The sequence below is a fragment of the Lemur catta genome, chromosome 5 (assembly GCF_020740605.2).
Source record: "Lemur catta isolate mLemCat1 chromosome 5, mLemCat1.pri, whole genome shotgun sequence".
Classification (NCBI taxonomy): Eukaryota; Metazoa; Chordata; class Mammalia; order Primates; family Lemuridae; genus Lemur; species Lemur catta.
In genome coordinates, this window is record NC_059132.1 from 65,519,781 (window position 1) to 65,663,959 (window position 144,179).

Below are 144,179 nucleotides of genomic sequence, written 5' to 3' on the forward strand. Positions count from 1 at the left end.
CTGAGTAGAACTCCATGGTATATACCACATTTTATTATTAATCCACTCACGGATTGATGGGCACTTGGGTTGTTTCCACATCTTTGAAATTGTGAATTGTGCTGCTATAAACATTCTAGTGCAGATGTCTTCTTTGTAAAATGCCTTTTTTTTCCTTTGTGGAGATGCCCAGTAATGGGATTGCTGCATCAAATGGTACTTCTACTTGTAGCTCTTTGAGGTATCTCCATATTACTTTCCATAGAAATTGTACCAGTTTGCAGTCACACCTGCAGTGTTCCTATCTCTCTGCAGCCATGCCAACATTTATTGTTTTGGGACTTTTTGATAAAGGCCATTCTCACTGGAGTTAAGTGATACCTCATTGTGGTTTTGATTTGCATTTCCCTAATGATTAGAGAAGTTGAGAATTTTTTTCATGTTTCTTGGCCATTAGTCTGTCCTTTTTTTTGAAAAGTTTCTGTTTATGTCCTTTGCCCACTTTTTAATGGGGTTGTTTGATTTTTTTTTTTGCTGATTTTCCTGAGGTCTATATAGATTCTAGTTATCAGCCCTTTATCAAATGTGTAGCATGTGAATATTTTTTCTCATTCTGTATGTTGTCTGTTTGCTCTCATGATAGTTTCCTTGGCTGTGCCGAAGCTTTTTAATTTGATCAGGTCCCATTTATTTATTTTTGTTGTTGCTGTGATTGCCTTTGGGGTCTTCTTCATAATGGTGAAGGGTACAATTCAACAAGAAGATATAACAATTCTAAATATTTATGTACCTAACTCAGATGCACCCAGATTTATAAAGCAAATCCTACTTGATCTAAACAAAATGATATACAGTAGCACCGTAATAGTCAGGGACTTCAACACTCCTCTGACAGAACACGACAGATCCTCCAAACAGAAAATAAACAGAGAAACAATGGACTTAAACAGAACTCTAGAACAAATGGGCCTGACTGACATTTACGAAACATTCTACCAAAAAAACACTAAATATACCTTCTTCTCATAAGCTCATGGAACATTCTCTAAGGTTGATCACATCCTAGGCCACAAAACATGTCTCAACAAATTAAAAAAAAATAGAAATTATACTATACATCTTCTCAGACCATAGTGGAATATAATTAGAAATCAACTCCAACAGAAACTCTCATCTCTACACAAAGTCATGGACACTAAACAATCTTCTGCTGAACAATTATTGCATTAAGGAGGAAATTAAGATTGAAATCAAAAGATTCTTAGAACTAAATTCTAAATGGTATACAAGTCATGAAAATCTGTGGGACACAGCTAAAGCAGTCCTGAAAGGAAAATTTTTAACCATAAATGCCTACATCCAAAAGACAGAAAGATCACAAATCAACAATCTAATGAATCAATCTCAAAGAACTGGAAAAGGATGAGCAAACCAACCCTAAACCCAGCAGAAGAAAAGAAATAACAAAGATCAGGGTAGAACTAAATGAAATTGATAATAAAAAAACTATACAGAAGATTAATAAAACAAAAAGTTGGTTCTTTGAAAAAAATAAACAAAATTGACATTTCTCTTGCTAGATTAATGAGAAGCAGAAAAGTAAGGATGCTAATAAGCTCCATCAGGAATGAAAAGGAGAAATTACAACTGATACCATGGAAATACAAAATATCATCTACGAATACTATAAAGACCTCTATGCACATAAACTTGAAAATGTGAAGGAAATGGACAAATTCTTAGGGACACATAGCCTCCCTAGGCTCAATCAGGAAGAAATAGAATTCCTGAACAGACCAATATCAAGTACCAAAATTGAAGCAGCAGTAAAAAGCCTTCCTAAAAAGAAAAGTCCCAGACCAGATGGTTTCACATCCAAATTTTAGCAGGCCTACTAAGAAGAACTGCCTATCCTGCAGAAATTATACTACACTGAGAAGGAAGGAATTCCCCCCAACACATTTTATGAAGCCAACGTCACCCTGATACAAAACCAGGAAAGGATGCAACAAAAAAAGAAAGCTACAGACCAATATCCCTTATGAATATAGATGTAAAGATTCTCAACAAAATCCTAGCAAACTGCATTCAGGTGCTTATCAAAAAAATAATCCATCATGACCAAGTGGGCTTCATCTTAGAGATGCAGGGATGGTTCAACATATGCAATATATCTGTTTTTTAAAAAACAGTGTGGAAAATATATATGCGAACCTCAGAGACTATAAGATTTTTTTAATTTAAAAACTAAGAAAATATGCATTTGGACAAATAACCATCATTGTACACTAAAAGGTACAACCAGACCATCAAGTCAAATGATAGCAGTAAAATGAATAGTAATTTATAATTAAAAAATTATAAATACCAGTAATTGAATACCATGATCTAACCTAAGGCATCATGAATGACATTTTTATCAGTCAAAGCACTCATCAGTGCGTTGACTGCTGGAAAATTGCAGCATTTAAACCATATTTATGTTGAATTTTCAGCATCAATTAATATCTTTGTTTTTGGCACAGGTTTAGAGATTTAATACATTCTAGTAATGAACTAGTTTTAGTTATTATTACCAGATTTTAGTAGTCCCTAATAAGTCACTTAACTTACACCATGTGTGAAACTTAAAGTCTGTAAAATTTCAATAAAAACTCAAAAAAAGATTCACAATTTTATGTTAATTCTGATGAGGTAACCAACAAGCTAGGGGCCATATTTGAAGTGTCACTGGCATACGTTTGTAGAACTTTATTGTTGGTCTGGATAATCTTTCAGGTATGTTTTAGTTCTGCAATTATCCTATTTTATAAATTATGAAAATGAGATCATGAGGGGTTGAATTCTAGATCCCAAGCACAGGCCAGAATGAGGGTAGAGATTATAATCCAGAGTCCCTTATAATGTACAACAGGAGAATGAATTTTTTCTTTCCATTTGTAAGGGAGATTATTGGGATAAAAAGATGTTAGAGATCTTGAAGTATATACCTTACTTAGTTTTCCTATATTTTACCCTATACCTTTTAAAAATATTTTTAATATCCAAATATATCATACTTTTCATTAATATAAAAAGTCCATTTTCGCTTTTTAATTCTTCATGGTTTTCTTTATAGTAGCATAAGTATACTGAGACTTTACATTTAGAATTATATTTGGAAAATCATTTTTTTACTCTTTATTCAATAAACATATGAGTGCTTGTTACACACACACAAAAACAATTCACTAGGTATTGTAGGGAGAATACAAAGATTAGTAAAGAACAAATTATGCCCTCAAAGAACTTAGAGTTAATGCGTAACTATAACAAAAATACTTTTACTTTTCATACTAACCAAAGTTTCCAAGGGTGTACAATGGTACATTAGAGATTAGTATGATATCTTTTATTTTAGAATTCTGAAATATTAAATTTTTGAATTTTTTCTTTGATATCAAATGGTTAAAACCATGCTTTTCTCCCTTCTTTTGAAAATCCATTAAGTGCATCATAGAACTTGACCTTAGCATTTTGATATTAGAACTATCCTGCTAAATTTTATTGTAGAATGACAACATATAATTAAGTGATATAGACTGTGAGTATGAAAGGTTAATTAACTGCAAGATTTTGACAGACATGAGGTAATTAAACATTGAGATGAAAATAGTTTTTTAAAAAATTTAATTACGTTTTATTTCATACTATGATGCTAAGAAATGTGAAGGGGATGTTTTCCATCAGCTAGATTTGTTCGTCCATCGTGGTTGTTCGTTCTCACACTGTGCTCCCAGTGAAGTTGTAATGCACTTCCCACCTGCAGTGCCCTTAATCTGTTCCTGAAAGTAATTTTAGAAATTAGAATACTGCTGTGGCATTAAAGTTTAATACTTTGTTGGCAATATAGGCAGAAACAGCTAAAAAATTCACACAATTGAAACTAAAATTATGCTTCTTACCTTTTTCTCTTTTCACAAAGGAAGAAGTGGACTTGTGTGTAATGTGATAATGAAGAGAAACAATTTAATTTATGACTCACTATAATGCACTATGAGAGTTATACCTTATTGTGTCTCTACCTCAGTTTCCTGATATTTTTAATTTGGTGATGATTCCTAACCCATTTGTGAGATGGCCAGCTCATCCTTGCTAATCATGAACTATAGTCATCAGGACCTTTAAAATGGGTTTTAGTCTAGCCTGTGCTAAAAGCCTTAGACAACTAAAGCCACTTACTATGAACTGCCAACCATAGAAATGAAATTCCTCAGGGTAAGTGAACAAAAGCCAGTTGCTTCTTGGAGACAGCTTGTTTATTACAAGACTCTCTGGAGATTATCTGACAAACATTGGACCAATGGCCTGAATGTTACAGATCTTTGTAGGATTCTACTTGAAAGGTGATGGATGATTTCTCACAGTGTTTGTTCATTTACCCAACTCATTCTTAAATGTTTATTACCTGAACAATAATTATTAGCACCAAAGATGAAATAATAAGTAGACAAGGTAACTGCCCTCATAGAGCATCCATCAGATTGCCAACGCGTAGGCGACCAGGAGCCACCTAGGTACATGAAGTGAATTCCATTTACTCTATTGAGCAAATAGAAACTAAATTTTCTCAGAAACTAAATTTTGTCTAGAAATTTTCATAAGGAATACTTCTTCCCAAAAATGCCTACTGGAAGATAAAGGTCATTGCCATAGCAGCTACACGTCCCTAGTATGAGGTAGTGTTCTGAGTAATTTCTTCAGGGGAAAAGGAGCTTTTAATATGCCTACCTTGAATCTACCTCTAACAAATTTATTAAATGTTTCGTGTTTTAAAATTTTATAATTTATTATTTTATTATCTTTTATGCTTTTTCAGGGAAAGGAATCTAGCATTACTACGGAAGTGACCCCAGCTGCTTTGAGAATAACTGAAATGGTTTTAGTTCCTTCCTGTAATTTCCAGGATTATATTATTTAACTTGCCACTTGAAACATCTGAACAAATAGAAACCACTTTATTCTGCTCTGTCCAAAAGGGCTCAATTAATATTTGCTGAATGATGTAAACAAGTAGGTCATAGGTAGCTAATTCCTTACTTTGCTGGTATTGGCTACATGAATGATTGACTCTTTCATGAGAACTTATGATAGCAGGATTTGCATGATAATATTTACTTTGAAGCTGAATATAATTATTCAACCACTGACTTTAAAAGTTAAATTTCACTAAATTTATATAAGTAAATGACAAATCCTAAAGTAAAAGTAAAGCAATTATGAATCAAAAAGGGTGTGTTTTAAAATATAGTCCACAAATTATTGGTTATAGGAATTAGGTACTATTAGAGAAACATATGAATAAATGTAATCCTATACTTAGCAATTCACAAATTAAGATAATCTTTATAGAAATTCTGTTATGTTTTTAGTAATAACTATGCTATATCAGTTTTCTCCCTGATATTTACTTAATGGGGTAAAATTGTTCTTGAGAGTTTTCTCATCATTGGCTTGTTTTTATTTAGGTTTATTAAATTTTTATTTTTAATGTTTTACCATTGGATTGTGTTCTGTTACCAGTTTCTCCAAATAAATTAAGGTTCCCAAAGCAATTCCTAGGTCATAATTATAATGATAAGAACAGTGAATGCAGAGAGAAAGGAACACTTATACACTGTTGATGGGACTGCAAATTAGTATAACCTCTACGGAAAACAGTATGGAGATTCCTCAAAGAACTAAAAGCAGACATACCATTCAATCTAGCAGTTCCTCCACTGGGTATTTACCCAAAGGAAAAGAAGTAATTTTATCAAAAAGACCCCTGCAGCCCAATTCACAGGTACAAAGATGTGGAATCAACCCAAGCGCCCATCAATTCATGAGTGGATTAATAAAATGTGGCATATGTACACCATGGAGTCCTACTCAGCCGTAAAAAGATGAATTTATACCTTTTGTAACAATCTGGATGGAACTGGAGACCATTCTCCTAAATGAAGTATTGCAAGAATAGAAAAATAAACACCACATGTACTCACTATTAAATTGGAACTAACCAATGAGTACACATGTACACAGAGGGAAGTAAACTCAGTGGAAATCAACAGGGGGGAGAGGGAGGAGGGGAGGGGAATAAACCGACCTAATGGGCACTATGAACACTGGGTAATGGGCACACCTATAGCCAGGACTTAAGCATTACAAAAATGATCCATGTAACCTAAAACATTTGTACCCTCTTAATATTTTGAAATTAAAAAAAGAAAAAAAATGATAAGAATAGAAACACAATGTTACAACATATATGATATGCTAAATATTCATTCCAAACAGGATTTAAGTAAAAATATGGAATGTGAATATATATCTATCAGCAAGTGTGATTATAGTGATTTCAAAGAAACCTATTTAAAACTGGGTCAAATAAGAAGTATAATAATGGCTACCAGAAAAGTAGACTATGTTGGATTCTGACACTCCATTTGCCTCAATTTTTAACATATTATCTATTATAAAACTTTACCAAATAGTGATTTTCAGAACAAGTGCAAAATCATATTTCCTAATACAAACTTGATTAATTCTATAACTGTATTCAGAGAAGGGTCAAAACTTTAGAGTCATCACTCTAAACTGCATTTCTCAAAGCAAAAAGAAGAATAAATAATACTATTTCCAAGAAGTTTGTAGAAACAATTACAGAGATAATTACAAATATTATACTTAAAGACAAAGCAGAATAAGTTATTGGCAACACTTCTTTATTAAATAACAATGCTCAATGCCACACTAAATTAATGACATATGTTATGGAAAAGCAATTACTTTCTACTATGTATTCTACAGATACTTAATTTTATAGCTGGATTAATCAATTAATGTGCAGAGTATGAATCCACTCTTGGCATTTGTGCAAACACAGCATGAGGGAGAAGTATACAATGGTGATTTAGCCCTAGCTATATGAAAATTAAGAGAGGACATATTTATTTTAATTAAAAGGATTTTGCACTGAATTTCAGTCCACACTCTGCATCTTGATTACATTGCATATCAAAGGAAATAGTGAAACTTATTATTATGATCTAGTCACTACCAGCCAATGTCATTCTTTTCATTACACAAAGAGAACCTATACAACTCTGCTTATCTATCCTGAGGTTGGCTGATCATTGAGGGGAAAGACAATTTCCCAAGTGTTTGAAAGGAAAACAATAAAAACAATTGCTTATTGATACTAAAAACACAAAAAATATCATAGTTCTATGATTTCAAGGGACATGTGCAAGTAACTATCTCAGTAACGATCCCCTATCCTAAGAAGCCTGAACCTACTGAAGAATGAAGGAGAAAGATTTTTTATCATGCAGGTGTGGTGTCAGGATTTCATATGAAGATGAAAGTCAGTAGTCAAAAATTTGATACTCTCCTGATACTCTTCTAAAATTCTTCTTCTGAAAAAATATTTTTTATATATAGCTAGACATACATAAAAACCACAGCTAAAAATAGCAAAAGCAAGGAGAAATAATTTCCAGGGCTGTTGGCAGTCAAAATCAGATTTTGATTCCATATACTGCCCTTTCTCCTAAGATAAAAACTTTCAGCCTTCTAGTTTTAAATGTGCCTTGCTCACTGACTTTGCATCTGAGAGAGTGCTAGAAATGGTCCTCAACGAGAAATTACCCAGAATTTCTGAGCCCATGCTCAATCTGAATATTCTAAAGGCCTTCACAGTATTAGAAATAATTGCCACTTACAGTAATTTATATTGGGAGATTAAATTTCTAACTTGAGAATTAAAGAGTAAAAAAAGATGTGGGAACTGACATGCAAAACAAGCTTTCATCATGAATCCTGAAGAGACCTACATTGGTTAAAATAGTTATGAGTAAAGTACTCCTCTCATTATATGAAACAGTTGTGACTAGTAATTTTTAAATGCTAGGTTTTATTTGTTGTTGCTAAACATTGCACTGATTTCTTTTCATTTACCTACAGTTGAAGTCTGCATTATTAAGTGCTCATGCAAGTCCTAAGTAGCAAGTATTGCAGCTGCTAGGTGCTCTTGCCAGGCTTCCGTAGACTTAGCTATTGAGGAGATAACAAGCCCAAATGATTTAGGCTCTTTATTACTCACAGCACAGCAGATAGTTTGAGCTTCATGTTCACATCAGTTCTTCTCCCACGCCCTGCGGGAGTGCTGCGGAGGGCCCAGGTAGATAGTATACCCATCGTGAGTCTGTGTCATGACTGAGGAACTCTTGTAAATCCCTGACTTATAAGGGAGCTTCAAACAAACTTGCTCCTTCTCCACTTCAAAAAGAGACATCATTTATATTATCCTGGCTAGGAAACCAATCTGCCTTCTGATCCAGAAGGAGACACTTTCTATATCTCCCTAGAATATCTCCAGGAGAGGACAGAGACCTAGCTTTGTTTCTTTGATACATAAGCAAATCTGCTTCCTGCCCCGGAGCAGCTTTGCAAACATCCTTGAAGAAAGCTGTTGATGCCTTTTGCTTAGAAGATGAACAGCAATGCCTAATCCGTGGAGAACATCTCCCAGCACAGACGTGTATGTAGTGCCCCTCAATGGTTTGCAGGTGCTGAGAGTTGAGGAAGATCAGATTAAATGCATTTGCATACAAAAATGATTGCTTCAGTCATAGTTGGAGGCAATTGATAGCATCTTATTGTATTATTTTTAATAAAGACTTTATATATATAATATCGATTTACAAACATGGAAATTACTGTGATGCTTTAAGACATCCTTGGTAGCCTAAGCCTTTGGAAATTCTCCTCTCTAGCGCTGGGATCTAGTCACATACCTTCATGGGTAACATATTTGAGGATATCCCTTATATTATGAAGAAACTGATAACATCTAATTAATTAAATGGTATGATATAAGAAGTAACTCTTCAGAGACTTTTAATTTAGCCAAAAACTTAAGAGTCCATAAATAGCCCAACGTTGCCCTGAGGCTTTTACTTATGTGAGCCATCATCACTAAGAAAGTACAAAAAGAGAGATCTGAGCAAATTTTAGTTTTTAAGTGGAAGTAGGAAAGCTTTTCCTCTTCACCTCAGATCACACTGTTTCCTCTTTTAGGAAGGATGTGACAGTAGGGGTGGATAACACAAAGGGCTGTCTCCCAAACAGGGCCCAGGAGATTGAACTGGCCCACAGAGTGTGTCACTGCTTGAATGAAAGTAGGTGGCAGGAAGTTAGGAATGAGAAAAGTATCAGTTCTCAAAATTTCACAAAACTAGGTCATATAGAGCATGGCTAAATGATATAAATTCATTTGGGATGACGTGTTTTTTTAAAGGGAGAGCCAGAGACCAGTGTAATAATCAATAGAGGCAATTTCCTATCCTTAAGGAGACCCTGAATTCAGCACCTTGTTCATCTTGGTGGTACGGGCTTCGGGATTACTGCATGTTTTCAAAGATTATTGAAACCAGAAATCAGCATTTATTTCATTAAACCCTCAATAATATCTTAGACTGTGGCAAAGAATTTTAGATATTGGCTTGAAATTTTTGTGTGTGTGTGTAAATAGTTTTAATCTCTTCTACAATATAGAAAGAATTTTAGTGTTTATTTTTTCTGAAAGTGACTTATTTTTTATAAATCATCTGGATATATTCTTATCTCAGTGGAAAAAAATAAAGTTTAATTTTGAACCCTTCAGAGTTCACAGCAAAGATTTGAGTTAATAGCTCTTCCTTTAGATGAACTGACTCTGAGATGATATGAAAACAAACATGAACTGTAATTGCTGAAATACATTGCTTTTCAACAATCCTTATGTCTCTAAGTACTTAATGTTTTTTCTGAAGTACAGATGACTCTGTAATAAAACCTGTTGTGCCAGTACATGGTAACATATTAGATAAAACTTCTTTGCCATGTGCAGAACTCAATATTGGTTAACTGTGGAAAGAAATTTTCTTAATGAAGTTATTGGATATAGTATTAATAACTGTGATACTTTTGTCATTTAAATAAAAGCTAAATTTAATTAGAAAAACCCATTCACTCAGATGCCTTCTATGTGCCACTATATTTATCATCAAATATCAGTATTAGAGCCTTAGCCTGAACTAATGTAGTATGCTAACACAAAATAAAGCAAATACAAACAGAAATATGCCTCATAGTACAGGTTTGCTGGTATTTTTGTCCATTCTCAACACCTATCCTGGGACTGTAAATATAATTCTTAAAGAGTTTTATGAGGGCAATAAAATGATTTGTTTAGAATGACCTACTTTATACTGTTTAGTACAATTTTTAAATCTTGTTTTGCTTTTCTATTTTTTTAATTGAAAATTATGGTAAAATATACAGAATGTGAAATTTATCATTTTAACCATTTTTAAGTATATAGTCCAGTGGCATTAAGTACATTCAGTTAGTTGTACTATTAATACTATCACCACTGGTCATCCACAGAACTCTTTTCATCTTGCTATACCAATATTTTTATATAACACACTGTATGCAGGTTTTGGTAATAGTATCTAATTCATAATCACCAGGATTTGGGATAACTCAGGCATTGTGACTAGACTAAGGGGACAAGTCTGATGAGGCTTGGTTCTCTCCTGTGTATCTCAAATGGTCAGGTCAATATTGGAATTCCATCATTGCTTCAGGGGCCATACTGCCAAAGGCATTCATGTTTGATTATGTCCTGCTGTAAGCATATTATTCTGTACTGAGTTTTTATCAACTAATTTCTGTGAAAAGGTTTGTTTTCTGTCAGTAAGCTAGCCACATTTCCGGCTGCTATTTAGCATTGGTATAACACTTTTTATTCAGCACAATCTGTGTCCTTCAGTGCAGATTGTATCCTTTTGTGTATGTAACAATGGAAGTGTAACTCTTTACCAATAGTGTGTATAAAGAATTACTTTCTTTTCAGTGTGGAAGCTAACAGTGGATTCTCATTCACCAAACAGGTAATATGGGCAAGGCTGAAATGAGGTGTGTGGTAAAAGCATACAGAAAATATTCGTTGGAGATATTATTTTCTCAGTTTATTTCAAATCAAATCTTATAAGTTTACACCTACAACCAATGCAGTGTGAGAAGAAATAGAAACTTTAAATGGAAAACTCAAGAATGGTTTAGGAAAAAAAAGGTAAAATCTGAGAAATTTGCCACAAGTCACACACAAATTTGTTTCTAGGGAGACCATTGTGTTGCTGAGCAAACCAGCTTTATACTTTAGTGACTTTCTGTCCCAGACCTACTCAACAAATATCTCTATCTAAACCTCAGTTGGTTTTTTATTTATTTCTGATGGTTTCTCATTATTCTCAAAAAAGGAGCCAGATTTCATACTTGACTTATAAAATTCTACTTTTACAAAAGAACCTCTTCCTGGAGTAATCTCGTTCTTCCTGCTTTCCTCCTCCTTCTCTCTCCTTCCACTGGCTAGTAACCAGTCATTTGCTTTTCTACCTCTGCTTAAATGTCACTTTCTCATGAAGGTTTTCTTTCTTTCTTTCTTTCTTTTTTTAAAACCTCTCATCTAGACTTGATTAAATCCCTCTGGTTATATGTTCCCATAAAACCCTGACCTTTATTTCTCATGAATTTCATTGCACTTTATTTAAATCAGGGTTATGATTGGCTTCCATCTTTGCTATATTTTATATTCATTATATGCCATGACAGCAGCTACCTGCTTATCTTGTCAATGCTGCATCACTCAGCACTAGGCCTGGCATATGGCATCAGCCTGGGATATTTTTGTCTCCAAAAGTTAAAGAAGCACATGTAAATGAAACAATAAAAATACTGGAAGAAAACATAGGATTTTTTTTATAGCCATGGAGTGAGAAGACTTTTTTTGTAACTCAAAATTGAAATTAAAAGAAATGATTGATTCTTTTGAGCACATGAGAATTAGAAACTTCTATAGAGCAACAAATCCCATTAACAAAGCCAAAAGGCAAATGACAAACTGGGGAAAAGGTTTTCTACTCATCACAAATGGTTAGAAAGAAATAGACCAACTACTCAGTGGATCTAAAAGTAAAGTATTTAAACAAATAGTTCTTAAATACCACTTTTTATACATAGCATTGGGAAAGTTCTAAGGTTGATGATACATCCATTTGTTAAGACTGCAAGGAAACAGGCTGTCGTGTATCTTCATGATATGAGTATATAGTCAAACATTCTGTAAAGAGGATAACTTTAGAATAAATTTTAAAATTGTAAATTGACTTAGTAATTTTACCTTGGAGAATTTAACATAGGGACAAATTACGCAATTAAAAAAAAGACATATGCATGAAATTATTTATCTTAACATATTTTAAGAGCAAGAGATTAGATTAAATTAAATACTCATTAATAAGGCACTGGTTAAATAAATTGTGGTGCATACCTACAATGAAATACTGTATATTAGAGATAAAGAAACTCTTTGTGTTTTAAAATGGAAAAGCTTCCATGACTTGTTGCTTAAAAATGTTTGAAAATTATATGTAAATTATAATATGTTATTTTAGGTATTAAAACAAGGTAATTATACATTCATATCTGATTATTTTGCATACAGCATCTCTAGAAGAATATACAGAAATAATAAATATGATTATGTAGAGTGAATGGAGGAGGACTAGACGGATGGGAACAGGGATTTGAGGCTTTTGTTAATGTATATTGTTTCCTAACATTTTAATTTTTGAATCTTGAAATCATATTACCTGTTAAAATTCAATAATCGAACAATTAGAGAAAGGAAAATGTTAAAAGTTTAAAAAATATAAAATATGAGGAAAGTATAAGAAGCAAGACTTGTTTATACCAAGCAGAGGGAAGTTAAAGCTAAATTGGTAACGGTTTTTAAGTTTAAATGCTTCAGCTCAAAAATGAGGGATTTAGACATTGATCTCTTGGTCACTTCAAAGTCTGAGACTCTTATCATTTGACATGAAGGGTTTTTACAAGAAGTGTTATATCCAGATATTTTCTATCTCTGTTAAGAATAGCATGAAACAATGGGAGCTTAAATTTTTAAAGGAAAAATATAAAGTTAGATTTGGGAGAATTTCAAATAATCTATTTCTGATAACAACAGTCTTGACTTGCACATACTGGGCATTATTATGCAGTTGACTTTGGGAGAATCCTCTTTGTTTAATTTAAAATTAACTTATTTAATTTTAAATGAAATTTATGACTGTTATAAAACCTCTAGTAATATAAAAGTATACAAAGTTAAGAAAAGTGACCCCAGCTTCTTCAGTTCTACACTCAAAAAGTAATTGTGGTACTGCAATGTTTTATCTTGCACATACATCAGAAATTTTTATAAATGTACATTTAAAAATGTATGCATACTATATGTTATGGATAGGCATATAGGCAGAAAGAATGAAGAAAGAAAGACATTCTTTAAAAAAGAAATGAACTTTTACATACTTTTCTGCAAGTTGCTTTTTTAACATGCAAGTATGGCTTGTTTAATTTCCCTGATACATATACATCTACCTCAGAAAATACATTCTGTACTATTCTTACTTTTGGATCTTAATGTTGTTGATTTTATTTTTGAAAATATTCTATAGGAATATTAAGAGAATAAAAAGGCTATATTTTTATTAGTCAAATTTATTGATTATATTTTTAATCTTCTTTAAATTATTCTAACTTTATTCGCCTCATTTATCTGCAGCAGGTTCTCATGGCACAAAGAGCTCTGGGGAAGCAGAGAGATCTAGAGGGAGCCTGATTAGGTGTATATTGTTAACGTCTTTATGAAAAACTTAGTGTTTTGTAGCTATTAATCATTTCATTATCAATGTAATGTTTATCTGTAGATTTCATTCTTTAGTTCATTTTAATAAATTTCAGAGAAAAAATACCTTTTACCTGAAGTCCTAATTATACAGTATGTATTGTCTGCTGTAGGTTGTATGCATGATTGAGTCCCAAGAGAAAAAGCTGATGCTGGAAAATGATTTAAAAATAACATTAGTTCACAAATTGTGTTGTAGCAATGTAAAAAGAAGTTCACAAATCTAAGGAAGAATAATCTATTGTGTTTATAGAAAATGTTTGAGTTAGGCCTATGTTGTCATTTTCTAAGCAGCACTTAGCACGTCTATTTGATGGTACTAAAAATACAATCACCTTCCCAAAGAAACATCATAATTTAAGACTATTCATTATAGAAAAGTCATAAAAAAACTGTCTTGGAAATAAGTAACTTAGAATGTGATTTTATTGGGGTTTTTATTTTGTAAGGTTTTATAATTATCTTATGATGCCTATTCTGTGTTCTCAAATTGGAGTCCTTTCATTTATCTATTTTCCTACCATGGAATTAGTTGTAGTTCTTGCACACAGTTTATATAACTTATTAAGTCTTAATAAATGCCAAATATATACACACACACACATATAAAGTAGATATATAGGTATGATTTGTGTATGCATACATATGTGATTGTGTTGCTGTGCATACATGTGTATACATGCATTTGTGATATATGTGTACATATGTGTATATACATGATATATGTGTATATACAAAAGAGATCCAAAAATGATACAAAAGAGGTACATAAGACCATGAGAACCTTCAAAAGGAAAATTGAACCTAATTTGGGAGCTAAAATTGAAAGGTAAGTAGGAATTAATTAGTCAAAGAAAAAAACTAATGTATTCTAGATGGAGGAAGTGTCCAAGCAAATGTGTGGAGGGAATATCTTGGTGGGTGTGAGGAGCTAAGAAAGGTGCAGGTGGCTAACGTGGGAGTGGTGATGGGGACCCATCCTTGTGGGACCTTGCAGGCCAGCCATACGAAGACTTTGCTTTTATGTTAAGAGCAATGGGACTTCAGTAAAATGGGATTTTAAGTAAGGAAATGAGATGGTGAGTATTTTACTTTGAGAATATTTCTCTGGCTGCTGAATTCAAAACAAGTTTTAGGAAAGTAAGTGGTGTCTAGAATGGAAACAAGTAGCCTAGTGAGAAAGCTATTACATGGTTCAGGTGAGAGATGGCTGGTTGAACTAGAGCAGTGGGTATAGAGATGGTAAGTGGACATGGCAGTTCTAATGGCATTTGTCCCTTAAACACTAAATTCTGTCTACATTGGTCTAAATTTTATTATTTAATTACTTATGAAATGATAATATTTAGAGTGGCATGCAAGAGATTTATTAACATAACTTGTCCCTAAGGGTGAATTTAGAATACCTGAACTCATATTCATTGCTGTCTTAATGTAAATAAAATGTTAGTTGTCTACTTAAAGATGATATACCACTGTCTTTTATGCTGCATAACTCCTCCCTTTATGAAAAATAAAGGAGCAACATGCCAGTCATCATATTTTAATAAAATTAAAGCCTTGGAATAGTTTACTGTTATCAGTTCTATAATTTTCAATCAATGCAATTCTGAATTATAATTTAAAAATTACTTGACGGACATTAAATGGTCACCTAGGATACTATTAGATTGCAATTTCATAGAATTGATCTTCTTGAAAGGTTAGTTGCACTAATGTATCTTCCATTTTAGGTAAGAGTATTTTACAAACACTTATGTAAAAATTCAAGTAACAAAAAATTCTTCATCTTTTCTTCAAATTTAGCACATGCTGGATTTATCTAATAAATCTGTATTTATTACATCTAATAAAATTCTTACCAGAGCAGAATCCATAATTCAATATAAATTCTTAACTTAAAAAATGTATAACTATATGCCTAATCATACAATTTTTGACAAGTAAACATTGAAAACATTCCACTTATCTTTTAATTCAGTGTTCTTACTACTAAAGGATGTGACCTTTATTAAAGTTCTGTGACTTCAATCAAGAAACATTTAATTGGTATCTACAAAATATAAATATAAGTCATTGTTGAAGATTCAGTGGTAAATGAAGTCAAATGGCCAACATCGGAGTTTTACCATCTTGTATGGAGTTATTTTTTCCCAGCATATCATTGCCATGAACAGCCAGTATTCAAATTCTCTTCCCTCTGGAATCTGGACGTTATTGAAATATTCTTAGATGAAGTAAAACTTTCTTCTCAGTATTTTTCCTGACCTGTTTAGTATTATTATAGGTTATAGACCATCTAATTGTTTTTAGGCAAATCAAAAGTTTCTTTTGAGAAAAAAAAAGTACTTAGAAATGTTGCCAGATGGAGAGTAATTAACTACAAATGAGAAGACATATTAACAGAATCTTATAAAAAGGATATTTGTCATATTAGCCTATAAGAAAGAATAAATGTGCCAAGTTTTTTCTTTAAAGTGCCCTGTACAGCGTGTGTGTGTGTGTGTGTGTGTGTGTGTGTATGTGTATTTGTGTTTTAATTCTAGGTAATTAATCTTTTGAATTGACTTTTATGACATTACCTAACATTAATTAGGGAAATTATATTTTTCAATTGTTTCTGTAACACTTTGGGGACATATTGTGACTTTGAAACTATTCAATATTATTAAATTAGTGTATTATTTACTAATCTATATGAACCTGCTGCTGTTTTCCTTTATTTTTTCAAGTCTTATATAACTTACCATAAGAGTATGGCTATGAGAAATTGATACCAAATGAAGTTATAATACATAACTTGTGACAAGTGGTGCTTATTAAATTTTAATGATTGTAGCTTAGATTTAATGAAAGTTTACTATGTACAGAACCCTGTGCTAAGTGATTTACTTAAAAATATTTTTTTATGGAATTCTATAAAGAAGAGGCTATACCTTTCTCTTTACCCCATCACCAGCTTCTCTGCTCCCTGGGTCATGCACCTGCAGCTCAGTGGCTGAGAAACCACTTCTGAAGAAAAAAGACCCTCAGCAGCAGCATAGTCTCTTCCCAAAACTGTACTGCCAGCCAGCCAGCATGCAATTACAATGCAAAGTTTTTCAGTTCATAGGAGAAATGCTTCTCTGTTTTCGTAATTTTCCTTTTCCCTAGACCTATAGCATGGTTTTCTTCTTATAACATTATAATTATTTTTTCCCCTAGATCCCTATTTTTTAAAATTTTTATAGTAAAATGTACCATCATTATTGAAACAGGTCATCAAAATTTTATTATTAGACATAAAGCTTCTTCTTTATTTTTTTATAGGGACCAGGTCTCGCTCTGTCACTCAGGTTGGAGTTTAGTGGTGTGATCATAGCTCACTGTAGCCTCAAACTCCTGGGCTCGAGTGCCTCCTGCCTCAGCCTCCTGAGTACCCAGGACTACAGGTGCATGCCACAATGCCCAGCTAATTTGTTAAGTTTTTTGTAGAGATGAGGTCTCGCTATGTTGCTCAGGCTGGTTTTCAACTCCTGGCCTCAGGAAATCCTTCCACTTTGGCCTCCCAAAGTGCTGGGATTATAAGCAAGAGCCACTGTACCCCCAGCCAAAGCTTCATTTTAAAAGGGAAAACCCTAACTCCTCCAAATATGGCATAGTAATTAACATTGTAGTGATATTTAAATATTCATATACAAAATAGCACCATTAGTACTTTGTTTATTGTGGGAGGCAAAGAACACAGAGTACTATTGCTTGAACTCCTTGGGTCTGATGGAAAGTACATGACTAATTATAATTATTTCTCTGTTACCTCATTAATTAAAATTATTGAGCCAAAAGTGAAGAAACCTCACTCACATTATACCCATCTTGTATTCTTTTCTACCACCAGGATGGCTTTCCTACATTTCTCCAGAGAATCTAGATCTTTACTGGACCCATAGTTTTGCTCTGGGGCTTCCTCCTTCCCTGTATCTACCCCTCAGCCAGGCCTCTATTTAAGTATCTCCTCTTGTCCACAGGCTTTTCTGTGTACCCTGCCTGTGTCAGGGTGGGGGTGGGGGGTTCGGCATCTCTAAACTAAAGTTACCTTGTACAAAGACTTGACCCTTTACTAACAAGACTACCCACAATAGCTAAAACCTTTAGGCAGGCCCAAGGTTACAAGCAAGATGATGTAACTTTATTATATAGTGGACTTATTTGAATTTTGGCACGTGTACTGTTTTTGGACTGTGAATGCAGTTAGGTTCAAGGATGTATTTTCAGAAACCTGAGGGCTTAATTGTGAATATATCACTGTACGTCAGTACTCTGTTCTAGATCATAGTAGAGTGTTCTGTGATATGCTCCCCAGGGCAGACTGTTATACCAGAGGGACTGTGATGATGGAATTACTGTTCCTCTCCCACCAATGTGGGTGCAGTGCTTATTTCTGATCTGAGGGGTGCAAGATTGCACTTTTAGCCACATTCTCTCTCCCTCCCCCGTATTTCTCTCTGTTTTTTTCTCTCTCTCTCTGTCTGCTTTCTCTCACTTACAGAAATACCCATGCATAGTAGCATGGCATTTTACCTGAAATTATGAAGATTGTTACTCTTAGTTTCTGTGAGTTTGAGACCATCCATTCTTCTTCTTAAATAAGGCAGTTACTAGGTTTTAACATTACATTGCAGCTTCCTTTTGTTTAATTCACATCTGATGAGTCTATGTTCTCCATTAAAAAACCCACCCTGTTACAGGGAAAAGAACTTGTCCTTAATTTTACCTTAAAACCAGAAAGTTTTTTGGTATTGAGTCTCTGAAACCTTGTACGACATTGACTTCCTTCCACAATAATTGCCTTTGACAGTGCAATTTACAAGCTGCAGTAGTTGAACTAGATGGGAATTCAAAGACTCTAGGTTCTATGTCCATTTCTACCCCTTACTTACTGTGTGATTGTGGAGAATAACTTTACTTTTTTAAGTCCGGGTTTTATTATCTACAAAATGATCTCTCTTTTAGCCACGGGCAGTTACTTGTGTGAAACCGTGCGTGTGAAATTATTCATTGATTGAATCATTTGATCAGTATTTATGAGCTGCTTCTATGTGCAGGTATTGTTCCAGACACCAGACATACAGCATGAAAGAAGACAAAGGTCCTACTCTCTCTAGTTTCACTGCAATGCACTTGAAACTGTTAAGTGCTATACAAAGGGAAGTATCAGAAAAAAACTAACTCAATTACATTTTATTTATATGTATATTTATGCAGTCCACTTAATTAAGTAGTTGTTTCCATGGTGATAAGAAGTATGCCTATTTCTGTTATATCCTTTGCAAAATATATATAGAAAGGTACCAAGATATATATCAAAGAGAAGTTAAGAAAAAAATAAAGAAAAATCCAAGAATCAAGTTAAGCAGTCAGGAGGACTTATGGCCAGCCATGAAGTAAGTTAATGTTTCAGAAACTCAGTGCCTTTTCTGAAAATCCTGTCATTTTGTTATTTAGTATCATAGAAGGGCTGTAAAGTTAAAGTCATTAATTAGTGGATCTAATGAAGATATTTCTAAGAGACAGCTGTGTGAAAAAATAAAATTAGCAACATAAAAATGGACCATCTCTGATTTCTATCCTTTTCAGAAAGGCTATATCTTGAATTCCCAAATTCTTATGGTAGGAATATATTAATTCTGGTGAATAATTTGATTCTTTGATTTCATGATCCTGTACTCCTGTGCCTGTTTTGATACTAGGGAGTTAATTACTTTAGACCAGTTAAATATTAGGATTGCTAAGAGGGTTGCCATTACCTGAAGTCATTTAAAAATGGGAAGATTACTTTTTTCCCTTGTGCTATGCATCAGTCTGAACAGAAAAAATAATCTGTAGCAAATATACAGAGACCTTCAGGTAGTGCTTAATAATACTAAACATTTGAGGCTATTTTGGTTCTATGTCTGTGCATGTGGCAAGCACCAATGACTATAGTATGGTTAACAATTCACATAACATACTCTTTTTATTAGTTAAGACCGAGTATAAAATGATTATGTCCTTCTCATCCAACCCTTGGCATTGTTGTCCCAATGAACATAGTTAGTTGGGTTGCCTTAGTGATTTTAGAGGTTTGAGGTAAATCAGGTGTTATAAGGGATTTTCAGGTCATACTAATACCCCTCTGTATTAAAAGTTTTTTGAAACTTTGTCCTGAGTTTGTGTATTTTTTTATGTTCAGATTGGTATTTAAAATAATTTTTTACCCATATGTTCCAGAATATTCTCTTTTTTGGCGATTGGCTTGAAAAGGATTGATGGATAATTTTAGGAATATTGCTAGGTTATCGAGCTTCAAGTGAAAACAATTTAGAAAAGATTATATGGGTATTAATAGTCATGGTTCTCCAGAGAAACAGTACTAATAGAATATGTGTGTGTGTGTGTGTGTGTGTGTGCATGTGTGTCTGTTTTTCTGTCTATCTATCTACTATGGACAGAGAGAGAGAGCTCACGAGAGAGAGATATTTCAAGGAATTAGCTCACACGATTATGAGGGCTGTCAGGTCCAGAATCCACAGGGCAGGCTAAGGGGCTGGAAACTCTGGCAGGAGTCAGTGTTGCAGTCTTGAGTCCGAAGGCAGTCTGGAGGCAAAACTTCTTTCTCTTCTCAGGACCCCAGTCTTTTCTTCTAAGACCTTCAGCTGATTGGATGAGGCCACTCACGTTATGGAGGGTAATTTGCTTTACTCAAAGTCTCCTGATTTTGATACCTTCAGGTAGTGCTGAATGATACTAAACATTTCTTAATCACATCTAAAAAAGCATCTTCACAACAACAATTGACTGGTATTTGACCAAGCCTAGCTAAGCCGTCACATTAAATTAACCATCATAGTGGAGTCTTATTGAAAATGGATTCTACTATAGAATCCATATTGCCTTGGGGAAAATAAATGGTACAATAAATAGTATTGAGAAGACCTAAAGTATACCATTTGAACTACTAATATGAGCACCTATGGGAAAATAGGGGCTCTGTCCATCTAGATTTATATCTCTAAGGCTTAAATTTTCTTAGTTTTTATACACATAAATGAAGTGTGGAGAATTTTGTAATAAAAACATCATAAATGGAAAGATATTAATTATTAGCCACTATATCAAGTGATCTACACTTGTTCTCTTATTTCATTTGCAGAAATTTAAAGTAGACACTAACATTATTTCTACTATAAAGTTGAGAAAATTGTTGCTCAAAATAGGTTGAAATTTGTGCAAGGTGACAGAGATAGTGAAAAGGAGAACTGTGATAATTCTAGCAGGTGTTAAGGATTTTCTGCTGCTATCACAGTTTACAACATATCCAAAGTGGGAGTCTCTACAGTTTTTGTCTTTACATGCACTGTCTATATCTTATAACCAATTTTTAGGAAGAAAACTCCCTTACTCTAAATTACTTAGTGATAAGTTTTATTTTTGAAATTTATTATTCTTTAAGAGTGTACTTATGTAGTCTCAGATACTTGGGAGGCTGAGATGGAAGGAATGCTTGAGCCCAAGAGTTTGAGTCCATTAGTCCACCCTGGGCAACATGATGAGACTTTGTCTCTTAAAAAAAAAAGAAAAGTACTTAAATTCCTGTTAGTCTTTGGATTCTAGTAATTTGCCTTTGCCTTCTTTCCTTAATAAGCTTTGGGAAAAAATAATGTCCTTTACCTTTTCCTTTTAATGATGTAATAGTATAACTTTGATTTCTAAAAATTTTTTAACTATTAGTTGAGAAATAATAATTCCTAGAACCTTCTAATCACTTAATTCACTTGATATTACACATATAATAAGCATTGTGATAATTTATGGGCATTGAAAAATACGTATATATATTTTATATTATTATTCTGGTATATTATTAATGTTGCTTCATTATAAAGTCATTTTGCTAAGAGTAAATTATAGTGATGGAAACACTCAAATTCATAAACAATTACATACTCTTTTTATTATTTGTGGTGATGGAAATTTACAAACTTTTCAGTATTCACATCAGAAAGGAACTATTGAAGTAAATAGTAAAAGAACAAATGTTTATAACAAAAACAAGAGTACTATGAAGTGCAAATATATACATAAGAATTTTTTTTTCCCCTGGGAGTCTAACTATACTTAACCATTCACTTAATTACTGTATTTATTGAATTAAAAAATAAACATTTAAAGACATTGGTTACTATAAAATGTATAAAAATAAACTTTTTGTCCAATTCAGGGTCTCTATAACCAACAATAATTAGTTATGTTAATTTTGAATTAATTTCATCAGATTTTCTTTGACACCTTTATTAACATACATAGGAGTCACCATAATTACCCAGGAACATTTGTGGCCTGTGCACATGAATAAGTTTTTCACGCCAACTGGCACATCCTAATGGCTCCCCCAGTGTTCTGGATCACATTTCCTCTCACCTCCACAGGGATTTGTTCCATCAGTTTTGAATAAATTTTTTCCTGCCATTTAACTAACTTTGACATGTCCTTCAAAATTTATTTTAAGTGTAATTTCTTCTAATCAGACTTAAATGACTTTCCCCTGCTGTATTCCCCTAGCACCACCAGGAATCCTTCTTTCCCCACAATCAAAAAATACCTCACTATAGCCAAGGATTGATTGGACAACACTACCAAACTCTTTTCTTTTTGAGAGAAGGAACCATAAATAAGTTAATGTTTATAAAACACTAATTAGGTGCCTGGCATGGTCACAAACATTGTCTCTTTTGATCTTCACAACTTTAGTGATTGTGAAAGATCATGCTACCCTTGCTGCAGGCTCAATCTACACTTGTGGATAATATTGAGAATAATGATAATAATTCCCTTGGTAGGCCTGAGAGTATATGAGCTAACAAAAACAAACAAACAAAAAAACCAAAAACAAACTCCAAGACCCATTTATCATAAACTCTAAATCTATTTTTATCAAAGGCAATTACTTCCTGCTAAGCTTCATAAGGAAGTATACTTTAGCAAAATATGCTAAAACTTTTTGTGGTCATCGGCAAGTAATTCCATCCATGATGCTCTTAGAATGGAACACTAAATTTTTTTTCAAAATGTGTGTACCATTTCCATCAAAATATGAAAATTAAAATTTTCACACTAAGAGCTGGCTCATATTCATAGAACCTAAAGTGCCATCCTTTCATTTTTCCCTTTTTGTGATTTTCCTGGACATCTGCCTTCATGGCAAGATAGCTGAGAATTTTGGCTTTCGAAATACACCTGAGTCCAATTAACCAGGTTGGAAATACGGAAAGCAGTATGAGTAAGAAAAACAGGCCAGAAAATGACACGAGTTGCTGTGGTTAAATGAAGGGTAAATGGGTATTTTGTGGAGGTGGTAGATTTTTAATTTGCCAAGTGGTTTTAAATCACTTGGCTGTGTTCTCTGGCTAAAAATGATGTATAGGGTGTTAAATGAGTGAGCCACTCTGTCAAGTGAAGTTGGTAAGTGGGAAAAAGTTTGGCTATCTGAACCAAGTTACCCACAGTTCAGCAACACGGAAGCAATGTCCAGCAGTCGGGGTGGTCATGGTTTTGTATAACTTTTATCTTTTCAATAAATATTTTCTTTTAAATATGTTGAAAGCCCTTTGCTTCTCTATTAGGTGTTAAATACATTAAAAAACATAACTTATATTTCTCTTTTTGGGGTTTATAAATTGCCAGTATCCCAAAAGAACACAATTTAAAATTAAGAACAACTTTAGAAACTGGTTATTTTCTTGGTAATCCATGGACTTTTAAAAACACTCAGCGTTTTAATGTAAGATTTTTTTTTTGATAACTTGATTATATAAGTGAGGAAATGATGAAAAGCCTTTAACTGGCTTCACACTCCGTTTGGACTGTGATGGAATTTTATTAGACCGAACAAGTTCACCTACCATGCCTGTATATTTGTCATCTTGTGCATGGAATAAAGGTGCCAGAGGAAAGCATGAAGAGACAAAAGGAGCCCTTCAAAGGCAAGAATCCTGATTAAACTGAAAAAACTCTATCTCCAGGCTGATTTTTAAAATTTATTTTTATTTTTTAAATAAATTTTATTGTGTATATTTGAGGTTTATAGTATGATATGGGTTAAATATCAATAGTAAAATTATTATTACAGTAAAGTAGATTAACATAGGGACTACATAGATTTACAAGAACAGCTAAAAATTCTCTACCTCTGTATATTTGAGTTATTTGTATAATACATATAACATACAAAATATGTGTTAATCAACTATTTATATTATTGGTAAGGCTTTTGGTCAATAGTAGGCTATTGGTAGTTAAGTTTGAGGGCAGTCAAAAGTTATATGTGGATTTTTGACTGTCCATGGAATTGGCACCCCTAACCCTACATTTTTCATGGGTCAACTATATTTTATATATAAACTGCATATATATCTTATATGCATATAAGATATATATATTTCACGTATAAGTGAGATCATACAATATTGTTTTCTCTATCTGGCTTATTTCACTTATCATAATGTCCTCCAGTTCCATCCATGGTGTAGCAAATGGGAAGATCTTTTTTAAGGCTGAATAAAATTCCATTGTGTATCTATACCACATTTTACCTATTCATCCGTCAATGGACATTTAGATTGTTTCTGTGTCTTGGCTACAATGAATAGTGTGTACTTCAATGAACATCAGAGTGCAGATACTTTACAAGGTGGTGATTTTATCTCCTTTTGGCATGTACCCAAAAGGAGGATTGCTGGGTTATGTAGTAGTTCTAGTTTTAATTTCCTTAGGAACTTCCATAGTATTTTCCATCTATATTCCCAAGAACAATGTACTAGGGTCCCTTTTCTCCCTACTTTCATCAACATTTGTTATCATAGTGGTTTTAATTTGCATATTTGCATTTCTCTGATGATTAGTGATATTGAGCACTTTTTAATATATTGTTGGATATTTTATGCCTTCTTTGGAAGGTATGTTCAGATTCTTTACCCATTTTTTAATTGGGCTATTTGTTTTTCTGCTATTGAGTTGTAGATATTCTTTATAAATTCTGGATATAACCCCTTATTAGATATGCTATTTGCAAATATTTTTATCAGTTTATAGGTTGCTTTTTCATTTTGTTGATTGTTTCCTTTGCTGTGCAAAAGCTTTTTAGTTTGATGTAGTCCCATTTATTTATTTTTGCTTTTGTAGCCTGGGCTTTTGATGGTATCCAAAAGATCATTGCCAAAGCCAATGTCATGGAGGACTTCTCCTATGTTCTTTCCTAGGAATTTTATGTTTCCATGCCTTACATTTAGGTCTGTTATCAAATTTGAGTTTATTTTTGTTTATTGTGTAAGATAGGGAGCTAATTATATACTTTTGCATGTGCAAATCCAGTTTTTCCCAGCAATATTTATTGCAGAGAATATCCTTTCCTCATTGTGTCCTCTTTGGTGCTGTTGTCAAAAATTAGTTGACCATGTATGTTTGAATTTATTTCCAGGCTCTTTATTCTGTCCCGTTGGTCTATGTGTCTGTTTTTTATGTCAGTACCACACTGTTTTGATTACTATGGCTTTGAAATATAATTTGTGATCGGGAAATGTAATGTCTCTAATTTTGTTTTTCTTTTTCACTGTTGCTTTGGCTATTTAGGACTGTGGTTCCATGTGGATTTTAGTATTTTCTTCTATTTTGTGAAGAATGCCATTGGAATTTTGATAACAATTGCATTAAATCTGTATATTTCTGTGGGTATCATGGACATTTTAACAATATTAATTCTTGCCATTCATGAACACAAAATATCGTTCATTTATTTGTCTCTTCCATTTCTTTCATCAATGTTTTACAGTTTATAGTGTACAAATCTTAACATTCTCAGTTAAATCTATTCCTTGGTATTTTTTGATGAAATCATAAATTGGATTTTTTTAAATTTCTTTTTTAGGTAGATCATCATTTGTGCATAGGAATGCTAATAATTTTTGTGTGTTGATTCTGTATCCTGGCAAACTTTACTACATTCTTTTATTAGTTCTAATAGTTTTTTTGTGGAATCATTGGGTTTTTCTACCTGTAGGATTATGTTACCTGCAAATAGAATTTTACTTTTTCTTTTCCAACTTGAATGTCTTCCGTTTCTTTTTCTTGTCTGAATGCTCTTGCTAGTAGTTCCAGTACTATGTTGAATAGAAGTTGTGAGAGTGGGCATTTCTGACTTGTATCAGATTTTAGTGGAAAAACTTTCAGTTGTTCTTCATTGGTGATTATATTAGCTGTGAGATTTCCATGAATGGCCTTTATTATGTTGAGGAACTTTCCTTATATACCTAAACCATTAGGAGTTTTTATCAAGAAAGAATGCTGAACTTCATCAAATACAAGGTCTTTTTAAAAACCTCAGCATTTAGATGTAAGATTTTTTTGATAACTTGCTTATATATGTGAGGAAATAAGAAGAAGCCGGTAACTAGTTTCACACTTCATTTGGACTGTGATGAAATTTGATTAGACTGAACAAGCTCACTCAACATGGCTATATATTTATTATCTTGTACATGAAATAGGGATGTGAGACAAAAAGGCATGAAGAAACAAAAGGAGCACTTCAAAGGCAAGAATACTGATTAGGGTGACAGAATTTTATCCTCAGGTTGATTTTTGATAGGCATAAAATTAAAGAGTCATTAAAACACTATTTTCTTACATCTCCATAATGGCACACACTTGAAAAATTATTTTAAAATTATATTTTAACTTGTACAACTCATCTATTTTAGTCATCAAATTATAAACATTGACCATTTATTCTTTGTGTACATGACTTATTCATATAATCTCTGAATGTGCCTAAAATTTATCAAGAATTCTCTTTACTTGCTGGGTTTGAATGTTTATTTATAATGTCTTAATACATTTCATAGTCTTCATAAAATTATCTTATCATCTTTTTAATATATGCAGTATCTGTAGTTATAGCAATTTGTCAATCCTGACATTGGTAACTTGTCTTCTATTTTTTCTGAACAATCTGGTGAGAGATTTACCTATATTATTGATATTTTCAAAGTACCACCTTTGGGTTCATGGATTTTCTTGAGTTTTTAAATATATTTTCTATTTCATTGATTTCTCCTTTAATATTTATTATTTCCTTTATTCTGCTTACTTCGGTTTTAATTTGCCCTTGTTTTTCTCATTTCTTAAGGAAGAAGCTGAAGTCTTTGATTGAGATTTTTTCCCCCCATTTTCTAATGCAGGTATTTAGTGTTATAAAATTTTTGCTAAGAACTGCTTTAGCAATATTCTCCCAAAGTTTGTTATATTTTGTTTTAATTTTCTTTCAGTTGAACATATCTTCTAATTTTCCTTTTGACTTCTTCTTTGACTCATAGGTTATTTAGGAATCTATTATTTGGTTTCCAAATGCTTGTGATTTCCAGATATCTTTGTACTATTGATTTTTAATTTAATTTTATCATAGTCTGAGGATATACTTTGTATTATGGTTAATCTTTTATTTTGAAATTGATTTTGTAACCCAGAATATGGAATATCTTGGTAATATTCCATGTTCGCTTGAAAAAAATATATAGTTTGGTATTATTTAGTGGAATACCCTATAAATGTCAATTAGATGAAGTTGGTCGATACTGTTCTTTAAGTCTCCACTAATTTTCTGATTGTTTGTTCCATCATTTATTCAAAGAAAGTATTAAAATCTTCAACTGTAACTCTTAATTTGTCTGTTTACCCTTCCAGTTATGTAAGTTTTACTTCATGCATTTTGAAACTTTCAATGTGTCCTATCTTCTATATTTTTATTTTCTCTTTTTTCTTGACATTTTTTTGGTTGATTGATTTTTTTTTCTTTTCCAGCATTTTCTTCTAATAGCTTGAAAATTATATACCATAGTACTATTTTTTTCAGCATTTACTGTAAGCTTTTAATATGCGTACTTTATTTATTTATTTTTTTTCTTTTTCCCCCAATTTATTTATTTATTTATTTATTTTCTTTTTTTTTTAAATTTCAGAATATTATGGGGGTACAAACATTTTGGTTACATATCCCTTGCATCACCCAAGCCAGAGCTACAAGCATGCCCATTCCCCATACATGTACTCTGCACCCATTAGTTGTGAGTTTACCCATCCCCACCACCACCCTCCCACCTGTCTGGCCCCTGATGAATATTACTTCCATGTGAATATGCATACTTTAGACTCAAATATTAATCTGGATCTTCAGGATCTCAACTTTTCTTCCAGATACTGCAGGAAAATTTTATCACTTTGTCTCCAATTACTTTGTCTTTCACTTGTATGCTATTTTGGTTTTGTATTTTAGTTTAAAATTAGTTTTTAATTTCCATAAAATTATTATGATGATTTTATAAAAAAACTTTTTTTCAAATATCCCCATATATAATTGTTTGATTGCTTTTTACTTCTTCCTGTGTCTAGGATCTTCTCTGTAGTATAATTTTACTTTTTGCTTAAAGTACATTCTATACAATTTTGATTGAGTAATTCTGCTGATGGAAAAATCTGTCAGTCTTTTTCTGCAATTTCCTTACTTTATTCTCATTCATGTATGATATTTTCACTAAGTATATGACTCCAAATTGACCTTTATTTTATTGCAGTGCGTAGAAAATAGTGTTCTACCATTTTCCAGCCTCTACTCTTGCTCTTGAGAAGTTAGGTGTCAGTAAAATCCTTGCTCCTTTAAAGATGATTATTTTTTCCTGTCTAGTTGTATTTGAATTATATTCCTTTTATTGTGTGTTCTGCTCTTTCTTCATAACTTTGGCAAACATTGTTTGCTTCTTATTTAGCCTTATTTGAATTTTCTGGACTCTTGTATTAGATAATTTGGTGTTTCATCTGTTCTGGAAAACTCTCAGACATTATCTCTTTACATTTCATCTCTGCTTTATTGTCTTTCTTAGTTTCTTCTGGAACCTCTGTTTTATATTGTTTTGGATAAGTTTTGCTGAGCCCTCGTCATCTCTTCTTTCCATAAAAAAAGGCACAGAGAGCAAATGGAAGGGAGGGAGGAGAGTGACTTTGGGCATTTACTGCCATAGCTCCCTCAATGCCAGGCTGATCTTCAGTTCCCAAAGGTCCTGGCTCCTGTCAGGCAGCCGTTCTCTCGTGGCTGTCCTCTCTGGGTTCTGTCACTTTCCCCTTCCTGTACTTTCTGGGCCTCGGGTGGACATGCTCCCCATAGTCATTAATACTAACCCTGGGATACTAAAGTATAACATGTTGTTTCTTTTCACCATGGGCAAAAGTGTATATGTAGTCATTCTTAACTCATCAGTTTGAATGTACTCATGTTTCCTAATCAGACTCAGACATCTATGGATATCTAGAAAATATAGATGGATTCTCAGTGTGTCCTCCATGACACTCAACCTGCCTTTCATACGTGGTGCCTTCATGTCAATCTGTGTTACATTCTATATAATTTCTTTAAGTTCAGAACTTATTTCTATAGTTTTTCTAATGATGGGTTTTGCATTTTTAAATTCTAGAGATTCGATTGTGTTCTTTATCGGATCTGTTTGGTAATATATTATTGTCTGTGGTTTTTATTTATATTTTGCCTCCTTGTTTTGTCTTTAAAGATACAAAACATACATCGTTTATATGCTGCCTGATAATTCCTATATCCAAAGTTTTCATGGGTCTGATATGCTGACAGTTGTTTTGGTTGGCTCTTTTTTTACCTTTCACTTCTCTTAGTGTTCTGGTTTTGTTTTATTTTGTTATGTTTTTTTACAGTGAGATCATATTTTTCTGAGTTTCATTTATGGCAATTTTCTGAGGCTTGAAGTGGACATGGCTTCCTCCAAAGGTTGTGTCTTCCCCTGCCAGGTCCCTAAGTGAACAGTGTGTTAAATACCACTATAAATAAAATCCATTTGAGGGATGGCTCATGATTATTACTCTTTCTTAGCAGCAAGGCATGTGTATCTAATTAATCTTCATACTGTGTTTATAGCCATTTGGTGGCCTAACTCTACAGAGTGGATTTCTTCTGGAAGAAGACTCCTGGCTCTTATCTTTTAAGTTACACAAGCCTATGAAGACATAAACTAAAGTCTGCAAAGTCTAACAATTACCCTAAAGATGAAAGTTATCATCAATGCTTTATTTTTGGTTTGGACCTTCACTTAGGTTTTATCCTGATGATGATGGTGATGATTATTTTAACATCACATGGATAAATTAAAAAATATGCTTTCCTAAATTTTATACAACATTGGTAAGTGGTTTCAGTTAGATGATCACTTAGTGTACCTTGTCAGCCAAAGTGCAGGAATCAAAAACTATCATGTTATTCTTATCTTTTTGTCAATTTTTATCAAGTATGTCTTTTGTAAAAAGCATAGAGTTGATTTTACTTTTATTGAACCTGAGATTTCATGTCTTTTAATTGTGTGATCTGTCTTCTGTTATCTTATTACATGCTTTCTGATTTTTAAAATTCTTTACTTGACTTAATCTTTTAAAGTTTCATGGAGAAGTTATGCTGTAAGCTGAATTGTGATGAAAGTGTACCTGTCAGCTGGAGTTTGTAATGAGCGAAGGAGAGAGAGCCCTAGCTGTCAGTGTTAGAATTCAGATGTTCATATTGTATCACAGTGTATTTCTTATTTTTAAGGTAGTATATAAAGATTATATACAGAGGTTTTTTATGATAATGAATATTTAATAGATCTTTAAATGTAAAACATTTTCTAATTTCAATATTCACATCAGAAATCTAAGGTCAGATTATAATAGTGCAATTTTAATATATAGTAGTCATGTACTACATAATGATCTTCAGTCAGCAGTGTATTGCATATTCAAGGGGGAATCCCATAAAATTATAATACCATATTTTTACTCTACCTTTACTATGTTTAGATATATTTATGTACACAAATACTTACCATTGTGTTACAATTGCCTGCAGTACTCAGTACAGTAACATAATGTACAGATTTGTAACAGAGGAGCAACCAGGGGTGGGGAACCTGTGGCCTTGGGGCCACATGTGGCCTTCTGGATCCTTGAGTGTGGCCTTTTGACTGAATCCAAATTTTACAGAATAAAGGGATTTATTGTGTGAAGTTTGGATTCAGTCAAGGGGCCGCATCTGGAGATCTGGAGGGACACATGTGGCCTTGAGGCTGTAGGTTCCGTGTTAACAAGACAAGGAAATTGCCTAACAATGCATTTCTCAGAACATATCTCCATCATTAAGCAATACATGATTGTATGTTTCTTATAAAAATATGGAATTTTAAAAGTAATACAGTGTTTAGAGTTCATCCATACTTAGGGTAGCTAATAAGATTTATAATTTGTACTACCTAACAACAATAAAAATAATAATAGAGGTTGTCTTAAGCATAATATTAAGAAAGATGGTAAAAATAGGTTAAAACTAGATTCTGGCTCAGTAGGAAAGGTGTCTTGAAGGATAACTCGTGTTTTTACAAGACATTTTGCAGATCAAAACACTGAATGCTACATTCTCACCGACAGTGATTAAATTCAGTGTGCTCACGATACAGATGAAGAATGAGTTCTGGAGAAGAGACATAATTTACTGGAGTCAGGCATCTTTTAAGTGGCAGACATAGGTTTCAGATCCAATTCAGTTGTATTTACACTATACTGTATTTCCTGCTAGCTTACATTCTTTCCATCCCTAATAATTTCCCCCAGAAATGTTTTATAAGTATTTCATTTATAGCTCCTCCACACCAATATCACAAACTTTTCTGCACACCTTTGTAAGTATCACCTGGACTAATGCACAAGCCAATATTGAGACCATGCTGTAATGACCTGCAACAAAAGGAAGCCCTATTGATTGCCTGAAGTGAGGAAAGTTTGTAACCACCATAAACTTTCCACATCATTTCCAACATTAAAAAAAAATCCATTGTCAGAGTAAAGTACAATAACAAAATCCTAATGAATTGATTCATTTTTCAATGCTTCCTCATCTGTGACTTTTACCCATATTGTCTATCAAAAAGGAGAGAAACATTTATTCTATTCAAAGAACAAATGGAAACAAATTAAATGTATAATGATTTTTTTACATAAAAATTTTATGGTAAAGAAAAACATCTATAACAGTTTGTGCAAGTATTTAACAGCGATACAATAAATATTTGTACTACTGCATGTAATTTCTAATTCCTAACAGTTTCAAGTTAATAATTTTTTAGCATTAAGCACATGTGTAGTATTTAATCCTTACATTAGCCCTATGAAGTTAATTACTTTATTATCTCTGTTTTGTATAAGAGCAAACTGAGGCTTGAAGGGATTAAGTCATTTGTCCATTGTCACACAAGTCAGTCTGTCTGATTGCAGAGCCTATGTTCTTAACCACAATACTGTGTTGCAATCAGGCACACTAACACTTGGTATAAACAAGCACAAATATTTCCAGAAATCTAACATTCCTGAGTACCATGATGATTAGTGAGATGCAGGTCTGGGAGGAAAGTGATTCTCAGAAGCAGAAATGTTCACAGAGATGTCATTGAAACTGGGCAGTGAAGGAAAAGGAAGAACTGAGCGTGAGGATAGGAAAGCACATTCCTGGTGGGGGATGGCTGTGAACAAATGTGAGAATAGGAATAGCAATTATGGAAATAAATAGGTCAGGTTGGCTGGAGAGAAGATGCATGTGGAACAGTCAGATGAGATAATTGGAATTAGAGCCTTCTTTCACTTTGTACATTCCACATATTTGGTTCAAATTTCCTTTATAAAATGCGGGTACAAAATATATAGGCAATATCTGTAAAAATGAATTTGTCCTCATCAAAACTGCACTTATATTTCTTGGCCATAAAGTGCTGCACTTATTTGATTAGGTGTTGAAATATAGTAGGAACACAGTCTTTTCTAGCTAATTGAAACATTGACTTATTTCTAAACATACCACTGATTACACATAAGTTTAAAAAAATACAAGAACTTGTCATTTCTGCTGGATTTCAAATATAGCTCCAAGTACATGGAAATACTTTCCCTGTGTGCTGCTGATGAATTTAACAAAGTGAAAGCAGAAGCAATAACTAAGAATAGGAATGACTAAAATGTACTTCTGAAGAATCAATAACAGAATTGGAAAACCATTGCTGGAATTGCCATTGAAGTTGTTGTTACTGTTTTTCAACATTTGTTTTGGGCTGAATTGTAATCCTTTCAAAAAAAAAGAAAGAAAGAAAGAAAAAGATATGTAGTGGTTATAATTCTCAGTACCTCAGAATGTGGCTTTATTTGGAAATGGATCACTGCAGATGGAAGGAGGTAAGTTGAAGCCATACTGGAATGTGGCTTTATTTGGAAATGGATCACTGCAGATGGAAGGAGGTAAGTTGAAGCCATACTGGAGTCAGATGGACTCTGATCCAGTGTGACCGGTGTCCTTATGAGAAGATGGTCGAGGGAAGCGACACACACAGGGAGAGCACCATGCCAGAGTGAAGGCAGAGACTGGAGTTATGCAGCTGCAAGCCAAGAAATGCCAAAGATTACTGACAAACCAGAACTTGAAAGAGGCAAGGAAGGATCCTCCTACAGGTTTCAGTGGGAATGTGGCCCTGCTGACACCTTGATTTCAAGCTTCTAGAAATGTGAAACAAGATGCTTCTGTTATTTTAACCCACCCAGTTTGTGGTATTTTGTAATCATAGCCCTAGGAAACTAACATAGTGTGCAAAGGAATAAATGAGATGTATGGAACAGTTTTTCAACAAAGAGCAATATGCATTATTTTCACAAACTATGAAGCCTCCTTTAATTTTTTAAGGAGAAATATTTTGTTTTACCCTGAATAATGTTATACCCAGAAGTTGTTGTATATAAATATTAATATAATTATCTCAATATCAATTTAAAGAATTATTATTTTCCAATGTAGATGTATTGAAAATATAAATATAAATTAGATACATAAGATAATATATAAATATTTACTGTAATATTTTAACATTGTGCATTATATTCTAGTTCTGAAGATTTTCCATTTATGAATAAATTTACATTTGGGTATGCATAAGGGAAATAAAAAGCAGCTTATAAGAGTGAGAAAAGCAGCAAAATTAGAGGGAAATAAACTGAAATTCAAAATAGCTGAATTCGAGTTTCAGCATCATTATTTAGATACAACATCTTTGAGTCATTTAATCTCTGAACAAATCTCAGTTATTTCCTATATAAAGCTGCTATAATACTGAGTTACCTTGAAGAGCAAATTAGAATACATCTCTTTAGCCGACAGAGTTTTGTATTAGGCCATTGAATATGAAATGTCCGATTTCCTTAAGGACTAAGTTTGACAGTTGATATTTCTGACATTTCACTTTGACACTTCTTGTTTTTTCCTTTGTATCGTGAAAGTACATACTCATTCTTTCAAATGTACATTTTGGCTTGTGATTATTTTTCACATTTTTTTAAGGGGGCAATTTTTCTGAAACCATGGATACGTCAAAAATTTGTGTTATTTTTGAATGTGAGTTCCATGATGGAACCAATGCAGAGCAGACAGCTCAAAATATCATGGAAGTGTTTGGGAAGGATGTGGCTAATGAGCACACGGTAGGTGGATGGTTTGAGAAGTGCTATTCTGGTGATTTTAATTTTGAAAGTGAGCCATGTGGGTGACCTGAGACCAAGCTGGATAATGATGAGCTAAAAGCTGTAGTGGAAGCGAATCCAACTCAACCTATGTGTGAATCTGGTGATTTTAATTTTGAAAGTGAGCCATGTGGGTGACCTGAGACCAAGTTGGATAATGATGAGCTAAAAGCTGTAGTGGAAGCGAATCCAACTCAACCTATGTGTGAATTAGCAGCAAGGTTTGATGTTACTATTCCAACAAATAGGCAAGATAAAGAAGCTGGATGGATGGGTACTGCATGAATTAAACGAGAGTCAGAAGAGAATTACTCTCAAAGCTTGCCTTTCTTTGCTGTCACGACATAAAGGTGAACCATTCCTACACTGTGTTTTTATGTGTGATGAAAAATAGATTCTTTTTGACAATTGCAAGCATTTAGCACAATGGTTGAATAAGGAGGAAATGCCAAAACACAGTCCAAAACCAAATATTCATCAAAAAAAGCTAATGGTGTCTATTTGGTGGTCCAGCACTGGTATTACCCAGCACAGCATCATGACACCTGGTCAATTGATTACAGTGGATGTCTACTGCAACCAGTTGCATGAAATGATGAAGATACTTGTGATTAAGCAGCTGAAATTGGTCAATAGAGACAGGCTAATCCTCTTGGGAGACCACATGTTGCACCAACGCTGTTCTAACTACAGAGGCTAGACTTGGCAACTGTCATCCACTGTATTCACCAGACCTTGCAGCAACTGACTCCCACTTCTTCCAGGCTTTGGACCACTTCTTGCAAGGAAAAATATTCAATTCTCAACAAGCTGTGGAAAATGCCTTTTGCGATTTCATGGCCACTCGCTTTCTAGGCTTCTTTGCTTCTGGCATAAACAAACTACCGTTAAGATGGCAAACCTGTGTTGATAGTTTAGGTGCATACTTTGAATAATTGTACTGCTTGTTTGAGACTGAACTTTTGGTTAAAAATTGGACATTTCATGTTTAATGACCTAATATATCATAGGTACTCAGAACTGGCCTATAAACAGCTATATGCACATAGTTGGGAGGACTTCTGAATTCCGATGGGATATATGTGACATTCTTTGCCTCCTACAAAATAACAAGAATTTGAGTTTTCTCTTTCCTATTTCTCTATGGACACTACTCCTCCCCCATTTTCCTACTGAAGCCAGAGCTAATTTTCTTTAATTAATTAAACACTAGTTTGGGACTAAGTACCAGACATAAGATTTAATGACAAACATGAAGCCATCACTGTCTTCAAGAACTTCAATGAAAGTTTGGCTTGAGTAAATTTCATTTGGTATTCTTGTTAAAAATGTAGAATTGGAGGCCTCATCACTAGCAATTAAGTTCATTAGGATTCAGGAGAACCCAGATTCTGCATTTCAATAAGGGCCCCAGGTAATTCTGTAACATAGTCTAGAAAGCACCTTCAGGAAAAAACCTCTGGTCTTAAAGATCGAAAGCTGATTGAAACAGTCCATTAAGTCTTTTGATAGCTTTTTATTACCAGAATAGACAACTCTTCCCCAAATTATGATTTATTACCTCTAATATATGCTACTTTGAATTACAACTGAAGGATGAAAGTCCTTTTGAGGAAGAAAGTAAGAAGAAAAAAAGAGAGGGATTAATAGGCACTAAGATTGTTTTACGTGAAGAAACCACTTAAATAGAAATTTCTAAATCCACAGCCCCAGAAAAAACTGTTGGAAAACTGTGTGTAGATAACTGAGGCTAAAGAACATACATTTTTCTACATGAAAATCTTTCTTTGAAACTGGAAAAATTCAATGAAGTTATTAGCTCTTTAGTAAAATTAGTGGAATTTTAATGAGTACTGGTATTCTTGAAATGTTGAGTAACGTTAATTCCATACAAATGAAGAAATTTTGTTTATTTATTTTTAACACATTGACTCTCACACTAGAAAAAAAATTTTTTTCCATGGGGCCACAGTGTTTTATTAAGAAAATAGAATAAAAACTTCAAAACCAAAATGATCCTTTCTAATTTAATGAAAAAATTTGTTATTTTTTATTGTTTTCTGTGTGTGAGTTATATGCAACTTGAAAAATAGTTCACATGGCTCCCAAGGTAGAGACATGTGAGTTATATATGCTACAAGAGGCCCCGGAGTCAAAACTAGTGTAGATTAAATACAACTTATATGTAAGTTAATGTGTTAAAAAAGATTGTGTGAATTATTTATAATGAACTGGCATAAGATTTCTAACAAGTACAACAGAATACGGTGAAATTGGAAAAACCCAATTCTATCTGCTACCTTAATTCTCTTTTGCATGTAACATATTTCTAGATTCTGGGGATTAGGAAGTTAACATTTCTGGGAAACAATTATTTGCCTAGCAAATATATTTTATTTAAGAAAATTTGAGATTTTCCAAAAATGAATGCATTTCAAGAAAGGAACAATTCTCTTTTCATGTCTGGTTGGAATAGCTTAAATTAGAATAGAGAATAATCTATACTCTTGTTCACTCCTGGACAGTTCAGTCCTCAAAAAGAACCAAGGTCAAAGTATTTCCAGAGTAGAGTCAAGCTCAAAGAGGACCAAGCTCAAGGTCACCAGAGCATGGGGAGGTCAGAGCAGTCACAGCTGCAACTTATTTTTCCCAGTTAGACTTTGCTCCTCTTTTAAAGAAATGCCTGTTCTCCATGTGAAGGAAGATATGACATTTCCTTGTTATATGCAACTACCCATTTGCAAACACACAAGTCTCAGATAGGGGTTTACATGCAGTGCCTTTTGGTTATACTCGCTATGGTTGGTGGAAGCACTTGAACCCTGGGAAAGACTTGAAACCAATGTTTTACATTTGCAAAGCACACAAAAGTTGAGGCACTTCCAAAGTTTTTAGAAAATCAAACTAATAACAAATCACTTGAAATTCATTATCTCTCCATTTAAAATTGAATAATAAAATTTATTATATTTGACCTCTGTGACAGATTCTAAATAAGAATTAATCTCTATCATTAACTTGTAATGGAATTTTACTTTTTAATTGTGTGCAAATAAAACTAACAGTTTCTCATTTTTTTTACTGTTTTTGGCAGTAACTGTTCCATCACATTGTGTTATAAGACAATAATACAGTGTCTAAATAGAAAAATTCAGGGCACAAAAAATTCATCCTATTGAATAACAAAGAGATTTCCATCAATAAATCAGGAAATCAAATTACTTTTCATGTGGGGCAGCCCTGAGTGAGACACTTATGACTATAATACAAATCATGATTAATGATGTTTGAATGTTGAAAGCTTGATATAAATTGATTAAATATACAGAAATCCGTAAGATAATCCACACCTCAGATAAATGTTTTGAATTTTTTTTACATCACTCATCCATCTACTGCACTTGAGAATCTTCTGGTTTCTCATTAAGAATGTCCCAAACTATGTATACTCATGGTATTCTTAACCAAAACATGAATTTTTATTACTGACCCAAATCTGAAAATAGCTGTTTTTACCAAAGGAGTCCTTGAAGCTGTTGCTAAGGAACCAGCTTTGGAAAACAAAGACAAAATATAATACAAATCTATTGGCTAAAAGGAGAAAAACCATGGAAAGCAGCCATTTCTCAGGAAAGCTGATCTGTAGTGATAAATTTTTTCAGGTCTATTCCATTCCCTGGTTGTTGTGCCATATAGATATCTTCTAAGTTTACTCTCTGAACTGTGTAGTCTATTTTCTGATATTTCCTGAAATGTTATCTATTGGATTTAATAAGAATTCACTTTTCAAATGCAGAGATCTTAGAGAGGGTCTAGAGTCCATGGGCCATACTGAACATATCCTATGTATGTATAATTCTTGCCTACAGGAAATTAAATATCATGTCAGGAGATAACGTGTGTGTGTGTGTATATATATTTTCATAAATATGTGTGTGTGTGTATATATATATATAAGAGACAATTACATTTAGTGTCTTAGTCCATATTAATTATTATAGGTGGTCTGAAGGCAGAAAAAGCAATTCATTTGCTAGAATCTTCTAGAATTACATATAGAAATTAATCTTTTCTTGTGTCATTCACATTATTCAGAATGGCACAGTGGCCAGTTAGCCAGTATTTTCTAAAGGGCTTGACATATGCTCAGCAACAGCTTGGTAAATAGCATTTTTGTTATAATGACAAATTCTGTCTCTTTGAGGACTTTAATGCTATACGAACTCCAGCTTCAGTCAATGGCTTACATAAAGCAATATAGAAGCAACTCTACTCACCTAAAGATTTCTACATTCGTTTTTCAAAATTGAATTGTTCAGCAATAATAACTTTTGAATCTCTACTTGCCTACACAAAAATTAAGTCCATCTAAGATGGTCTGTCTTACTTCTGACAGCCTCTCCAGGAGAAGCTATCACTCACACTCTTCAAAGGAGCCTCAAAACAAGGTGATAGTACTATTACCTCTTCAGTTCCTAGACCTCAGAAGAGCCCCAAGGCAAGCTGAGCAGTGCTGATGACCAACTCCTGCTACCCTTCTCCTCTGGCACTAGCACTCTGCACTGTTCTGCCCATAGTAATTCCTTTGGTGTGTGGCCATCCCCATTCCTCAATTTTCCCAAGTACAAGGAGGATACAGCGGCAGATTTTTGGTAAGCCTTTTCTAAAAGTTTAGGTATAATTAGTACACTTAGAAAAAGAAGCACAATGCAATGATAATGTGTAGCTGTAGTACAGTTGGTTCCCACAGAAGACACAGATCTTCCATCTATGGAGTCTGTTTTAAAGGTACTCGTGGCCTACCCCCATTTGGTAAGTGCCCCAAACCCACCACTGCTGGGAGTCCTCCAAGAATATCTATATCTCCAAGTGTAAGGTCTACTTCTTGGAAGTCTGTTTCTTCCAGTCATCAGGGTCTGGCCTTGATTCCTCGCTCCTACTTCTTGTCACAGGATCTAATTCTTCTTTGGCTCACTGACACTTTAAACCCTTTATCCCTCCTATGAAAATGTATTATTGTATTGTGTCTCTTGTAGGAAAATCACATCTTCATATTTTTCCCAAAAAATGTATTAATATGTTAATAGTTTGGCCGGCCTTAAATAATACCACATTTAAAACAATAATTTTATGGTGCTGATTGGTCTTACCTGAGCCCAGATCATTTATTTAAAAAAAAGTCTTTCAACAAATATCTTTCTAAAGATCTAAAGTCTTAGGGGTCTCAGCTTAGGTTTTTCAGAGTAACTTCTTAATAGACACACACACGTGAAGAAGCAATAGTCATTATTAAATTAATAGAGAACTATGAAGGACTTCTCCCAAAGAAATATTCAAGTTATTCAGATTAATGCTTTCTCCAGGAATGATGGGAGTTGATTCTTTTTATATTTAGATAATAAAGAGCCTTCTTAAGTTACTTTTTCACATCTATAGAAGATACTCAGCCCATAAAGCCAACCAAAAGTGCAGCAGAAACTGGCAACAATTTAAAAATGAGAGCTCCTCTAGAGGTTCTGCCCCTCAAGGTTAGTAAGTAACCAACCATTCAAACAAACAAAACCACAAAGTAGTCTTTTACACTTTTTTTTGTTGTGCTTATTAACTTAGCTGTTATCATGTTATCAGGGGTGTAGACTTTTCTGATCTCTTTAGCCAGAAATAATATCTTCTTTCTTAGACATTGTGTATAGCACTTTGAACCTCTCTTGTGTCTCTGGCTTTTTTAAAAATTTGGGTAACTTTGTTTTGATACCATACTGTAAACTCTGTGAGGACAAAGATCATTTTTATCTCTGTGACCCTCTCCACACCACTGTATCCTGCACTTGGTAAATGCACCACCATTTTTGATAAACATAGATGTATTTTTGTATAACTGTTTCTTAAGAGTAAGGGTCTTACATTATGAATGATAATTTAATTTGTATGGCTGCTATAGGAAAAATAGTCATAGACTCTTAAAGATACCTCTAATGCCCATGATCACTGATATAGAAGGACTGAGGCAATGTTGTCATATGTGTAAAAAGTTAGAGTGAGATGTTGAGTAAGTTACTTCACTCCCTGTACAGTTTTCTCATCCATGAAATGAGGTTGCTAATGGGACCTTCCTAATAGTGTCTTGTGAAGATTAGTTGAAATTAATTTATGTAAAGCTTTTAGAATAGTGTCTGGCACATGGTTCATACTCAGGAAAGGCTAGCTATTATTATTAACATTGCTTTGGCCATCTGAAAGATCAATATCTATTTAAGTGAAGTCAGAGGAGAACTAAATATACTAGAAATGTACAATATTTAGCCAACCCTAGTGAAAATTTACAGTTTTGTCGTATGTATACTGCCAAACCCAAGCAGCTCACAATGTAAGTTGACACAGGCTCAGTTTGTATTTGGGGGGGCTTCGGTTATCCAGGATTAAAAAAATTAATAAAGAAAATTGCAAAAGAAAAGAAAGGAGATCATGCCAGGGATCAGTAAAAGAATAGATGAAAAATAATTTAATAAAAGAAAACACCCTCACTCCTCCCCGCAACTCACTAGCTCTTTGCAGCCACTGAAGTAATTTGAACGTAAACAGTATTAGTTGGCTTTGTCATTACTATATGAGAAACACCTGGAAGAAACAAGCACCCAAGGAGCAAAGAATAACTGTGAATTTCTGAAATTACCACCAGCAATGAATGTGCTTTCGGGTCCCTTACCCTGTGCTCACTTCACATCAACTTCCTCAAAAGCATGATAAGTTTGTCCTAGCAGCACTTCTTACCAACTCTTTAGCATTTGTATGTTGTTGTTGTTGTTTTTGTGGCTTAAAGATTTTAGTTCTGTCATAATAAGGGAAAATATACCCCAGAAATCTGGAGGTAGGACAAATGATTAGATGCAATATTGGAAGTTACCCTTTCTTCATTAATAGTGTACTTTATTAAAATGTAATTCCCAAAATTAAGATATTGAATTTCTTTTTTGTTGTGATATGTTTTACCAGGAACACATATTCTGATCTATTCTGAAAAAGCAAAACAAGCTATTATTATTAAATATTGACCCAATGAACCTAATCCACAGCTTTGGCTGAAAAATCTGAAACTTATTTCCCATTAATAATGTGAAAGCATGTTGATAGCTGAACTTTCCTTGCTGCTATTAAAAAATAATCACTCTGTTGATGTTGCATGAAATATATTACCATGTGTTTTATCATAAAGTTTTGTCTGTCATGTTCTATTATCACACCATCATGGAAATATATTAACATAATTATTTTACTCAGAGTAGTCCTCTTTTTGACAGATTCTGGAGTTTCAGTCTAGTAAGTAACAAGGCTCTCTATTAAGAAGAAAAAAAAGTCTTAAGGGAAGCCCTGATAGTTTAAAGTCAGAAAATGTATCAGAATTAATATAAAGTAGAGGTCAATGCCAAAAATTACAATAATAATTAAGCAAATAATGAGAGGTATGAAATTTGAATTGAATGGAGAGACAAAATTAAAATAGCAGTATCTTTGACTAAGGTGACACTTGTCATGGAGTTTAAATTTCAAAATATAGTTTCATTTTTCCTTTAGATATGAACAAATTGTTTTGACAATGTTTCTTTCATTCCTTCCGGGCCTAACAAAATATTAACATAAGTCTTTCTATTAATTCTCTTTTTCAGATATATATATATGTGTGTGTGTGTGTATGTGTATGTATATATATACACATATATACATACATATATATATATGAACAACTGGTAAGGTGATGTGTCCAAAGTCTGCATTTGTGTTCCCAAATTGTGGATTGACATACATACATATGTATATATATGTGTGTGTGTGTATATATATGTTTTATATTTAGTTTCACAAAACTGCACTCTCCATACCCTTCTTCTCTTACATACCATATACATTACTTTCCTTGGTGATTATACCCAGGAAGATAAATAACTTCAATAGTCCAGTAGTTGGAGCTGGTTGCACAGGCTTGCGAGCCATCTGCCAAATCTCACCTTCGCAGTCTGGGTGCGTGTGCGGGGAGCCAGCCACGGAACAGTGGGGTGGGGGGCGGGGTTGGTGACAGGGGTGAGAAAGGTGGAGCATTGCGGGCTGTGGAAGGCACATTGAGAGGGGTTCTGCAGTTGAGGTGTCCCAAGCACCTCCTGATGGAGTTCCTGACGTGTAGGAAAGTTCTAGGAGGCCTGATTGCTTTCAGCACCCGGCTTTCTTCCAGTTCGTAGCCGCTCCCAGCTACTCAGCCAGATGAGCCCCTCGGTATTCTGTGTGGGGCAAGAGAGACGTGGGCCTCTTGAGCAATGTCCCACGCATCGGGGAAGGTGCTCACTATGCTCTGACTTTCCCTCATGGGAGGAGTTTCAGGTCAAGGGGTCTCTCTTGGCATTCAACTGTGTCACTTTGGGGGAGAGGTCATGCAGGTAAAGTGAAACTGTCGTTCTTAACCTCTTCAGTGCATCTAGTTTTGATTTTTTTTTTTTTTAACTTCAATGTGTGCTGAAATTTCTCTGCTGGACTCCTGGACTCCTACAAAGGCATCTTATTGTATGCTGTCGTCCAAAACGGTGAGCTGAGGGGAGAAGGTGGTAGGAAGCTCTTGTTCTGCCAAGGAAGGCCAGTAATTTCCCTAGAACAAATCTCTAAAGACATGATAGAGTCTCATCTCTTGGGAATAGTGTTCTATTGAGAATAGCAAGAAAAAACAGATTCTCACTTGAAGAACATGCAACCCGCTATGCAAGAGCTCCACACAAAAAACAAGAACCTATGAGAGCTGTGGAGAACCAGTCTTAGAAGCACTAGTTATACTTAAGTTTATCTTGTTTAATTTCAAAATGGCAAAAAATTGTTTCAGGAAAAAATAGATATTGCATTTTCCAATTTTATGTTTAGAAACAGTTTTGATTTGTTTTATCAGTAGAAAAAAATTAAAAGCCTGAAAGAGACAGGGGGAAGAAAGAGAGTCAAATAAAGCACTGAAAAAAATAGAAAATATCATTTTAGCTTATAATGAGATAGAATAGTTTTTTGGCCCAAAGATGTGTAGGAACATAAACATATATTACATATTGATTCCTGTAATGTTTAGTTTTTTATAGGTAGATATAACATTTCTAATCTACTTTATTATTATAGGTACAATTAATGCATTGATGTTTTTAATCTTCAATATTTTGAGAAAATTTTGAGAAAAAGAGTTCAACTTTGAATTGCTCTATGTCCCGGAGACTGCTGAATGATAATGACCTTGTTTTACTGCAAATATAATAAACTCATTTTATGTTTTCCTGATCTTTGATTCAATAGTATTTGAACAAGTGCTACAGAAATATTCCTATATATAATAAGTCATCAAGATCTTAAGATGAAACTATAGAAATAGATTAAAGTCACATATTTATCTTCAGTCATTGTGACTCTCTTATCAATGTGTTTCTTATATGTAATTGGCCCATCTGGTTCAAAATATCTTTTTAGTATCACTCTATTCCCTTTTGACCTTATTGTAACCACTACCTGCCACCACACCTTCTGAAAAATAGCCTGAGTGGCTTACCAACCACTAAAATCTCTCAAAAATCTCCCCCATTAAAGCAAATGAATACTAAAATGAAGCCTTTCCCAAGCTGATATTTGCTTAATAACTATGCTTTTATCTGGTTTTCCTTAAGAAATTATCATAATTTATTTCTCTAATCTTCACTCACTTGACACTATATTACTTCATATAAAATTACACATCTATCACATTATATATGAACATAAAGTAATAGTATTTATTCATATCAACAGTATTTTATATATTTACATTACATTAACAATTATGTATTTAAATAGGTATATCCATTCATGTATATGGGTATAAAAATCAATACAATCATTTCAGTGATAGAGAACTTTTTTCTTGAATTTCCTTTAAAATAACTTTGGCACTATATTAAATATATATCATAACCTTTTAAATGTTCATTATTTGTATTTTCTCTTCATGTACTTATAAATAGATTCATCCTTCCTGCTCTTAAAGGTTCTAAAGTCATTATTCTAAGCTAGGGCTTAAGTATAAAAATGATTCTAGGCATAGTGATACATGCCTATAGTCCTAGCTGCTCCACAGGCTTATGTGGGAGGGTCCCTTGAGCCCAGGAGTTCAGGTTCAGTGAAGTCTGATCATACCACCGCACTCCAGCCTGGGTGACAGAGTAAGACCCTGTCTCTAAAATTTAAAAAAAGATTCTTACTTTGGGCCTTTAAAACAATCTAGATGCCTAGAGTGGACCCCTAAACATTCTGATTTGTTCAGACTAAGAAAGGCTAGAGTATTTATATTTTTAACAAGCAATCCCAGTAATTCTGATGCCAATGTTTCTTGAACCACATTTTTGAGTATTCTTTTGTAGATAATATCTAGTTGTTCACTATCAAATGCAAGTATGCATTAAATACTTATCTTTGTTGATGGCTTTAAAAAAATTTAAGCAGTTCCTTCACAAAATTGTTGGCTGTCTCTCATTTTAAGACATTGTCAAAATTTTAAAAAATGTGGTGTTCTGTATTTCCATATATAATGTACTTAATTGCTATGGGCTGTGTTTCCAAATGGAAGAACTCTATAGTTCTAACTGAATCACAGTTCTGCTTGAGTATTTCTGATTTACCTGCAGCTGAGGGGACTCCACAGTGAAGAAAGGAGACACAGGTGTACTAATAACCAACCAGTAGGGCTCTGTCCTTTTATTTGAATAAGAGGATCTTGAAGACAATGATCAAAGCAAATGCTTCAAAGGACATCAGAAAATGTAGAGGAAGTATCAAGGGCATCCATTATCCTGCCTAAACTTGACAGATGTTATCTAGATGTAGGTCAACTTGCTCCACCCTTGACTCTCTTGGGGAAATAATTGCTCAATTAAACTTGGGGAAATTCATTTTTTTCTAAGACTGAGTTTCTGCCAGATTCCATAATTCTTGCATTTGTGCCTTAAATCTTCTATTTTTTTCCCAATTGATAACATATGCCTATGCTAAAAGAAGCTGAAAGAGTTAAAAAAAAATAGAGACAAGAGTAATTCTCTCTTTTACCATAGTACACAGTTTCTGCTGCTTCTCCTTAGAGGCAAATGCTCTTAGGCATTTCTATTTTTTAATCTGTATTTTCAGAGTATATTGCATATTGTGGTGTGCGTGAGGCTGGTAAGGAGAAGTATAAATAAAATCAGGTCAGGAGAGTCTCCTGATTTCAAATTAGCAGGAGGCATGCACTAAAGAATGACTGAGTAGCCTAAAGGTGTTAATGTCACTAAGCAGCATATTTACCAACCGAAAATAACTTAGATACCAGAGAAATATAATATATTCTTCAAGTAAGCATGTATTCTCTCAGGAAAAATAAATGATTTCTTTTTCCTAGCAAGTACTGCTTTCAGCAGCCGACAGAAATTTAAATGTGAATGCATTTTAGCATAATGAAAATTACCCAAGTCTTAAGATAACCCTAGATATTGCAGAAACACTGGCAACTAATCAATTGTTCTGGCAGAGTAAAATCAATGAGCACTTTGTTGTAGTAAGTAAGGTGTTTGGAAAATAATTTGGAAGTAAATGGAGAAATTGCTTTCTTTGACCCATTCATGAAATTTCTATGTAGTATGTAACTAAAAGAATTGAGAAAGATAAAAGATACATATATAATAGCCCACTAACGGCAAAAGTTATAACTGATTATTGAATAAGAATGATTTTGAAGACAAAACTTGAATTGAATACCTTCTACTTACGAGATATTATGCTAGGGTTAATAAATAACTTCAGGTGTCAGGCAGGTGGGAGGGGGGTGGAGGGGATGGGTATATTCACACCTAATGGGTGCTGTACACACTGTCTGGAGGATTGGCATGCATGTAGCTCTGACTCAGCAATGCAAAGGCAATATATATAACCTAAACGTTTGTACCCCTGTGATATTCTGAAATAAACAAATAAATAAATAACTTTGAGGAATTTTCACATATATGTGAAAAGTATATCTTTATCTAATACAGTATCTATTTAGAAAGTGAGACAGTATTAAGTGTACTGTGTAAATCAGATTCCCCTCAGACATAAGCTACTCTGTCTTTTTTGTAAAGTGTAGTAGGTCACCCAGGTTAATGAGAGGGCCACTAGCAGCTAGCAGGTGGATGGGTGATGTGCACTGCTGGGATGAACCAGATGCTTTGTTAGCACTTGTCAAGGATTTTACTTCTCATTTGGACTGTGCTTTTACTAGCCCTTACAAACAGCTGAGGTAATTTATTTTAGGACAAGTTATCAATAAGTGATTAGTCTTTGGGCATTAGAATTCATGTAGGTTACAAACATATCATTTCTCTTTAGGCAAAATTTCATTCTCTGTTGCAAGTCTGCACTTTTTTTGGTGCTTATATTTTAATGTGATGAGACTTTTCTTTAAATAAATTCTACCATGGTTTTGAATCCAGTAAAATGATACCTATCTTCCTTGTTCAAGTTCACAACCAATTGGGAGGCAGAGAGGAATCACGATGATGATCAAAATGTTGGTTTCATTGTTGATAAAAGCTAGATTTTTAAATCCACAGCAATCATGGGCTTGTCCGCCAACCTTGAACTAGGTAGATTTTCCCACCCAGTCATTGGAGCAGCTGGGGAAACCACAACCTTCCCCTACAAGGACAGATCCTTTACTGCATGGATGAGAGCACCCTAGAATGTGTGCATTCTGCCAAGATCTGCTTAGAGACAGACAGAACTCTGAAGAAACTGAGGCATATTTTCTCTGTTCCTTCTCCTAAACATACCAGTTAGATAATTTATTCCTCTTCCTCCCTAGGGAGCTGATTTCAGATCTGGGGCAACTATAGTACAAATTGTGCCTAAAATACTTTATTCTGTCAGAAAGCAAGGAAGCTTAAGGACTAACGGGATCATGTCCAAAAAAAAAAAGAAAAAGAAAAGGAAAGAAAACTCAGCTTGAAGATGTTCTTTACTGAACAAATTTATGACATATTGAACATGAACATACAAATAATATCTAGAATGGATTATGAATTGATTATAGTATGTACTATAAAAATTCATGAACCTTAATAATAAAAACATACATAAATATACACATACATATGTACATATAAAATACGAAAGTGAGAAAGGAGAAAAATACTTTTCTTATGAAAAATGCACTAGATTATAAAGGCACATGGGATAATAAAATTGGAAATTCAACATTTATAACTATTTAAGATAAAGTCATCGGTAAAGGCTAAACTCATTATATCAATAGTCACTGGGGGAACAGGATATTTAAATGTGGCAAAGAAATCCAGCCAGATTGCAAAGGGGAAAATGTGCACTTATAACAGCCAGAATTGGCAGTCACCATCTTAACCAAATGATTGCATTTATACTTGATTATCACTAATGGTAGGGCAAGGTGATTTATTTTTTATTTTTTAATATGATGTAATGTGAAAAAAATCACCTATAATGTATTTCCACTAACAATGTTAACCATAATCTAATAAAGCATCTATACCTAATTATACAAAATATAGAAGATGGAGGAAAATTTAAATAATCTCATGTGTTAAAAGTCAGACTAATTTGAATGGGGGACATTCTACAAGAAAATAAGACAGGACTCTTTTAAAAAAGAAGGGAGGAGGGAGGAAAGGAAGTATTATTTTAAAATTCTATTTCTTTACAACAATTTGTTTCTCTTGAAGTGTGAAGCATTTATATTTCTAGCCCACAGGCAGCAACAGGTTTTATTTTGTTTTATTTTGTTCCATTAGCTGTTGTGTGAAGAATTTCTTGCTGTTAGAAGTCAGTACTTTTCAAGTAGTAATTCAAAAGTCTCTATTCATACATAGGATTCATAAGTGAATATTCTCTTGTAATTTTTCTGGTGAGGACTAGTGAGTCAATGCATTTCTGTAAAATGCATTTGCTTTTTTCAATAGAAATTTACGTGGCATATATCACATGTATTCAATACACAAACTTCATGTAAGAAATTACATTTTGGCCGGGCGTGGTGGCTCACGCCTGTAATCCTAGCACTCTGGGAGGCCGAGGCAGGTGGATCGCTCGAGGTCAGGAGTTCGAGACCAGCCTGAGCAAGAGTGAGACCCCGTCTCTACTAAAAATAGAAAGAGATGATCTGGCTAACTAAAAATATATATAGAAAAAATTAGCCGGGCATGGTGGCACATGCCTGTAGTCCCAGCTACTTGGGAGGCTGAGGCAGTAGGATTGCTTAAGCCCAGGAGTTTGAGGTTGCTGTGAGCTAGGCTGACGCCACGGCACTCACTCCAACCCGGGCAACAGAGCGAGACTCTGTCTCAAAAAAAAAACAAACAAACAAAACAAACAAACAAACAAAAAAAAAAAAAGAAATTACATTTTTATGTAAAGCCAGTTAATTCACTGAAGACCATTCAGGAGTTATGCTAATTAAAATGGTGAGTGTTTTATAGCTTGTCCACAAGCTACTCAAAGTAGCAGGCTCAGGAAACACATTTGCAAACAGGGCCATCACCAGTGGAATTTTAAAAAGGTTTGCTATTCGCTTTGATAATTCCTTGTAAGAGTTTCCAGCTTCAGCTCTTAGGGTAGTCACAAATAGCTTCCTATTTCTGTTTACTTATAATCATACAAAAGAGGCAAGTATAAATTCTTATTCGTAAAATATGATATTAATTTGTTTTTCTCAATCACTTCTTTAAAACTTGATTCCTTGAAGTATATTACAATGCCATTATAAAAACTGCTCTCTCAAGTTTTAAAACAAATTAGGTGTACAATTAAAGGATTGTATTTCCAAATGACAAATGTAATTTGCTCTGACAGGAGGAAATTTTTGTCATAGCCAAACATTCATGTTCTTCTATTGTTTATGGCAAATTAAATAGAAAACTTCTCATTTCCTACCTGCATATACTTTATTTAGCTTCCTTCCATCTGCTCTGCAAATGCTTTTATAAAACTGTATCCCATGGCAACCCCAAATGGCATTTTAGCTCCATGTCTCCCAACTGAACTCATCTCTCCCAGGGAAACCACCTTAGCACCTCAAGTAAAGCTTTCTTCATTAACATGGAGTGGGGTTAGCTTGGTAGACTCCCCTCCACAATTTCCGTTATAGGATATAGATGTTACGTATACATTCCTTTATACTGCTGAGAAAATACTTTGATTTTCACATGATTCATAAAATCATGTTTAAATCCCAAAGAAGAGAATGAGTCAGGTTATTTTACAACATCACTGCCCTCCTGTCTGCAGACAAAGAAATGGCAGATAATTATTTTCATCAATGTAAAAGATGTCTTCTATTCTAGAAAGTTATTTGAAATAAAAGCTTGTACAATTTAGAATTTTAGTGGGAAGAGAAATATTCAAGTTTTTTTACTTCATATTTACAACACACAATGACATCAATCAATTTATTAATTTATGCTGAGGGAATTGTGATGTATAGTGAACCAAAACCAGCAGACTTGGGATATGTCCCCAAGGGGGCCACTGATGGCCATGATTTTTAGAGAAGCCTCAATTTTCCAGGTTCAGAAAATGGGTGGAATTTCCTAGAATGTTGTGAAGATAATATGAGATTCTTATAAAAACTCTTTGTTGATGACAAAGCACTATTTAACGCAAGGTTTATGATTATGCTCCCTAACTTGGCATTTTATTATTGTGAGTGTCATCTAAATGCAAGGAAAACATGATGATATTGTAGCTTTAAGTACATTTATTCAAAACAATGGAATGAAATGCTAAATGAAATCATAGTTACTATTTGGAGTCTTGGGGAGTGAGAAAGGAACAATACGCTGCTTTCTGCATAATTTGTTTTCTCTGTAGAAACCAAAGGACTGGACTCCATAATATTCAGTATCTGAATTTAAAATTGCTTTTCCACCTTTTAAGGTACATCAACATTTTGATAACCATTTAAAAAGCATAATTATTTTGAAAAAATGTGCTAACATTCTATTATGATAAACCACTATGAAGAAACTGTTATAAAATCCATATGTTCTTATGTCTATTTTTAAGTTATTTTATTCCATTTCTCCTTCTAGATGTTATCATTGTTCCTTAAATTTAGAATAATGCTTATAAAAGTAATGTATAATTTTTTCCATTCTAAGGGATTTTATTCAAACCATTATTTTAATTTATTGCACATATTTTTGCAAAATGTGAGTCATAAATTACAAATACATTTAATAAAAATTCAGAACATAGGATTTACTTTTTAAAAGTAAATGTAATGGTTTTAGAACAATTTTTGTAGTAGAAATTTATTTAAAACAAAGTTATTAAAAAACATTCAGCACTTGATTATAGTCACTGATATGGAAGAAAACATATAAACTGAGACAATACTTGCTGTTGAATTGATGTATGTAGTAAAATTGTATAATCTACTAATTCAAAGAAAATTTAATAGAAGTAGTCGAAAATACTCATCAATGTACTTGCAATGACCAATTCTCTTTAACTTCATCCCTTTTAATAATTTATTCTAGGTTTACAATATGAAGGAGGGTCTCAATTTTTTTATTTTTGCTTAGCTATAACCATACAAAATAGGAAAATACAAATTCTTACTAGTAAAATACTATGTTAATTCAATTTTTGTAATCAGTTCTTCAAATTATATGTTTAAAGAGTATTATCAAGCCATTATAAAACTGTTTTAACCATTTTTAAAATAAATTTACAATTATGAGATTATATTTCTAAATGACAAATTTCATTTGAGGTGATGAAAGTTCCTTCTTCTCTCATCTTAGTCATTATTCTATAATGGAAAGAGAAAAACAAAGAAAACCCCACAATTCCAGATAGACTAATACTTTGCTGAAACGACACCTTCAGCTTCTTTGTGCCACTGTTTCTCCTAGGAGAAATATTTAAAAATCAAGATCTGCACTATTTTTCTTCCCTTTTCTTGACTTCACTCCTTTATAAACAATTGGGTTCAAAAGCCATTAGGTGGGACAAGCAAGGTAGGTGCTTGTATGGGAGTGGGATGGGGGAATTTGAGCTGTGGGACAACTGAACAGGTGTTAAATGGAGCTCAAGAGGGGTAAAGTGGGGGCCCACATATTGGAGTGCTGGCCTAGTAGGAGGTATTGGAGTCTAAATGAGGTGACTAGGAAGGCTACCTGAAGGGAGGAATCCAACAGGGGGTTTTGGAACCCCATAGAGCAACAAGGCCACAAGGGCAAGTGGATCCTAGGAGGCTGCACATGTTATTTCATGTTTGCACAGGAATATTTTCAGTATGGAATCGGATTTCTGGGTCAGTGGGTAATCCATTGATAATTTTGTAGATTCGCACCAGCAATTTCTATGTGTATAAACGTTGTTTTCCTACAGCTTTGCCAGTGTGTTCTCAATATTTTTAAACGTTTGCCAACCTGATAGATGAGAAATGGTATCTCAAAGTATTGTTAAATTGTATTTTTAAAAATTATGAGTACATGAGCATTTTTTCATACATTCAAGGGTCATTTGTATACCTTTTGTTGTAAATTCTCTGTTCATATATTTGGCCATTTATATGGGGCTTTGGTTTCTTTTCTTCTTAATTAGTAAGAACATTGTCAATGTTAATTTTTCTGAGAGCTTATAATTTATCTTTGAATTTGCATATGGTACATTTTGCTATTTTGAAAATATGTGAATGTGGGTGATTATATCTGCATTTTCCTTTATTGCTGCTGGATTTTGTGTCATTGTTAGGAAATTTTACCTCCAGATTATAAGGAATTATTAGTAATTCATGTTTTCTTTTTGTGCATGTATTTTCTCTTTTTTAGATTTGGATGTCTGTTATACTTAAAGTAATTCTGGTCTGTAGTGTTAGATATAGATCCAATTTTACTGATATCCAGATAGCTACACATTATCCATACAGTTTTATTTAAAAAATCTATTTGTTTTTCAGAATTGTATTGATGGGTCTAATTTTTGAATTTCTACTCTATGTCTATTCATGGGCAGGCACTACACTATTTCAATTTCAGAGGCTTTTCGGTGTGTTTTACTGTTTGCTAGGGTGAAACCTCCCTGATTTCCTTACTTTCTTAGGGTGTGCTCACTATTCTCCATTGTAGATTTTTCCACTTGTACTTTAGTATCAACCTGTCTGAATTTATAAGGAGGAAAAAAAAAAAGCTCCTAGCATTTTCAGAGGCTAATTTAACATGTATATATTATCTTGGATAAAAATTATTGTTATGTGTTTACTTTGTATCTTTCTTAAGTATTTTAATGCTTCTTTTCTTGATAAATTTATTCCTAAACATTTGATCTTTTGGTTGTTGTTGCTTCTGTAATAATTGAGGCATTCCATTTCCATTATGTTTTTTATTCTATCTGGAAACATGAAAGTTATTGATTTGGAATGTCAATTTTACATTTTGCTGTCTTACTAAATTTGTTGTTTTGATATTTGGTTTAGCAATGTTTTAGCTCTTCCATATTCCATGCAAATCATTCTATCATCTACAAATAGATATAATTTACCTCTTTCTTTTCAATGCTTACCTACCTAATTGTTTTATCTGATTGCTTTGGCTGATAAATCAAATAGTCATGAGCATAATGAGAACCACTGCCTTGTTTTTATTCCCTTTAATATGGATAGGCTGAGAATTTTCCAAATTTTTATGTTTTGTTTCTGTTTTGATTAAAAATTTTGTCTTTAAATTGTTTCTCTCTTCTTACATTTACTATAAGCATTTAAGAGAAGCCAAGCCACACCTTCAACACTTTGCTTAGAAATATCTTCAGTTAAATATCAACTAAATGGCAATTTCATCACTCACAAGTTTTACCTTCCACAAAACACTAGGACAGAAAAACAATTCAGCAAAATTCTTTGCCATTTTATAACAAGGATCACCTTTCCTCTGGTTTTCCATAACATGCTCCTCATCTTTTTCTGAGACTTTATTAGAATGGCATTTATCATCCATATTTCCACCAACATTCTTTTCAGAATTGCTCAAGTATTCTCTAAGGTTGAAGCCTTCTCTACAGACATCCTCTTCTCCTTCTGAGCTATCACCAGAATCACCCTTAACAATTCATAGACATGTAGGCTTTCATTACCATGCACCTTAAAACTCTTCCAGTCTCTACCCATTAACCAGTTCCAAAGCCACTTCCACATTTTCAGGTATTTGTTACAGAATCACCCACTTCTCAGTGCCAGTTTTTCTGTTTTTGTCCACTTGGGCTGCTATAACTAAATACCATAAACTGAATGATTTATAAACAACAGAAATTTATTTCTCACAGTTCTGGAGGCTGGGAAGTTTAATATTAAGCACTAGCACATTCAGTATCTGGTGAGGACCTGATTTACAGTTCATAGATGGCTCCTTCTGCTGTATCCTCACATGGTGAAAGACATAGGCAGCACTCTGGAGCCTCTTTTACAAGGACACAAATCCCAGAGCCCTCATGATCTAATCACTTCCCAAAAGTCTCACTCCCTAATACCTCACGTTGGTGATTGTCTTTCAAAGCATGAATTTTGGAAGGACACAAGCATTCAGACCATAGTACCATCAACTAAGGTGTTGTCTGGAATGCAAAGATGAAGACTAGGACCATAATTAATTCATTGACACCAGTGATGACTGAGAAGTGACCTTGTTCAAACTCTTTATAACATTAACTCAGGAAATATAGGAGTATACCAGATCCAACACAAATGGGACTAATAAGGTTGCTATGTACTTAGTTGAGTTCTCTGTACCAGGTGGTTGTAATTGTCTTTTTGTAAATTATAATTTATAATATGTAGCATTACCAAAGAATAAGAGTAAAGTATAAAAACTAAAGGGCCACCAAAGCTGTTGGCTTCCCTGAGCTGAAATGTTTCACATCCTTAAGGTCCTCCACCCGCCATCCATAGCTACCTAGCTTCATCTCTCAGACACATGTGCATCCAGGAGTGATTGTATCAGAAGCTATGCACAGGATTCACAGATGTCTTAATGTACATTGTGGGTTGCCTGTTACAGACTTTTTCTTAACTTAAAGTTGGTCCCAGATGAAGTATATTTTGTCTGATGTGCTTGATTGTTATACTGAACTTAAAGTACACAGTGGGAGACATAGTGACTTTTGAGTGATATATACATTACTATGTTAAGTATTTATTAATCGATTTCTATTTATGATGGTTTTATCAAAAATAGATGTTGAATGACAAAACAATTTTCAGTACTTATAAAGATGATCATAAGAATTTTCTTGGCCAGGTGTGGTGGCTCACGCCTGTAATCCTAGCACTCTGGGAGGCTGAGGCGGGTGGATCGCTTGAGGTCAGGAGTTCGAGGCCAGCCTGAGCAAGACCGAGACCCCGTCTCTACTAAAAATAGAAAGAAATGATTTGGACAGCTAAAAATATATATAGAAAAAATTAGCCAGGCATGGTGGCACATGCCTGTAGTCCCAGCTACTTGGGAGGCTGAGGCAGTAGGATCGCTTAAGCCCAGGAGTTTGAGGTTGCTGTGAGCTAGGCTGACGCCACAGCACTCACTCTAGCCAGGGCAACAGAGTGAGACTCTGTCTCAAAAAAAAAAAAAAAAAGAATTTTCTCCGTAAGTATATTTATGGATGATGAATTTTGTTAATGAACTTTCTAATACTGAATGATCATCATATTCCTGGAATAAACTCCTCCCCCCATTGTAATTTTTTAATTTTTTAATGTACTGTTGAATTCTATTTGATAGTATTTCACTTATGATTTTTCCATGGATAGATATATGTCAGGTTAAAGTGTGATAGTATTTCACTTATGATTTTTCCATGGATAGATATATGTCAGGTTAAAGTGTAGTTTTCTTTTTTAGTGTAATTTTATCAAGTTTAAGCATGTATTATAGTCACTTCATAAAAATAATTGAGAAATGATTCTTTATGTATTAGCAGGAACAATTTAAATACTATTGGTATTATTAGATTCTTGAACATTTGATTGATTTCATTTGTTAAAAAATGTGGGGCTGTTTTTTGTGTGTGTGTGTGGTATTTATTTTAAAACTTCCTCTATTCCTTCTTTCCTTCCTTTCTTTTTTTTTTTTGAAATGGGCCCATTTAAGCTATGGTCAATTTTTGTAAAATGTATTTTTCTATGAAATTACCCACTTTAGCTAGAACTTCAAATTTATTTCCATTAACTTGTGCAAAAAGCCTTAGGATTTTTTAAACATTTCAAAGGTTATTCTCCTGTTGTTACTTTTCAGTTGGTATCATTATAATTTGTTTCTTCTAGTCATTAGTTTAGTTCATGGTTTTGATGTTTTTATTAATTTTTTACAAAGCATACTTTATTATTACTCTTCCTTAAAATTTTTAACCTCAATTTTTTCATTGTCTTCATTTTTTCTTTCGTTTTCTTTTAGTTTACTCCAAGTTTTACATTTAATATTTGACTCATTTATTTTTATGTTTTATTTATACTGACCTTTGTATTTAAAGATATGAATTTCCTTTGATTATTGCTTTTACTATAGTCCTATAGCTTCTGACATCCTAAGTTATTATAATTATTTTTTGAGATATTTCAATTTTTTAAATTTTAATTTATTATGGATATATAATAGTTGTATATATTTCTAGGGTACATATGATATTTTGATACAGGCATACAGTGTGAATTAATCAAATTGGGGTATTTGGAGTATCCATAACCTCAGGCATTTATCATTTCTTTGTGTTAGGAATATTCCATTTTCTTGTGAATTATTCCTTTAAATCTAGAATTACACATATAAGATTTTTGCCATTAACTTGAAGTGTCATTGGATTTTGACTAGAGAATATTGTGTGTATTATTTCTACTATATAAAACCGACTAAGGTTTTTTTAGGACCTAGCATATACTCAATTCTTATTGATCAGAAGGAATATCTTCTATTTTGGGGTTACAAAAACCCTTATTGATTATGTTGTTTAGGTTATTTTTATCCATATATATATATTTATATGTTTTTCCCACTTGTGCCTTGATCTGAGAGTCTTGTATTAACATTTTTTCTGTCAATTTCCTCTTGCATCTACTTGAGTTTGTGATTTTGAAAGGTAGTTGTGATGTTACTTTATTCAAGTACTTATACCTTTATTGTGATTTTGGCTTCTAGCATTGTAAAATGTACTTTGTTACCTATTTTAGTGTCTTTGGACGTGCATTTTGCTTTCTCATATCAGAACTGAAAGCTGCTGCATTTGTCTAGAATTTAATTTGATTTGTGCTTGCTGTAATACCTTTGTACATATTTATTTTTGCTTTTCTGAATCAATTTTGTTTAGCTATGGCTCTTGTATTCAGAAGATAATTAAATTTTATTTTTAAAAATAAAGTAAATTAAACTTTTTGAAATTTATTTAAGTGTCTGATATATTTGGCATCAGCTCTGTCTAATCATAAGCTTAATGGATGTACTGTGTTATATATTACTATTTTGTTCATTAGATTTTTTTCCCTACTCTGCTGTTTTGCATTTCTTTTATTATGTAGCAAGATCTGCATCTTTGTTCTAGCAATTATATTTTTTTACAGTGTTTTGTAATGTTGTTATAATCCAATGTAAAAATACTTGCTACATTGCTGTCACTACTTTTCCTTACTTTCTATCATGTGACTTGTTAGCTTTAGTATTAGTTATTAAATAATATCCATTATTTATTTTCTCCCATGCAGCAATTAGCCTTCTCTTCATATTTTTGAGTTATTTCTACTTTGTCCAAATTCAAAACCTTTCCTTACTGCTTTTCCACAAATTATCCAATCAAATTTTTGTCTTATATTCACAAATAAATATATACAATGCTCATTACTAGTTATTTTCTCAAAATTTCTCTAATCATGTTTTGAGTAGTTGAATCATATTCTATGTCAGGAAAGGCTCACATATACAGTATCCCCTGAGTTCTTGCAAGTTTAATATTGTTTTCCTAGGCTTTCATGCTTAAACACAATTTACATGTTTGTAAAATCATACCTTACACTGACTTTATTTATATTTTTATATTTATATAATATTTATATGAATAATATTTTTATTTATAAATATAAATATATTTCTATATTATTTCTCCAATTTTTAAACTATTTTACTTCCTATGTTTCTGTCAAGAAGTCTATGATCAATCTTGTCTTTTAGTGAATCTTTTTTTTTTTTTTGTGGTTGCTCTGTGCCCAGATTTTTTTTTTTCCCTTTTTCTTAAAAATCTAATAATTGTATAAAAATATGTCCTGGAGTTGACTATTTTCCCAAGTACAGGTTGACATTTTTAATATAAAAAGAATTTCTTTTATTTTTGGAATATTTTCCTGACGTATATTTAAAAATATTACTTCTATTCTATTGTTTAGCTTTTCTTCTTTAGTGACTTCAATGTGTTTTGGATTACTTGGCCTTGTTTATTGCTTTGCTTAAACTTTTTTTTCTATACTTACACTTACGAACTCTAGTTGCTGTTCCCTGTGTTCTGTCATTGCTTGGACCCCACTTCACTGATCTCACTTCTGTACATTTAATCTACTTTTGAATAGACTTAGAGCTATAAGTGCTTATTTCAAATATTTATTTACATGTTCACTTACATGTTACTGAAGGTTTTTGTAATGACTGTCTCACAATTATGCTGTAGGATATTGGCAATTTTATTTTATATTCCTGTTGATTCCTGTTTATTGGAGGAAGCATAAAGAGATTCAGATTTAGGTCACTGAAATTTTGTTATGGAAATCAGAAATCTATAACTCAATTATTTATGACAGATTCAATGCTTATATACATGAAGATTAAATTTTCTATACTACAGGTTGATACATTATACAGTATTTTTACAGACAAGCTGATTCTAATGATTTTAATTTGGAAAAGTTATAATACATTTGGCAAATAATATTGTAAACATTAAATATATTCTGAGAATTATTTTTGAAGTATTTGGTAAATTACTGCTGTAAATATTTTACAGTACTTCAATAAATGTCATGATAGATTTAAAGAATAGCTTAATGTTTTTTAGTTCCTGATAGGTTGGTTTCTTATAAATACATGTTATTATTAGGTTGAGTCCATATTAATTGGCAGTGTCTCATAACTTCTATAGCTTCCACTTACTATGCATAGTGTGTCCATGGTCCAGCAATTTCGACAACACCTAGCATCTTATTACAAATGCAGAATTTACAGCCCAATTCAGATCTAATGAAGTAGAATCTTTATTTTTAAATGTCCCTAGATAACATGTATGCTGATTAAAACAGAATAAGCATTGACCTAAAATAACAAGAAAGTATTTCTTTTTAGTATTGTAAAATATAATATTAAAACAGAAATTATTCTTTTTTAAAAGATACATTGCTTTGGCATATTGATATGCATTTTCATTTTGTATAAAAGATGGACTAAAAATGGTATTCATAGTCAATTAAGCCATCTTATTTCTAGTATTTTCTACATGGCATGAGTTGGCGTCAATATCAAGTGATCCAGCCATTCTGGCTTTTTCCTGAGGCATTTAATGGATACACGCTGGTACATGTGCATACAAACACACACACACACAAACACATTGCATTGTTCAGTACAGTAGCTACTAGCTGCATGTGGCTACTAAGTACTTGTATTAAGAACTTGAGAATTTTTAATTTGATTTAATTTTAATTACTTACATTTAAATTTACATATGTCTATTGAGAACTTGGAATGTGGCTAGTGCATCTGAGAAACTAAACTTTTAATTTGATTGAATTTTAACTACTTACATTTAAATTTACATGTGGCCAGCTAAGAATGATTTTTGTTTTTAAAAGATTGTAAACACAGACACAATACATATACAAGCATACACTTGTACAAATACACACACAGACACACACACACGCAAAGAAAAATATGCAGTGCAACAGAAACTACTGTGGTCTGTACAGCCTGAAATATTTATTACCTGGCCCTTTGCAGAAAATGTTTGCAGACTCCCGCCCTAAAATGTTAACTTTATTTAGTACAGCATGCATAATTAGGAAATCAATTTAAAAACAGGTATTTTGGAAAGTGCACTACTTTTTAGCATTCTAAAATTTATTTATTGTGATATATTAATATTAAAAATTATTTAAAAATTTGCATGACAGTTTTGAGTTTTTAGTGATATGAAGGTATCAATTTAACTTTCTACTTATAATGTTTTAATGTTTGTGGCTGATATGGTATCATTATTATCTGAAGTTTAATGAAGCCAAGATAAGTTATATGGATTTTAATCCCCAAAAAACAAAATCAGTGATGTCCAAATAAGTTTTTGCTCTCATATTAAGTATTCATGATCAGAGACTGGATGGAAAAATTAAAAATTTAGAATTTCTTAGAATTTCCTTTTAAGTACCTTCTACTGAAATTTGTTATGTTTTCTGTGTATATCTGTGGGAGCTATGACATCTTCCAAGCCCTGAAATAATTTTTTCCTAGATTCTGAATTTTAACAATCTATACAAAATTATATCTTATTGTGCTATCTTTTGGAAAATTTCCTCAGAAGTGTTTATATAAAATATTTAAAAGTTTTAATTATCAGATTCACAATAATTATAATTTGTTACACCAAACTGACATCATGAACTGTACCTAAAATAATTTGTGTAACATTTAGCATTTTTCTCTTCAAAATTACTTGACTCGTTGTTTCTGCAATAAATCTATTCAGTTTTGTATATAATTTCCCAAGTGATGTGTAATATTACTTGATGCCAATGTTTGCAGCCTGAATAAATATTCTTTCACAATATTATCAAGTTTTACTATGGTCTCTGCCAAATGCAGAAAATTTCCATTATCACTTTCATAAACTTTCTTGGATGATCTTCTGAACACATTTGCCTTGCCAAAACCAAAATTATGTATATCATATGTTCAACAACAGAATGTCATCTCTTCTTTTCATTTAATCTCTGTTCTTCAACAAAAATAGTGATTGATTTTTCCAAATTAGATTTTAATTCTAAATACCTAACATTGTGATTTCTGTCCACTTCACTTTATTCACGTTTACTCACTGCTCATGATTGACTATTGCCCGTTCTCAAATATTGGTTGATGTTTTTCAACCTTGAATAAATTCAGATTAAATACAAGATCCTGTGCATGAAATAACTGGAGTATATGATTTTTTTCATTTGGAAAAAAAAATCAGAATATAATAAATACCCCAAAACTTCCTTGTTTCTCTCTTTTGTTAAGTTAAACTTTCTTGTATAAGATCAGTAATATTAGCAAGAGTGGCTCATTGCTGAATATTTAAAAACATGTACACATTCTGGGATTGTAAGGAAACACATTTGGTTTGATGGATTCTTGGGGAATTTTTTTCTCTATTAGATTTTCTTGAAAGTCAGTAGTCGTTTCCATTGAGGTAGGAGATAATTTCATGTCCTGTTCATCAGTGGTGATTTGTGCTATGTTCTACTGGAACTAATAGTTCTGAGGCCTTTTCCTCTGCCTTCACTTTTATTTATTTAATCTGCATTCTCCAAAATTTTTTCAATGTTCCAAAAATTTTATTTGTGTATATGTGTATACAATTTCCCACTTTTTGTTTTTCTTATATTAATATTTATTATAATAAAATAAGCTTGTTTCAATAATTGTCTTCTGATAATTTTATTGTAAATTTTATTGTTTTTCCAATACTTAGGAAAAATAACAAAATATAACATAATATGATGGAATACCATGCATGTACTGGGGAAAACTAGTAAATTTTAACACATCATTTAATGTTGTACTGACCAAATTTCTGCACTAAATATTGACAATTCCTGTAATATAATGAGTGGATCATTATATAGGAATCTGTAATTTAAGCCTATATTAATACTTATTTTTGGATCATTAGTGGATAGTTAATAATAGTATTTACACAATGATTTGCATCATACTGAAAACATCTTTTACTTAAATAGGAAACTCAGAAAACTTTTTGTTACAGTAAACAAAAAATAGACAATGTGGATTGCAATAAAATTATATTAAATATAGCTAGTGAATTAATACCAATGAGAGATGTTTTTATTTTTATGGAGATATATATATCTGTGTGTGTGTACATACATACAATAATAGATTAGATATAGATCAGTTTGAAACTCAGCTACTTGTTCAGAAGCACAGATGATAATATATATTATTAAATCAACACTGTTTTTTGATTATCAAATGTTGAGTTTATCAAACTTGTTCTTCCTTTGTAAGCTCAAGTGGAATGATGTATATTGGCCCTACTTTAATGGAACACTTTATCCCTTTTATTACAAGTTTGTCATAATAAATATACAAGTTACCTATTTTTGGATTAAATAGTTATATTAAAAATATAAAAATAAAAAATGTTTAAAGTGAGTGGGGCACCCTTAGATGTGTTGTGCTCCATCCAAATATTCAAAGCTGTCCAGTGTTTTCGGGGAAACAACTTCACTTTTTATTTACATTCTTGCACTTTCCAAAAGAATCTGCAGAGTCTTGGGAAATTGGGCTGAAAGATAAATCTCATGTCTAATCATTATGTACCATCCTTTGCTTAAATTTTGACATCCCCCCTACTCCTGCCTGAATAATTTCTTTCTGGGATAAATTTATCTCTACAATTCTCTATTAACTTAGTTCTCTCTCAGGATTCTCCTCAGTTATTCATACAGGGAGATTTTTGACACCTTATGTTGCTAAATCTCCAAATGTGTAAGAACACTGGTGGTGACCACAGTTTAGTCTCAAACACCATCCTTTCCCCAGATACATAGCTTCTTATGTAAGCATCTTTTTCTCTTTCTCCCTCTCTCCCTCATGCCTTCCTTTTATTTCTCCTTTCTTTCCTGTGTTGTCTGTCATGCCATAATCACACAAGAGGAAGTTAATGTGGGACAGCTACATGTATAGAGAGAAAGCATCAAGTTTATTAAGCTTTCAAAAGGCCAACTGAAGAACCTAAAATGATGAAGCAGTAGAATGTGTAATCCTAGTATTTCTCACCCAACCAATGACAATATCAGATTTGCACAGTTTGTTGTCTCTGTTTTCATTATGCTTATAAATCCATTGATATTTCACAATATTTTGCATTTGGAACTCAGATTTTAATATCTAAATTTCACTTAAATTATATGATCTGTAAAAATGAGATCCTTTGAAACATAGAAAATTTTCAAGTTATTCAATCGAATTTAAGCAAAACTGAACGTGGTTATAGTTAAAGTTGGATAATAGTGGCTTAATTGACCTGAGCCAAAGAAGGATATTATTCTTTAATTTGCAAAAGAACCCATTTGCAATTGTTTAATGGATATTTGATTGCTAATATTCTATTTATTTGGGTCATTTGAAAATGAACAATTTATTAAAAATTATTTAGCCAAAGTAAAAATAATGATGACCTATTTTTAAAATTGCATGCTAATCATTTAAAAATTAATGGAAATTTCACAGCTGTATGCAATGTATTCTTTTCTTGTGGAAGTATCTTTTGTTCTTGTTTTTGTTGTTTCTCTAACTGGTTTATCTGATTTTTAATTTGTTGTATATAGCTTGAATTTAGTTTTTCCTCCCCATATGGTTACAATGTGTTCCCGATGTTAACAGTTGACTTTTATAAACCAACTTATTAAGTCTATAGGCAAGCTCATTTTAACTAATTATTATACAATCTCTGCTTTATCTCCATGCATATTGATTCTCTAAACAGATATCTCTGATATAAAAATATCATATTTTCTTTGCCACTACAAAGCTACTGTATATATTCCTTTTAAAAAATGATCAATTGTATCCTCTGTTAGTTCAGTTTGTTAAAATACCCCCTTGTAATTGTTCTACATGTGAAAAAGAATAGGAAGAGATTCTAAGATATTGATGCTAGCTCATTGCACAGACAACTGGTATTCTTAGCCCTTTCAACTAAACAGCAAATTCAATATTGTAGCCATGTATGCCTTTTATTGGAGTAGATCCTAAAACAAATAAAAGGTAGAATAGTGAATTTTTAATATACATAGAGATAATAGAAGTAGTGAAGAACATGGCTTGTGAATATTTCCTTTTGATATGCTCCTTAAAATATGTAAAGATCCCAAAGTTAAGCTGTTGCTTAGCTTCACACAAATGTTCTTTTGCTTATCCTTTGAGCACTTCATCTCTTACTCATCCTCATTATATTAAAAACATTCCATCAAATTCAGACTGTATCTTTATGAAACAACTGTGTCACATTGAAGCCAGATATTTTAGTTTGATTTTTTGGGTTTGTCCTTTGTCTTTGGAGCTGTCCCTGAGTGTCCTGTACTGTTCAGCAGCACACACATGGTACACACAGCCCTTCCTATCTTACACCAGCAGAGATTCTCTTTCAATTCTTTATTAGAAAATAAAACTTCACTTGACTCCTTCTTGATTTATCGAAGAATGTTGATATTTTAGAACCACATAGAAATCGGTATAAATTCTTTCCTATGATTTGAATTTTGGCAGAAATGAAATTAGAAACACTTCATGTTATATTTTAAAGACTATTTACAACACTTTGTGCAATATTTGTGCGGTCCTTCCATTATACAAACCATTGTTTTCTTATGAGTATGTTTTTAAACTCAGCCACTAAGTTTATTTGTTTTAATTTTCTTTTTCAGGAAATGTACCAAGGAAGAATTCTGAGAGAATACACTCAGTTATCCTGCTGTGATTAAACAAGACACTGCCATATTTTGTAAGTTCATCTATTTTTATCTTAGATAAAAAGGACTTTCTGCCACAGAGAACTACTTTTTTCATTTGGAATTAGAGATCAATTTTGTTTTAATGGAAGACTTAATTGATTTTATTTTTTTAAAACTGTTTTACCTTAATTTTATTCAGTTTCAATGAATAATGAAAAGGCATTTCTTTTTTAGATTAACTGTTTCTTTGTATCTATTAGCCAATAATTTTAATGACTTGTGATAAGAACTTTATCAGTTGGTGAGCGAGTTTAAACAGTCAGTGCTGTCAGTAATATCAACTTGGCCTGGGCAAATATATTGGTAATTATAATGTCCTCTGTTTCAGTGACCAAATCCATTTGATTTTATCTGTAGAAACTGCCCATGTGGCCTCATGAAGGTAGCAAAATTCTGACCATCTTTATGACACAGAGAAGAGTTTATCGTATTACTAATATATAGATTTTACACTGAAGGATTATGATATTTATCAGATGAAATATGCAACGTGTGACTCTGATGCATTAGACTCTAACACTCATTTATTTCACATGACACAAAGCAAAGGCTATTATGTGGAGAGTCGAATCTTGAAATTTACAACCCTTCTGATTATCTCAAATTTGAGATTTTGCTATTTCACAGTTTCTGAAACATATTGCAAAGCAGATAGATTTCCCCTCTTTTACACTTTGCCTTCTGATATTGAGATAAAATTGTCCCTTTGCCCCTAATTAGTTTTCTATGGCAGACCCAGTAGATTGAAAGAATGTGATGCATGTCATTTATTTTGACATTTGCAATAACTTTTTTTTGCTTTTCATTCAAGCAGACTATTTCCACTAAACAAGAGAAAAAATTATGCTGTAGTCCCTCATAATAAATGGATGGGGGAGATCAACTAGATGAAAAGATATATCTAAAGATCTGGTTTCAGTGGCACGATAATCATTCCAAGTGCTCATCATCGGGGTATTTTTGTTACCCTAGTATTTCTGAACAACTTAAGTACTGAAGATGGTAACACAAAGAGCACACTTAAAGCTTAGATTTTCTAAACATATCCAGTAATTTAGAAGGCATAAATCAGTTCAGAAAGATCTTGAAATTAATGGAGAATTGCATAAAGAAGGGAAATTTTGTAAAGACAAGTATGAACATATGTCATGGAGAAAAATTAGGATTATGCAGAAGATTTACAAAAAAATTCTTCATCTTAAATTTAAACTATAGCTGAATGGTTTCATTTTTTTTCAAGTGCTCTCCATTCAAATTATTATTTTTTCCAAAGAAACCATGGAATTTTTCTCCTAAAAAACTACATTTAGTAAAAAAAAATCAACTCTCTACTTTTTATTAAATAATGATTTATCTACCCATGTATACATATATTTCTTAAACTCTAATAAGTTTTTTTTGATAGTAGAATAGCAACAACATTAAAATGATTTTATGCAATTTTACATTAATAGGAAGCATTTGTTGAATGTTTCCATGTATCAAGCCGTGTGTGTGAAAATGGCATAGAAATATGGTGTTATATTTGACCTGTGTAGTTTTGTAAGTGGTGAATATACATTTTCTATTAGGATTTCACAACAGTCTCCTGTTTCCTCTTTACTACATTCAGGCTCTACAGTCTAAGAAACCCAAGTTGGGTACCATGGAGGTGTTATTAGAGTTTAGATTAGTAAAATCCAAGAAAGATTTTTAAGAGTCAGGAATAAATGTTTTTGTGGCTTTCAATCTTCTTGATTACTCTGAGCACTTGTAGTCAAGTAAACTAGTGAAGAACTTGGAATATGTGTAAAAAGTGCAAGGAGAAATAAAAATTGTGATTAAAAATTTCCAGTAACAGTATCTCTGATAAAAAATAATTAGGGAAATAGAATAATTCCATTTGAAAAGGAAAACATAATGAGATAACTAAACATTATTCTTCAGGTACTGGATATGCAGAGATCTTATAGAAAAGATGGCCAATTCTTTATTTTGTAGTGATTATTAAAAAGAAAAACAAATTATAATAAACCTGAACTGTTATCAGTGTAGATTCCAGGCTGTGAGAGTCTTTAAACCCTGGAATATCTGAAGATAGAAACTTGAAAATCCCTTCTTTGAAAGACCTTTATAGCAAAACAGATCTACTCTTAAAGGTACTATTTCGGGGGAAAAAGTGCTGATGAATCCAACATGAAATCTTCCAAACCTAGGATGATATGATCATAAATTAGTAACTGTTTTACATTCTGCAAATGGTTTATTAACTTCATTGTTTCAATCAACATTGGCTTTGCTGTTTTGAAACCATATAGAACAGGAAGTAACCTGATTAGCAGGAGCTCAGCAATGGTCCCAGATGAATAATTGTCCAGTTCCTAATGGAGGATTAGTATAATTTTCTTTACAGGTTTAAGGGATGATCAAAATAGACCTGCTCTGGGAGCTACACTAATTTCGTCTAAACAAATGTTTTAATCAGCATTAAAAAAAGTGAGAGCTATCCTTTTGCTGTCCATTATTGTCATTCCCTTAAGAGAGGATTATACTTCATAAGCTAATGCCCATCATGACTATTTTTTCTGGTATTTTAGACAATAAATAATTTTATCTTAGAAATAACTCTATCTCCTGGCTTATAATGCCCATTTTTTAATAGACTTCCTTTTTCCAGAAAAATAATAGAGATAAAATGAAAATTATATTTTTAAGTTCTTTTTTTTAAATTTAATAAAATGTGGTATATGTATACCATGGAGTACTACTCAGCTATAAGAAACAATGGTGATATAGCACCTCTTGTATTTTCCTGGATTGAGCTGAACCCATTCTACTAAGTGAAGTATCCCAAGAATGGATCCATCAAATTGGAAGAAGAACCATCAAATTGGTTTCACTGATCATCACCTAAGAGCACATTTACGAATAACATTAATCAGGTGTTGGGCAGATGTTGGGGGGAGAGAGGATGGGTATATACATACATAATGAGTGCGATGTGCACCATCTAGGGGATGGACATGCTTAAAGCTCTGATTCGGGGTGGGGAGGGCAAGGGCAATATACGTAACCCTAAACTTTTCTACCCCCATAATATGCTGACATAAAAAAAAAACTGAAAAAAATATATATTAAATATAAAAATAAGAAATTCAATCAAATGAATATATATGCCAAGGACTGTGTGGCATAAAAAAAGGGTGTAGGGCAAAATATGATCACTGCTTCTATATTGCTACAATTTCATTTTGGAGGAAAATCATTTATATAAAAGTTAAATGTAGGATCAAAGTCAGTAAAAAATTTCAGAATATATTAAAACTCTCTCATGTTCCACAACAACTTAAGTCTATCTTTTGTATGTCGTATGTATATTCAAACAGGTATATTAAAAATCATTGATTAATTACTAAAGTGCTGCAATTATTCAGAGAATCAGTGTAATTAACTTTTGAATGTGAAATATAGGTAAAACTTAGATGAATAGTTAGGGAGTATTATTATAGATGGAATAAAATGAGAACAGCAGGCTTCAGTTAGGAATTTACTTAGTATATGATATATACCAGCTTTAAAGGTATCGAAGAGAGAATTTTATAAAATTAGTAGTGGGAAACAAAGCTAAGAAAATAAGGTGGGCCTAAACCATGAAGAGTCTTAATTCCACTCTGGGCAGCCTATACTTTATTCAGTGGGAGGGACAGTCACAAGAGATATTTCCAAAAAATGCTATCTTATCAATTCCTGAATAATTGACATGGAGGATAAGGGCAAAACAAATCAAACACTATGCCAAATTTCTGACTCTGAACAACTGGAAAAATATGTGATGGATGGAAATATAAAAATTAAGAGGATGAAGAGGGTGGAAGGGGCAACTTGTATAAATGATGAGATTTTCCAATTTTTGAAACATCCTGAATTTATTTTGTAAAGGTTCCCTTATCTCAACTCATATTTTTATATCAAACCCATTTTTTTTGTCGTTTATATTATTGACATTTTGATAGTAAAAAATGAATCATTTGTATTTATTTTCATTCTGTATTGCTACTATACCTTTAGTTTAACTAAAAATGAATTTTTAAGTGAATACACTTAGGAGTTCTTAGAATGTTGAGGCAAATGTTAATTCATTTGGAGTAGTTTTTACCCATATAAAATGCAGAGTTGACATTCAAGAGTAATTTTTTGCTTTATTAAGGACATCAAACAGTCTATTTCATAACTATGGACATTTTGTAGCAAGAAAATGGATTTGATTCTTTGTTTCATTTACAAATATAATTCTTACTTCCTTAAAGGATAGAGAGACACACAGAAAGAGGTAACTATCATTTGGCGGCCTAGATGCCTTAGTTTTTGATTTGCTCATTTACTAATGGCATATATTTATGATGTGGCCAAAGATAACTTGGACATTCTCTGAGGAAGATAAAAGGATGCTTGCCCTGAAATTTTAAACATTTATTTAGCTAGTTAAGCAACATTTACAAAAATATACATAGAAAAGAACAGACAGAATAGATATCTATGGAAAGAAGTTGATGTAAAAGAATTAAAAATAACTTAATCCTTCTCTAAGTGTCACTGAAGAATAATTTAGAATAAAAATATTTATTAGTAATGGTTATGAAGATCAGTGATATTTGTGCATGTGCACACTTTTGGGGCCCCAGCAGGTAGTTGTAATAGACTAGAATTATTAGCAATGATTTCAGCAATAGAGCTTAGTATCTTATAATTTATTTTAAATCTATTTTACCATTATGTCTTTTCCATATGTCACTATGTTGTTTAAATGTTGTCAAATATCATCTAATCTGAAAGTCGTTTGTGGTGATTGACAAGAAAATGCATATTGTAAGCTGAAACCCACTGATATGTGACAAATGGCACTAACTAAGCAAAGTACACAATTGGACAGAGAATTGTTTATACCAAAATAAAACAAACAAACAAATGTGTAGGAGAAAGCTGTAGCATTTCAGTATACAGCTTTGAGTTTGTTAGATTCATCTTGTCTAAAAGAAAAGATAGCTGTTCATCAAGAGAAGCACTTTTCTCCTTCTTGTGCTATGAAGATGCTGATACCTTTGAGCAACATAATGGCCTGTATTCTCAATAGCAACCTTGTAAACTATGGCAAAGATCTTCTGAATATGGTTGTTTCTTGTGTCAGCCTTTGACAGACACCTTGAACGAAATTTAAATAAAATTACTCCAAGAAACAAAGTGATTATGACAGCTTTCTGATTCTCTGGAGACACAGGGAAAAAGTCTGAAGAGTCTTGAGGAATAAATGGTTGGCAGCTTATTCCTTTGATAATTATCTTGAATATCAATTGTCTCCAGCAGGCTTAAGATGGGAGTTTTATGGCAGACAACACATAAATGAGGTTTTCATGAGTATGTGAAAGGCAGGGATTTTTCATTCATGACTGAAAGAGCACCTCTATGCTATAGATATATACTATGTTGAAAACAAAGACATTTCATTGTGAAAGATGGAGGCTGTGATTTTATTCATTTAAGGCAATACATTTTTTAGCATATGTTGGTGGCCATTCTATGCATCGCCAGAAGTACCTGTATGTAGAATGAAAACTTTTTGTCTGGAAGGAACTCTAAATGCTTAAGTTAATCCTAAAAGAATACCTAAAAGTTTTGTATATCTTTGTCTGAAAGATCTTGACAGATCTTGGAGATATACTATATACCATCAACATAGAAAAACCTTAAGTCGACTCTCTTAATAAGTTTAATTTGCTTGCAACTATATTGTGATGAATCTGCCAGGTTAACATTGTTTCCAAGTAGATTCATGAAAAATTTGCACATTTTCCCTTGCTCTTTTTTTTTTTTTTTTTGTAACCCTATGTTCTACACTAGGGAGTTATGGCAGTTTTGTTATTTGGAGTAAAGCTCTTACCACCTCTGAATGGGAAAAAAATTGTTATGTAACGTAAGTATGAATTAATAGGTGTAAAAATTAGAAGTCTTTAAAGAAAAGTCACAGTTTCTCTTCAGTCAGAGATTCATGTAAAGAATAGAGATCAATACAGTATCAGTTACCAAAATGAAAATAATTTTATCCATTATTTCATCTCATGAACTGCAGCAATACTCTTTGCTGATTAAAAGAGATATACCTATTTCTTCCTCTTTGTTCATGATTACTAGTAATTGCTTCCTTGGGCATCCATGATAGAAAATATAACAAAATTAAAAAGCATTAAGTTCTCCATTTTTACAGCTTTTTAAAAAAATTATATATATATATACATAATGATCTCAGAGAATATTAACAAAACTTCCTTTTGAATAATTTCTTTATTAAAAAAAGATTTTCTTTAAGTGTGACAAACTCTAATTTGTTTTTTCCAGCATAATTAACAACTGTGACTTTTTATTTAATTTGTCTTAACATTCATATTAATGAATTCCCCTTTTGTCCTGCTCCGAATTTGATGTTGAAAAAGGCTTTATACATCATTGCTTCTTAATATGCCTCAGGTAATCAGTCCTGTTCCAGTAGCTTATGTCAAACTTATCTGAGACAATGAGAGACTTTTCCAAGAAATAGAGTTTATCTCAAACTGATTTTATTTCAGTGAGGTCATTATCAACACGGACGATGTTTTGACAGAAAAATATATAAAATTACAGAAAATGAAAAAGTATATAGACAGACAGATATGATATTTTTTCATATAGCCTCAAATGTGCTGAAATATTCTGACTTTTCAGTTTATATTCCACCTTTGCTATACTCTGGGTCTCCTGTGGATTGAGCACCCTCTGAAAGTCAGACCTTTTATTTACACTATTGAGAATTTCAATCTTCCTCTTCTATTTTGAGGACATTGTGAATTAACGCATTATTGATGATGGCAAATGCAGGCCTGTGGTTTGATGACTATTCACACAAACGCAAAATTGGTCATTATTTCAAATGATAAATCTGCAAAAGGTAATCTTTCCTGCTTTGCAACGGTGAAGAAAATTCTTCGAAGCCAAATGGGGAAAAATTGAGCCATTTACTTGGGCTTTTCCTTTGGTTAGCTTAAGCAGTTCCTTAGTTTCTTTAGTCTAAAACTAAAAATGGTCATGTGCCTAAATGCATTATTAGTCGTATTCTTTGTCAGACAAGAGTTAGACACATAAATGGTCAGGCCCAACCCTTGCACAAAGTCAGCCAAGAGAATTTTCATGTCACATTCAAGGGTCCTTGATCTGATCTGAGCACATCATTCTTCTATGATTAAATAGATCATCCAAAGATCTCCAGTTTTTCTTAGAATGACTGGAAATACATCCCCATTTATTGGTGATATTGTTTTCTCACTTGTGTTGTGACACAACAAATCACATATAATTCTTTAAATACCAATCCAGGAATAAGACTGAAGTATAAGGCTGAATATAGCACCACAGAATAAGGCTGAAGTGTAGCATGAACTTAAATAGAGCAGAATTAAACTATCTCCTTGAATTGAGTCGTGACATTTTAGAACTTGTCTTCAATAATTTTTTCTCACCTTTTGGAATAAACACTTCCTGGTAATCTTTTCTGCTCTTTCTTTCAGGATTGTCTTCCTAATATACTTGGCCTGGAACCATTAGATTTGTGATAAGCTAAATACACATATATGATTAAATTGTTTTATAGTGAAGCTAATATGCATACATTCTCATAACCGTAAAATATCAGCCAATGATTACTTTTAAATTAGAATAAATGTCAGCTAATTTAATGGCCTTATGATTATCATTATCTTATGATAATCTGAAATTTTGTTTTAGAACAGGGTTATTTCAGATTATTTTTGTGCTGTATCAGTATTCAATCAGAGAGACTGAACACTAGAATATATGTATTTGCTACGAGAGCTCTTGATAGAGGTTTGCATAATTGCAGAAGCTGGTTAAATGATATCTGTAAAGGCTGTTGTCTTTGCATGTGATGCTGGAGGTTGAAATCCACTATATAGGCAGTTGGAAAGGTAATGTGTTTGCAAAGTGTAAAGAGTAAACTGCAATCCACAAGCATGAGCTGAAACCAAAGAAAGTGGGTTGGAACTCATGTTGGTTTCACTTGTCACTGCTTTCAACATTGATAATACAGATGTCCTACAGGAGAAGATGGTGCCTTGATTACAGAGCTAAACATGTATCTAGTCCAGGAGAAGCTGAAGGAAAAGTTGAAATAGCTGCAGCCCCAGCTTCTGTGTCATACCAGTGAAGCCAGCTAGAGGAGTAACTGCAAGGTACATCATCTGCAAAGGCACTGGATGGCCTTGTCCTGGCTTCCAAATAAAAGACAGTATGGCTGCTGCTTCATTTGTGCCCTCCAATCTCACGAAAATGTCTTTGTGGTCCACCCTAATTAGAATCGTTCAGGGAAGATGATTCTAGAAAATGTAGTTTATCCTAGCCCAGTTGACACATTACAGAGTCACTACAGTGCCATGAATCCATTTGGAATTCTGGTGAAGTTTATGCATTCCTCCTTGGAATGTTTGTTAATGGTTTAAATACATATAATAAAATACAGGGGATTACACAGACAATTAGTTGTACTGAAATGCAGTTATCAAAAACATGAGCAATCTTGTATGTGACAATGTAATAGACTTTAAAATTTTTCTTTATTTCAGCATATTACAGGTGTACTACAATCTACAATAATTAATAAGACCTAGGCATTGTTTAATAATAACAATTTTGAAATTATAATGAGTATAAATCATAGTTTATGATATCAATGATAAGCAAGATATGATATAAAATAATTTCTGTGGTGAAAAATTCATAAGTATTACTAATGCTACTATGGTTTGTTGACTTAAGTCATAATTCAGGAATTCAAGAAATGATAAATTTTTTGTTAGAGGCTATTTAAAATAAAGCCATAACTTTTTCCCCATTCACATGCACAAATCATCTGAATTCTATTAATGGACACCATAGATATAAGAGGATCTGTAAATACTAAGATAGAAGCTCTCCTTTGGAGTCACAAACTTTCTTTGTGAAAGATTTTTGCTGGGATCTTTAAAATATACTTATTTTTGAGGTAATAAGTTCAAAGAAATACTTCTGAGGTCTAGATGCTCTATTGTGAGATAAGTATTGCATACTAAATGATGTCTGTAGTATAATAAGTCTCACATTTTTTTAAACATGTCTACAGGTTTTTAATGACTTAATCATAATGAACAGCCTTTCAGTATTTCTCTATGAAAAGTAAAATTAACATTATGACAAGAATTGGCAATGCTAAATTGTCAGTAGGCTCCCTGGGGTTTTTCTTCTTGCTGTAAAGGCTCACTGATTTCTCACACTTTAGGCACAGTAAAATAGCACCATTTAGGTTTCTGAGTGTCAGTCACTAAGTGTTTTCAAATAAATATCTTTCAATTTATATTTTATGGATAAAAAATGATTCTTTTTGCATGCAATGAGGTTCAGAATAATGCACAGCTTATTAAATGAATATTGCCATGTGGTTATAAAGTAAAAAAATGTTAAATATTAGTATAGAATACCAAATTTTTATTACATTCCATTTTTTAGTTGTGTTTTCTCTAACTTCGGTCCTTTTATGATTTGTGTTCAACCATATCTATTCTTACATATTCCTTAGAAAGGAAAGGGTTCTAGAGGCACAATTTTTGTTATTATTATTTCAAAATACTACAGGGGTACAGATGTTTTTGGTTACATGAATTGCTTTTGTTATGCTTGAGTCAGGGTTATAAGTGTGCCCATCATCCAGATAGTGTTCATTGTACCTGTTAGGTAGGTTTTTGCCCCTCCCTTCTTCCCTTCTCCTCCCTGCTTGATTTCCACTGAGCTTTGCTTCCCTTTGTACACATATGTGCTCATAATTTAGTTCCAATTTAATAGCAAGCACATGTGGTGTTTGTTTTACCATCTTTAGATACTTCACTTTGGATAATGGTCTACACTTACATCCAAATTGTTGCAAAAAGACTTAATTCATCCTTATTTGTGGCTGAGTAGTATTCCATAGTATACTCATATCACATTTTCTTAATCCACTCATGAATTGATGGGCACTTGGATTGATTCCACATCTTTGCAGTTGTGAATTCTGCTGTAATAAACATTCCAGTGCAGGTATCTTCTTGATAAAATGACTTTTTTTCCTTTGAGTAACTACCCAGTAGTGGAATTACTGGATCAATGGTAAGTCTACTTTTAGCGCTTTCAGGAATCTCCACACTGTTTTCAATAGAGGTTATACTAATTTGCACTCCTACCAACAGTGTAGAAGCATTCCTTTTTCTCTTCATCCATGCCAGTATCTGTTGTTTTTGGACTTTTTAAGAAAAGCCATTCTAACTGGGGTCAGATGATAGCTCACTGTGGTTTTAATTTGCATTTCCCTGATGATTAGTGACGTTGAGCCTTTTTTCATATGTTTATTGGTCATTTGTCTACCTTCTTTTGAAAAGCTTCTATTCCTGTCTTTTGTCCACTTTTTAATTGAGCTATTTTCTTTTTGTTGATTCACTTGAGTTCTTTGTAGATTCTGGTTATTAGCCCTTTATTGGATATAAAGTTTGTAAATATTTTCTCCCATTCTGTAGGTTGTCTATTTGCTCTGCTGATTATTTCCTTAGCTGGGCAGAAGACTTTTAGTTAATCAAATCTCATGGATTTATTTTTGTTGTTTCTGTGATTGCCATTGGTGTCTTTGTAAATTCTTTGATGGGGCTGATATCTAGAAGAGTTTTCCAACCTCTTCTTCTAGAGTTCTTATGGTTTCAGACCTTATATTAATATCCTGTTTCATTCTTCTGCATGTGGCTATACAATTTTCCCCACATCATTTATTGAATAGGGATTTTTTTCCCCAGTGAATATTGTCTTCTTTGTCAAAGATCAGTTGGCTGTATGTGGATGGTTTTATATCTGGATTCTCTGTTCTGTTCCATTGGTCTATGTCTCTATTTTTGTTCCAATACTATGCTGTTTTGGTTACTATGGCCCTGTAGTGTAGTTTGAAGTCTGGTAATGTGATGCCTCCAGATTTGTTCTTTTTGCTTAAGATTGCTTTGGCTATTGGGGCTCTTTTCTGGTTCCAAATGAAGCATAGAATTATTTTTTGTAGATCTGTGAGATATGATGTTGGTATTTTGATGGGGATCACATTGAATCTGCAAATCACTTTGGGAAGAATGGACATTTTAACAATGTTCATTCTACCAATTCATAAGCATATGTTTTTCCATTTGTCTGTGTCATCTGCGATTTCTTTCCTCAGTGTTTCCTCATTCTCTTTGTAGAGATCTTTCACCTCCTTGGTTAAGTATATTCCTAGGTATTTTATTTTCTTTGTGGCTATGTGAATGGTATTGATTCTGATTTGACTCTCAGCTTGACTGCTATTGGTGTATAAGAATGCTACTGATTTTGTAACCTGAGACTTTGCTGAATTTATTTATCAATTCTAGAAGTTTCTTGGTGGAGTCTTTGGGATTTTCTAGATGTAAGATCGTATCATCAGCAAAAAGCAATAGTTTGACCTCTTCTTTCCTGGTTTGGATACCCTATATTTCTTTCTCTTGCCTGATTATTCTAGCTAGGACTTCCAGCACTATGTTGAATAGAAGTCATGACAGTGGGCAACCTTGTCTTGTTCCAGTTCATAGTGGGAATGCTTTCAAGAGGCACAATTTTTAAATAAAAAATATATTTAAGTACTTTGACTGAATTTTTTTTACTCCTTCATTTTTAGAATAATGTCAGACATAGAGATGAAAATTTTGTGATTTGTTTATAGTAACAAATACAGTTCATGATAAATAATTAATAATTATAATCTATTATGATTGTATTGTGCAATAGTCTCTAAAAATCACTTTAATATATATTGTTTCCTTTAATAATATTGACACCAGAATGCTAAGAAGGCAATTTTTATTTTCATTTTATGGATAAAGAACCCCTAACAAAGTAAATGAAAATGACTTGACTAAGGTTGTATGTGTCTGTGTGTGTGTGTGTGTGTGTGTGTGTGTGTGTGTGTAAAATATAGCAAACACATTTACCACTTTCCAGGCATTTTTAAAAGCACTTCACCTATATTATCTCATTTTTCCTCACAATCACTCTATGTGATATGTGCTCTTATTATGTTTATTTTACGGATGAGTTAACTGAGGTATTAAGATTAAGCAACTGCCTAAAGTTCATGAAGCTAGTGAGTGGCAGCTAGTGAGGAATAGGCCCTGGGGTGTAATCCAGGATGTCTGGCCTTGGAGTCTGAGCTTTTAATTTCTGCTCTAGGAGACTTCTCATAATTTAATTTTCCCCTTTCCAACACGTATAGGTATTATTTCTGGTTAGTGTTTTGTTGTATCAACTAAAACTTTTAGAACTTTGTGAAGGACTAATGACATTAATGGGCAACTTCAGGCTTGAATGGGATTTCTTTTGGTTTGTTCACTATTAAAGTTTTTCTTTCTGTGGTGTCATTATTTTTATGATAAAGATATATTTCATAATGTAAAGATGTGTTCTTATATTTCTGTTCAATTCTGAGTACTTCTTGGAAATATTTAAATACTATTAAATGACTTTCAGCAGCAAGATGATCAATTCATTTGAATTGAGGATAACATTTTATTTATAAAATTCCAACAGCTTAATAGTTTTTTGTGTTTTGCAATGTAGTGGTAAATAGCACTAAATAGTTCTAAATTCAGTTTTCCTAAAGTTTGCTTTGAATATTTACATTCATATTCTTCAGGTATCTTTATATTTATGTAATATTTGTCAGGTTCTTTTTATCAAGATCATATAAGGTAATGCTCAGTCCTGGGGATACTTGTACATGCTCTTTTGTCCCTATACGCTTGCTCTCTTAGCTAAGAATTGGTTGCAAGAAAGTGAGGCTTATAAAACCTTATAGCAATGAAGAAGGTTCTGTGGCCTTATATTAATGACTTCTCAGATGTGATTACTGGCATGCACTACTCAAATTTTACTGTGTGATCCTGGATTTTGTTAGAACCTAATGATGCCTCTTTGAGCCAACTTGGTTGTACCTTGGACTGGAGGGTGTTATCTAATTCTCTATTATTTAAGTCTTTATTCTGTGGACTTATACCTGGCTTCAAAATCAGTGCACACACCTTTAATAATGGAGAGAGGCTTAGAAGTGCAAATTACTTCCTGTCCTTTATCTGACCACAGAGCTCAGCCTTTCTAGCATGCTGGGGCACCCTTCCTCTTCTAGTGATTGTCCTGCACAATAGACATAAGAAAGTCTCAAATGATTATCTGAAAAGAACCTCTGGATTTTAAGGATTCCTCTCAACCTATCACGGGATCCCTTGTTTGTACTGAAACCTAGAAAGATGAAACCGGGACATGTGTCAATCAGATAATAAAAAACACGACACTCTAGTTATTTCAAACAAAAAATATTAAATTATTTTAAAAGTATTATTGGTTAAATTATTATTAAATTAAAATGACGATTTAAAATTCAATTTAATAATTTAATTAATAATTAATATTAAATTAATATTTGAAATTGTTTTTTAATTAATATTGGTTATAAACATGTCAGAAGAGCTGGAGGAACCAAAAAGGGAAAGATAAACTTATCGGAGCAAAAGAGGAAAAAAGATAAAGCAGCTCAAGAATTAGTTACTGGTTTTTCTCTTCTGGGCTGAAGGTGTAAAAACTACCCACACACTCAGGGTGCTGTGCTGAGAAGGAGCCCGGCCTTAAAGGGACCGCCAGGCTTCCTCAGTGCCGCTGTCCTCCCCTTCAGTGCTGAAACACTTGCTGCTTTGTCTAGCGGGAGATGCCACCAGAAACTTGAAATGAGGGGTCATGTTTTCATTGCTCTTGGGTTCTAATCTCCAACCTGTGCCTCCTATTAGAAGACCCTAATTGGAAGCTTAGACAAGAGAACCTTGGAAATATAGTTTGTGGTGTCACAGACTCTTTATAGTATATCAGAGCACAGAAAAAGTGGGAATGGAGGCTGAGAGCAAAGGGACAAAATATTAAGCTAGTCCTTATTTCAATTTCCCAGTTTCTATCATAACCTGTTCATATATAACTTCTACACAACAATAACATCAGTTACATGCTTCTAACTACTATGCTAAATCCATTTTTATAAAAATAAAGAGGCTCTTACCCTCTTCCCCAAAAGGAAGGAACAATGTTTCATCAGTCCCCATATCCATCTGTAGGGATGGTAATTCCTTATATAGTTTAGTAATATTCCCATTGGATCTATTGTAACTTAACAAACATTTTAAAGTATACTAACTCTACTACTTAGATAATAGGAGAAAGGAAGAGCAAAAACTATGTAATATATGCAAATAAATGAGGAAGAAATCAGATGAATCTGCTAATGGCCTCCCTCTGTAAGTATAACTTCTTTTTTCCAGCATGCATTGCATCTTACCCTGTTATTAGCCAGTACCTCAAATTGCCAAGGTTTTTTACTTGTAGAGTGATCCAAACCTCATTTGCATAGTTATCTTAAATTCTATTCATAAGATTGATCTAATTTTGCATTAAATATTGCCATAGGATGTGGAATAATAAGAGATGCTCTAGAAATTCCCCATGTTTCAAACATAATCTTCTCTGCCCCACGGTATATCAGGAAACTGATTTCCTTCTGATAATTAGAATCAATTTACCTAACCAGTAAAGTAACTTTCTTCTTTACTAATTGTTTCAATAGGACAAGAATTCAATAGTGGACTGGTGGCACTTCCAATGTCCAATTAAAACAGTATTTTTATCCCAAGGGGGAGCATAACACCCATGGGAACTAAGAACTATGAACCACCAAAGAAAAAAGCTTTGAGAAGTGGAAGTAAAATTCTGTAAGTGGGTTATTGAATCTAAAAGAGAGAACAACTTCCACTGCTCCCTTGATTTCTGCCAAGTATTTTGGGCATGAGAGAGACAGCATTATAAACCTGTTTAATCTGTATACCACATCCTGTTAGACTGCACTCCAACTTCACAGAATGCTTTACCTGAGCCTTCAATAAGCTCTTCTACCATTTTGCCCAGTCAGCTGCCACCAAGTAATGGGGCAAACAGTAAGAACAGGGAATTCCTCAGCATGAGCTTTTTGTTGTTCTTTGGTTGAAACCCATGTTGTGTGGGATGCATGATGGTAAATATGGCCTTACCTGGGTCCGCAGATGTTAAGGCTTTCAGAGACACTTTGGTCAGGGAAAACAGATACATATTAATCATATTTGTGTGACATAGTATGACTCTCTGTTCACATCACGATGGAAGGGATTCAAGGTAACCAACTTACTGCCAAGTGGCTGGCTGCTTCCCTGAGATAACTACTGTTACAGTCACTGAGGGCCCATGACTTGCCTTTGTTGTGGGCAGGCTAGGCACCCAGCAACAGCAGTAGCCAGATACGCCTCACTAAAGAAAAATCATTTTGTTGTGCTTATGCACAGCATGTATCCCTGCCAACATGGCTCCTGTGTACCCCTTGTATCTTGGGGTAAGTGGAAAACAACGATGGCAAACATGCACATTTGGGGTCATCTTTTTATTTTTTCTACCTAATTATTGGGATCTTCCACATACACACACACACACACACACACACACACACACACACATACACACGCAAACACCCACCCCTGCCCCTGCCACTTTGCTAGCACTTCATGGCTCTCCTTAGGTAATTCCTCCAGCCAAGTTTCCCTGAAATCCCAAGAATTAGTTAGATGCTATTTTTGTGTCTCATATCCAGTATTTGGTCACATTACAAGATTTCTAACACTATGTTATAATTTCCTCTTGAGCATTATTCCCAATTTGACTGTAAACTACTTGTAGATAGCCATCTTTTGTTTATTTTTGAATCTCCAACTTGTAGTCTGTGTTTGTGATATAGTACCTAATGCCAATATTTTTTGACAATAATTGCAGGTAGTTCTTACCTGACTTTTTCAATTTTCTTTAATTCACAAGTTATTTAGAAAATTATGAATGATTGTGCAGTTCTGAGTGCCTATTTAAATCTAGTATTACTATCTATTTTCATTAAGCTATATTCTTAGAATAAGACATACCATTTCTTTTTATTTTGAAATTTACTGAAATTTTCTTTATAACTTCTTAAAGGATTTGGTTTTGAAAAACTGGGAGTGTTAAATATGACTATTACTTTGTGGTGTTGGTATCACAGGTGTTTTAAAACTCACCAGATTGTACACATTAAATATTTGCAATTCTTTGTATTTTTAAAAAACTGAGTGATAATTATTCCACTACTGCCCCATTTTCTCCTTATTACATATGTTTGTAATTTTTCACAATAAGAAGGTTTTTTAATGACCCAGAGAGATATTTTAGAATTTACCATTCTATCAAGAGCTGATATTTGCCACCAGACTGATAACTTGGTGTGAACTTATTTCTTTCACAGTCCATTTGGGTACCAGTTAAATTACCTTCTAAAATATCAGCAAAAGTGCTGATATTATCTGTAAAGTTACAGAGGCAGCAAAGGACCATGTCAAATGGCCAACCAGCATGCCCTTCAAAGGGGGATGTGTTCCAGTGAATGGGGTATGTGGAGCGTTGTGGCCTGGACTCCAGCAGAATCAACAGAGATGACTTTAGTTGGCCATGGAATTCCTTGCTGTCTGGCAAGAAATACCCTATCCAACCTGGGGGACATTCCCAGCCCAACCCCCACTCAAGTGTCCCCTCCTCTTTGGGAGTCCCAAATAGCATGTGCAGTTGGCCTTTTAGCAGCTTTGGTACAAATGTGTCTGGTTGGACTTTCTTTACAACTGTGGGTCATGGACCCTCCTCTTTGGTGGTCCTGAGTGGTTGATATGATGCCAAACCTCACATTTGTTTCAACCTAATTAAGGTTTCCAGTGGCTCAAGGCAAAACCTTTGCTCTCCCATGCAACATATTGGATTGTAAAAGTGCTTGCAGTTGTGCCTTCAAAATGCCATTTTTTCTTCCAATCAGTCCTGCCACTTGAGGACTGTATGGTAAATGGAATCTCCCAGCTACATGCATCCCTCTATTGCCATCAATGCGTGGAGGTTGTTCCTAGCGCTTGATAGTGGCTGTTATGTTTGCCCTTATGCAGGGGAAGGCCTGCAGCAATCCCATGGCAGTATCTGCACAGGTTAGCGTATGCTTTTGTCCTACACTTACTGGCAGGGGTCCAGTGCAGTCTATTGCCAATATCACTGGGGTGGCTGTCCTCTGTATGTGCCCGGTGTATGTGGATGTGGCAGGGTGCAGGTGGGAGCAAACCAAGCAGTCTGTTACTGCCACTGTTAAATCCTCACTACAGAGGCAATCCTGCTCCCTTTGAGATTTTCCAGCCCACTCGTGCCCTGGGAGGCCCACTGTGTTTATGTACCTAGTCATCCAGCTCAGGTGGATGAGGGAGCCAGTGTTCTAATTTTTGCTAGGGTATCAGCCTCCATGTCACCAGAGGTGATTCTGACTGGTGTGCTGAAACATGATACATAGTTGGTCTTGCAGTGGGTTCTGTAGTTTCTTTCAAATGTCTTTGTACATAACAGCTCCCCATAAGAGTTTTTTAAGCCCATACAGTCATCTCGGGCCCACTGGGCAAGCTAAGTTGTAAGACTCTTACATACTGCCCAGCTGTGAGTATAGGCCATAGCTTATGTGTACAGGCCAACCATGCAGCATGGAGTTCTGCCCATTGACTGCTCTGTTGCATTCCCATCTCACACTAGACAGTGTCTGTCTATGTTGGTACAGCTACACCATCCACACACAACAGTTACCTTGGCTCGACCCATCTAAGTAACAAGCACATTCAGGAATGAAAGCCGTTCCTGCAACTACTGTTGGAGGCATCTCTGTGTGGGCTTCACAACAGGGGTGTCACTGGTCTTATAGTGTACTGGCCTTAAGATGGCATGCAGTTCATGCCCCAAGGGACTCATGCAGAAGGCACTACATTGTTGCAGGTATGCATGCCACTTTTGTAATAGCCAATACAGGCCTGACAAACAACCTTCTATCCAGCCTTTATAGGTACCAGCAAAGTAGCAGTTATGGGTTCAACTTGATGCAAGGTCTTGTATACCCCATGACCTGTTGTTCAGTCGAGGAATAACAAATTTCGGCACCCTTCCATAGTTAGGTCCAGAATCCTTGCTAGAGGACCCAGCTGGTCCCCTCAGGACTTATGGTCACATCCAAAGACATTAGTATACCAGGAAGTGGGAAAACCTACATCTTGTGCCTGAGCCCATAGTATTTCAGCCTCCTTAAATGCTTTCTCTTGTTCTATCCCAGCAAGATCCATTATTTAATTTTTGGTATAAGGGATGCAAACATTGAGTTAAATGTGAAATAAAAGCCCATCAATATCCCAAAAGATCTTGGAAACATTGTAACTGTTTAACTGTTTTAGGCACGGAAAATTTTATTTTGTCAATGATAGCACCTGGGTTGAAGCATGTCTTATCCTACCTACCAAGTGACCCCTGTGAATTTTGTCTCCTCAGTCTTATACATATACCCCTTGTCTACTGTTTGAATCTTGATGTTTCAAAATTTAATCATACATAGAATAAAAAAGTTTGTAGAAACCTTCTCTATTTTAAATTTCCTTGGAATAAATTCACAGACGTAGAATGACTAATTTGGTATGAACATTTTTAAACCTTTGATATATAGTGACTAATTTCTTCCCAAATAGTTTGAATCACTTTATGATTATATCAACACCACTTGAGAGATTTCGTTGCAACAATTCTCAGCTGTATTGAAATTTTTATTTAAATCATTTTTATCCCAAATCACATGGCAAATTTAATTTAATTTAATTTGTATTTAATTGGTTAGTGATTGTTGTACTTCCTTCATATTGTGTTAGTTCATTGTGTTTCTACTTGGTGAATTGTGTGATAATGTGCTTTTCCTATTTGCCTATTGCCTTTTTGGGGTAATTCTTATCAATAAACATTCAGATGAATTCCCAGACATCATTTTATTACATTTGTACAGAAAGATATATATGTGTGTGTGTGTATATATATATATATATACATATATATATATACTAAATTTTCTAAGAAAATATAATTTATTAAAATTTACCCAGGGAAGCAGAGAGACTCTAAACTGATTTCCATTGAAAAAATACAAAATGTTGAGAAAGAGGTATCCTTCAAAATGCAGCAGGCCCGCTGAGTTGGTTTCACAGGTAAATTCCTCCAAACCTTCAGAGTCAGTAACTACTTCCTGTCTTTCTCAATAACTCTGAGGCCAAATTCTTTTACATGATTATGACTCCTTGAGTCAAAATAGCTTTTTTTGGATCTTGAACAACATGTTTTTTGTGTAAGTTTCTCATCTAATGAAGTTATATTTGTAAATGAAATGCTAGTAGATATCAAGTTTCTTTAAGTTACTGTAGCATCAACTATAGAATATTCTTCCTTCCATCACTCCAATTAAGGCAATAGGCATATCCAACACCTTCCAAAGTTTTCCTGTGCTCCTTTGTTTTTGTTTTGAGGTAAGAACACTTAACACGAGATCTAGCCTATTAACAAATTTTAAAGTGTTCAATTTTTAGCAGAAATTATATGTAATCAGTATGTTCATTATCCTTGAATATAGGTATGAAGATAAATATAATTTATATTTTACTTCTAAAACTCTTTCACATTATTTAATATGTATATACAGAAAATTATTAAAAATATTTATTTTCATGGACAATTTTCAATGTCATATTCTGTTATTTAGTTTTTTCTTTCTCAAGAAGAGAAGGAAAACAAAAACTTTGTAATGAATGCTATTTGCTTTTTACAAGAAAAGGACAATACTACTTTAGAGAACACATTTTGTAATTAAGTACAATTTAAATGACTATAAGGAATATATTAGTCATACTTTCAGCTAAATCTTAGGAGTATGTGAAGAATCATTCTAGTCAGATACATGTTTGCATCCAGCTTAAAACTCTGTCTTTGACATTGACTCTAAAAAAAGAATTATCCATATGTTCTTAAGTCAAATAGGTTTCCATTTTAGCATATATCTCTTCTGGTGTGTAATTAAAAATACATAGAATTTTATAATTAAAGATACAAACAATGCATAAAACGTGCTTCTTTGCCCTAAAACCTCATCTCTTTAGTTTTATGATTATCTTACCAAGTTATCTTTCGGATTTGTAGATTTTGAACAGATGCCCTCTGATCTCTCACATTTTCAGATTATAAGTAATATTTTATTTAAACACTTATAAGTATATAATACTCTTCATTAAACAAATATCAAACCATTGAAATAAATTTTAGCTTCTCAACCTAACTGTAGAATTATCAAGCTTTATTCATAGTAACCTTTGTATGACAATTAATCTATACTCTTATCTCAAAATAGTAATACTTCCATATTTGTGATCAGTGTGTGGATAATTAATTCTGAAATACCTCTTGTATATATCTTAGAGATTAAATCCATGGGAAGAAACATACAAATACATTTTTAACAAAGTTCATTAACTATTAATATATTGTCATTTTTCTACATCTAAACTAATCCTACTTCTTATTCCCTATTTATGGTTCTCAGGTAGGGGAAACACTTTTCTGTTGTCTCTAATATTCCTGTAAGTGTTTGAGGACCATTTCTAGGTAATGTCTCAATTTAACATCTCTATTTAAATTTCTGCCTCATTCCAATGTCAGTAATCCTCTCCTTCAAATACCAATTCTGGAATTACTGAAGTGATGGTAGCAAAACATGACTCTTATATTTTTCACAGATCCCAATTGTGTTTCATGTCTTTTATCTTAGAAGGCCTGAGAGAAGTAACAGCCAGGGAGTGTAATGAGGATTTATTCAGATCCTTGATGAGACCAAAGAGATGTTTTGTCTCAAATCCCTTGGATTTATGCTATATTAGACAATTAAATTATTCCAGGCTGATGTGCATCTAACTGGGAACCTGGAATGAAGACAGAATTGGCAAAAAAGTAAATTGTGAGGAGAGCTTATTTATCTTACATGATTTTAATCTATTAAATGTGTTTATCTGACATTAATTCATGGATGAAACCTAATTTATGGCTACTCTTAGAGTTTATATGAACCCCAGTATGTGTTTTATCTTTTGCATATTATACTTTCTCTGTGTTTCTATATCTTTGCTTGCTCATAACACTGATAACAGCTCTTTGAGAAACTGAAACCTTTTCTTATTAAATATTGGATTATGTTCATTGATTTATGCAATATCACTTTGAAATATTTATGAAATATATTTTACACGTAGTAAGGAATAGTTCTAGCCAACACTAATAGAGATGGATGAAGAAATGTTTTCTCTAATCATAGAAATGATTCACTTGTGTGATTATTGTCCCCTTTTCAGCATCCTTAAGTCTTTAACAAGATAGGAAAAATATCAGTGAGTTGTCCAAGCCATCAAAATCCAGTTGGCTAAATTAACTATGCTTCATTTCTGAGGCAAAGTTACATAGCAGCACCCCCAAAGAACTTGTCTGTTTACCTAGGTTTACTAAGACATACTCACTTACTCTTGCTTGCATTAAATACATATTTATTAAACACAGATTATTCTCTAGGCATTAAACTAGATACTTCATTAAACAAAACTTTCTGAAGGTATTTTTAAAATCAGCTTTTTATTTGATTTAAATATCTTTCATATTGTAATTATTATAATATCTCCTATCATTCACTTCACAGATATTCTTAAGACATCATTCATCTCAAAATTATATAAAATCATTTCCATCCACATTCATGATAGGAAATCATTAACAAAGATCATTTGTGAGTTCTTTGGCATAAATGACACCCTTGATTAGAATTTTCACTTAATATTTATTAATTTCTTAAAATTAAGTCAAGTGTCACTTACTGACTAAAAACACGTGAATTTTTCTGGGCTCAAATATCAACTCTTTCACTTTTGTCTACGTATGGTTGCTAATATGAACATAGCGATCCTTAAAACGTAAGATGGGTAGAACAAAGAGTTCAGTGCGATAATGTATAATAAATAATTAATATTCAATAAATATCAATTTTAATAACATATTTACAGTAGTGAAACATGAACTTTTCATGACAAAATGTGAAATTTATTATATTAATGAAGGACCTTAGGTTATTGTTGGATATTTATATATTAATTAAAGAAAATGGCTTAATATTTTGAAACAAAAGTTTAGTTCAGAGAAGTCATAGTGTTTTTCTAATAATAATCATCTGATAAGATCCATAGTATAACTCTATGGCAATATATATTTTTAGTCAGTATTCATAAACTTTGTATAGTGAATTTAGATATAGGAAAAAAATGTTCTGTGGTGTACTGAACTGAACCAGCACTTAAAAAACAGAAGTCCATTGAGAAGAAAAGAAAACTCATTTTTCCCTCTCAGTGCCAATGATGTTTAACCTTTAATAATATTATAAATCTCAAGATTTAAATAAGCCAGCAAAACATTATTTGGGAAGATATTGTTTCTAGAATGCATATCACTTATTTTTTAACTGACTTTTCCTTATTTTTAATTATTTTTATAAACAAAAGTAATCAATTCTTGTAATCATTAAAACCTTATTACCATACAAAAATTTTGTTATAATTCATAGAAACAGGAAGTTTTGCAATTTTATTTTTCATAATTTTGTTTTTACCTTGATCCAATAGTATCCTCTTTTATCTCATTCCTATCCAGAAAAGTAGTAAGGAATACACAGTCATAATAAAGATGATTTTTATGCACCAAGACAATGTTTAGAATTACACTAGAGAATTGTTGCAGATATATTGGGAAAAAACTCAATTGGCATTTTCCTTTGAGAAATCTGTAATAACTATACTTTCCTTTATGTGCCTAAGGGTTTTATTCTTGATAACTATGCATTAATTTTAATGCACAAAAACTCTTAAATTATAATATTCTTTCTTTAGTCTGTGCCTTAATGGAAATTTGGCAAATGGAATGACGTTAAGGGAATGTACTATTGTTAAGAACATAATATGAAATGGTATTATTACTATTTTGTGGTATTGGGTGGAAGAATATAATCTTCTGAGTATGCAGAACCTTAATTTTTATCTTCGGTTCCATGATGGCACTGTGCATGCATAGTGAGAAAAATAAGACATTTTCCTAAAGTACATGTTTTTGGAAGTGCTGAAAATCTAATTTTAAGTAAGAGAAAATTTAACTTGGGCTAACTCTTTGCAATCTATTGACTCATAAAGCCCCATAAAACTAATAATTTTGGTTTATCTGGGGATTTTAAATGTTACAAATCAAAGTATATCGTAAATTGATATGAAGACCTATAAATAGATTTGCTAAATACAAATTTTTCTGTAATTCAAATAATAGATCCACTACATGGAAGCCTTTCAATTGCTGGAAAACTAATCCTGTACTTTTGGATATGCCAATTTAGATTATGTGGATGAAAGGAACATATAAAAAGGGGAAGTGGAGGGAAAACGTATTAAATGATCAGGTTGAGATTATGAAATCAAGCTATAAAACATAGGACGTGAAAGAATAAAGAGAGATCTCTGGGCTTTATGGACTAGTAAGTGAAGTCCTTTAGTAAAATATAAATAGATGAATATTAATTTATTTGATTTCATTACTTTTTAAAAATCATCAGCTTTTCAACTTGCACAACAGCACTGTTTCATTTTACATGCTGTAATAAAATCATCACTGTGGTTTGTTTCTTTGATATTTTGAAAATAAACGCAGTTCAAGCAATATGGCTAAAGAAGCTGAATCTTACTATAAAGAGCCATAAAATAGAAACATATGTCTCCTAACTGAACACTGATAAAATGCTGCTTACTTTGTAGTATTGAGTTTTGGAAGTCTGCAAATTTATGATTCATGGGAGACACTAGAATAGCAAATTATAAACATTTACTTCACTTTGGAAGTTGGCAAATTTAGAATTTATATAAATTACTAGCTTAGAATAGCAAATTATAATTGCTTATTTTACTGAGTTTATGCAACCCTAATTACATTTATATAATTAAATTATTATACAAATAAAAAAGTGTTTTTATCTAAAGTATCAAAAATATGAAAACTCATATCTTTTCTTTATTTAAATAGCTAAAAGTAAAGATAAGGTATCTAAAAAATACTTTATGTAAAGTATGAAAATGCAATTCAATTTAATTCACCAAATATTATTACGCACCTTTATATCTAAGAAATGAATTAGTATGGCTGGGGAAAATATTATACAGTTATTCATGGCTTCATTACTCAAATGAATTATAATAACTTAGTTATTGCTTCAAATTCAACATTTTTAAGAGAAAAATCCTTTATTTTGGAAAATGTGATAGGAGAAAGAACGTAAGCACAATCTCTCTGAATAGCTGCATAACCTAAGTTAATATCCTAATTTTTATGATCCTTTGTTTCTTCACCTGTGAAATGGGATAAATCATACCTCCCTGGTAAAGCACTGATGATGCAATGAGTTAACCACACTGAATCATATGCTCTGTGATGTTTAGAGGCCTCTCCACTAAGTTAAAGAGCTTTTACTATGTGAGCCTAATAGAGAATATATCATAGAAACTAAAAGAGGTTGAAAACAAAAACAAAAATCACATCTCTAGGTTAAAGTAATTTAACAGAAATATGGCTAATGGAAATGGGAAGTGCATGTGCTACAAATGATTTCTATTTTTGCCTCTATTTTTGTGCCTTCAGGTTTAATATTGATTGTAGTGCTGGAAGTTACTATTAAGAGTCATTTTATGCCTATTCTGTGAAAGTGTGAAATCAGATTTTTTAAAATGTGACTGAAGCAGAATTGGGTGGTGTTAGAATTCAGCATTAAGGCCACAAAAACATTTACTAACACTGGTTGTGTCCTCAAAAGATCTGACCGAGATGCAGCAAAGATTTGGAGGGATGCTGTGAAATACACTGTTCTACTTCATTTTTAAAAAGTATATTCTTTTTGGAGTAATCTTTCCATCTACGGCATCTATACTGTTTTCTGCATTAAAGTAAGGTATTTTCTTTGTCTGGCTATTGTTCCTTTCGTCATGCTCTTGGGACTAATTCTATATTGGCTTTTTATGAGCCAGGAATGGAGCTATCACAGACTCTAAAATGCTTCCATAGATAGCATGTGACAAGATGAGTCATCCGTATATTTATTTAATTTTGTGTGATATTTGGTCTGAGAGAAAACCACCTGATTATTAAAAGAAATTAAGAAGGGAGAAAAAAAAACATCTTTCAGCAACTTTAAAATTTTGTCTACATCCAATCTGATCCAACTTTATCACTCCGTAGAGACTGTACCCAACGCTTTCTCATCTCTTACCCATCTGAGCTCCTCCTCTAATTTTCTGAGAAGAGGCAGTGGAAGTGTGACCTTGGCACTTCGTTTGTCCCCTTATGATGTAGCCAAAACGCCTTGTGCTCTAAGTGAGGGAAGAAAAAAGAAGACAGTGCTAAGTGGGTAGACTTTCCCTATGAGAACCACCATTTATATATCTTCTGTAGCAAAATTGGGTGCCACAGATTTTAAAAAATAATTTAGGAAAAAGCATTCTCATATGTGAGAAGGGCTTCGAGATTTGAGATCCAGGGCTGAATGAATAATGGCAACATGAGTTTTTAATGTCGATTCTAATTTAAGTATTCCACATGGATGGTGCTGATTTGTAGCAGTGATTTGTGAAGATGTGCTTCATTAAAATCCTGTTTCCCCTCTGCTTAAAATGGATTGCAAGTCAGGATGAAGACACCAAATATGGCTAATTTCAGGAATGATCACATTGCTTGCTTCATGGGTTTGAAAGTGAGACAATTTATGAATTGGTCTATTTTAAGCACATACATTTCTTTGCCATTGCTCTGAGCAAGATATGATGCCCTATTACTTGATGTCATTTGTAGAGTGGTCTCAAAATAATTTGCTAAGTTGAAATGCAGATAATATTTGTATGTATGCTTTCTAGGAAGTATGTGATTCTTTTTCATGAAATGAAATATTTGCTATCTCTTTCTTTTTCTATTTCTCGTAAAGTTGGCATATTCTAGATCATAAGCTAACTCAAAGCCATGATGGAGACCTAAGGCGGAGATGGATAAGAATTACTGTCAAGTTCTTTCATATGTTGCTTCATTTCTTATGCAGATTTTTTTTTGCAAAAGATAAGATGGGGCCTGTAGGTTGATAAATCTAAGTTGATGGCACTAAGAAATGGAGCATCTGTCCCTCTTATTTTTGAGGATAATTTACTTCACTAATACATAATTTTATGCCTTGTTAAAAAGAGAGAAACTGTTGATTACTGAAGGTGAAATGAGAGGACAGGTTTCACTGGAGAAAAACAAATGTGTATTCTTTGGAGAATTGATATTTACAATGAATATTCATATGCATGTATGGTCAGGAGAAGGCTTTGGGGAAAGTAGCCTCCTGAGGCAGTTTTCACAAATTGGAAAACACAAATACATGAATAAGTTGCCTGGCTCAGTTGGCAAGGTAGACAAGATTACAAGCACAGAGCAGGCCTATGTGCATTTGCCAGCCAGATGGTGTGAGACAGTTTATTAGCACAGTGTCCTTATATGATGTCTTCATAAGTCTCCTTAGTCATGATGACTATTAGTGTAGTATGACTCTAGTGGAGCCATGGACAAAGGCACCTATGCTGGAAGAAAGCAAAGACAAAACATTCAAGTAGCTAAAGGTCTAGTTACCAAATTTCCTAATAGCTCATGAGGACCTATGATCTGGTTTCTGCATTGGGATGTGTGAGTGTGTGTGTGTGCGTGTGTGTGTGTGTGTGTGTGTGTGTGTGTGTGTTCGTGTTTTCCCCAAACTCCTAAACCAACATAGAAGTTGTTGGCTACATGAAATGCCCCCCCCTTTTTTTTCTTCCTTTTGCCACAAAGCTAAGGAAAAACCCAATGCTACACTGTTATGTGAGGGTACAAGATCACTCACAAAATGTGTTTCTATTCCTATATTCCCTTAGAGTTCCCAAGCTTCTGAGAATGTTCTCTTCTTCGGCAGGCTTACTTTGTACCTTTGAGCAAGAGCAGTTGGTTTTATTTTTTATTTGGGGCATTGTCAGAAAAGTTCTTGTTTTACAGACATCTTTTTGCTGTTACTTCAAAAAGTGCTTATCTATGAAACAGTGTTATTTCTCATAGCAAATTTAAGTAAAACCAATGAACAAAGGCTGCTAGAATAATTATATTTGTATGTTATTTTGAATCAGAAACATTCCTGATTTGGGTAATTTAATATGTAAGTAATATTTGTAAATCTCCAGATATTTATGTAGTTTAGCATTCTTAAATCATTATGTACAAAATTTGCCAATAATAACTGGTTTGACCTTTGTGTAGCAATTTTTTGAGATTTTTTCCCTTGAAAGTAACTTGAGAATTTTATATGTAATTCCCTGAGGATTTAGGGACTTCTATGCTTTTTTTTTTTTTTCATAAATTTTTAAAATATTTGTATTTTTTACTTTTGACTTTTCAGCCAATGTCTTCAAGAATATATATATTATATATATAGAGTCTAGAATAATATTATAGAACATAAGAATATGTATGATAGAATACTATTAAATGTATTTCTTTGAAATTTAGAGAGGTAATAAAGAAGTATTTTAGTAGAAGTTTGTGGTGCCCTAAAGGAAAATGAAAAACGAGATTCTGTGAATATGTTTAGTCTATGACTCAAGCATGTTTTCTAGTAAGAATCTATGCTCCATTTTCTTCCTCAATCCTGCCCACCCTCATCTATGTAATAATGGAAATACAATAAAGATGTATAGCTAGATATTTGAATATTTGGAAATATAATAAAGATTTGTCTATTGACACATAAATAACCACTCTAAAATTTTAGTGGCTTCAATAAATTAACTTTTGTATTTGTTTATAATTTTGCAACCTGGGAAGTACCCAGCTAGGTGCTTCTTCTGCTGGTCTTGCCAGCTGTCCACCCATGTGACTGAAGTCAGTTGACAGGTTAGCTAAGGCCTGGGGTCAGTTATGATGTAGGAAAAGGTGGGACTCTGTCCTATTCTATGTGGTCTCAGGACCTGCTCTTCTTCATGTGACCCATCTATATGGTCCCTTCATTCAGATAGCTGGAGTGCTTACCTAGCCAGGGCTCCCCAAAACACAAACGCAGAAGGGTCCAGGATTTTTTAAGGTTTAGGTCCAGAATTAGCAGAGTGTTGATTTAATTGTGTTCCATTAATTAACATGAGCCACAGGACAGCCCAGAATCAAGGGAATTGGATTACACTGGGACATGAATACTAAGGTATGGTTTATTGTGAGCCACCAATGTAATAGGCTACCACACTGATATTAATATATTTTGTTTATAATATGGTAGTCTTTCTTTAATAGATTTATAACATTAGTGTTATGGAAAATAAAATAACTATGTTTTTTAGACTATGTATGTTGTGAAATTCTATTTTATTTTGTTCATGGTCAAATTATTACTACTGAAAAGTACATAAATAGAAATAGAAAAGTAAATAAAATTGACCAAAAATAAATGACAAACTAATTATTTTATAATTGGGTGTATATAAGTAGGAAAGCTTCTAGACTAGAAGATTCATTGAACTGCTATGTTTTATTCAATTAGAAGTTGTATGAATTTTTAAGTTTATTCTCTGGTAATATTTTCTTGGGTATCTATTTTGTAATGAATCCTATTGGAAATAAGCAGAGATATCTAGAAAAATATATTACAATAATAAAAATGCACATTTTTTTAACATTGTGAGAACAGGGTTTCTATAAAAGTACTCAAGCAATCTCTACAATTGTTGATTGCTTTATGTTAAAGAAACCTAATCATTGTGAGCATCCAATTTCCATTTTAAACTTCCAGCTTTGCTGAAATCTTTTTTTCTTTAGTTCAGCGACTATTTCTCTGTGTTTCTTAAAATATTGGTCTTCCAGAAATAGTTTAACCATATTTTTTGGACAAAGGATACACAAGAAGAAAATATTTACCATATGTAGTGCACACAGTGCTAATATTAATATCATGGCATAACATCTACTTCACAATGTAATAAGAAGTAAATACATAATTCAATAGGAACATAGAGGAAAAATACCAACAAGCAATTTACAGAGGAAGAAATGGATAAAAAAATCCTCAGCCTCCTCAAAAAATGCAAATAAAGTAACAATGGCATACAATTTACCATCCCTTAGATTGGCACAGGGTTTTAAGAAAGTAGGCCCATATATTTTTGGTGGAATTGTAAATATGATTTCTAAAAATCAATATAGAATTCTATACCCAGAAATATACCTAAAACATTTCTTAATAAATAGGGTAAAATAGTTGTCTAATCTGTTAAACCAACTCTTGAATTTTTAATTTGTTACAGTTTTTCTAGTTTTATGTAGTTCTTTTTCAAACTCTTAGATTATTTCTTGTAGTTTCCTGTAAACTGATATTATTTTAAATTTTGCCTTTAATGTCTTTGAACACAGTAAGCATAGTTGTTTTTGTAATCTGTTTCTTTGAATTCTCATATCCAAAGCTTTGTGTTCTTTGTTTCTTCTATCTTTTGTTCATGATTTCTTCTTTCCTAATGTACCTGACTCTGTTTTGTTTTTTCATACAAGATACCTTTTGTTGTTGTTGTAATTATTATTAGAAAATTATTTATTTGCATTCTTTGATTCCTAGAATGAAATCAGTCTTTTTTCAAAGAATTTTGATCCTCTGTGTCTAGCACCTGGAGCACTACTTGCAGGAAATATTTTCAACTAAATACATGGCCGCAAGTTCAGTCAACCAGTTGATCTGAATTTGGGTCCAAATCTAAATGAGAGACTGTGTGTAGTGGCGTATTCTATGCTTAAGTAACTTTCCCTGTGGGCTCCTACACGCATATGTGTCTAGAGGGAGATAGATTCGTTTAAGGAAAAAGGGGTTCATTTCAGTCTTAGTGCATGGCTTTTAGGGCTTTCCATCTAAGAGTGCGGCATGCCCTGGGGTTTACTTCTGTCCCCCATTCTGTGTAAATATATCAAAGCAAAAGTACGAATGCATTCAATTTGGCAAATGCCCTCAGGACCAAATGAAGCTCAGGGTTCCAATTAATCATCAGAATTCCAGTTATCATTTAGACTTTGACTTAGGTATTATTTATCTATTATTTTAACAATGCTATGTAACAAACAACCAAACTTTAGTGATATACAATAAGCATATATGGCTTGTGTGTCTGGTGCGGTCAACAGGACAGCCCTGAGGATCTTGGTGGGGCTTGTGTGGCCAGCGGGTGTCAGCTGTCAGTTGAGGATGGCCTTAGCTGGCAAGACTGCCAATTTGGCTCAGCTCCTCATGGCTCCCATCCTCACCCTGGGACTGTATCGTGTTAGCCTGGGTTCCATGGTGATCACAGAGGATGTGAGTTAGCAAACCCAATCATGCAAGCACATTTCAAACTACTGTTTGCAACATGTTTGCCAACATCCCATTGGCCCGAAGCAAGCCATGTGGTGAAACCAGAGCTAGAGTGGAAGGTCACTACATGGCAAAGGATGTGCATACAATCTGGGTTGAAGAATGGAGGTATTTTTTTCAACTTAATATGGCTCAGTAATTTCTTACTATCTTGTAAGTTCTGTGATGCAAATAAGAAGTTTATTGCTTACATTTACCTAATAGTTTTTGCTTTCTTTTGGTACAGATAATTCAAATGGAATAGTGTAAGAGAAGAAAGGCTCTTTTCATTGATTTACTTTTTAATTTACTGATCTATTTTAATATTTTGAGTCAAATGTCCTCAAATATAACACACATGTTACCATTACAAATGGGTGAATTGGTTGTAGCAAACATTAATATAGTCCAGAGTGGTATTTGTTTTGTTCTTATAATTAGATAAAGCATTTATTTTTTATGTATATATATGTAATATATAGATTTGTAAAATGAAGAAAATATATATTTTGCCTGACCAAAACCATTTAGGAGAAACCACTGTCTATAGATTTTTAAAAAAAAATTATAATATAATAGTGCCATTAATACTATACATAACCTGTTATTATTTCTCTTCAAAGCATAACAAGGAAAATTTTTTTTATGTCTGCAAATACTCCTCTACTGTACACTTTTAAATGATTACATGGTATTTCATTTTATTATTTACCATAATTTATTCAACCAAATACCTATATTTAGGAAGTTTGGCTCTAATTTTTCAATATTCAAAACAATGAAGCAAAAATATTCAGGTAGATTTTTATGTTCTTTGTATTATTTGCCTAGGATAAATTACCTGAATTAGAGTGAATCAATTAAAGTTTATGCCCATTTCCAAGGATATGAGACATGTTTCTTTTTTTCCTCCATAAAGGTTGTTTAACTGTTGTTACACACTCTGGAAATGGACAAAGAACCTCTTGAATGAGAAGAGAGGACATTTATTCAGAGCTTGCTGTATCAAGAGGAGCAGCCACCCTCACTTGCTTTTGGCAGATTCAAAGGCAGTTAAGGGAGTGGGAAAGCTTTATAGTCAAAGTAAGGGATGGGGTCAGGTGTGCCCTGATAGGAGGTTATTGGCATGGGAAAGTTGGAGACAGGCTAACTAGAAGTGGTGCATCATATCTGATTTGGAGATTATATTCAGCTGTCTCTGATTGGTCCTGGCTAGAAGCAGGGGTGAAAAAGTACTAGAGAACTTGGCAGTTGTTGATAAAGTCCTGACCCTTCTGGGCCTATTGCTTATAGAGGTTTGGTTTTCTGGGCTGTTTGCTGCAGGCAATGTGGTTAGGCTTCATGGATTTCTTATGGTGAACAGAGTTCTACTGCTGTATATGGTTTGGCCATTTCTCACTTGTATATTCAGTCTCCATACTGAAAGAAGCATATAAGAACTAAATGCTTACTTTGCACTTTATTTCAAAAAATTACTTTTAAAATGAAATATTTATGGAAAGTTCTTAGTAAAATAATTGATCCAGAGCAAGATCTCAGAAAATACCAGCTATTGTTATTTACTTACTTATGTTTACCTTTCTAAAATAGTATATTTGACATATTATCCTTCATCAAAATTCAGTGGTGCTTAATTTCCTACAAGATGATGTGAAAGTCTTCAGATGGTATTCAAAGGCCTTTATACTCTTTGTCTAATGTACACTTACAAGCTTATTCATCAAGTCATCTCATACATCATAACTTACTTCTAATGTCTGCACAAGTTACAGTATTTCAGAAAAACTTTGTTCCTGACTTTGTTTACATTATTTTTTTGTCTTCCAGAATTTCTTCTCTCTTTTCAACTATGTGAATTCTACTATTCTTCAAAACTCGCTTACTCACATCTTCTATGTTGAAACCACCTAGAATCAGGCTCTCTCTTCCGAACTTTTATTGTATTTGATACCACCACTACTAAATTGATACTATATGCTAATTGTTTCCTGTTTGTCTTATTCGACCAATTCAATGATATGCAGGTGCAACTGTTTCTTACATATTTTTATATCTTCTTTATCACCTAATATAATAACCTATATTATTATAAGATGTAGTCAATGCACATTTCTCTATTAATCAATGTTTTCCTATAAAACCAAGAATCTAGGACACTGATGAAGTTTTTTACCAGAGAAAATTGCTTAACTTCAGGGTTTTAGTGCTTCCGTTTTTGAAAAGGAGATAATGCTTCAAGTTTCCTTTCAGAGAGATGAGACTAATGAGAATACTTAAAGTTTCTGTTTCTAGATGAGGCATTCTGTAGTGAATAATAATGCTGGTAAGAAAACATGAATTAACATTGGAAAAGGATAATGCTTTGTCATAGGAAAAATAATTATGACCTAATATCAGCGGTTTCTGTGTTACTGCGTATTTCCTAAGGTATCAAATAAGGAAGAAGTCGTGGATTTTGCCTGTCAAAAATGAGTTTCTTTTCCAGATTTTGACTAGCTCAAAGGGCAGAGCACAAATGCTTTTATTTCTTTGCTTTTTGATTTTCATATGTTAAAAAAAATCTACAGATGCATGGTTATATTATTGGCATTGGATTTATCTATTTGATATGAATTCTGCTTTCTTGATGCACTGAAAAATTCATAAAAAATACAATAAAACATTTGTTTTCCAGAACAGAGTACAGCAGTTGGGAAGAAGAAGTGTAAATTTTTATTTCACATTGTGTATACTTACAGTAGGAGCCAGAAACACACAGCAGGGTGAGAAATTATAAAAGCAAAGTTTACCACTAGGAAGCTATGGGTTGTCAGTAACAATCCAAAGAGATGTCTTATAGGAAGAAATAAGAACAACAAAGCACCTCGAACAAAGGAACAAAACAACACTTTAAATTTCATTATAACAAGTTAGAGTAATTTGAGAAAATGTCATTGTGTTTTCTTATAAATATTAATTTAAAATATACATTAAGTAAAATAAAACTTTTGATTAAATGCAAGATTAATAAATATAGTTATATTTCTTGATGATAAAAATACTTTGTAAAATTTTCTTAATGTTTAAAACTGTTATATTTTTAATCAATATTAATTTTTGTTTTGAAATTAGAGAAAATACAAATTTTTCACTTATGGTTTTTATCTATGAAAACTAATATAGTCCACACCAAAGAATGTTTTCTTTTTTTCCTATTTTTTTAAATTTGAAAAACAATTCCAACACTTTCAAGAATACTGATTGATAGTTATTATTTTTATAAACCAATATTATACATACAAAAAACTAAAAGTTTCTAGAAAAGGAGATAAAATGCTGCTTATTTATTATTGCTTTGTAAATTTGAAAAATGATGCTTAACTTATAGCTCAAAGATCAAGGTCAAATTAAATTCATATTAAATTAAATTCAATTTTTGAACATGTTAACAGAATGCATTGAGGCATTTAGCCTGGCATAAACAGGTTGTGTGACTCTGCCTATCTTGCAGGTATTTGTTTATTAATATTATACATAGCAGCAGAGTTTGCTTTGCACCCCTTAAAAATCTTTCCAAATGAGTAATCCATGATATAGAGTTAGGATGAATATGGAATTTATTAGGTAAAGTAGGATACATTTTTGGAGAAAAAGAACACTAACCAGATGTGACAGTGGGCCAACTGGTGTGAATATGGACCATCCTAGGCCACTCAGAATATGTGGTCACTCTACAAAGAATGCACATTCAATCTTTTTCTGAATCCCTAGCTAGTCAGTTTTCAAAAGGATCCCAATTTGGTTGTATATACATATATATATTCTGGTAAAATTCTAGCTAAGGACCATTTTAAATTCACAAATATCATCTAAAATCTCTGATTGGGAAATGTTCTACATAGGTTTCATAGGTTACATTAATATTGATTTTGTTGAAGGCCTCTACAAATTGCATATGTATCACATTTAACATTAAATGCCATGATACAAACTTCTTTTAAAACAGCTGTTTTACATATTTTGAAGTAATGTTTGCTGTAACACAGTTTCTCTGGCTATAGTGCTTCTAAAGAATGCAAAAGTGCCATTTGAAATTTTAAGTATAATATCTAGAATGTAATAGTTCAAAAAGGCTGCAAAAATTGAAGCACAAGGTCTCTTTTCGTTTTGTTGAGGTTGAGAGAAATGATAAGGGGCAAGCCCCATTCTATAGGGCTAAGTAGTACAATGTCTGAAGATGGCAAATTGAGCTTCCTGAGTCTAGGTTTACTTATATTTTTTTCGTATTTAGAATATTTCAATATAAATATTTCTAAATGAATTCAAGTTCTAGGGGAAAAATTTTATCTTAAGGCATTGAAACAAATTTCAAAGATGAATCAGTTATCCGTGCAAGCATGTGAAGTTTTATTGTGCTTCATTTTATTGTACCTCACAGGAACTGCATTATTTACAAATTGAAGGTTTGTGGCAACCCTGCATCCAGCAAGTCTCTTGGTGTAATTTTTCTAACATCATGTGGTCACTTTGCATTTTTGTGCCATATTTTTGTGGTTCTCACAATATTTCAAACTTCTTAGTTATTATTATATCTGTTAGGGTGATCTGTGATCAGTGATCTTTGATGTTACTATTGTCATTGTTTTGAGGTGCCATGAACTGTGCCCAAGTCAGGCAGTGGACTTAATTGATAAGTGTTCTTTGTGTTCTGGTTGCTCCACTGACTGGCCATTCCCTGTCTCTCTCCTTGTCATTGGGCCTCCCTATTATCTGAGACACAAAAGTGCTGATATTAGGCCAGTTAATAACTACAATGGCCTGTAAGTGTTCAAGAAGGAACAGTTGTGCATCTCTCACTTTAAATCACAAGCTAGAAATGATTAAGCTTAGTGAGGAAGGCATATTGAAAGCTGAGATAGGCCAAAAGCTAGGCCTCTTATGCCAAACATTTAGCTAAGTTGGGAACGCAAAGGAAAAGTTCTTGAAAAGTGCTACTCCAGTGAACAAACGAGTGATAAGAAAAGTGAAAAAGCACTGTTGCTGATACGGAGATAGTTTCAGTGGCTGGGATAAAAGATCAAACTAGCTATAACATTCTCTTAAGCCAAAGACTAATGCAGAGAAAGAACTTAACTCTCCTCAATTCTATGAAGGCTGAGAGAGGTGAGGAAGCTGCAGAAGAAAAGTTGGAAACTAGCAGAGGATGGTTAATGATATTTTGGGTATTTTATTTCAAAATATTAAGGGGACTTCCCTGGCTCTTCCCAGCTCTGCCTTGCCAACTCCTATAAAAAAATATTAAGGGAGCACAAATGTTTCTGTTACATGGATGCCTGGCATAATGCTTAAGTCAGGGCTTTTGGTGTGCTTGTCACCAGAACAGTGCTCATGGTACCCAATAGATAAGCTTTTATTCCCACATCTCCCTTCCCAACCTCCCCCCTTCTTGGTTTCCAATGTCCTCTATATTTCTTTGTGATACCCATCATTTAGCTCCCACTTATTAGTGAGAACATATGGTGTTTGGTTTTCCATTCCTCACATACTTCACTAAGGATAATGGTTTCCAGTTCCAGCCAAGTTGCTGAAAACAACAGTATTTAATTCTTTTTTATGGCTGAGTTGTACTCCATGGTATACATATACCACATTTTCTTTATCCATTAATGAGTTGATGGGCACTTAGGCTGGTTCCACATCTTTGCAATTGTGAACTGTGCTGCGATAAACATTCGAGTTCAGGTGTCTTTTTGATAAAATGACTTGTTTACCTTTAGGTAGATACCCAGTAGTGGGATTGCTGGATCAAATGGTGGGTTTACATTTACTTCTTTAAGGAATATCCATACTTTTTTCCATATAAGTTGTAATAATTTGCAGTCCTATCAACAGCATATAAGTGCTCCTTTCTCTCTGCATCTATACCAGCACCTGTTGTTTTTTGACTTTTTAATAATGGCCATTCTGATAAAGATAAGGTGGTATCTCATTGTAGTTTTAATTTGCATTTCCCTGATGATAAGTGATGTTGAGCATTTTTTAATGTTTGTGGGCCATTTCTCTGTCTTCTTTTGAAAAACTTCTGTTCATGTCTTTTGCCCACTTTTTCATGGGGTTGTTTGGTTTTTTCTTGGTAATTTGTTTGGGTTCTTTGTAGATTCTGGATAATAGTCCTTTGTCAGATATATAGTTTGCAAATGTTTTCTCCCATTCTGTAAGTTGTCTATTAACTCAATTGATTATTTCCTTTGCTGCACAAAAGCTTTTTAATTTAATTAAGTCCTATTTATTTATTTTTGTTGTTGCTGTAATTGCCTTTGGGATCTTAGTCATAAATTCTTTGCCTAGGCTGATATCTAGAAGAGTTTTTCCTATGTTTTCTTCTAGAATTTTTATGTTTTCATGCCTTACATTTAAGTCTTTTATCCAACTTGGATTATTTTTTGTATATGATGAGAGATAAGGGTTCCATTTAATTCCTCTGCATGTGGCTGTCCAATCGTCCCAATTTTCCCAGCACCATTCATTGAACAGGGCTTCCTTTTCTCATGTCTATTGGAAATGCCATCTAAGACTTTCATGGCTAGAAAGAAGGCAATGCCTGGCTTCAAAGCTTCAAAAGACATGCTGACTCTTTAACTAGAGCTAATGCAGATGGTGACTTTAAGTTGAAGCCAGTGCTCATTTACCATTCCAAAAATCCTACAGCCCTTTAGAATTCTGCTAAATCTACTCTACCTGTGCTCTATAAATGAAACAACAAAGCCTAGATTATAGCACATCTCTTTACAGCATTGTTTACTGAATATTGTAAGCCCAATATTGAGATATATTGCCTAGAAAAATGATTCTTTTCAAAATATCACAGCTCATTGACAATGAAGCTAGTCACCCAGGAGCTCTGGTGGAGATGTACAAGGATATATGCAGGAGATTAATGTTTTCATAACTGCCAAGACAACATTCATTCTGAAGCCCATGGATCAAAGAGTAATTTTGACTTTTAAATCTTATTATATCTACCATAGATAGAGATTCCTCTGATGGATCTGAGAAAAGTAAATTGAAAACCTTCTGGAAAGGATTTACCATTCCAGATGTCATTAACAACATTTGTGGCTGATGGGAGAAGGTCAAAATACCAACATTAACAGGAGTTTGGAAGAAATTGATTCCAACCCTCATGGATGAGTTTGAAGGATTCAAGACTTCAGTAGAGGAAGTAACTGCAAATGTTATGTAAATAGCAAGAGAACTAGAATTAGAAGTGGATCCTGTAGATTTGACTGAATTGCTGCAATCTCAGGATAAACATGAACAGATGAGGAGTTGCTTCTTATAGATAAGTAAAGAAAGTGTCTTCTTGAGATGGAATATACTCCTGTGAAGATGCTGAGAATTGTTGAAATGACAATAAAGTATTTAGAATATCGCATAAACTTACTTGTTAAAGCGATGGCAGAGTTTGAGAAGATTAACTCAAATTTTGAAGGAAGTTCTACTATGGGTAAAATACTATAAAATAGCACACTATAGAGAAATATTTTGTGAAAGGAAGAGTTAATGAATGCAGAAAACTTCACTGTTGTCTTATTTTAATAAATTGCCACAGCCACTGCAGTGTTCAGAAATCACCACTCTGATAAGTCAGCAGCCCTCAGTATCGGGGCAAGACCTCCTCCACAAGCAAAAAAGATTATGACTTACTGAAGGCTCAGATGATTGCTAGCATTTTTTTGGCCAATAAAGTATTTTTTTTTACTAAGATATGTACATTTTTTAGGCATATGCTATTACACACTTTATAGACTACACTATAGTACAAACATAACTTTTACATGTACTGGGAAACAAAAAAATTTGTGTGACTCTCTTTATTGCAATATTCACTTTATTGCAGTGGTCTGGAATGGATTCTGCAATATCTCCAGGGTATGCCTGTATTTGGGAAAACATGATAAATCAAAGAATTGATAAAAGGCAAAGATGATCAAAGTGGGGAAATTTAAAATTCAGAAGCAAAGAACCCAAATAATATGATGACTTATAAAAGAAATCATTTAAAAAAATAATTTGTGAGCAAATAGTAATAAAGACATTATGAAAGGGAACCAACAAGTTTCTGATATGAATGACTTATGATAGCTAGCTTCTCTTTTGTCTTTTGTTTGTATATTTAACTCATAACTTCTTGTACTGTTGTAGATGTAGAAAGATTACAATAGTCTTGTATCATGATCTTATAAATCAAATGGATGTAAGAGAGCAAAATGATACGTTAGCTGGATAAATGTGTAAGTGATCTAATAACCATTGTCAAAGAGTATTGATTAATAAATTGATGTCATTTTGAAGACCATCCTATAGCAGTGTATAACTTGCCTCTTCAACATTTTTGTTAGTTATAGTATGGGGAAATTATTTTTACACATTTATCAAATCAGAATGTGATGCATGTATGAAAAGCATAATAATACATGGTTTAGGAGAAATGTAGAGAGGAACATTTTCAGGGGTGCTAATAAAAATCTGTTTCATTTTTGATTAATAACCGCTATTAGAAAGTTATTATTTACATTGAGTGGAAATGTGTCTCCCTGTAACTTTTACTTATTTTTCCTGGTTCTATTCCTTGGTGACTATAAAGAATGTTGGGCCTTTTTCTAAGTGAAAGCCATTCAATTATTGGAAAACTATCATGATTGTTCCCATTTTGTTCTGAAAAAAATTTCTTATTTTTTCAATTATTTATCAAGTGACGTGGTTCTGCATTTTCATGCAATATTTTTATTACCTATCAGTCAAACTATTTTATACACTCCATTACAGGACTACAAATAAAATAATAAAATTATCTGATGAAAGAAGTATAGTGTGTGATTATAATCTCCCTCACTGAGGTACTATTTTCTATTAATATAGCTTGAGAGCACATCAGAAAACTGTTCTCCAATGAGATCAATGTCTATTAAATTCTCCAGTACATCTCATAACATATTTATTCTAACTCACTATTTCTGTAACATAAACTCAGATTAAAGTTCCAGTCCTCAGCTAAATTCTTATATTATTATTTTACATTATACTTAACAATCTAGTATAAATGTTTAAGAAAATATGAATAGTTTAGATAAAAAGGAGCCAAACTTAAATTTTAAAAGCTCATAATTTGTTTGTGCAAAAACCACAATATAGGCAGAATGTAACCCAGAAACAAAGCTAAAATCATTTAGATTTGCAAATTGATTTATATGCTAAATTACTTAATTTAGCTGAGACAAAGTACTTATTCTACAGATGAGAAAACTGAGATGCAAAGAGGATAAACAGCTTGACCATCTTTATGTCAATACTAAGTGGCAGGCCTGAGAATCAAAAAGTGAGTTATTTACTGACCTCCACTCTACAAACTGTTTGCAAAAATATTTTGTTTTCTCAATTTTATCCATCTTTATGAAAAATATTAAGGTCAAATTTTATTATTATATTTTCATGAATTTTAAAAAGTATACAATGCCATGGAATATTGTAAATCATCAGATAATACAAAGTTGTGAGTTTCAGATAGCGTGATATTCAGAACAGATTCTTTTGATAGGAATTAACAAAAATATACTGCCATCATGGTTATGGACATCTGTATTCATTAATTTCAGATTAATTTTTATGGAAAACAAAAATACTACAACAAAGCTTACATGTTGTTTAATTTATTTTCATTTCTAAGCTTGACGGTATAATACAAAAGCTGCAATGCCTCTTACATGGCTAGGAGATTTTCACCATTAATTCGTAGAGTACCAAAAAAGCTAAAAGAGCATGTTTTATTTACCCATCCTGAAAATGTATCAATCGTGTGGAATTTTTTATGAAAAGTCTTGGTTTAAAAAGGCTAGAACTTTGTCAAAACTTGGATTGTCTCAACAGAAAAAGCCTTGTCTTGAAGCATTCTACAGAGCTGCTTGTCACATTGCTATGAGAAAGAATCCATACACATTGGAAAGCTCTGGATGAAGCCATATGCCTTGGAAATGTCAGGATGGTGTATGAGGAAGCAAACTGAATCAATGCCTCTATAACAGGACATCATTTACTCCGGAATCACTGATATTTCTTTTAATATTTTGAAGCAGATCATGGAGGAATTGGCAGCTGTTATTTCCCTTCCTCACATAACTAGATGAATCTGCTATTGTTCTTTCAGCACAACCAGCTCTTATGTGCATGCAGCAAACATCAACAAAGAATTCTTATTCTATGAGCCCTTTTTGCAAGCTGTTAAGGCCATTGGTATCTTCAGATGGTGAAAAATTTTTATGCCAAGCCAGACTCAACTGGAAAAAAATCTTGTTACTCTGCATAGATGGAACACCTGCAGTTTTTGGCAACATATCTGAATATGCAATTTTAGGGAACAAAGAAGTTCAACAGGCATCATTGTGACTCATTGGTTTCTATATCTGTGAAGATTTGCATCCGAGACTTTGCCAGCCATCCCCCCAAAATCTTTTCCACTGCCTTTTCCTACTGTGCTTTTCCACAAAATCTCTCCCCAGAGAGAAAGTTGTCAATTTCATCAGGGACAGAGTTTTGAATAATTAACTTTTCAAAAAGTATATTTTTCAGTCAAGGAATGCAATAAAATTTGAAGAACATTTTTACCACATCAGTGGACACTGGCTTTCAGAGGATGCATATTAAAGAGACTGATTAGGTTTTAGACATTTCTTTAAGATGAAATGATTGCCTTTTTACATAATCTAAGGGTAAATTTGTCTAAACACACACACAAAAAAACCCACAGTGCCTTATTCACATAGGAGCTTATATTTCCCTGTTACACAAAAGGATTCCAGGTCTATAGGCAATCCAGAGAAGGTATGGTATCTCTATTGGGGATCTAGGCTTCTGTTTTTCTGCTTTAAAACCATAGTCCATGGATTCTATCCTGAAAAGTTAACTTATGAGCCAAGATGGTTGTTTTGTGTCTGAGTTGCATCCTCTTAGAAGAATGAAAGACAAATGAGGAATAAAAACATAAAAGAAAAAAATTCTTCAGCTATTTTTAAGTAGCTTTCATGCAAGTCCCATAAAACATATATCCTTATATGTCATTGGCCAGAACTTAGTTATATGACCATATCCAGACATAAAGAAGATTGGAAAATCTAATATGAATTATATGAAATAATGTATCTAGAAAAATAATTAGGTGTCTGTTACTAAGAATAAAAGGAGGAAATGGAAGTTAGGTTAAACAACTGGCAGTGTCTACCACATTGGCTCAGAACAATTTAGTTGGATGTATTTTTTCTTAACTTGGCTTACTTGATGTCTATTCTTGTGATATGAATATGGTAATATTTTTCATTCAAGGTACTGCAGTCTTTGTTTTGATTACCAGAAAAAAAGTATGAACAGCTCCAGCTACATTATTTGTGGGACCCTCTGCAATATGAAAATATGGGGATCCTTGTTCTGAAAGCAAGAAAAAAAGCTTTCTTGACTTCTTTTGCAGTCTCTCTTGAACTGTTATGGTGTTTTTTTATTTGCTATTTAATGTTATATTCCCTTAGCATGATGTTCCTGGGGGAGTACAGAAATGCAGGTTTCTGCCCTGTAACTCCATGTAACCCTCTCAGAGCCCACACTCAAGCCCCTTTTGGGTTCACTTCCAGTGGCTGCAGTTGCTGAGTCAGTGTGGGAGTGAGAGGCTGAGAACTTGTCTTTCCTAGGAGGGTGAGGAGATGGCAGTTTGCAGGATCATGCATGAACTAAGGCTCTAAGCCTTTGGTACTTGCTCTTTTGTCCCATAAGTCTTCACTAACAAAGGAAAAGTTCAAAGATAAAATTAAGAATTTCAGGATGTCAGCCACAGACAATAAACCCGTAAGTGCCATGAATGAGGCCTCCATCTGTGCATGGAACCATGAGTGACTATGCTAGTCACAATCCCTAAAGCCAGCCCTAGGTACGAGTTCTTCTACCCAATCTATTACTCTACATGAACAGGTTAGAAATTTGATAGCACTAAAAATATTTTAACTTGAATTTCCCAGAGACAGACCCTGCCATGAATGTTCCTGTGAAAGTGAGTCATTAGGAAGTCTTCCCAGAAAAGCATGGCAGGAGAATAGAGAAGTGGGGTGGGAAGTAAAGGAACCCAAGTGAAAATCTAAAAGTTCTTAGGAAACCATGTCTCTAATACAAACAAAATGATAAATAGCAGCACTGTACTAGCTGGGACTTCCACACCTCAGAACAAGACAGAACAAGACAGATCCTCCAAACAGAAAATAGATAAAGAAACAGTGGACTTAAACAGAACTGTAGAACAAATGGTTCTAACAGACATTTACAGAACATTCTACCCCCAAACCACTGAATATACGTTATTCTCACCAGCTCATGGAACATTCCCTAAAATTGATCACATTCTAGGCCACGAAACATGTCTCAATAAATTTAAAAAAAAAATAGAAATTATACCATGCATTTATCAGACCATAGTGGAATAAAATTAGAAATCAACTCCAACAGAAACACTCATCTTTACACAAAGTCATGGAAACTACACAACCTACTACTGAACAATAGTTGAGTCAAGGAGGAAATTAAGATAGAAATTAAAAAATTCTTTGAACTAAATGATAAAGGGTATATAAGTTATCAAAATCTGTGGGACACAGCTAAAGCAGTCCTGAGAGGAAAGTTCATAGCCATAAATACCTACATCCAAAAGACAGAAAGATTACCAATCAACAATCTAATGAATCCATCATCTCAAGTAACTAGAAAAGGATGAGCAAACCAATCCCAAACCCAGCAGAAGAAAATATATAACCAAGGTCAGAGCAGAACTAAATTAAATTGATAAGAAAATAACCATACAGAAGATTAATGAAACAAAAACTTGCTTCTTGGAAAAGATAAACAAAATTGATGGGCCTCTCACTAGATTAACCAGAAGCAGAAAATAAAGGGCTCTAATTAATCAGGAATTAAAAAAGAGAAATTGATGCCACAGAAATACAAAATATCATCTGTGAATACTATAAAAATCTCTATGCACATAATCCTGAAAATGTGGAAGAAATGGACAAATTATTAGAAATACATAGTCTCCCTAGGTTCAATCAGGAAGAAATAGAATTCCTGAACAGATCAATATCAAGTAACAAAATTGAAATGGCAATACAAAATCTTCCAACAAAAAAAGTCCTGGCTCAGATTGTTTCACACCTGAATTGAGCCAGTGTAAGTGACACTTCTGAGCTGTCCTGATTAGACAGCAGGACTACTGGAGTATTTGTACCTCCACACTGTCAATTTGCAGTTAAGGGATGGACTCTGAGGTCTTAAATTCCCGGGTGCTTTCTGTTCCCACAGTTGCACACAGCCAAAGTTGGTTTGGGCAGCCAGAAGGAAGCTTTTTGGCAAACAGATGCAGGTGCTGGTTCTGGAAGACAAGGCACAAAGAGCCAGAGTATCATTGCAATAGAGAGTGGTAAAAGGAGCTGAGGGTATGTGGTCCGAGCACCAATTAACTTGTGCTATCTTAACTATCCAAACCTAAAGGGCTCCTTCTGCAAGCTACAGCTGGACTTTTTTCCTACTGTAAATATTTATGAACACTTGGACACATTGCACAGTTCTTTGAAAGTTATTTCTGCAAGGTGGATGTTTGCACCTTTCCTTGGTGATAAGAATAAGCAGTATCAATAGTTCTGACTTGACTAAGGAAGAATGAACAAAAAGCTATGATTTAACATTCAATGGTTTTTAAGAAATCAGATACTTCTTGTTATAAGCCACATCTGGCAGAGTTGATAATGCAGATATAAAATAAAGAGGATGCAAAGTGTTGTATGCATATATATGTAGGCCTTTTTCTATAAAGAGACTATAAATTTAATCAAGCAATGGTCACCAGAGGACCATTACTATTGGTATTCTTTTTCCTAATCCATGTACTTAATATATTTTAAACCAAAGAGAGAAATGTTTCAATTGACTGAAAGTTCAATATAAATCTACATTTATTTATGACTGCTTTTATTTATTATTTTATTTATTTATCCATATAAGAAATATTTATTTAGCACCTAGTGCCTATGTTCTGGGAGAGAAAGGTGCAGTCTGGACACCCTTGACCATCCAATCCAAAGAGATTTTCCTATCCCTAATTTCTTGTAACATTATTCTGCTTTACCTTAATTGTAATTTTCATTAATTTACTGTACATTTTTCAGTTGCTTTCTTAGTTATTTTTTATCCTTCTTGGTTATAGAGCCCCCAATAGATTAAATAGAGAAGTGAATTAGATAGCATACAAACTCACTTGCCATTTACATATCCCATGATAGTATAAAGAATAATTTTCTAACAATTAGAGCTGTTTCAAATCAAGATGACCTTCTTCACAACATAGTGAGTTCTTTATTATTGCACTTTTTCAAGCAGAGCCTGAATAATGGCCTATTTCAGATGTTGAAGAAATGATTCCTGCATTAGAAAAGGAGAGTGAATAAAAAAAATTCTTACAAATCATTTTCATCTTTGGGAATATAAAGCAAAAAAAATAGTAAAACAAGAATAAGAAATAAAAAATAAAAGAAAAGAAGCACATTGAGATACTTGAACTGTTTCTTTATGAGCTGAAACAAGGCTATTTCAGGTTAATGGAAAATGCATGTGAAACATACAGTAAAGGCACTACTTTAAATGCTTACTGATGTTGAAGCACAGTTAGAAAAGATGTCTTTTTCAAAATGAAAGTGTCCTGGGTCTAAAAAACTGAGATTCAGATATTCCTAGTCAAACAAAAATTTACTACAGACAAACTAAAAAACCAGGAGATTGATTAGACTTGAATCTATTCAATCATATGCAAATGTTGCCCAGCCATGCATCACCGTCACTGTCATGTGTGCCAGCATTTTCAACTGTCTGAGGACTTTTACTATATTCAAACATGGGATCACTGAGTGAAAAATTTTAGACTCCTAATATTCTTTCTCAATTCCTACATTTGGGGTTGACGCATATGAAATAATATTATAGGTCAAAAATGCTCAAATATCAACAATTTCAGGTACTTTAATATATTAATAAATCCATGAGAAATGATCATTGATAACTTTGAAAGAAGCATCAAAAAACCTAGTCTTTTTTGTGCATTCAAATGAATTTTTCTCACCAGACTTTTAAAAGGCTTTTCACTGGACCCTCTGTCTTATAAATCACAAAGTATTCTCTAAATAAATATACTCCTTCCCTGATAATTAACTAAATATTTTGAAGAATTTGATAACTGTATTATTTCTGACACTCAAGATTTAATTATATACTCTTTTGGAAGGCCTCTAAAAGTAGGAAAGATAAAAAAAATTATATAAACCAGTCACTGAAAGAAAAGAAGCCATTTAGATGAAAAAGCCATGATTTATTTGGTAGGATAGTTCTACAATGAGTTGACTCCTTTTATAGTTCTACTTCAGGATAATTATAAATACCTGATTCTAAGTGTCATAATTACTTTTTACTCACTGTGAGTGATCCCTGTGATTTCCAATCCTGGTGTTAGGAACTGGTATGGGTCTGAGTTTTACCTTGCTTATAAGCAAACAAGTTAGCCTGACAGTTCATTGATGTTGGCAGACAAGCCAAGGACTCTGAGTCAGAGACAGAGGACTTTATCATTTATAGTCCAGCAAGTGAATGAACTTCAGTTACAACAGTTCACCTTCCTCCTCAAATATCATGAGTTAATGAAGACCAGCCTAGGTGAGTGCTGTGCACACAGTAGGTCTGTGTCACTGCTAAGGAACTCTTAGTTTAGGAAACCCTTACCCTTATATGGGACTTCTAGCAAAACAATTTCATCTTTACCCAGGCAGAAGGTATTATCTCTTTATTTTTTCCATTTATAATTCTGTTTTTTTATTTCAGAATATTACAGGGCTACAAATGTTTTGGTTATATACATGGATTGCTTTTGTGCTATTTAAGTCAAACTTCTAAGTGTGCCCATCACCCAGATAGTGTACATTGTACCCAAGAGGTATGATTTCATTCATCCCCAACTCCTCTCTCACATTTGCATGCTTTCTGTTGAGTTTTACTTCTATCTGCACACATGAGTGCTGATCAGTTAGTTCCAATTTTATAGTGAGTACATGTGGTGTTTGTTTTTCCATTCTTGCCATACTTCACTTAGGAGAATGGTCTCCAGTTCCATCCAGATTATTGCAAAAGGTATTAACTCATTATTTTTATAGCCGAATATTAATTACTCCATGGTAACTCCATGGTATATGTATACCACATTTTATGAATCCATTCATGGATTGATGGAACTTGTGTTGATTCCACATCTTTGCAATTGTGAATTGTGCTGCAATAAACATTCTAGAGCAAGTGACTTTTTGATAAAATAACTTTTTTTCCTTTGGGTAAATAGCCAGAAGTGGGATTGCTGGATCAAATGGTAGCTATACTTTTAGTTCTTTGAGGAAACTCCGTACTATTTTTCATAGAGGTTGCAGTAGTTTGCAGTCACACCAACAGAGTATAAGTGTTCCTTTCTCTTTGCATCTACCTCAGCATCTATTGTTTTGGGATTTTTGATAAAAGCCATTCTCACTGGGTTTAGGTGATGTGTCATTGTGGTTTCGATTTGCATTTTGCTGATGATTAATGATGTTAAACACTTTTTTGTATGTTTATTGGCTATTAGTCTATATTCTTTTGAGAAGCTTCTGTTCATGTCTTTTGCCCACTTTTTAATGGGATTGTTTTATTTTTACTTTCTAATTTGAGTTCTTTGTGAATTGTGGTTATTAGCCCTTTATCAGATGTATGCAAATATTTTCTCCCATTCTGTAGGTTTCTGTTTGCTGTCTTGTTTCCTTTGCTGTGTAGAAGGTTTTTAAATTAATCAAGTCCCATTTATTTATTTTTGTTGTTACTATGATTGCCTTTGGGGTCTTCTTCATAAATTATTTGCATATCCTGATATCCAGAAGAGTTTTTCTCAGATTTTCCTCTAGAATTCTTGTGGTTTCGTGTCTTAGATTTAAGTCTGTTATCCATCTTGGGTTAGTTTTTATGTGTGGTAAGAGGTATGGATCCTGTTTCAGTCTTCTACATATGGGTATCCAATTTTCCTAGTACCATTTAATGAATAGGGATTCTTTTCCCCAGTGTATATTGCTGTCTACTTTGTTAAAGATCAGATGGCAATATGTGGATGATTTTTCATCTGGGTTCTCTGTTCTGTTGCATTGGTTTATGTCTCTAATTTTCTGCCAGTACCATGCTGTTTTGGTTACTGTAGCCTTGTAGTATAGCTTTAAGTCTGGTAAAGTGAAGCCTCCAGATTAGTTCCTTTTGCTTAAGGTTGTGGTGGCTATTGGGGTTCTTTTCTGGTTCCAAATGAAGCATTATTAGAAATATTTTTTCTAGATCTAAGAAAAATGACATTGGTATTTTAATGGGTATTGCTTTGAATCTGTAAATCACTTTGGGTAGAATGGACGTTTTAACAATGTTGATTCTGCTGATCCATGAGCACGATATGTTTTTTATTTGCTTACATCTTCCGCAATTTCCTTCCTCAGTGATTCGTAGTTCTCTTATAGAGATCTTTCACCTCCCAAGGCTCAATCCGGAAAAAATAGAACTCCTGAACAGACCAATTTTGAGCAATGAAATTGAAGCAGCAATAAAAAATCTTCTAGCAAAAATAAAAAAGTCCCATACCAGATGGTTTCACAGCCGAATCTTATCAGACCTACAGAGAAGAATTGGTACCCATACTGCAGAAATTATTTCATAACATTGAGAAGGAAGGAATCCTCTCCAACTTATTCTACGAAGCCAGTGTCACCTTGATATGAAAGCCAAGAAAGGACACAACAACAACAAAAAGAAAACTATAAACCAATATCCCTTATGAATATAGATGCAAAAATCCTCAATAAAATTCTAGCAAACTGAATTCAGCTGCATATCAAAAAAATAATAATCCACCAGGAACAAGTGGGCTTCATCCCAGGGATGCAAGCGTGGTTCAACATATGTAAATCCATAAATGTTATTCACAACATAAACAGAAGCAAAAACAAAGATCATATGATCATCCCAATAGATGTAGAAAAAGCCTTTGACAAAATTCAGCACCCTTTTATGGTTAAAAAAAAAGAAAAAACTCTTAACAAAATAGGCATAGATGGAATAGATCTAAAAATTACAAAAGCCATACACAACAAACCCACAGCCAACATCATACTGAATGGGGGTAATTGAAAGCATTCCCACTCAGAACTGGAACAAGACAAGGATGCCCACTGTCACCACTTCTATTCAACATAGTGTTGGAAGTCCTAGCCAGAGCAGTCGGGCGAGAGAAAGAAAGTGAGGGTATCCAAATGGGGAAAGAGATAATCAAACCTTTGCTGTTTACAGATGATATGATCTTATATCTAGAAACCCCCAAATATATCCCAAAGGACTCTTGTAATTGATAAATAAATTCAGCAGTGTCTCAGGTTACAAAATCAATGTACACAAATCAGTAGCATTCCTATACACCAGCAACAGTGAAGCTGAGAACCAAATCAAAGACTCAATACCTTTCACAATAGCTACAAAGGAAATAAAATGCCTAGGAATGAATATATTTAACCAAGGAAGTAAAAGATCTCTACAAAGAAGGCATTATCTTTATTATCCTGATTTGAGAGAGACAGTCTCTAATTTTCAGGACTGTTTACTATACAAATATCCTTGAAAAGATATTACAAAACAAACAGCTATTACAAGATGTATAGAAATACCTCAGAGAATTGTCTCAGAACATTGGTACTAATTTCTTTTGTTAGTACAAATAAGATAACAAATATTGTCCTTTGACATCTGCTATTTATTACCTGGAGGTCAGATAGATGGATAGATGCATTTAATGTGTGAAATCTCATTGTAGCATTGTTGCAATATTAATGTTAGATGGATTCAAATGAAAATTCTTTTGCATTTTGAAAGCAGAGATGTCCTCTAAACTATAGAATCCTAAAATTCTCCCTTATTTTAAAGGAATCATGTTAACTCTCCATAAATTCTGCATAAACTCTAAAGACTTCTATAATGCTAATGCATTGTCTTCTTTCTTTCCCTTGAAATTACAGACTAACATGGGAGTTATCTGCACAATAAAATCACAGAGACCTAGGGAAAGTTGCCTAACCTCTGTAAGTCATAGGTACCTTTTCTAATAAGGAAGAAAATATTAATACCTATCTCATCAAGTTTTGAGATTTAGTAGAGTGTCCAGCACATTGTCAACATGTAAAATGTTACCTATTATTATAAGAATACAAATTTAGGAAATATAAAAAGTATGAATAAAATCATAAAAAAAGTTCTTGTACCAGATAAAAACACTATTAACATTTTGTTTATCTGATACATGAACATATAAACATACACACATAGACACACACAGAGCATATTGCATAATCTGTATTCTTAACTGTTCTTTCTTCTTAAAAGTCTGTTGTATGCATTTCTCAATTGGCTAAATATTCTATAAAAGATGTATATCAGTGGCTATACATTATTATATCATATAGATGTATTATAATTCAGCTGACAGATGTTTAGTCTGATTCTGTACATTAATTTGTATACATTTTATATAAACCTCTGAGATGAATGTCATTACATACAAGATAAAAATCTGGGAGCTGAAGTGGAAGGTTAAAGGAAGTAAGCATCTTAAAATCTTTTGAAACATGGTACCAAATTGACCTCTAGTGGTGAATAAAAGAGTGATGTCATCTCTCATTTTAAAAGAATTATTCAAGTTGCTGTGCAGAAATGGGAGGGCAAGGAAAGAAGGAGAAATGTGAGCACAGTACTTTTCATCTGTGATCACATGGGTATCACTAAAATTCAAATTTTAATTCTGTATACCAATAGTGGGCCTGAGACACTGTGTATCCAACAATCTCTCAGACAATGCTGATGTTGCTGGTCTGTGAACCATGTTTTGAGTAGCAAGAAGTTAGAGGACCATTCCAGTAATGGAGAAGAGAGATCATGGTGGCTTAGATCAGAACATTCTGATGAAAGTGTGGATGTTTGAGGTATTTTGAAAGTAAAGCCCATAAGATTTGGTGTCAGACTGAAAGAACGCTGAATGACATCTCTGAGGTCTTTGATATGAGCTACTGGAGGAATGGAAGTGCTGTTAATGGGGGTAGAGAACACAGTGGGAGGATGAGCTAGGGGATAAAAGCCAGGGTTTCTTTTTTTATATCAAACTTGAGATGTCTAATATTAGGGAACCAAGTGGAAATTCTGAGTACCATTTGAAATGTAAATCCAGAGTTCAGGAAAGAGTTCCAGGACACATATATACATTTGGGACTTTATCATACTATAACTATCTTGTCTGAAAAAATTCAAGAAAATAATGAAAATAGAAATAAAATACAATTGCATTAGGCTTCTCAAATGTTTGTGTGTGTGTGTACATGTGTGCAGTATTTAGGACAAGAATTAGGTGATAAAGTTCTGTTTCATGCTACATTTTGATTCCTCAGTTATAAGAAAAAAATAAGTGAGATAATTTTCTATTAGCTTTAATTAGGAATACGGATTAATACATGTGGCAAAGAATATGCTTTCAGTGTGTCGTAAGGAAATGAGTGTGGTATATTATAGAGGTTAAGGAATTATGTTTTGTACCAGACATCACGAGTTTAGCACCTGCTCTAATCATTAATAGCTGTGTAGATTTAGTCAAGTTAATTAACATCTCTGATCCACAGCATCATAATTTTTGAAAAATGGATTATAACACTCATTCTACAAGATTTTTGGGAAGAATAAATCAGCAAGTATTTTTAAACTCATAGCTAATATTTTATATATTAGGTTCTTGCCACCAATTAATTAATGTTAAATATTGACTTATAATAAGCATAAGTATTGTCTAGATAAATAAAATAAATTTTGGGGTAAGAAAATTATAGAAAGCTGATCTGGGGTGTTTTTTTCTACTCATACGTAAGGAAACATTAGATAAGAAGTAGAGCTGTATAAAATCTTTTATGAAGGCAGCTAAAAGACATAGGATTTAACAGATTTAAGGAAAAGAAGATTAAAAAATTTACCCTAAAAATTAATTCTAGGAAGGAGTTTACAATAGCTTTTTGGTATTGATTGAAATGTTCCATTATCCTAAATGAAGTATCTCAAGAATAGAAAAACAAACATCACATGTACTCTCTAATAAGTTGGAACTAACCTGTGGGAACACAAGTACACAGAGGAAAGTAAAAGTCACTGGAAGTCAAGCAGTGGGAGGAGGATGGAGGGTAAAGGGCAAAAACCCATCTAACGGGTACAATGAACACTATTCAGGTGATGGACACATTTATAGCCCCGACTCAAGCCATGTATCAAAAAAATCTGTATCCCTTAATATTTTGAAATTTAAAAAAATCCAGTGGGAAAAATAACTGAGAAAAAATGTTTTGAGGAAATTGAAAGTTTTTGATTTGTGACACAATCAGGGCAAGACGCTAAGTTAGATAATATGAGATCTGAAAATTTTTTAAAAGTAAAAGGCAAAACCACTAAGGTAGGAATGAGGTAAGAAAAACTGAAGTAAAAAAGGAAATGAAACTTTGATGGTCCCTAAATGTAGTGATAATATATTTCAAGAGAAAACTAGAATTGTGGTGATTTTTTTTTAAAATACTAATTAGTTGTGTACCATGTTATTTCCTTAGAGAACATTAAAAGTGAACACATACTGAGGACAAACAGTATGTCCAGGGCGTGCTAGTGAAGAAGATATGCCACCAAGGCCAGTGGTCATTAGACCTCTGGCTTCCTTTTAACTCATGCATTTTTATAGAAGGTGCTCCAAAAAGTAGCTGGCAGGTAATACAAATATTATGATTTAGATAGTTGGATTAATCTTCTTTGTTTTTGAATTTAAATTCTCTCTAAAGCTACCAGCCATAATCTCTCCTTATTAGTTTTAGCTTTTTCTCTATGAAAATTATTTTATTAGTATATAAAAGTCGTGAATTTTAATTTTGTCATGTGCAGTGATGTGCTTCATGGGTTAGTTTAAAATGATAAATAATATTCAACATCAAAATTTATGAAATTATGTGCTAAATTCAAAGGGAGGGTCTACCTAGTAGATTTAAAGTGTAAATCAGAAATAAAAGTATAAATGTGTTTACACTGATTTTTTTTTTCATTTCTATTTATAAAATTGGAACTGAAAAGTAAAATATTTTTCAGGTGACTAGGGAATGTGATGTCTGGCAGAATATCCGGAACCATTTTACTTAGAATTTAATTTTATTAGCATGATGACATAGTCCATATATTTTGAGCTTTTGTTTTATTTTGGCTTTTGTTTTGGATTTTTCAACAGATAGAACCAAAATATATTCACCATCATAAACTTTTCAGAGAATTTTAGATGTCCCAGACACTGCCCTGGGAAAAAAAGATGATTACATAGAAGGGTAAAATAATTTTCTCCTTAAGAAGCCTCATATCTAAATAGGGAAATGAGATAAATAAATGAAAAAAAATACATAACTACACATACAAGGTACTAATTATTTTCCCACAAATGAATTTGCATCATATGAGCACTGGAATTTATCAAATTAGGCATTTCTTTATGCCGAGATGATCAAGGAATAAATCATTTTACTTGGGATTTAGGTTGAGCCTTAAAGGCTGGATATGAACTTATTAAGCAAAAATGACCCACAGGGTCTTTCTGGAGGAGTTAAAAATAAATAGTGGTAACAAAACACATGTAAGTTTAAAAAAACAGAAAAGTGATAACATACTAGATATCGACATGGTCAAATATGGCAGAATGTGGGAAAACCTGCAAAATTAAGTTGGGATATGTTTACAGAAAGTCACTATGTTGGTTTTCTATTGCTGCCATTACAAATTACCACAAATTTAGTAGCTTAAAATAACATCTATCTATTTTCCCACAGTTCACTAGGTCAGAAGTATGTATGGACTTGGCTGTTTCTCTGATTCTGGTCCCACAAGACTCAAATCAATGTGTTAGCTGACCTGGGCCTTTATCTGGAGGTCTAGAGGAAAGTCCATTCCAAGGCTCTTTGACATTTTGTAGGAATTCTCATTTCCATGTAATTATAGGACGGAGGTCTCTGTTTATTGGCTGTCTGTCAGCTGAAGTTCATGCCCAAGTTTTGGAGACATTCCCTAGGCTACAGCTTTATTTCTGTGGATGTCTCTAGGGTTAGGAGCAGATTAATCAAACCAATGCTTTAGAAAAATTTATTTGAATGTCTTTAACAAATTTCCTTTATTTCAAATGTATGTGTTTGTATTTAATAACTTATGAAAGCTTATATTTCCTTGAGGAATATTTATTTATTTGATATAATTAAGTTTATGGCAGTGATATTTGTCCTCTGGTTTCAACATTAACATTTTCATAAATCTCTTAATAAAAATATTAATCTATCTTTAATATGTATTTCCCTACTCTCCATCAAGATATTCCTTTCTCTTAAACAGGTCTGGAAGTGTTTTCTTTCCCATGAGACTTTTTCTGTGAGTTCTTATCAAATAACTGACTTTTTTCCTTCACCCTGTCCTAAATGATCATATTTCTATAGTTGCTTTCACTAAGCTTTCCTCTAATTATGTAATTTCATATTTTTCTCATTTATAGAATGGTTTGGTGTCCTGAAAAAAATGTTTTTTATGTTCACTCATGTATAGTCAGTCCAATATATTTGTGTCTTTTAATTAATATTTCTTATCTTGAATTATAAACTTGTTACAGGGCAAGGATAATAAGCTATAATTCCTAGTATAGAGCAAAGACACATGAAGCATTTAATGAGTTATTTCAATAAGAAAGACAATTGTTACATTCACATTTAAGAATATACCAATAATTAGTGTCAGATAATACTATGAAGTAGTGCTTATAATTGGAATAATTTTCCTTATCAATTAATCAAAAGCCAGACGTAAGCACCTATTACACAATGGGAGGCAATTTTCCATGTGCCTTTTATGTTTCTGCAGATCTTGTAAACAGAGGCACTGCCAACTTTTGCTCCGGACTATCCCTTCAAGAATATTTATAGAGCAAACAGCCTCAGAAAATAGAGATAGAGCCTTTCTCTGGGGCAGAAGGCAGATTTGTTGGCTGTCCAGTATAATAAAGATAACACGTCCCTCTGGAGCAAAGGCCCATTACAAAACGTGGGATTAAGCTTGTGGTTCCTCTCTTCTATTGCAGCCCACGGCATATGCAGGTGCCACCTGTCTCTTATCACATTAACCTGTGGAAATTGGAATTTAGGGAACCAATGGAAGAAAATGATCATGCTCAGGCTTCTCCTATTGCTATGAGTAATACATTTTCTTTTGTCCCAGACTTAGGAAGCTTGTGTCTTCTGCCAGCATCCATGAAACTGTGGCAGTCTAGCTTGTTGGCTTGAGAATAAGGTAAACTCTCAGATCTTTCACAGTGGTCAACATTGTGTTTTAGGTACCTTGCCTATAAAGTAAAATAAACTATATCCATGTCCTTGTGTAGCTAGTTAAATATCTTGAGATGCTTTTGTTTGAGGAAAGAATGACACAAGAATGTCAGAAAAAGGAAGTGTATTACATGACCAGTATTTTTTTTCTATTAGACCAGTATATTTTGCTATTTTTTTTACTAAGCCACAATCATCGGTGTAATGCCATTATATTTGAATTAAACAAAAAACCAAAAACTAAACAAAACTAAGCCTGAGTCACATAACCCATAAAGTTTGCTAAGAGAATATTATTTTGAAATTAATCAAAGCTGTACTCATTTAGAAAGTTTAAAATAATTAGAGGGTCCTTGTTTATTTTTTGTTTGTTTGTTTAGTTGGTTGGTAGGGTTCTTTTTGAGATTGTAGGGATACCTTATTATTTTCTTTGATTATCATATAGTAATATTGGAGGTTTTTTTGATACATCTCACCACAGCCATATTAGTTCCATCACCTCCAAAACTCCTAGAAGGTCCTTACTTCAATTTCTATTTCCCTGAGTTACTGGAAAGATTTTTCTTATATTTATTGTTCTTTATAATCTCAGTTTCATCACCTATCTTCCTACAGATGACCCCATGGGAGTTTTTTGAGAATTGGGGGAGGGAAATAGTGTATAAAATAAGTAAGTGATAGGATGCTTTGAGGAAGAGAGGGGTAGAAAGCTATTAGAGGGATTTCTAGGCCTAATTCCAGTCATCCATCGTCTGTTCCCTCAGAGTCTACCCTCTGCTCTCGTAGAATGATTTAATTTAATTGGGACACAGATCCCTACTTGCTCAGCCTGGAGAGACTCAAGCTGGAAGAGCTCAGGGGTCTCATTATTGCATCCTGGCCCAGGATGAACAGCTTCTGAGGACAAAAGATAGAAGACGATGATGAACAAATTCACTCCTTTAGAAAATAATATTCATTAAGAGAAATAAATTGAGGACTGTTAGTGATGGTATTTTGCAGTATTGTTATCTCTAGTGAGCAGTGGCAATAAGTGATGTTACAAATCATGTAGTTAGGGAGGAGAGAGTTTTAAATCTAGTATGGGACCATTTTTTTCCCTACAAAACATCCATGGTAATTTTAAGAAGTAAGATTACTTAGTGTTCTATGAGAGCTACAAAGAGGAAAGAAAACAAAAGATTATAATCCTACCATGTATCTTTAAACCAATGCTTCTCAAACTTTAGCCTGCATCAGAATTATGAGGAAAGCTTATAAAAATAGATTGCTGGGCCCCACCTGCAGAGCTTCTGATTCAGCATGTCTGTGGGGGGCACCACAGCCAGCATTTATCATAAATTTTTAGGTGATGCTGATGCTACTGGCGCTGGGACCACACTTTAAGAACTACAGCTCTAGCTTACTGGGAGAATGGAAGGGAAAACACATGTAAATATTCTAATCTAAAATGTAATGATCTTTGTTATAAGACATTGTACTAAATTGTCTCTAATTAATGACTTTATTCTCAACAAATAATTGCTAAGGGCACATTGTGACCAAGGAATCACTCTGCTGCTAGTTGTAGTAGATACATTAATGATACCTCATGAATTTTATCCACAAAGAACTTCTAGGCTGAAAGAAGAGATAAGGCATGTAAAAGGCAGTTATTTCTGGTAGAGAGGCTAAATACCATAACAAAAAGTGTAGATATAGTGCTGTGGTGATGGAAGGAGGGAGATATTTCTGACTGAGAGTGATAGGTGAGTAGGACAGGTTTCACAACTTAATACCTAAGTATTCATGTTGCCACATAAAAAATATGTTGTGTGCACACATAGATGCTGCCATGCGATTCTCAGTGTAATGAAATGTCAAATATCCCAGATATGTTTGCTGCATCGTGAGAGGTGGAGCAGGTTGGCTTGGTTAGTTTCATAATATAACATGTGGTAACAGTTTCATTATATTATGACCCTATTATTAATAAAATTGTCATAATTACATATGATATTTTAAATTGAGTTTATTATCTGAGAGCTAATAAAATTGCATACTTTCAGGAATGGTGGTAGTAGTGAACATATATTTCAGTATTAAAATTTTAGGTGGGTAATCTTTCAGCATAACTCATTGGATTTATATTAGATTAAACAATTCCAAGTTTCAGGTTATATTCTAGAATCTTTAGCTTTGAAAATGGTCAAGGTTACTTTCTGAATTTGATTTTTTTTTATACTAGAAGCTCTCCGAGCATAAAATAAAGCCATTCCTTTAAATACAGTAACAAAAGTAAGTAACAACAAATATATTTGTTGGTGTTGAACAAAATCTTACTTTGAGTATTAAGGAGGAAACAGGAAAATATTGCCATGTACGTATTTAGTGTAAAATCCAAAGCCATGTTGATGTTTAAGAGATATTTAATATGCATGACTTTCAAAAATCTAATTTTCAACCACTAACACACCTTCAGCCTTCATTCTAAAGTCTGTATTTTAAATAAAAATTCAAAATTCAAAAGTAGCTTGAATTTTTTCAATTCCATAAATACACTTAAAATATTTTCATATCTATAATTTTATATATGTGCATAAACATATACATAGAAAATTTCATGAAGTTGACTTTATTTTATATAAGATGAATATGCAAATTCCTAGCATGTTTTACTTGGTTGTTTCTGTATTAAATATTGTAAGTTAGAACTGATGTTTATAAGTACTCAACTTGGTGAAAGTCCACCTTCAAATTCTTCCTAGTAAGGACCACTTCCATACTTCCATTTTCTCAAACCATATGTCAAGAATTCTTTTTTTTTTTTTTTTTTTTTTATTTCAGCTCATCATGGGGGTACATAAGTATAGGTTATATACATTTTCCATGTCCCACCCATCCCCCCGAGTCAGAGTCCCAAGCGCGTCCGTTCTCATTCTCCAGACAGTGCACCTGGCACTCATCATGTAGTCATACCTCCATCCCCTCCCCCCCCCCACCTCCCCGGGTCTGCACCTTCAAGCATGACCATTCCCCAGAGGGTGTGCAACGCACTCATCATGTAGGCATACACCCATCCCCTCCCCCCACCCCCCATCCCAGTCTGATATCCAATTGGTATCCTTCCCTGATGTACATTTAGGTGATGATCAGGGAAACCAGTTTTCTGGTGAGTACATGTGATGCTTGTTTTTCCATTCTTTGGATACTTCACTTAGTATAATGGGTTCCAGCTCTCTCCAGGAGAACCAAAGAGATGTCGTATCATTGTTATTTCTTATAGCTGAGTAGTACTCCATGGTATACATATACCACAGTTTACTAATCCATTCGTGGATTGATGGGCACTTGGGTTGTTTCCACATCCTTGCGATTGTAAATTGTGCTGCTATAAACATTCGGGTACAGGTGTCTTTGTTAAAGAATGACTTTTGTTCTTCTGGGTATATGCCCAATAATGGGATTGCTGGATCAAATGGTAGGTCTACTTGAATCTGTTTAAGGTATCTCCATATTGCTTTCCATAGGGGTTGCACTAGTTTGCATTCCCACCAGCAGTGTATGAGTGTTCCTGTCTCTCCGCATCCACGCCAACATGTGTTGTTTTGGGATTTTTTGATAAAGGCCATTCTCACCGGAGTTAAGTGGTATCTCATTGTGGTTTTGATTTGCATTTCCCTGATGATTAGGGATGTTGAGCATTTTTTGATATGTTTTTTGGCCATTCTTATGCCTTCTTTTGAAAAATTTCTATTCATGTCCTTTGCCCATTTTTTGATAGGATTGTTTGATTTTTTCCTGCTGATTTTCCTGAGTTCTAAATAGATTCTTGTTATCAGTCTTTTATCTGATGTGTAGTATGCGAAAATTTTTTCGCATTCTGTAGGCTGTCTGTTTATTTTCATGACTATTTCTTTGGCTGTGCAGAAGCTTTTTAATTTAATCAGGTCCCAGTCGTTTATTTTTGTTGTTGCTGCGATTGCCTTAGGGGTTTTCTTCATAAATTCTTTGCCTAGACCAATGTCTGTAAGAGTCTTTCCTACATTTTCTTCTAGAATTCTAATTGTTTCCCATTTAAGGTTTAAATCTGTTATCCACCGTGATTTGATTTTTGTGAGAGGTGAAATCTGTGGGTCCTGTTTCAGTCTTCTACATGTGGCTATCCAGTTTTCCCAGCACCATTTATTGAATAGGGACTCTTGTCCCCAGAGTATGTTTTTGTCTATTTTGTCAAAGATTAGATAGTTATATGAGGATGATTTTATATTTGGGTTTTCTGTTCTGTTCCACTGGTCTGTGTCCCTGCCCTTGTGCCAATACCAAGCAGTTTTAAGAACCACAGCTTTGTAGTATAGTTTGAAGTCTGGCAAATCAATACCTCCCATTTTGTTTTTATTGCTTAAGATTGCTTTTGCTATACGGGGTCTTCTCTGATTCCATACAAAGTGTATAAGTATTTTTTCTAAATCTGTGAAAAATGATGTTGGTATTTTAATAGGAATTGCATTGAATCTATAGATTACTTTGGGTAGTATAGACATTTTAACGATGTTAATTCTTCCAATCCATGAGCATGGTATGGATTTCCACTTATTTACGTGTTCTGCAATTTCCTTCCTTAGCGTTCCATAGTTCTCTTTATAGAGGTCCTTTACCTCTTTAGTTAAATATATTCCTAGATATTTTATTTTCTTTGTTGCTATTTTGAAAGGTATTGAGTCCTTAATTTGGTTCTCCGATTGAATGGTATTGGCATATATGAATGCCTCTGATTTGTGTGTATTGACTTTGTAACCTGAGACATTACTGAATTGAAGTGCTTATTTAATTTTTCTTGAAACTCTGTTGCCAAGGGGCATTATACTACAATAGAAAACTGACATGTCTATGCTTTTTTTTTTTTAAATCTGTTTGTAGTGTAAGTGGAAAGATACAATATCTTAAGAAAAAGATTAACTTGAGCTGTAGTGAATAATGGATGAACGTTCATATTTCAGAGTGACTTCTCTTCACAGTTCTTTCTGATAATGCAACTTCCACTGAGTAGGTGTCTCTGACAGTATAAATTGGGAAAGGGTGAGACAAACTTTGTTTTTAAATATGCTTACAAGAGCCTTGTGTCCTTGGTGGTAATAGCACATAGAAAGGACTCCTTGAATTAAGGACATCTCTGCTCTTCACTCAGTTTTGTTGCATAGGTTTTTACTATTACATGGAAGATGCAATTTCAACCTAATTTCTTTCTGTGTATCTTTATTGGCATGTCAAAATCAATACATGTTGCAACTCTGAGGCAAGAAGTTCCATAAGGAGAGTCAAGTTCTATAGCAAGCCTGTGGGTTCTATTACTGTTTTTCGAAATATCTTTAAAAACTGGGTTAGCAAATGTTGCTGCATGTTGAATTTAAAAAGTAAAACAAATATAGAGAGCTTTTTTCCATTTCTCCAAATTAACAACTAGGAATGAATAGATTATTTTACTCCCTAATCTAATACACACATATGTATGTATGCATTTGCTCTATATGTTCAAATTCCATATCTTAGAAGTTCATATTGACTACATACTTGCAAATATGCATTAAATTAATGAGTTTTCTTTAAGTATTGATTTTATTTCATCTTTATGGTCTCCTATAATCACGTTTTATTATTTTTTTATTTTATATTAGTTTATTCATCACCAATGGTATAAATTATTGATGTTATCACATGAAAGTATACAACTGAAGATAATAAATATGGTACTATAGATAAGGTTCAGTAATCTCAATTCATAAATTATTTTTGGCATAAAATAATGTCAGGGGAATAATAAATATACCATCTGTAAATTAGCAAATAGTTGCTCAATGTATGATGGAGTTGAGACCAGTGGACATAAGAAAGATGTACAGAGGAGCACTGGAGTTTTCCAAAGACTGAGATCAGACTACCCTGCAATTTTCCGAGGGATGGGCTATGCTTTTTTGTTCTCTCCTCCTACTTGATCTCAGAGTAAAGCTATATAGTAGGCTATTAAATCAGCAAGAGAGTCAAGGAAGAAAAAAGGGACCACTCCTGGCATGTACACCTCCAGCCTATATAGCACCTATACAAATTTTAATAAGATGGCCATGAGGTTAGATTTTTGTTGATATTTTATTTATTTTTTAAAACTTAAGCTTTTAATTTTGAGATAATTGTGAATTCATATGTAGTTGTAAGAAAATGTACAGAGTGATCCATTGTACCCTTTACCCAGATTCCTCCAAAGTAACATCTTGCAAACTATAGTGCAGTATCACAACCAGGATAATGACATTGACAGTGTCAATACATTGGACATTTGCATCACCACAAGGATCTTACAGTGCTTTTAAAACCACATTCATTCATTTCCCACCCTTGTCTCCTCCTTAAACCATGACAACCACTAGTTTTTTCCTCCATTTCTATAATTTTGTCATTTCAAGAGTGTTAAATACATGAACTCATACAGTATGAAACTTTTTGGGATAGGCTTTTTCTCATTCAGCATAATTCTACGGAGAGTCATTCAAGTTGTTCCAAGTATGAGTTTTTGTCATCACATCATATCGCAGGTACATACTATCAACATGACATATCACTGTTGATGTTGATCTCGGTCACCTGGCAGGAGATAGTGTTTGTCAGGCTTCTTCACTGTAAGGTTACTCTCTTTTATCCCTCTTTCCATGCTCTTTGAAAGGAAGTCACAATGCACAGTTCACACTTAAGAAGAGGAGAGTGATGTTGCCACTCCTTAAAAGTGGAGTTTTTACAAAAATTACTCGGAATTCTGGGATATTTGCTTCTTCTCTCTCATTTGTTTAATTATTTAATCATTTATTTATATGAGTATGGATTCATGAATATTTATTTTATACATTGGGCAATAATACAATACCACTTTATTTTTTCATATTGTTTAAAAAAAAAACCTGTTAAATTGTTTTCCAGAGTGACTGAACATTCCCACTAGTAATGCATAGTGATCCAGTTTCTCCATGTCCTTGACAGCATTTGGCAGCATCCTTGACAGTCACTTTTTTTCTTTTAAAATTTTAGCCATTTTAATAGATGTGTAGGAGTATCTCATTGTGGTTTTAATTTTCATTTGCTTAATGATGTTCAACATTTTTCATGTGCTTGTTTGCCATCTGTAGGCTCTTTGGTGAAATATTTCTTTATATCTTTTGCCCATTTTCTAATTGTATCATTTGTTTGTTTGTTTGTTTACTATTGAGTTTTGAGAGTTCTCTATATAGTCTAGATACTGGTCCTTTGTCAAATATATGGTTTGAAAATATTTTCTCCTAGTCTGTGGCTTGTCTTTTCATTCTCTTAAGAGAGTTGTTGAGGTGAAAGGAAACTTCTCCTTTGCCCATGGAAGGTTCCCTGAAAAATCAACTCACAATAAAGCAGATTAATAAGAGAAAAGCTATACAAATGTATTTTAATGTGTATGCACATGAACCCTCAGAAAATGAAGATTTAACTTCACAATGTGGTACAGAGGTTTAAATGTCTTTCTGGTAAAATGGGTTGTGGGAGGGGAGAAAAGAGGAATTCTGTTTAGGTGTGATAAAGGAGTACTAAGAAGGACAAATGGATGGGAAGCAGAGATGAAATGGTAAATAGTTCTCTTTGGAATTTAAATGAGTCTGAGAGAAGGGACATTCATTATCTTCTTAAAGACTCTGTTCAGGTGCCTTTGGATAGTGGTCACATTCCTGGCCTTACAGGAAAGGGAAGAAAATAAAACTATATTCTCTTAGGTGGATCTGGATCTCAGGCTGATAAAGAAACTTCAGGGATTTTGGGAGAGCTGATCTTAATGATGGTTGGGGGACAGAGATTAGGGAGAACTTGAGGCTTCTTCCATCAGTCCAGTATGTTAAAAAGCCGTATTTTGGGGTAAAATATTTCTAATTTCCCTCAGAGTCTTTGAGAGCAAAATTTTCATTTTTATAAAGTTTAATTTATCTTCTCTATCTTATGGATCATACTTTTGATGTCAAATCTAAGAACTCTTTGTTTAGTTAGCCCTATATGCTGAAGATTTTCTCCTACATTTTTTTCTAAAAGTTTTATAGTTTTAATATTTACATTTAAGTTTGTGATCCATTTTGAGTTGATTTTTGAAACATATTAATTGAAAGATTGAGGTATAATAAGGTTAACAGATCAGGAGATAATTGTCATTAAATAGGCAGTTTATTACTCACAGTTTTCCAGAGCAGAGGAGTTTGCCACACCCCAACACAGAGGAGCCACATGGGGAAGCACTGAGGCAGAGAGAGAGGGCCCACTGTGGGCAAGAGCCTTTATTGTGATTTCCAAAGGAAGAAACCAATAAGGCAGCATAAGTAGGTTTAGGATTGCCTAGTTTGAATAATTTCAACAGGCTCTGGGGCATAGAGGCTGTTTCTAGTTATCTGGTACCTGGTCCTAAGGTGATTACACAGGGCAGATGAATGGTGGCCTACAGAGCCCAATAAAGGAAGTGGTTGGGGTTAAGGATTTTGGATTATTTGGTTTGAATTTGAAAATTAAGCCCCTAAGGAGGACTCCTCTTGACTGGGCTTAGGGGAGGGTAGATGGGATGAGGAGAGATGAGACAGACAAGAGGCCAAGGCAACGTGACTCAGGCATTTATTGGGCCGTTCAGAACAAGGTGTGTCCAGCACATTTACATAGAGAAGATATTAAAACATCAAGTTTACAGAAGCAAGAAACATGGCTAATACGTTAGATAAATAGGAAAGATGTATTGCTAGTTACACCTTTTGCTCTGCAGACCCATTCTTTGCCTTTCTCTGCCCCTGCTCTGGGCCCTGAGAGGCTTCCCTGCATGTATGGCTCACTCCAACTCTCATTGCCTCTGGCTTGAGGTTATACTCACCCACCAGACACGACTGCCAGAGATTGGAGAGTGAGAGGAAGAATAGTCTGGGTATTATGTTATTCCTGCTCCCTCCCTACAATGTCCTACCTGTAATTACAATCCCCGTCAGGCAGCCCTTCAGCCACCACTCCAGCCTTTACCAGTATCTTGTACCATTCACTTTATTCCTTTACCCTTAGGGATTGTTATCAATTCCCATTGTTTCTACCTCCAGATGTTTCACCATCCCTTGTAGGTTTTCTGCATGTTGTCCACACTTAGGTAAATAGTCCCTTTGTCAGGTTTAGTCTCATCTGCATTCTGGTTCTTTGTGCTCTCATGGCCGAAGGATGACCAGACACGCCAATGTAAGGCAAGCATGAGGTAAAATTTATTGAGGGGGAGCAAGATAGGATTATAGAAGAAGAACAAGATATAGGTTTACAGAGCAAGATACAGGTTTACAGAGCAAGACACATATGCCACAGATGATAACCAGAACCCTTGTAGTAGCAGAAAAAGAGAGTTTGGTTATGGTCTGGGTCTTGTTTTACGGTGTCCGGATAGGGTCCTCCCCATGATTCAAATGTCAGGATGGAATCACTTTGATTGGACAGTTGGGAGTTGCATTACCTGAGCCTTCCTACCCATTCTGGTTGTTCTAGGTCACTTTTCAGACTTTATCATACCTATGCTGCCTGGCCCGTGGGCTAGGGGTCCTGCGCATTCTTTTGCAGTTGGCACACTAACTTCTGATTGGCAGATTTGTAGGGTGTTCCCTCCTACCCCAGGTATGGCAGTTACTCAGGAGAGGAGTAAGGTGGGACAGTACCAAGATGAGGGTTTGAGGCCGACCCTTGTTCTTCTTCCCAGGTGGGGCAATTGCACCAAGGCAAGACACCCACTTTCAGCCCTAGGAGACCCGGAATCCCTCACTACCTACCTGACACCTTCAATAAACTGACTTCAATTAAACTTGGAATGTACCATCAACTTTTTCTTCTGGGACCCTAATTGCTACACACTTTTCCTACTTGGCCACAGCCCTGCCAGTCTCAGCTTGGTGAAATAAGGTGAAATTAGTCCTTTGTACTAATGAAAGACATCTCTGTCCTTTGTCTAGCCCCACTCTTGTATGCCTACCTTGTGACTCCAACTAGCCTCCTTGCCCTGAGCTTCAAAAACTACACAGGAGAATACAACAATTGTATTACACTTGCCGTGAAAGAATAGAAAATCGGGAAGAGAGAAATGGAAGAGTGCCTGCCTCCCATACAATGTGTTTATGTTTAGGGCTCTTTTTCTACTATAAGTATGCATTAAGGATGTGGTTCTACTTGTTATTCACAGTTTTATGTGACTATATTCATTTAGACAGAATAATACTGGGGTTCCTAAGCATCACAATCTCATGAAAGCTATGGATCTTAGTTTATGTTCTTCTGTAACAAAGTATTATGGTCCATTTTTATGTTGGTTCATTTGTTTCTCATATAAATTAGGGACTTTTGTTTGAAAACACAACTTGCACAGATATGAGACATACATGGGGTTCAACTTAAGCACCTTGAACTAATATCTGTTAAAAAGTTAGAGATTTTGTGAGGATTTGAGAGTAATTTAGACAGAAAAAATTGAACATTTCTGGTAAGACAGGAATAGGGGAAGACTGAAGAATGAGGAAGAGAAATACAGGAATTTAAATACCAAAGAGCATTATGGTAGTGCCCGGCAAATGGAAGACTGGAGAAAGAAATCTATGGGTGCTAGGAAAGGGACCCAAAGTAGTAGTTGGAAAGTAACTGAGATGTATTGCTTATCAGTTTACTTTTTCATTTTTGTAATATATTCACACTTTCTAACATTAACTGTAATTGTAATCAGGCATTGGTTTTCATCACTCTTTGTCTCTAATTACATTTGCTTTCTTGATGACCTAAGCTAGTGGCATGACTTTAAATATGATCTACGTGCCAGCAGCTCCACATTTCCACCTTCAGCCTGGCCCTCTCTTCTGAATTTCATACTTGCATATCCAACAGCCTACTGAGCCTCTCTGCTTGAATGTCTATCAAACATTTCAAATTCAACATCTCTTTCCCACTCTCAGAAACACCTGCTCATGCTGTAGTCTTCTCTATCTCATCCATCCAGTTGTTAAATTCCCAAATATTAGAATGATGTTTTGCTCTTTTCTCTTCCTCCTATATTAAACTAATCATGAAATCCTGCTATCTCTACCTTTAAATATTTAATATATCCAAAATGTAATCACCTTCAACCAACTCCATTGCTAACACTCTGGTCTGAAATATCTCTTAGCTAGAGGTGAAATTACTGGGTCATTTGGCACACATATGTGCACTATTAGATAATATCAAACTGTTTTCCAAAACCACATCCCTTGCCTCTGCCAGCAACCTGTGAATGTCTCCCTTGCTCCATAGTCTCACTTGAGGGCATTTTAAAGTTTAGCCTTCCTGGTGAGTAGGTGATATTATCAAATTACAGTTTTGTGTGCTCTGATCATTGAGCCTATTGTTTTTATCTTTTAATTACCATTTGTCTAACCTTTTTTATGAAATTGTATCAGTTATTAAGAATGATGAAGTAAAAATAAGTATATTGTATGTTCTTTTATTTTTTTAAACATTTGACTATATAACAAAAACAGGTTGTATACATTTTCATTCTTGCAGACCTTGGATTTTTATTCTAAGTTAAATATCAATTTATGCATTCCACTTATTTATATTTCACATATTTTCAGACAGCATTTGAATCACTAGGGCATAATTCTATAGGTTAATTTTATAGCTTCCCAATTCAAATATAATAGTCACTTTTTTTCAGCTGTTTGTATCATAAAGCTGTTTGTATCTTATAGCAGCTTGTTTCAGTCTTTCAATCCTCCTCTCCAATTGTAGTATAGAAAAAATGTCAACAAGCCATTGAGTATCTGTCAAATTGTTTAGAAACCATATAATTAAGGGGGATTATCTATGGGTGAGGTAGATCACTACACTCTCAAAACTTCATTACTGTTAATCCAAACTGAAACATGCAGCATTTCACTAACCCATTTTTAACATTTCCCTTTTTGCTAATTAAGAAAAAAACCTTTGCATTAGATCTGGTTGAAATTTTTTGTACGTGCAGTTTACTTAGAACCAGGGAATCCACAATGTTTGATTCAATACCCTCATTAAAAACATTTAATATTTTTTTGCCAGTGTCTATGTTTCTACTTTTGTTGTTGTTGTTTTGGTTTTACCTCTGGCAGTTTGCTTGCATGGAAATGCTTGGGTGCATAAATATTTTGCTTCCCTAAAAGGTTTAAGCATGAGTTTCTAATCAAGAGACAGCAAAAGTGGGGACATGCTTCACACTGAATGTGTGTGTGTTTTGCACTGTAAAGTATGTTTAGTTATTATTTTCTAAAAGCTATAAGGGGTTGTCAATTCCCTGAGAAAGTCAAAAGAATTTGCTTTTATATTTCACAGGGTTTGGGTAGTGACTATTATTCTTCTAAACCCATAGAGAACTCCTTACATTTTATTCACAAAAAAGAACTAATCTACATAGAAGCTGTGGATTTAAATTATAGTTATCAGCTTATTGATGAATTATTTCTTTGCTATGAGCACAAAGTAATGACGCTACTCTCTATTTATACCCATTATATGTTTCTGAAGATATTTAGATGATCACTGGTGAAGCTTTTAAATATCTAATTTCACTAAGATAATTAAGACTCTTTGATTAGACATAGGAATGTTTTGTGTTCAAGTAATATTTTATATAATAATTATCTCAGTAGTCTTTTATTAGTCAAAAGTATTAATTAAAATATATTCACATGCATAAAATTAATGTAGATTAGTGACATTATCTCTTTGACATCTCCTAAATAACGTGACATATTACACGTATTTAGGAGTATGTGTGTGGAAGTCAATTTTTATTACACATCTTTGATAAATTCTCTGGATTTGGAAACAGAACTGTAGCTGAAACCCAGCTCTATTGTTTGTCATTTGAGAGACTTTATAAAAATTGTTTAACTTCTCTAAATTTTGATATTCTTGTCTGTAACACTGGTCTAATAATGATAAACAGAGCCACTTGGAGAAATAAAAGAATGCTACACACAGAAAAAGCTTTGTAAACTGAAAATTTTTTTTACCTATTGGACTATGCTACATTTATTTCTTAAAATGAAATGTTTTGTTTTACATGATAGTTACCATAAAATAATTTCAAAAGTTTTAAAAGATATCTCATTAGGTATATGCAAATATTCCAAAATGTGAAAAAAAATCTAAAATCCAAAACAATTCTGGTCCCTTGTATTTTGGATAAATACTCAATCTATATTTTAGATTTTTCTAAACACAAAATTTATTGATCTTACTCTAATAAGTAACAACTAGCCACATGCCTGTGTCTGTTTTATGCATGTACTCATTCACACATTTGATTATTTAATCTTAACTCTGTTAAGTAGACTTATTATTCTGATGTTATTTATTAAGGAATATTTCTATTATAAATTTTACTCAACAATAGATTAATATAGATGAAATAAACATACATTATAATAGATATTTAAGAACTCCAATGCCACAAAAATATTTTGACAACTTCTTTAAGACTGTAGAAACTAAAGGGCTTGTCTTAGTAGTTGATGATGTTATAAATAGATTCATAATTCATCTTAAATTTTAGATATATCCATAATAATCAAAGAAATGTAAGTTAAATGAATTTTGTTCATAAGTGGTATCTGGATTAATAGTTCTAAAACTTATTTGAGTTATTGGACGCCTTTGAGAATTTGATGTAAAATATTGTCCTTCTCTCTTCAGAAAAGTATATGAACTCCGAGAGATTGAAAATTTAGCACAAAGTTTCAGAAGAGTCCTGGATCTCTCTTGATCTATGGAACTTATATTAGGATATTGTGCTTGAGTAGTTGATTTTTATTTTAAAAAATAAGTACACATTTGGATACAATTTAAAACACACAAAAATGAAAAAGAAAAATCCTCCTAGTCCCACCTGGAGGTATTCACTTTTTCCTTAACATTTACCATGGATTACAATATTTTTATATACTCACTTATAACTGGTTATTATATCACTCAACTGAAACATTATACTTTTGAACCAGTTTTCTCACTGTTAACATTTAAAGTACAAACTACAATAAACTTATTTATAGCTAATGAAAAATTTACAGAAGTGGAATTGCAGAATGAAAGAGTATGTACATATTTAAAAGTTTTACATTAAATTTCCCTCTGGATATGTTTTATCAACTTTCAGTACTATCAAGAGTTGATGGTCAAGTTCCCACTTCCCTGAGTCGTTGCTCCTACAATATTACTAGTTTTTTACAAGTTTTAAATATGAAATTTATAATTATATTGTAATTTAATGATTATTAGAGACACTTTAAAAAGTCAAGCTATGTTGCCTATGAATCACATAGTAGCAAAAGTAGCTATAACGACTAGTTTTTGCAGTCACCACAAATGTGGCAGGATAGTTTATGCTGCGGAAAGATAAATAAGAAGTTAACTTTCTCTATTAGTTATACTTGGAGCTTTGAAGAGCAGAGATCTATAAGGCAATTAAATACACAGATTTTAGTCAGAGGGCTAGAATTTGTATCTCAGTTTTAAGACATGCTATCTATGAAATCATAAGCAAATTATTTAATTGCTCTAAAATTTGTTTTATTTATTAATAATATTTTAGTAGAAATAAGATTACAGAGAAGGTTATAATATTGCTTATTACATAAAGTTTTTGTGAAGGTTAAATAAAATATTGGAAATTAGGATCTTAGCATGGTGCTTGGTACATACTAAGGACTCAGTAAAAGTTTACTATTACTCCTTTTTTTTATTGTACTGGTAGCCTCTTATGTGACATTAATAATAACCTGAAACCAAAAATTAAAAAAAAATTATATCCATCCTGGGTATTTTAACTTCAAAAAGATTTTCTATAGTACTTCGCATTTTGAATATTTTCTAAAGTCATTTTTTGAAGTTGATGTATAACAAGTCACATTTTAACATGTTAAAATGAATTCATAATTGAAAAGATGTGGAATCAACCCAAGTGCCCATAAATACATGAGTGGATTAATAAAATGAGGTATAGGTATATCATGGAGTACTTCTCAGCCATAAAAAAAAAAATAGGGAACTAATACCTTTTGTAACAACCTGGATGGATCTGGAGACCATTTTGTTAATAGAAGTATCACAAGAATGTAAAAACAAATACCATGTGTACTCACTATTAAACTAGAACTAATGGATCAACACTTATACGCACATATGGAAATCAAGCAAGTGGGAGGGGGGAGGAGGGGATGGCTAAATTCACACCTAACTGATACAATGCACACTATCTCTGTAGTGGGCACACTTATAACATTGACTCAAACTGTACAAAAGTAATACATGTAACCAAAACATTTGTACCCTGTAATATTCTGAAATTAAAAAAATTAAAAAAAAAACTAAAAAAAGATACCCCCCAAAAAATAAAATAAAGTAAAATGGAGAACAAAAATGAACAATGTGGTGGGAGGTTGTCTGTCTTGCCCTATTTTTTTCTTGTAGACCAAAGCGTAACATCCCATCCTCATACCCTCAACATTATCTTTTGTTATCATTTCCTTCTCTTCCATCCACTTATGTCCTCTTCTGAGCATTTTCAATCCACTACTCTAATCTCCTTAGGAAAATTTTTCTCACAACAATATACTGACGCATTCATGCTGAAAATTATGTTGCAGTTATTATTTATGACACACAGGTTTATGTGGGATATTGTATTACCCTAATCACTAAATAGAGCCTGTTTTATAATTCTTAACTCCTCCACAAAGCTATTTCCTCGTGCTTCCTTGCATAACTGACAGTACCTAATAACATTCTGGACACTCAGTAAACATACCACGAAGTTGTTTTATTATAATTAAAAAATGATCACATTCACACATGTCATTTATTATTAAGGTGAATCTCTTGTGTTGAGGTAATTCTTGTGCAGAAAAGTTTTCTATAAACAATGAATTTGATTGTAAAGAAGGATGTAAAAGTAGATAGCAGATTATTATACAAAGTTATTATAGAGGAGCTTTTCATCTTTGGAGACAGAGTTTATGCTAAAAATACAGTTTATTTTTAGGAAAAATATTAAAAATATTTTGCTTCATTTTGAAGGTTAAAAGAATAGAAAAGTTATATAAGCCCTGTTCTAAATTTTTTAAACAATAGCTAGATTTTCATTTTTCTTCCCCCAAAACCCATCTTTTTGAGTCCTTTTACTCCCATTGTTTTATGAAATATTTTTATTATTATATTATATTAAAATGATATTCTTTTCAGAATTGACCCTTTGTAAATGATGATTAACAGTATTGTAAATAATAATTATAAATAGAGGAAACACTGATAGATATGTATTATTTATATTGCTTTTCAGGAAATATAGCTTTCCCTTAGTTGGTTTTCCCTTTGCTATATTTTTATTTCTGTCTGTTGTCGGTTGGTCTCATGTGAATCCACTATGTTATAGAGAAGCTCCAAAAGGCAAAAGACACTTTCAAAAGTTATTTTCTCCAAAGACTAAAGTTTAAAAAAAAAGACATTATTTAAAAAAACATCTAACAGACATGAGAAATATAAAGCATTTTAAGAAATATGAATAGATTTTAGAATAGCATTTGCAACTGTGAAATCCCTTGTGTGTTTCTCATAGGAATTTAATGGCCGCTATCTACAAATCCTGAAATAAAGTAAAAACCTTAAATTTATCACTTAGTAAAGTTACTATAAATCAATGCAAAGATAATGAAATTTAATAAGGTTTAATATACTGAAGACTATATGAGCACAAACGTTTTTTATAGCGGGGCTGCCCAACAGCACTTTCTGAGACAATGGAAATACTCTATTCAGCAGTATATAATGAGGTGACCACTAGCCACTGGTGGCTATTAAACAATTGAAATGTGGCTACTATAACTGAGAAAATGAATTTTAATGTCATCTAATCAGTCATATATATCTAGTGGCGAATGTATGGATAGCTTAGTCTTAGAGAAAACGAGGTCTTTGGACAAAGTATCAGTCAGGTTCCTGGCAGGAAACAGATGGCACAATCCACAGGGTTTTACTAAAGGAAAAAATAATGACAGTATGTTGTGTTTTTATAGCATATGTAAAAGTAAAATGTATGACAAAATAGCAAAAAGGAGGGGAGGGAGTAACTAGAATTTTTGTAAGGCTTTTAGCCTACAAAAAAGTAGTATAAAAGAGAGTCTTTCAACAAATGTCACTGGAACAATTGGATGCCCATAGACAATAAAGTTGACCTTGATGTATACCTCACAGCAAGTATAAAACTAACTCAAAATAGATCATATTCCTAAATATAAAATTTAAAACTATACAACCTTGAAATAAAAAAGAAAGAAAAATAAATAAATAAAACCTTTGAAACTAAAAAAAACAAAACAAAACAAAAAAAACTATACAACTTCTATTAAAAAACCGTAGGAAAAAATCTTTTTGTTTTTTGTTAGGCAAAGAGTTTTTGGATATGATATAAAAAGCACAGCTCAGAAAAGAAAAAAATGGACTTGGTAAAATTTAATTTTTTTACTCAAAAAGATCTAACTAAGACTCAAAGAAATAGCCATATATAAATGTATATATGGAGTTAAGAAAATAAAAATGGGATGGTGAAGCACTCTGAAACTAGCAAACTGTAGGGCACCATGTTATCCAGAGGTAATGGGGCAAGAGAATTTTTAATAAATGATATTCCCACAAATCAGTAAGAGAGAAAACCATGGAAGAGGGCTGCCCAAGAGAAGCTTCATTTGATGAGGGAAGTAATCACTGGCTAAACCACTATGAGGCAGAAGTTAGTCCAGGAAAGACATTACCTTCCATTAACCACCTGCCTCAACTAACCTGCTTTTGCTTCCCAGCTGGAACCCAGAGGGTGAAGGAGCTTGGGTGATAAAGTCAGACTGTCAGGGCACACACCAGGAAAAAGGAGGACGGCCCTATACAATTTATCCATGTAACGAAAAACACGTGTACCCCCCATATCTATCAAAATAATATTTTAAAAAAGAAGAAGGAGCAATCCATAGCAAATGGATTGGAGGAAATATCCCTCAGATTCTACTCTCTTTACCACTTAGCTTATATTTTATCCCTTCTTTAATTTAAAAAAAGAAATGCATTCCCAACACAGAAGAAATACAAAGTTATGGTTATAGGCACAATATCTTTGCAAGGTAATGTCAATTCAGTCATCATCCAACCTGGATCTTAGTCTATACAGAAGGTCTAGATATGTCACTCTTTTCCAGAGCTCATTCCCCCTGACAAATGGCCAAAACTCCCTCTGGAAAAGGCTTGGGGAAGGTATATTATGTATACTTATTGCCATGTTACAGTTTTTCAAAGTAACCAGACTCTTTTCAGTTAACGTGTTGCAGGTCTGTAAACTGACTTAGGTCTAGGGCTAGGTTAAGGGGCTGTGAAACCCCAAAGGTGACTTCATTAAGATTTATCCTTGTCATGCATAGGTGCTTTATCTCATATTTGATCCACAATTCTTGGTAAATATTTTTATATTGATAACTTTGGCCTAGTCTGGTGTTACAATTCCTTCTTCTTGGTATAACATCTTTATAGATATATAACATCTTGGTATAATGTATAACATCTTGGTATAACATCTTTAGACCATTTCCAAACACTCCCCTTCAGCTCTTGCCAAATAAAATTGGCAAAGGTCCTGCAACTATCTCAGTGTATATGGTTGCTTCTTTTCTCTCTGGTTAACACTGAGATCTAACTCTCATGTGCCACAAGACTGGAGGCAATGAAGGACGATGAAGATGGATCCTCAGAAAAATCAGCATACTGTTTTTGAGGTAACTGCCCAAAGTGAAGTCATTGAAACATTTTATTGCAAGGAAGATTGGTTCCTTGAAATAAAGGAGAGGAACTGCTTCCAATGGCAAGAACAATTCAGGACTTTTGGATTAGAAATTTCAGCTTTGTCTGTTTTTGCCCTAATATCATGGTTTCACTCCTTCTCCCAAGTTTTCTTTCTTTAGCGTAAGCAATTTAGCAAGTTGCACCTTTCACTAACATTGCAAGTCTTTGTCTCTACATTTAGGACTCAGGCTTTGTCCTCAGGCATGTCTAGCCTAAGCTACCCCAAATAAGGGATTATTTTAAGACCACCATTAGATTTTCTGGACCTCCACTTGTGACATGAATTGGGAGTTCAAAATTTTAAACATATATTTATCTTTGTGTAAACTCTCTAGAACAGTCAGAAACAATTTTGTCCCATTCCATAACCTTTGCAATTACTATTAAGTTCCAAAGACAATTAATCAGTCAATCCTTGTGCTCCATCAGTAATTCATTTCACATCATCCTAGTGAGCCATTGAGAACTGTGATGCTACTCTGTCACAGATTGCAATGTTCCATTTACCCCAGCAATGAGATTATCCATTTGCTCACAAATGTGAGAGAAACCAATCCCAGGATCCTACTCATGATACCAGTTACTGTATCAGTTAGGGTTGTGGCAGAAAACAGATGGTATACTCAGAATGGCTTTGCTAAAAATAATTTAAAGAAGGCAGAGTTAAATCAACCAAAAAAAGATGGTGAGGCACCTAATGAGTAATTATAGGGAAATCCCGGAGGGAACAGCAGAGAAAATGCAGTGCATCTGGAGAGACCTAGAGAAGTTGGAGAAGAACCACTCAACAGGTGCTATAGCTAAAGAAAGCAGCTACCTTGACCTCACTCACCCCCATCCTCTATTTCCTTGCTGGTGCCTCCCATTTACGAAACTCAGCCAAAGCCAAAAGACCAAGCAGTCCTGTTGCCACGGTCTGTGGTTGATGGTGGTCAGCCTCAGGATACAGAGCAAAGCAGGGCAGAGTAGAGAAGAGAGAGAGGACAACAGGAAATAATAAATATAAACAGTTTCAAAGAATCACAAGCAAGTTCTGAAGGACCAATATGTTAACTTCTCTTGTGACTACAGATTTTAAAGGTAAAATTTTGAGGAACTAACTTAGCAAATGGGCATTATAAAATATCCTAAATGCCATCCTAGAGCACCTTGTCCTTCCACATGAAAATTATTAGGACTTGAAAACCAATATGTCACATTCTGTGATGAGGCCAGTGCATTATTATGGTAAGTGAAAGTAACTGTAAAATGCATAAGGTTCAGTTTATCAGGAAGTTAATATCAATTATACAATTGTATATAAATAATAATAAACATAAGCATAAAAATAATACAATAATTATTTTTCTTTGAATATGTTTTATTTGTGAGCATATAGTAGTATCTAATTGTGGTTTAATCTTCATTTCCCAGATTACTAATTATAGTGAGTACTTTTTTTCATATGCTTATTTATCAATGATGTATTTTCTTTGATATCTGTTAAATCATTTGCCAATTTTATATTGGGTTGTTTGCTTTCCTATTATTGAGTGACAAAGGCTGTTTTTATATTTCTAAAATATAACTGTGTCTAAATAGATAAGTAGATAGAGGTTAAGGTATAAATATAGATGTAGATATTTATAATCACATATATGTTTGCATATATATATATATATATATCTCAAATATTTTCTCCCACTCTATGACTTGCCTTTTCATTTATTTAAAAGTGTCTTTCAGAGACATGGTGGTTTTATTTACATAAAATTTGTCACATTTTTTCTTTTATGAATCATGGCTTTCTTCTAGCAAAAAATATTTGCTTAACCCAAAGGTTTTCTCCTATGTTTCCTTTTAGAGTTTTTTTACTCTTAGGTATTATATTTTGGTCTTTGTTCTGATTTGAGTATACTTTTGCTTATGGTTTGATTATTAATTTATTTCCAAGCATATATACAGGTATTATAGCACCACTTATTGAAAAGAATATAATTCTTGTTGGTGAATTAACCTGGCATATTTGTAGAAAAATCAATTGAAAATATAGGTGTGAGCATACTTGAAGTATACTTGAAAACTCTGCTTTGAATCATTTGTCTATTCATATATCAATACCACACAATTTTGATTACTGTAGCTTTATATTTTGTCTTGAAATCCAGCAGTGCAAATTCCTCATCTTTGCATTTCCACATAATCTTTATAATTATGTTATATTAATACATTTTTATACAAAGCCTGTGGAGATTTTGGTTGTTATTGCATGAAATCTATAAATACATTTAGTGAGAATTGACATAGTTCTCTAATAAACATATAGTAATATATTTCTTCATTTATTTAAATCTTCTTTATTTCAAAACTGTTTCAGTTGTCAGTGTATAGATCTTACATATACTTTATTTAATTTATCCCTAAATGTTCTTGGTTTTGGATGCTATTGTGAATGGTGGTTTTGTAAGTCACAATTCATCATTGTTTGTGGTCAGTATGCACAAATACAATTGATGTTTTGTGTATTGACTTTCAATTCTGTAATTTGTCTTAATTCACTTAGATTCAGTTAGTACTAATTGCTTTTTGTGAGATTTCTCAGGCTTTTCTATAAACCTCATCATGTTTTTTGAAAATAAAGACAATTTTATTGTAAGGGTTTTTTTCTTTTTTTACACTTGAAATGACTTTTTACTTTCTGTTCTTGCCTTATTGAATTGAGTAGAACCCCAATTCAGTATTGACTAGAAATGATGAGACTGAACATCCTTGTTTCTGATTTTACAGAGAAAGCACTCAGTTTGTTTGTTAATCATTAACTGTACTGTTAGCTACAAGTTTTTCATAAATATTCTTTATCAAGTTGAAAACGTGCCTTTCCTTTTCTTCCTCATTTGCTAAGATTTTATTGTGGACAGTGTTGAATTTTATCAAATGCTTTTTCCATTTATTGAGTAATTCATTGTTTTTTAGTCTTTAGTATGGAGCATTACATTAATTTTTAATTATTAAACCTACTTTGCTTACCCAGGATTATCCCCATTTATCTGTTTCTCCCCAGCATTATTTAAGATTTTCTTTTAGTTAAGGTTTTCAGAAATTTGAATTTGGTATGCCTAGATCTGATTTTTCTTTATGTTTCTTCAGTTTAGATTTTGATGAGCTGCTCAGATCTGTGGATTTAATTATAAATTTTGGGAAATTTTTGATCGTTTTTTTCCCCAAGTTATTTTTGTGCCCCTTTTTTTTCTTCTTCTTCTGGTACTCAATTATATGTGTGTTTAACTGCTTGATTTTGCACCACATGTAACTCATACTCTATGAGTTTCAGGTTTTTTTCTCTGTGCTGCAGTTTGGATAGTTTGCTATGTTTTCAAGTTTACTTATCTTTTTTTCTGTGATATCTAATTTGATTTTAAATTCATTTAGTCAATTTTTATTTTGGATATTATATTTTTAATATCTAAAAGTTCCCTTTGGTCCTTTTTTATATTTTTCATTTCTTTCCTCCTTATGTTTATGTTTCCTTTGAGCTAATTTGTAATAGCTGTTACAATGGCTTGTCTGCTAATTCCATCATTTCTATTATTTCTAGATCTACCACACCACTAACTTCAATCCTGATTACGGATCACATTTTTCTTCTTTATATGCCTAGCTATATTCAATGCCAGATATTCTGAATCTGTTGTTGAGAATCTGGATTTTGTTATCTTCCTTTAAAAAGTGTAAGTTGTTCTGGCAAACTGAATTTACTTGAGGTTTAGTGTACTCCTTTTGAGGATGGCTTTTAAGCTGTATTTAGGGAGGGTCTAGAGTAGAATTTTCTCTAAGGTATGATTGTTCTGGGATCTCATCTGAATATGCCATGACTTTACAAGTTCTCTCCTCTCTCACTTGCTAGAACTGGAAGGCTATGTGAGATTTGTTCTGTTTATGGCTCTCAAGTAGTTGCTATTTAAATCCATCATCTTGTGGAGTTTTACCTCATAAATATGTAAATTAGTGTATAACCAAAGACTCAAGGGGACCCTTGTACAAATTTCTGGAGCTCTCTCTTTATAGCTCCTTTCTCTCTGGTTATTTGTTATATAAATTCCAGGCATGTCCATTATCCTTCACCTCAATCTCTATCTCCTCAACTCAGACAGACAAGCAGCCTCCACTTTTGTGTTCCTTCTTGGCACCAAGGTCAAGAAATTGCCTCCAGGCAGAAAGCCAGAAAAATTATAGAAATTACCTCTTTGCCAGAAGAAAATTATGTCTCTTTTCCAGGAATCATGGGTCTATGCTGCCTGTTGCCCAGGGCCTAAAAATATGTGTTTATATATTTTGTCAAGTAGTATAATTGCTTAGAGTTATTTACACTTATATATAATGGGGAAGAAACCCTCTAAATAGAAGTCTCCCCACCTTCATTTTTGACCTATGCTGTTTCCTTTGCTATTTACCTTGTCTCTTGTGTCACTACCTGATTTTATGATTTCCATTCTCTTCCTAAGTATTTGTAACCTAAAATTATTCAGTGCCTAGTATGTGTTATGATCTGTCTGTGTGGTTTACACATACTGCCTAATCTAACTAAATGCTTTTTAATTCTTGATGTATAGTCTACACACGAAGTTACTAAATGTTTTTCTAATTATTATTCTCATATAGATGCTATCTAACAGCAAATGGTTGTTTTATTTGAAAATAATTTAAAAGATGAATTATATATTAGCCTTTTTTTAAAGAGGAAAAGTAGAATATTGGACAATATGATTGTGGCTGTCTTAAACTCTCTGTTCTGAAGTGGAAAGCTGTACATCGTAATTTTAATATGACCTAAATGTCTGTCACTTTTTTCCATGTCTTATTCATTTGCTAATTGTAGTTGTTTTTAGAAAAATCATCCTTGGGTAATGGCAGCCTCTTTTAATGACTGATGAAAAATCACCAGATAATTTTAAAATTCTAAAAAGAGATCTATTTTTTATTGTTTCATTATATTTAGTCTATTCTCCATATAATAGTAAACATTTTATTAGGTGGTTCTTCTATGAAGAAAAAAACTATTAAATTTAAAATTATGTAAAATGTTCATGATAGAATCATAGTTCAGATTATATTTTGTTTTCAAACCAAGTATAGATATTTGTCCATTGTGTGGAATAAATACCTCTTAATACGCTGCTCATGTGTTCTTTCTTCTTAAATGTAACTCCACAGGGACTAAAAAAATTTATTATATTTCTATCTAACTCAATGCTTGTATCAGTAAATATTCCAACCCAAACAATTCAATTAATCTTTAAGTATCTTAAATTAGTTCAGTGTTTCTCTCTCTCTCTCTCTCTCTCTTTCTGTCTCTGTGTCTCTTTCTTTTTTCTTATATGTTTATGTTTACTGAATGCTTTATTGAATTTGGCATCCAATGCCTGCAAAGAGTTTGCAGTAGTGAATTAATTCTATTTTCTAAAATCTGGGTACTTCTTATGATCATCTGGCATCCCTGGTGACTGCCATCTGTGAAAACTTTCAGGAATTAATTTCTTGCTTATCTTTTTAATTTAATAAATCACAATCTGGCCTAAAATAAATTGTTTAGAAACTGTTTGTTTCAATTATTTTTCAACCATTTTAAAGTTAATTTTTAGATTTTTGACCTATTAGTACTCTATTGACTCCTCATTTGGGGGGATATGGACAAACAGTATAGTAACTTTTGGTATGTATACTCATTTTGCCCACTACTATGAAAGCAAAAATGTTATAGAGTGCATTGATCTGGGTTTTATTGTTACTAAAACTGCAAGAAGATTCTAATAATAACGCATTCATTGACTGCTTGGCTTTGTGTCAGGAACCTCAAGGACTGTA